At 38.5% G+C, this 111,851-nt stretch overlaps 4 protein-coding genes, 3 long non-coding RNA genes and 1 pseudogene across 19 annotated transcripts; 3 read left to right on the forward strand and 5 right to left on the reverse strand.

Moving 5' to 3' along the window:
- Positions 1–15,727: 15,727 nt before the first annotated feature.
- LOC133714025 (probable prolyl 4-hydroxylase 9) lies at positions 15,728–16,973 on the forward strand. Its single transcript, XM_062140038.1, has 4 exons — positions 15,728–15,826; positions 16,336–16,431; positions 16,602–16,667; positions 16,751–16,973. The coding sequence occupies exons 1-4, from the start codon at positions 15,731–15,733 to the stop codon at positions 16,934–16,936; spliced, it is 444 nt and encodes a 147-aa protein (XP_061996022.1). The 5' UTR covers positions 15,728–15,730; the 3' UTR covers positions 16,937–16,973.
- Positions 16,974–17,913: 940 nt separating this feature from the next.
- Positions 17,914–19,002, forward strand: LOC133718232 (uncharacterized). 2 transcript variants are annotated; one of them, XR_009850167.1, is made up of 3 exons: positions 17,914–17,942; positions 18,037–18,101; positions 18,212–19,002. It is a non-coding gene; the product is annotated as an uncharacterized LOC133718232 (long non-coding RNA). The 2 variants fall into 2 exon arrangements; XR_009850168.1 differs by having other exon boundaries at positions 18,040–18,101.
- A 13,105-nt stretch (positions 19,003–32,107) lies between these two features.
- On the forward strand, positions 32,108–81,674 carry LOC133716435 (uncharacterized). Its single transcript, XM_062143147.1, has 8 exons — positions 32,108–32,271; positions 32,355–32,686; positions 48,184–48,669; positions 67,167–67,307; positions 77,629–77,697; positions 80,168–80,215; positions 80,323–80,750; positions 81,036–81,674. The coding sequence occupies exons 1-8, from the start codon at positions 32,228–32,230 to the stop codon at positions 81,672–81,674; spliced, it is 2,187 nt and encodes a 728-aa protein (XP_061999131.1). The 5' UTR covers positions 32,108–32,227.
- Positions 58,899–61,658, reverse strand: LOC133713364 (uncharacterized). The gene is made up of 3 exons (XR_009847956.1): positions 60,703–61,658; positions 60,074–60,148; positions 58,899–59,104 (listed from the first exon to the last, which is right to left on the reverse strand). It is a non-coding gene; the product is annotated as an uncharacterized LOC133713364 (long non-coding RNA).
- LOC133717779 (uncharacterized) lies at positions 62,889–64,619 on the reverse strand. Its single transcript, XR_009849944.1, has 2 exons — positions 64,211–64,619; positions 62,889–63,265 (listed from the first exon to the last, which is right to left on the reverse strand). It is a non-coding gene; the product is annotated as an uncharacterized LOC133717779 (long non-coding RNA).
- An 8,012-nt stretch (positions 81,675–89,686) lies between the features above and the next one.
- Positions 89,687–93,790, reverse strand: LOC133715854 (pentatricopeptide repeat-containing protein At3g03580). Of its 12 annotated transcripts, none has more exons than XM_062142537.1 (5): positions 91,343–93,790; positions 90,949–90,986; positions 90,529–90,602; positions 90,283–90,341; positions 89,687–90,040 (listed from the first exon to the last, which is right to left on the reverse strand). In XM_062142537.1, exon 1 carries the CDS (start codon positions 93,770–93,772, stop codon positions 91,466–91,468), a length of 2,307 nt encoding a protein of 768 aa, XP_061998521.1. In that variant the 5' UTR covers positions 93,773–93,790; the 3' UTR covers positions 89,687–90,040; positions 90,283–90,341; positions 90,529–90,602; positions 90,949–90,986; positions 91,343–91,465. The 12 variants fall into 12 exon arrangements, with proteins under 12 accessions (XP_061998521.1, XP_061998520.1, XP_061998519.1 ...); XM_062142536.1 differs by having other exon boundaries at positions 90,441–90,602; XM_062142535.1 differs by having other exon boundaries at positions 90,757–90,986.
- Positions 93,791–94,432: 642 nt separating this feature from the next.
- On the reverse strand, positions 94,433–97,314 carry LOC133718051 (protein NRT1/ PTR FAMILY 8.2-like). Its single transcript, XM_062144846.1, has 5 exons — positions 97,188–97,314; positions 96,868–97,086; positions 96,559–96,776; positions 95,472–96,025; positions 94,433–95,325 (listed from the first exon to the last, which is right to left on the reverse strand). Exons 2-5 carry the CDS (start codon positions 97,019–97,021, stop codon positions 94,491–94,493), a joined length of 1,761 nt encoding a protein of 586 aa, XP_062000830.1. The 5' UTR covers positions 97,022–97,086; positions 97,188–97,314; the 3' UTR covers positions 94,433–94,490.
- Positions 97,315–99,100: 1,786 nt separating this feature from the next.
- On the reverse strand, positions 99,101–101,343 carry LOC133716436 (bystin-like; annotated as a pseudogene).
- Between the last annotated feature and the right edge of the window lie 10,508 nt (positions 101,344–111,851).

Raw genomic sequence — 111,851 nt, forward strand, 5'->3', positions numbered from 1 at the left:
ATAACCAAATTGATTGTTGCCTTCATGAGATTCATTTGAGATCTCACTGCGCTCTGTGCCTAAACTGATATAGTCAAAACTTAAGGCAATTGAAGAAACATCAGATGGGGTACTTTGATCATCAGTTGCACCTCTAGTCCTCCTCCCATATCGGGTCTTCTCTTGAGCACCATGACCAGTTGTTCTCACTCCGTGGTCTTCATCTTGGGTGACATGATCAAAATTACCTTCACAGGTAAATTGGAATCCTCCATCCACAGAAGATTGTCCATATTCATATCTTTCACCTCCACCACCTGTTCCGCTTCCACCCTCTCCACCATCATCAGAACTATCTGGAGTTGCTGTACCAGCCCACGCATCATCACTATCTGAATTATCTTCTGGGTTTTTAACAACTTCTTCAGATAAGACTCTCTCTACGTTGATTCCAGCATTAGTTGCAGTTTCTACAACTTGTGGAAGAGGTCTTCCAGCTTCGTCATCGAGGTGTGCAGGCATAATTCAATCATGAAGTGGATCAATGCCATTATCAAGCGGCTCGCTTGCAACATGAAGTAGATCTATATACCTATTCACCTATTCCATTTGACAGTTACTTTAGCATTTGAACTTTTAGCTTCTTTATACTATTCAACTACAGACTATACTCACAGACTACACAGTAGCTTCATTAGTCCTTACTTTTTCAAGATGCATAGCTAAAATTTAATACTCCGTACTCTGCACTCTCTTCTCATCATGTCATCCATATATGGTTCCTTGACTTCCTTTTGCAATGTCATTTGGCCTCATTTGAATAATTGAACCTTTATGGCTTTATCTTCTTTCTATTATTCAACTACAGAGTTACAAACTACATACAGAGTTACAGACATAGTCATAGACTGTTAATGCTCAAGGTCCGGCGGTAGCCGAACCTTCGTTTAACGCGGGTCCGGTGGGCGGACCGCTACTCTGTAGACTTGGTGATCTTCGCTAGCTGTCAAATGAAAGACAGGGCGTCAGAGGGAGACCGCGTTGGGCGGTCTTCACTTCTCCGATGCCTAAGTCAGTCCAAACATATAGACAGTATAACAATAAATGAGTAGTAAATGCGTAAGGAAGAGGAGAGAACCTTTTATAGGTGAGGAAGAAGTTGATCTTCTCTTTGTTTTCGATGTGGGACTGACGTGCTTCAGTCCCCAGCTCTGGGAGCTACTGATGCTATCTTAGCACGACGCGTGGCGGCGCGTCGGCGGTGATCTGGGGGTGATCCGAGGCCCAGGCTGTTGCCCGCTTGGCTGTGTATCTGCATGTTATTCCTTTGGCGGGAATTAGTACCTCTGGCGGTACAATGAGCGTAGCCCATTATAGCTAATTATGCTCGTAAATGTACATGTATGTACAAGTCCCCCAAGTCCCCAGTCAAGGAGGGCAATCTTGGTTGGGGAGTTGTTCAGCGGTTTGAAGCGTTATCTTCTGCTAGACTTGCAACAGCATAATTAGCGTCAGTGCGTTGTCAACCATGGATTTACTGAGCAAATGCTTTATACCCTTTCGGGTGGGCCCCTGCTAGGCCCCCCAGGGAGTCCCCCACTCCCCGGCGAAGATAGACCTCCGGATGGTCGGCAAATTGTTTGTTGAGGGGGAGCTGCACGGAGCAGAGGGTGTTGGGTAGCGAGCCCAATCTTTAGTACCCAAGTGACGGGGGTCAACGTGCCTGATCAGGGCCGTCGTAGACTGTTGACAAGTCCCCGTGTCCCATAGGGACGGTCTGACCGTGACGTCGCGTGGCGGTCGTTGTCAGAGTGAGGCGTGGCCTCAGGATCCGCCGCTGGCGGATATCCCCCCGCTGACTGTAGCAGGAAGCAGCGTCCAGTAGACGTGCCTGGCGGTACTTTATTAAGCGATATTGCGCTGAACAAAGTACGCAGCTTGCAAGTTGAAAAGGGGGTTCAGCTAGAGATGTGTAGCGGAAGACGCCCCGCTTGCAGGATGACAAGGGAGAAGGTCTGCTGGCGGGGTTTCGCTCAGCGGAGATTTCATCACTTGGAAGGTGACAAGGGAGAAGTTCCGCTGGCGGGGTTTCGCTCAGCGGAGACTTCGCCACTTGGAAGGTGATAAGGGAGAAGTTCTGCTGGCGGGGTTTCGATCAGTGGAGACTTCGTCACTTGGAAGGTGACAAGGGAGAAGTTCCGCTGGCGGGGTTTCGCTCAGCGGAGACTTCGCCACTTGGAAGGTGATAAGGGAGAAGTTCCGCTGGCGGGGTTTCGCTCAGCGAAGACTTCGTTACTTGGAAGGTGACAAGGGAGAAGTTCCGCTGGCAGGGTTTCGCTCAGCAGAGACTTCGCCACTTGGAAGGTGATAAGGGAGAAGTTCCGTTGGCGGGGTTTTGCTCAGCGGAGACTTCGTCACTTGGAAGGTGACAAGGGAGAAGTTCCTCTGGCGGGGTTTCGCTCAGCGGAGACTTCGCCACTTGGAAGGTGATAAGGGAGAAGTTCTGCTGGCGGGGTTTCGGTTAGCGGAGACTTCGTCACTTGGAAGGTGATAAGGGAGAAGTTCCGCTGGCGGGGTTTCGCTTAGTGGAGACATCGGGCGGTTAGTGATTTCTTCCCAAGTGGTTACTTCCATTAGACACTTCGTCTGATGGTGGTCGACACGTGGCCAACTCCTAGAGGGTTAGTGTCTGGAGGCTTGTCTCCTAAGCCTGGCCGTCTTCTCGCCATTAATGCTAGTAATTATGGATTCCGTAACCGAGGCGACGCTTCTGTTAATCCCGAGAGTAAGTGGAGACGTGGGACACATGTACGGCTGGTGCGCGATGTCGTTTCCGAGTGGACGACTTAGAATGCGTTGATGTTGACATAAAAGGGGGGGGAACTCAGCGAGATTTGACACTTTGCTAAGGCTTCAAACTCTTACTCGTCGTCTTCACGCCCTGCTCGTCCGAGACTGAAGAAAGAGGCTGCTGGAGTTTGGAGATATCGTTCCCGGAAACACAAAGATTTTCCCCACCGAAGATTATTGCTCACCATCATACCGGAGGTTTCACCACTAAGGTTGGTATTTTGATTCCTTTTCCCTGTTTCATTGGATCTGCTGTTTTATGAGTTTTGTTGTTTCTGTTTTTGGGATGCTTTCTGCTCTTCTTTGGTTTCTGAGGGTGTGAAGTGCGATTTGGGGGTGGGTTATGGTGTTTGGCAGAGAGTTGGTGTTTGGGGATTTGCTAGATGGTCGAATATGGGTTGAGTGTGTTTGTTCTTGTTTTGGCTTTTTCTGGGTAAACTGTTCTTGGTGTTCTTGGCTATAACTGATATAGGCCTAGGCTAGGTCTTTGTTTGAGCTAACTGATTTGGGTTTTAGGGTTTGGGATGCCTAACGTCGTAGAGATTTCGAGCAGTGAGGATTCCGGGTCTGACGTGTCGTTCAGCGTGGCGGATAGAGTATTTATTGATTCATTGCGTCCGTCTGCCCATGCAGGAACCTCACTGCCAGAACCGCTAGAGGTTGAGCCGCTACAGACCATACCCTGGGAAGTAGCCATGGGTCGTGCCTCGTGTCCAGAGAGTTCTAGGGCAGGGGAAGCCGCCGCGGCCAAAAATAGGCGTGACGAGCGGTTGGCGAGTAACAGCGCTGCCAGTGGGTCCGCTGGTGGGAGAGGATGCTGAGTCAGCGTGGGTTCTCCAGGACGGCACCCTTGTTGACGAGGCAGGAGGGCGGATGAACGTTGCTGCCGTCAATCGGGTGAAGCGGATGTTCCGGTTGCCGGGTTCGGTGAAGCTGCGTCCGCCGACGGTGGATGAGAAGGCGTCGATTCTCCCAGAGGGGTTTGCCGCCGTGCACGAGGCGATATTCCGCCAAGGAGTGACACTCCCGCTGTTGCCCAACCTTCAGATTTTGGTGTGCGAGTTTGGCCTTGCTTTTGGGCAAATTTGTCCCAATATGTGGCGGTTAATGCTGGCGCTGAACTCCCTATGGCGGTTGTCTGGTTGTGAGGGGCCAACCGTGGCGGAAGTGCTGCACTTCTACGAGCTGGTGTACGTGAAGCGCCAAAGTTGCAGAGGGCAGGTGAACTTGAGTCGCCGCCAAGGAGCGCCCAAGCTGATCGAGAATCTAAGGGATTCCATGTCCTACTGGCGGGGGACCTTCTGCATTGCCACGGCGGGGTGGGAATATCAGGCTGGGTCCAACGAGGGGGAGCCGACGTTTACGATTAAGTCGGAGTTTCAGCATATCCGAGGTTGTTTACCGGTTTCCGCTGAACATAGCTGGCGGTTTCACCTATGCATAGCCTTGTATTTCTACTAACGATTACTTTGTTTGTGCAGCGGGCTTGCGCTACAACCTGACTCGTGAAGAAGAGTGCCGCGTGGCACGCATCAGAGGCTGTTGGCGGAATCGCAACTTGCTGGATTTTCGCCTTCTTACCGGTTGGGAGCTATTGGTCGATCAACGACTGACTCGTGCCGTTGGTAAGAAGTCTCCGCCACATTGTACTTTCGATCAGAGTGCCCCAGGCTGACTGGTTTTTTTTTTTTTTTTTAGAAACTCCGCCAGGTAACAAAGCGAGCCGCGACGCTTTCGATAAGGCGATGGACCGTGCAGAGATCGACAACTTCCTGGAGACCATGTATACCTCCGGATTGGCGGCCCAGCAGACGGTCGTGAACCCGGAGACGCTGGCACTGAGCCCGTCCGAGGTTCCCGTGGTGCTACCTATGCCGCACCACTCCTACCTTGGTGGTGACGGCCTGCCGGTGGTTCATGCGGGGGCCCAATGTGGATGGCGGGAAGAAGGGAGCTGCTACCGCTGCGCCTCAGAAGGAGAGGGCGCCTGCAAACAGGCGCGGCTCTCATAAAGAGAAAACTGTGCTGCCGGCGGAGACTGTCACCGCCGCAAGGGAGGAGCCGCCGGCGAGGGGATCGAGGCCTGCTGCGAGGAACACAAGAGTGCTCCAGAGAAGGCGCCGGCAAAATGACTCCCCTGATGAGGAAGAGGGGGACGATGTGGAGACCATTGGGGCCCGCCAGCAGAAGAGGGCTCGACAAGCTCTGCTCAAGGAGAGAGAGACGCCCACGAGTGACCTAGACTCGTTCGCCGCGTACGCGGAGTTCATGACCGATGGTGAGCGGGAATTTCTCTACCACCTTTGCGAGCGGCTGGGGTTTGGCGGCCTAACGGGGATCTCGCGCCCAACGGCCATTGACCAGTCGCCCTTCAGCTCGGCCTTCGGTCACCTGTCGGTTGGGCTGCATGCCATGTTTGTGGCGGCGTCGAAGCAGCCCCGGGTTGAGCGGGAGCTTCGGGAGGAGGTCCAAGGACTTCAGAGAGAGCTGGCGGAGGCGAAGGACAGGCTGGCTGAGGTGGAACGGCGCCTGACCAAGGCGGACTGTGACGCCGCAGACGCCCGCGGCAAGCTGACGGTGGCCATCAAGCAGGACTTGGAGCTGAATGAACATGTCTCCAAGCTCGAGCAAGACATGTCCCTGCTGCAGGAACGGGTGGCAGCTAAGGATAAGAAGATTGATATCCTGCAGCGGGAGTCCGCCGCCAGGCTAGTTGACGTGAAGAAGCTGGAGGGTGAAGTCGCCCGCTTGAAAGCTGAAGGGAGTCGCGCTGCGGCCGCCACTGTTGAGGCATTCAAACAGTCGGCGGATTATAAAAAGGCCATGACTGAGGCGGCGAAGGCTGGGGCCCTAGCCAATGTGGAGATGCTGACATAGAAGGGCGCTATCGACTGGGCAAAGGCGTCCCAGCCTAATGTGCCGTCAGCGCATAATGCCCCGCCGGCGAAGGGTGTGGTCCCCGCTCAACCTGAAGGCGCTCGCTCAGGGAGTGGAGAGAGTGGCGCACGCCCGGCGGATGGGTCCCAGCGGACTCCTCTTCCCACCCAGTCGGAGGTCTCCCGTGCTGGTTTCCTGGCAGCTCATACCTGGGCAGATGGTACCATAGAGACTCCAAGTCCCACCTCCCGAGGGTCTGACCAAACCAGCCGTGCACAGCCGCCGCCGCATGCTGAAGGTGAAGATGTTGACGCCAACCCCTGATGTGTTGGAATTTTTCCTTCTTTTTTATTTTTTTTTTTGTGTAGCCGCTGAGGCGTAAAAATTTTTGTAATGACCATTTTTGGGTGGGGAGTCCCAGCCCTTTATATGAAATGAAGTTTTGAATTTTGGTGTTTGTCATGATATGCTTGTACCGCTAGGGTTTTGACTTAGAGTTTACTTTTGCCAATCAATGAAACATTAAAGGAAGGACTAAATACTATTTAGTCCTTAAAAAGAATACATCCTCGGTAATGAGATTCACAATTCACACTGATCTCCGTGTCTGCTACACTTCAGGCTTTGATATCCGTGTGAGCTATTCACACATCTGTCAATCAAATTCTCATATGGATGTGTGTGACAAAGTAGCAATTGCTACAGACAACTGTATAAATATTTATACAGATATTAGTCTATTTTTCCACATTTCTCGATACACACTGATATTTGTGCGTATTAACAATAATAATGCAAATTGATATCCGTGTGAGATAAAAACATGTCATGTCCATATGTTAATTAAATATTCACACGAATATCTGTGAGAAAGTAGCAACTGTGTAAAACTTCATACAGATATCAGTGGCTATTTTACATTCACACAGATGACAGTGTGAAAGTCGTTGTAACAGATGTCTCTATGAATTAAAACTCACCTTGCAAATTATAATTTTGCTATTATTTACGAATATCTGTGTATAAATGATTTACACATATATCAGTATAGACAAAATACTTGGTACATACAGATATCTGTGAGAAAATCTACTCACACTGATTTCAGTGAGTAAATGTGTAAGCATTTTCTTATGTGGGACCCAGTCATTCAGTTCACACAGATGTCTGTATCTACAAGTTAAAACTCACTGATTTTTTATCAGTGTGAGAGTCAGTGTGTTTAAAATCTGTGTGTGTTGCTCTTTTTGCTAGTAGTGCTTCTAATACCATTATTCTTACAGAAATTGTTAAACTCAGAAGAAGTAAATTCCCCTCCTCTATCTGTACGTAAGCATGCTATAAGATCACCACTTTCTTTCTCAACAAGCTGTTTAAAAATTTTTGAATACTCCGAATGCTTCTGATTTTTCACATAAATAATAAATCCAGACTTTCCGGCTAAAGTCATCAATGAAGCTAAGCAAGTACCTTTTACCACTGCTTGATATTGGTGTAATCGGACCACATATGTCGGCGTGAACCAACTGAAGCCTTTGCGACGCCCTCCATGAGCTTTTCTTTGGAATACTTTCTCGGTGCTGCTTTCCGATCAGGCAATGTGTGCACAACTTGCTTGGGGTCTTAAGAGAAGGCATCCCTTTCACCATCTTCCTATATTGCAGAGTTCTCAAACTTTTAAAATTTAAATGCCCGAACCTGCAGTGCCAAAGGTGTGACACATCTTCTGTAACAGCTTGGAAGCAGGAAGAGGTACGAAGCTCTGGAGCTTTGTCAGATGCTACCGAAGCTAGCAATACAAACATCCGATTTAAAGTCATCGATGTTTGCATAATCAGTCCCCTTCTCGGGTGATACAATCTGCATTCTCCTTCCTGAATCAAGATAGCGAGCCCTTTTTCCTGGAGTTGGCCAATACTAAGAAGATTGTTCTTGAGCTCTGGTATATAATACACCTCCGTTATCACTTGTGTAAGCCCTCCAATTTCCAGCCTTATATTGCCTTTGCCAGTGACTGCTAGCCTTGTATTGTCTCCGAGCTTAACTAGTTGTTGAAAGCTCTCATCCAGGTGTGAAAACCATTTTTTGTTTCCACACATGTGATTAGAGCACCCCGAATCCAGAAACCACACGTCCTCCCTCCTTGAGTTGTGCGACTCGACATGTGTCATCAATACCAGCTCTTCTTCCTCGTCTAACTCAGCATAATTGGCGTTCTTCTCCCAGCTAGGGCACTCATAATTGAAAGTGTCCTAGCCTGTGACACTTGTAGCACTCCACTATTGCTTTGTTAAAAGGCTGCCTTCCTCTACCTCGTCCTCTTCCCCTGAAGGTTGCACGTCCTCTTCCTCTGCCACCAACTCTATCCTCAAAGGACACCTTCAATGCTTGTTCTTCACCACCACGATCATGACCTCTCATCCTTTGTTCGATCCAAGTCATTCGACTCCTCCACAGAACCACACCACATAATCCCACTTTGAGGTCATTTGATCGCAATATCTTTTCAATGATGACGACTTGGGTCAGAGTCTCACCATGCATCTTCATCTTGTTAGCTATCGCCAGGGTGCGCGCAAAATAGGCATCAATCCCTTCTCCTTCCTTCATCTGCAAAACCTCGAACTCCCTTCGCAAAGCCTACAATTGAGCCCTTCTCACTCTTGTAGACCCCTGAAATTTTTGCTTCATTGAATCCCATATTGCTTTGGCTGTGCTTCTGTCCAGGACTGTCTTCATAATTTCTCGATCAATTGCTTGAAAGAGAAAGTTCTTGATCTTCAAATCCTTGAGTTTTGCATCTTCTACTGCCTTGCGCTGTGCCTCAGTCGCAGCCGCCGCTCCTCCACGTGGCAACACCGGAAGTCCTTCCTCCACAAGCGTCCAGTACTCTTTCGACCTCAAGAAGTTTTCCATCATCATAGACCAATGGTCATAGTGACCATCGAATCTAGGAATGCTGGCCTGAAGAAATTTGTCTTGAGATGAAGTCGACATCCCAAAACTCTATCTGAACCCCACGTCTCTCTTTTCCTCTCACTCTCCTTTCTCGTACCAAAATCAGGCCCCTGAGTGGGCTCTGATACCAGATTGTGAAGACTTAAACTCTAAGTATTTCACACACACTAAAATTCTCTAGAGAAAATGTCTTATTCAGTTCAATGCAATCATGGGCTTAAATAGCCTTACAAGAGTACTGGAATGGGAAATATAATCAATCACGTTTTATACTCCTAAAAACGTGGCTTACTAGTTAAAGACTGAATCAAACAAACTAAATGACCCCGTTGAATAGGGCTTATTAACAGAAACAGTGAAACAATCGTACTAACTTCCTCAGCAAGACTTTGACTACTTCAACAGGTTTTGGGATGAGAAAAGCAGCTCTCAATCATCTTGATCTATCATCATGATTGAAAACTGTGCCTGCTTGTTAGTCTCAACTCTCAAGTCTAGATAGGCCTAACTGCATGATCTATATCTTGAGAGAGCCTTTATCACTTAATGTAGCTATGTTTATATTTTCATCTTATTATATGTCTAGATATAAGAGAGTGTGCTGCTTATATCACAATGTTATGTTTAGAATTAAATACTTGTTACTCCTCAAACTTTTGCCTGAAAAACAGTTTAGTCCCTCGCCTTTCAAATTAAACTGGATAGTCCTTATTCTTTCTAATTCTCACACAACAGGTCCAAAACAGGTCTAAAATGACTATTCTACCCCCAAGATCCTTTTTTTATTTTTTTTCTCTCTCTTTTTTCAATTTCTCTCTCTTTTTTTATTTATTTTTTCTGCTTTTCTCTCTCTCCCTCTCCACAGATCGATCTTCTCTCTCTTTTTTCAATTTCTTGTCGCAAATACATAATTTAATAGGCCCAAACATACTGTGATAACCAGCATCATGAAAATACCTTCATCATCGAAGGCACGAAAAATATCAACAGTAATGTATATCTTCCAAGCACTGGTCAAACATAAGGGCAAGGAAAATACAGCTTCATGAAACGACATTGAAAGGTTTGTTACTTGTCTAAATACCAGAGGAAATCGAATTACATTTCAATCACAAAACCGAAATCAAATATCCAGACGAGAGGAAAAATTCCTCATAGGGTTCAATATTTCTACTCTTATTTAATATTTTTTCAAAAAATTCTCACTGACCAAACAGAGCTTCGTGGTTTGTCAATCCGATCAAAAGGTTATCAATCCCAAACTCAAAAGGAGCAAGTAAAACACAGCTTCATGAAACCACATCAAAAGCTTTCCTACTTTCTTGTCGAAAACCAATTGCATGGCAATTTCAAGTTTTGTGTTGTAAGCTTTTACGATCCTACCAGATTACAAACAAAGAGAGAGAAATTGTCACCTCACTGCTTCCGATCATCGCTTTCTTTCTCCGGATTCAGCTGAAGCTTATTGTTCTTATGTGTAGTACTAGTACTAGAAGCTGAAGCCGAGCCATTTGGAGCCAAAGAAGGCGGTGGAGATTTGACTGAGTTGGTGGTTGGGTTCATCAGAGTAGTCGTCGGAGGCGGCGGTGCTGCTGAGCCGGTTGAGGGAGTTGAATCGAAAGACGAGGGCGAGGAAGACAAAGACCCATTTAGTGGTGAGGGCGAGGGAGAAAAGCATAAAGAAATTGAAAAAAGAGAGAGAAGATCGATCTGTGGAGAGGGAGAGAGAGAGAAAAGCATAAAGAAATTGAAAAAAGAGAGAGAAGATCGATCTGTGGAGAGGGAGAGAGAGAAAAGCAGAAAAAATAAATAAAAAAAGAGAGAGAAATTGAAAAAAGAGAGAGAAAAAAATAAAAAAAGGATCTTGGGGGTAGAATAGTCATTTTAGACCTGTTTTGGACCTGTTGTGTGAGAATTAGAAAGAATAAGGACTATCCAGTTTAATTTGAAAGGCGAGGGACTAAACTGTTTTTCAGGCAAAAGTTTGAGGAGTAACAAGTATTTAATCCTTATGTTTATTTGTTTTTTTAAATCTAAATACAAATGTTATGAGCCTCTTTAATGTACCTTCATATATGCTTGCGTGGATTTGTTGAAATGATAGATTCTCTGTTTCGAAGATGCTGGGTATGACTTTAGAACCACCAAGTCCTTGCCTTTGGGAGAATGCATTTATGTTCCTCTCTTCCAGAAACTATATATTGACTTCTCTGTAGTTTTCCCTCTTTTCAATATTTTTTATGCAAACAGTTGAATGCAATGTGCAATCTTCCAACCTCTTTTTGGAAGTAGTTTCTGTTTCACATTCCCAAACTACTTGTGCTGTGGTTTCTTCTCCTTTTCTTCTTGGTTGCTAGAGTCCATTGCTTTTCGAATTGGATTGAGAGAAATTTCATCGGTAATCTTTTATTAGTGAACTGGCTAGTGTCTTCAATTGATCACATTGGTAAAGTGAATAATCGAGATGCTGATATGTGATTCAAAAGTAAGTCTCACAAGAAATCCCTTAAAATGACAAAAAAAAAAAAAAATCCCTTACTAAAAAGGCTATATATATAACTTTGCTCAGGTGCGGATATCCGCACCTATGAAAAAAGGTACGGATTTCCAGTTTTGACCCACTTTTCGATCATATTTTCACATCTTAACCGTTCAGTTTTTAGGTCCTAATGTATAGATCACTTCTGCAAAATTTCAGCCAAATTGGTGATCGTTAAGGCATCCAAAACTGCAATTTACACGAACGAACCGGAACCGTTCGTGTACATTGTTGTAAATTGCAGTTTTGGATGCCTTAACGATCACCAATTTGGCTGAAATTTTACAGAGTTGATCTATACATTAGGACCTAAAAACTGAACGGTTAAGATGTGAAAATATAATCGAAAAGTGGGTCAAAACCTAAAATCTGTACCTAAGAAAAACTGCAGACGTCCGTAGTGGAGAAGCGCTGTATATATATATATATGTATATATATATATATATATATATATATATATGTATATATATATATGTCTTGCCAATTGATCAGACGTCCGTAGTGGAGAAGCGCTGTATATATATATATATATGTATATATGTATATATATGTATATATGTATATATATGTATATATATATATATATATATATATATATATATATATGTCTTGCCAATTGATCATTCACTGAGATAGTCAATTTCATAACAGTTCTCATCAATACAATTGAGAATAATAAACCCAAATAGGCCTCATCAACGGGCCGGGCTGGGCCTTACTCCATTTTTAAATAGTAGCGGGCCAGGCTTTATTGTAAATTGAAGGATCCAAGTCCATCCATTTAATGCGGGCCTTGCGGGCTTTATTTACAAATAAATCTTTAAAGATAATATTTTTTATAAACTTATATTTATATATCATACACTCCAAAGAGCAACCTCTATCAACTTAAATAAAATGGGAAAACCGACCGTTGGATGAGATTATTATAATAAATTATGAGCGTGGTAAAAAATTTAGCCAATTTCACCATATTTTAGAATCCGATCGAATTAGTCAACCGTCGTCACTTGTATGTTTTCTTGGTTGACCGATGGCATGACGACTGCGAAACGTGCTTATTTTTTCACATCACGTCTGTAAATATTCCATCGATGGATGTGCGTACACATAAGATAAAAATTTCAATTTTAATTACAAAGAAGTTTGCCTATATCAATTTGCCTCCAAAAGTTGTATGACTTGTATATTGCATTTAAATTATTGAGGTTCATTCTAAAGCAACCATGAAGTGGAAAATGAATTTAGAGAAATCAACCGCTCGATTGAGAGATTGTAATGTTTTATGGTGATTGTAAAAAATTCAGCTAATTTGATTCTCGTTTCGAATTCGATCAACTATGTCAAATTTAGTTACTCTTATGAACCTTATATTTATATATCATACACTCCAAAGTGCAACCTCTATAAATTCAAATAAAATGAAAAAACCGACCGGTGGATGTGATTATTACAATAAATTATGAGTGTGGTAAAAAATTTTGCCAATTTCACCATATTTTCGAATCTGATCGAATTGGTCAACCGTTGTCACTTGTATGTCTTCTTGGTTGACCGATGACATGACGACCGCGAAACGTGCTTATTTTTTCACATCACGTATATAAATATTCAGTCAATGGATGTGCATGGACATAAGATAAAAATTTCAATTTTAATTACAAATACGTTGGCCTATACCAATTTGCCTCCTAAAGTTGTATGACTTATACATTGCATTTAAATTGTTGAGGTCTATTCTAAAGCAACCATGAAGTGAAAGATGAATTTGGAGAAACCAACCGCTTGATGGAGATATTGTAATGTTTTATGGTGGTTGTAAAAAATTCAGCCAATTTAGTTCTCGTTTCGAATTCGATCAACTAGGTCAAACTTAGTTACTCTTATAAACCTATATTTATATATCATACACTCCAAAGAGAAACCTCTATAAATTCAAATAAAATGAAAAAACCAACCGGTGGATGTGATTATTACAATAAATTATGATTGTGGTAAAAAAATTAGCCAATTTCACCATATTTTCGAATCCGATCGAATTGATCAACCGTTGTCACTTGTATGTCTTCTTGGTTGACCGATGACATGATGACCACGAAACGTGCTTATTTTTTCACATCACGTATATAAATATTCAGTCAATGGATGTGCATGGACATAAGATAAAATTTTCAATTTTAATTACAAATACATTGGCCTATACCAATTTGCCTCCTAAAGTTGTATGACTTATACATTGCATTTAAATTGTTGAGGTCCATTCTAAAGCAACCATAAAGTGGAAGATAAATTTGGAGAAACCAACCGCTCGATGGAGAGATTGTAATGTTTTATGGTGGTTGTAAAAAATCCAGTCAATTTAGTTCTCGTTTCGAATTCAATCAACTAGGTCAAACTTAGTTATTCTTATAAACCTATATTTATATATCATACACTCCAAAGAGTAACCTCTATAAATTCAAATAAAATGAAAAAACCGACCGTTGGATGTGATTATTACAATAAATTACGAGTGTGGTAAAAAAATTAGCCAATTTCACCATATTTTCGAATCCGATCGAATTGGTCAACCGTTGTCACTTGTTTTTTTAGAACATATATGCACATATTCTATATAGAATTATGAAAACTATATATATAAACACACACACACACACACACAGAGTATATATATATATATATATATATATATATATATATATATATATATATATATATATATATATATAAACACACACACACACACACACATATCTATATCTATATATATATAAACACACACACACACACACACACATATATAGTGGAAAATAAAACAGAGCATAAAATTAATACATAAATATAATAAAATTACTGATATTAAAACTGGTTATTGAATTGACTGAGATTGAAAATTAAATTACAAAACATAAACTTACTAGTTTGAATGCATGAAGGGTTTACAGTGAGTACAGAAGGGAAAGGGAATGACTAAAGCGGAGGCTACTCAACACATGAGTTGCTCCGCTAAGACTAGGGAGAAAATGAAAGAAAGAAATGAACTTGTGAAAAATGAAGCTTGTGATAACTGAAGGAGGGATGCTCCTTATATAGGACTTGACGCTCCGACAATTGGGTCAGACCATCTGCTTTTACTCGGAAAAGGCCAAAAACAGGAAGCAGCACGATTAGCTGTGTTTTTGCCTCGTGAGTGAATAGTAAAAAGTTACTGTTCATGAATAGTGAATTGTCTGTCTCGCGAATGAATAGTAAAAAGTTACTGTTCATGAATAGTGACTTGTCTGGTATTGGCTTTACTCGAAATCTTCATATGGATCTTGACTATCTTGGTAATCAGCCCATCTGGCTGTTTTACCAGGAGTGTCTGGATGACTGTGAGAAGAGGATGAGGAGCGGGAAGAGGCTTCTTCTTCTTCTTCTTCTTCATCTTCATCGTTACTGAGGTTAGCAGCTTGTTCTAGGAGTTTCTTGGCTAACTCTTTCAATTCTTCTGACTTGGATGATGAATCGGATTTTGCTTTCCCCTTGGATTTTGAAGAGGAAGGTAACACTACTAGAATTATGCTCATAGACATCATGACAATTAAATCGGTGAGAAATACACGCGATGTAAAACAATGTTAGTAACATCGATTCCTCAAAAACCGATTTGTATGCATATAACTGACATCGGTTTTGAAATTAGCCGGTGACAAAACTTTCATTTGAATTTTCAGAAAAACCCTGAGCGGCTAAGTTAAAAAATTTTAAAGAAGCGCGGGGAAGGAAAAGCTCATTCCCACACTTAGACATATTTGGACTAAACATTGACTTTAGCTGGCCCTAACACTATTCGACCAAACCTCGCTTTCCTCCTCTTCGTTCTCCTCTTTCGACCAATACCGTCCTCCTCTTTGTTCTCCGTCTCCGACCAAAACCCTCCTCGTCTTCGTTCTCCAACTCCAACCAGAACCCGACCCTCCTCGTCCTCCTTCTTTTCTGCGTCGGACCAGCTCCTCTGCTTGAAGACGGTGAACATAATCCGAGTTTGAGGCCGGTGATTTGGAGAAAATTTGAGCTTTTCTTTCATAGGTAATTCACGACTATGTTCAATGCATGTCTTCGAAGGATTTGTGAGTCCTTAATTCACTGATCTGCTTATTCAAAAAAAAAAATTCACCGATCTGCTTTTGTTTCTTAATTTGCTTCCAAGGATTTGATGGGTGTTTTTAGGTTTTGGGTTTACTTTTGTTTTCTGGTGGTGGGTTTGGTTCTCAAGGACTCAATGCTTGTATAAAGCCTCGTTCTTTTGGGTTTGTGATTCTGTTTTGCTCTGTTCCTTTTCTGATAGTCCGAAGCTTAAAGCTTCAAATTTTGGTGAGTTGTGCTTGCCAAGTTTGTGTCCTTTCCTTTTTTATATATGCATCAGAAACTTGAAGACTGGCCTGATAGTGTGATTGTTGATTTGAGCTTACGATTAAGTAACTAGAATCTGATGAGTGTTAGTATTCTAAAATTCGGTTCTCTCTTTTTCGATCAGTTCTGGGATGTTTCTTTCGGCTTATCGAGACAAGTCTGGGACTTTGGATGTCATTGAGGAAAAGATTGCAAGAGCAACTATGATTCCCAGGACCCATGGAGAGGTACTATTTAGTGTTTCTTTAATAGCCTGGAGCTTATCAACTCACAAAATCATAAGAAATATCGGTCTGTTGCATTGCCAAAGTGATTTATATACCTCAGATACACATAAGAATGTACTACATGCACAATTTTTTTGGTTGTGGGGGTGTGTGTGTAATGGGCAATGGTTTCAGGTTCTGTTTTTTGACATGCTGGTAGTGTTGACAATTTTACATAATCGCGGGTTTAATCTGGTTGTTAGTGGTAAATATTCCAAGTAATGATCAGATGCTGTGTTAATCACAGTGATGGCATTTCTCTTATGCTAATAACTATGTTTGACCCTGTTTATGAGTTTATATGCATGTGCCTCTACCCACCAAAGTAATTCAAAGTGATATGAACTCATTACAATATAAACTTTTGTCTTAATCACAATGATGACTTATCTTTTGTTGAATTAGTTAACCTTTTATTTCAGGCCAATTTGTAACATTGTCTGAGCTGTGAGGATATCATCATGTTTTAGGCATTCAACGTCTTGCGTTATGAGATTGGGCAGAAGTATAATTCTCATTATGATGCATTCCACCCGGAGGAATATGGTCCACAGACAAGCCAAAGGGTACATCTTCAGTATAAAATTCAGTTTTTCATTTGGTTATTATTTGTTTCTCCGTTAGTGGTCAATTTGCCTCTTCAATGATTAAACACTTCATATAACCATTAAGAAATTGTAATGATACCAAAAGGTTGTAAAGAATCCTTATATTAGTCCTAATTGACCTTGTGCAGGTTGTATCATTCCTGTTGTATTTAACTGATGTTGAAGAAGGTGGGGAAACAATGTTTCCATACGAGGCAAGATTCTTATTTTCTCTTTCTTTCTTTCAATGGCTCTTTTTGGTTCCTTGGTGATCATCCTTTTTTCTTTTTAGCTACAGAGTGGCTTGAACCTGGATGGAAAACATGATTCTCAGGAATGTATGGGTTTGAGAGTGAAGCCGCGCAGAGGAGATGGCCTTCTGTTTTATTCATTGTTCCCTAACGGTTCCATTGATCCGGTTAGTCTTTCATCCCATCATTGTCATTCTGTGAAACATGGAATTATAGAGATCATATGTCGATAAGGGTTTTATCACATTTTAGTTACTCGCCATTACTGATATTGCATAATGGTTGTGCTATACATTCATCGTGAAACAAGTTGAGTCAAAAAATGGTAAATCTTTATTGTCAGTGCTTTGAATTTTGTCAATCCCAAATCTTCAGGAAACTCGAAAAATGGTAAATCTTTATTGTCAGTGCTTTGAATTTTGAGTCTAAAATGATCTGAGAAAAGGGAATGTAGAAAGATGTTGATTCTGTTTGGTACCATTATATGGTTCATTTGAAGAACATAACAGGGGATTATTACAAAGAGTGATTAGTTAACTCTGTGTGTATGTTGTCTAAATTATAAGGACTCTCAACACCTGTTAATTAAACTTTAAAAGGGTTCATTTTCAAGACCATGTCACTTTGGCCCATGTGTCTTTTGCATCCCACCACAAGCCACCCACTATTTGTTCACACACATTTATACTATTTCAGTTGAAGATTTCTTCTACTACACTAATACTGTGATTGCTCTCTCTTTTTCATATTCCTTCCGTATCTCAATTGCCAACACATTTTTCCTTGTACTTTTAGATTCAGTATATATAGCTTGCTAGCTCAGCTAGAGAGAAACATTAAGTCTTAGTTCCTAAGTTGACAACTTCACTACACACACAAACTGATCAACTATACACAGAAGAAGTGATCAAGAAGTAGACTGCAGTAGTAGTAATGGCAGATTGGGGACCGGTGGTGATAGCGTTGGTGTTGTTTGTGCTGTTAAGTCCAGGGCTACTGTTTCAGCTGCTGGGGAAGAGCAGAGTGGTGGAGTTTGCAAACATGCAAACCAGCGGACTATAGTTGTATTATATGCTCTTAAGAACCTGTTCCTCTGTTTCTAGTGACAAATATGTCCAATTTTGTTTCCACTGCCACTTATTTACTTCTTTCTTTTTATTTAGATGACTATGGTAGTAATCTAATTTTGTAGGTAGAATCCATCTCCCTTGGATGCACACAATGCATCCGTAATGAGAAGTAAGAAATCTATACTTGCTTTTGTTTATTCTTGAATCTTTTTGACATATTACTTAAGGAGCTGAAACTCTTGCCTTTTCTCTACTTGATGAAGCAGCTAAAGTAAGGCGGATTTATGATATTGCAAATGTTTCGTCCTCCATGAATCTTATTGAAAAGGTAAAACTTGTAGAACTTGTGATAGAGAAATATTAGAATTCATAATCTCTTAAACAGCTAGTATAATGTACTGCCAAGCCAAACTGTGCCCCTTGTTCAAAAATATGTAGACCCACGCAGTAGATACAAGGAAGCCTGCATATAAATGGTTGGGATTGAGAGGAAAAGATGCTACGAGTTCAGCTTCAGACGAGTCTAGAAAAAGAGCCTTTGGAATAGATATCACAAACGTTGTAAGAGGGGCAAAGTAGAATCTTCTACTGCTGGGAGATTGGAAGCTCAGAAACAAAAGCAACATGAGAGTATAGTACGGCAACGTGAGAGCATAGTACGTAAGGTTGATAGGAACAATTCAGAGGACTCGAAAGAAAATACAAAGAGCTACCAGTTTGGCACTTTTGCCCCAGTTACTATTGCCAGAGCTGGGAATTTCAACATGAAGAAGGTTGACTGGGACAATTTTTCCTCTACGTACTTACCGTCCCTAGTATCAGAATCAAGGTATCATCATCTTATGCTTCAGCCTGATGTGCAGGTATATGATAAGACATACAAGGCTTATATATATGGACGCAAGAAAAAGTGAAACTATTACTAAGCTACCTTGGTTTGTAGATTACTTGATTAATTGAAGAGCAATGCTCTCTTCAGTACTTGCCTTACAATTTCAGACATTCTTTCTTGTTCAGTGTAGATTATTTCTTTAGAAAAAGGGTTCTCAATTTAGTCACTGTGTTAGTGTTCTGAATTTAATGATGTTCTATTATTGTTCTGTATCTCTATTTAACTAGTTGGTGGTTGGTTACTTGATACATAAATAACAATATTACCAGTCTTTGCTTGTGCTTACTACTATTGTGAATATGCCTTTTAAGCTGGCCTTCTAATTAGTTGTCATTAACACACAGGTTTCACCAAGTTATAAAGGAATTACTTCCAACTGTCTCTTACTCAAGGTGAGTCTATAGTTATAAGTTTTATGATCTTGTTTAATTGGAGCAAATTTATATTGATATATTTTCTTGCTAAATTGAAATTGTGCTGCATAACCTCTAAGATGTAGAATATACTTATTTAAGAGTTCAAGCAGTACCATTGTCAGGCATTGCATACTTGAAAGTTAAAATTGGTGTCAAACAATTATTTATGTGAGTCGGTAATCATTTTCTTGTACTATGAAACAATGGCTAAACCTCCAGCTAGAAAAATTAAGTTCCATCTAATTGATATATACATATTATGCAGGAGCATTAGAATGGGGCTGCTCCAGCTAGAAGTGTTCTGGCGTGGATCCTAATATAAATTTGAACGTGTCTTTATATGTGCAGGTCTTTCAACCTGTCTTTTGGTGAGGAATGTTACAAGCAAGGAGGATGGTAGTTATTACCACACATATGGTTCAGAAGTTTTGGTCACTAGCTTTGTGTATGTATAACTCTTTAAGTTCAACAAGAAGCTTAGTAGTTTTAGGTATTTTGATGCTTATAATTTTGCAAAACCTTTGGATGGTGTTACAATTGTGATTGTTGGTTTGTAATTGAAATGAGTTCATATTGGTATCTTACCAATTTTCAATTTATAAAGGACATGATGTATATACGCGTATTTCAAATCAGTATTAAACTACAAAAACGATGTCATTAAAGAGATGATACATCAGATTGGAAACAAAAATCGATGTCTCTTTATTCAGTGCACATTGAATTATTAAGTAAGAAACGATGTAACACAATCCAATGGACATCGACTTAATAAGTAAGAAACGATGTAAAACAATCCAATGGACATCGATTTATTAAATGAAAAACGATGTCTAGTATAAGTATGAACATCGGTGCCAACCTCAAAAACTGATGTTTAATAGAAAAATAGACATCGCTTCATAAAAGGAAACGATGTTTAATAGATTAATGAACATCGGTCGCGTAATACAAAAGAATGTAGATTCAATCTTAAATAGTGTGATATATGTCAAGTACCCGTAAAACTTATAAACAGCAGGCAAACTTCAAAAACACCGATGTGTAAGAGAATGTAACACATCGTTTCTAGAATGAGTAACGATGTTAAAATGAATACTACTGCTGTTGGACCTATATTTCGTTAAGCATTAAATGCATAAATATGAAGGTTTAACAATATCTAAAAACACCAATTTGTGATCATAATAGCAGTTTAACATCGATTATGGAACATAATCCGATGTTTATTATTATATGGGACATCGGTTTTTAACCGATGTCTATTTTTTTCCGATCTTTTACATCACCCACTAACACATGTGCAAAAAAAAAATTTTACATCGGTTTCTGGCCGATGTATATGAGAAAAATTCTAGTAGTGTAACTTGTGGGATTGTGGCTTTGACTGAGAAGTGGATGCCAGTTGGGTTGGCATTGGAGTGACTGGAGATCTTGACTGAGAAGGTTGTGCTGGAGTGACTGGAAATTCTTCATTGAATTGGGAGATAATTCTTTCAATTTTGAAATTATCCCACCATTTGACTAGGAAGTGTCTGGAGACTACATGATCTTTGACTTCGTAATGCCATTTAAAGATCCAGGGGAGCTTGTATTTGGCCATAAAATGTAATGCGACTGGAAAATTCAGGTCATAATTTGTGAAATTCATGACTGTTGAGAAACAGGTGACTGCATTCTTGATTTCTTGTGGGAGGATATCGAAGGGGCAACCATGAGCCCTCCACCATCCAAGGAACCACATTGGAAATTGTCTGTTGAATTTGAAATCGAAATTTAAGAACCATGAATGACTGGAATCATCAGTTTGATGAAGGAAGATGGTATTCCATGCTTCTTCATAATCATAATAATTGAATGAGAGATCTCCGCATTTGTGGTAGGTGAAAGGAGGATCACCCCATTGAGAAAGAGAAATGATGCGAACTATGTAGAGAGAATGGTACAGGATTTTGGTTGGGTCTTTTTTGTCAGGAATAGGTTTAATGGTGATTGACTTAGTTTCAAAAAGAATATCTCTATAAAACTTTAATGACTTGCTAGGGTGACTAGGTAAAAAATGAAAACCAGGAGGGTAATAAGATTTGACTAAAGACATTGGATTTTTTAGATGACTCATGGTTGGTTCAACATAAAAAAGATGGTGAACAGTTCGCTGAATGTAAGGAGAGGTTTTTTTGTAATTTGTTTGTGAGTCAGATTTGAATGGGTCATATTGGTTGACTAGAGCTGACTGGTAATTGGGACGATTAGTACCAAGGGTGCTACCAATGGTATTGAATCTATTACTGGGTGGTAATGGTAGGGGTGGATGTCCAGCATAAGGAACTAAACTGGAAGATGACTCTTGTTTGACTGGTGTTGATGATTCTGGTTTGACTGTGTTTTTGGGAGCAGTTGGGCAAAAAGGGTCTTCATTTACTGGATTTGAGGGATTTCTCCCAGAGGATGATCGGGTCTTCATGTTTTGGAACCCTGTAGAAATTCTCGGGTTAGAAAGTCTGGAATGTGATTGTCACTGCCTTTAATGAATGCAATTTCAAAATCAAAAATACTTAAAATTGCCTGCCATCTGGCAAAGATCTGTTTACTAGCAATATTTTGAACATCTTTTTCTAGGACATCCTTTGCACTTTTGCAATCGACTCGAACTAAAATTTTTTGATTTAATAAATCATCTTGAAATTTACTAATACATAAAACAATAGATAAAATTTCTTTTTTAATAGTACTGTAATTGCTTTGTGATTGATTCCAGACTCCGGAATAATATCTAACGATTTGCTCAGGATGAGTAGGAGAGATCTGTTGTTTTAAGACACCTCCATAACCAACTTCAGAAGCATCAGTTTCGACAATTTTGAAGGAATTGGCGAGGGGAATGCCAAGACATGGAAGGGTTTTGACATAACTCTTGATTTCTTTAACTAAATAAGTATGAACTGGTGACCAAGGAGGGGGATTAGCTTGTAATCTATCAAATAAAGGTTTGCATTTCTTCCTTAGATTTTGGTAGAAGTCTGCCACATAATTTAATGATCCTAAGAACCTTTGCAATTGATTTTTGTCTAGGATGACATCAGGGAATTTGTCAGCAAACTGGATTACTCGATCTATTGGACTAATTTGGAGATGATGGATATTGAATCCTAAGAATCTAATATTAGTTTGAAAGAGTTTAATTTTTGAAGCAGAGACTACGAGACCATTGTTTTTTATGATGGTGAAGAATTGGTGCAAATGTTTCCAATGTTGATCGATTGATTGTGAGAAGATAAGGACATCATCAATATAGACTATGGAAAAATGACTATATGGGTTGAAAATGTCATTCATAATATTTTGGAATTCACTGGGGGCATTTTTAAGACCGAATGGCATGACATTCCATTCATAATGACCGAAAGGGGTGACAAAAGCAGTTTTGTATTTGTCTTCCTCACTAATTTGTATTTGCCAGAAACCAGATTTCATATCAAATTTGGAGAAAATGACAGCATTATTTAATCTGTTAATGAGATCTCGTTTATTGGGGATAGGATATCGAATCCACTCTAGAACTGTATTGAGAGGTTTATAATTGATGACTAAGCGTGGAGTTCCTCTTTCTAATTCGGCACTTTTCTGCACATAGAAGGCAGGACATGACCACGGGGATTTACTTTGTCTGATGATTCTTTTGTGAAGTAAATCTTTAATTTCCTTTTTGCAGAATTCCATGACTTCTTGATTCATTTGAATTGGACGGGCTTTGGTAGGAATATTTTTCTCATGGAATCCTTTAATGTAAGGGAGAGTGACAATATGTTTTTTTCTATGCCAAAAGGCAGTAGGAATATCCGAACATAATTCGTTAATAATTTTTTCTTCGAATGTTTTGACTTTTTGTTGGAGAAAAGGTTCTTGGAGTTGAGTATCGATTCGTTTAAAATTGATTTCTTCTTTAAGAAATGTGATCTGCTTATATTTTGCCTGAATACAATTTAGTGTTTTTGAGATAGAATTTTCTTGGAAAGCCTTTAGGGTGTGTATTTCGGGATTGGATAGAAAGGTAAATTTTACTGGTTCACCAAATGGATAGGTGGTAACCCCATCATATTCTGTGGTAAAAGGATAAATTATAGTAATGAAAGGAAGTCCTAAAATTACTTTGTCGGTTAAGTTTTTGACTAAAACAAATGGTGTTTTGAAGCATACATTATTTTGACAAACATGAGCTTTAGGGATTTCATATTTTATATCCATCTTGGTTCCGTTAGCTGATCTTAATGACTCTTTTGTTTTTTCAAAGTATTTAGAAGGTATTAAGCCTTCTTGGATACAGTTGAGATCTGCACCAGAATCAATAAGCGCTGTTGTTACTAACTGGAAATCATTAATTTTAATATATATATATATATATATATATATATATTATATACGTAAAATATATATGTGTAGGTGGATTTGTGTGATAAAACAATAATTGTGGGTGCGTTCATTTTATTGTTTTGGGGTGTGACTTTTCGTGAAATAATATTTTGTGAAATGATTGATTTCCATTGTTTTGAAAAGTGTTGTGTATTGTGGACCATTTTTAGTTCGCTGGTGGCTTATTTAAGTGTGGGTCTTGTACCGGGAGTAATTGATAGAGATCAATTACGGGGAATCTTTTATTTTAGATTCGTGTAACATTTTGGGTCCAGTGCGACTCCTTTGAATGTTTTGGTATTTATACCGTGGATCCAAAGACTTATGAGTTGAGGATCGTGGATCACGAAATGTGAATCAGCGGTTGGGAAAATCGGGACTTCACGCCTTTGGCCGGGTTAGTGGATACAATCAGTTAGAGCTCTAGTCTGTCCGCCGTGATTTTGTGTGGGTTTATCCCATGATTTGTGTGAGTTGTTTCTTGATTGAAACGTGTGGGTTTATCCTGTGATTTGTGGGAGTTGTTTCTTGATTGAAACGTGTGGGTTTATCCTGTGATTTGTGTGAGTTGTTTCTTGATTGAAACGTATGGGTTTATTCCATGATTTGCGTTAGTTGTTTCCTTGATTGAAACGGGTGGGTTTATTCCGTGATTTGCGTGAGTTGTTTTGAGTTACTCATATGAACTTTCACAAGTTTACCGGGTTTATTGTGTGGCAACCCGGTGCACTCTTCTATGGTGTAGGGGTTAATCCTGCAGGTCAGGGTAATCGCGGCTGAAAACTGAGGTAGCGAGCTAGCAGCTTTACGGTAGGAAGCCAATTTTGTGACTTTACCGTTATTACGACTTCCGTTTGTAGTTAGCTCTGAGGAGCATTTACTTATTATTTTGTTGTGACAATTTAATTCGTTACCCGTGTAATATATAACTCTGCGGAGCGAGGATATATTGACTTTGTGGGTTCAGGGCATCAGTATGTACTTGGTTTAAAAGGAAAAAGTTTTCCAGGTATTTTGCATTGATGGCTGAATCATCACGCATGTATAATTATGGGATTATATATATATATATATATATATATATATATATATATATATATATATATATATATATATATTTATGTGAAAAATCGGGGCGTGAGAGTTATGGAGGTGACCTGCATTGCCTCCTATGTCAACACTCATATGAAAACAACACACATGTTCTTTGGAAGTGCCCTTTAGCTTCATCAATACTTTCTTCGCCAATTTTTAATCTTGAGCATAGTTTGTTGCCTAATCTCAATTTTAAAGAGTGGATGTTAGAAAGGGCGTTGCATATGAAGAATGAAGTCTTTGAGCAACTGCTAATGGTTCTGTGAGCATTATGGAAAAACAGAAATACTAATCTTTCGCAGAACAAAAAGCAAACTGCATAGCAGATTTTAGCCAGTTCTATGGCGTGGCTGGAAGAGTTTCACAAAGCCAGGAACATTGAGCGGTGTCCCAAGCAAAGAACTTGGGCAGTGTGGAAACTGGACGAGCATGGTTGCTAGAAATTTAATGTTTACGGGAGTTTTCTGCCTAATAGCTGCAAAGGTGGTCTCGGTGGTATACTGCGTGATGATAGGGGACAATTCAAAGCTGCTTTTGCTGTCCCAATATCCAATATGTCAACTCCAAAACAGGTAGAGTTGGAGGCCATAAGGCAGGGTGTGCAACTGCTCCAAGATTTGGGTGCCAGTAACGTTGTAGTTGAAACAGACTGTCTACAAGGAAAGCATGATATTTCTAATCCCCGACATGAGGCTTTGGCTAGCTGAAGGTAATCATGTGGATGACATCAAACTTGTTTTGGAAATTTACATAATGTCAACATAAGCCACACCTCCAGAACTTGTAATGGAGTGGCACATAGATTAGCAAGCATTGCCTATGAGGCTAGCTCTAGTTTGTTTTGGTTTAATGAGGTACTAGATTGTACACTGGATGCCTATAACTATGATTGTAATCCACCCAATTAAGGATTTTTTCCTAATGAAATTTCATTAACTCAAAAAAAAAAAAAAAAATCATGTGAGAGCGTTTAGGAAAATTTAACCATGTTGAGAGGAATTGACTTAATATAATAAATAGGATTAATTTCAGTTTACCACCCTGAGGTTTGGGAATGTCATCATGTCACCCCCTCGACTCTCAATTTTGAATTTTTACCCCTCAAACTTTCCAATTTCAGTCAGTCATGTCCAATTTCTCAGATTCCGTCCAAATTGGATGTTAATTCTGACGATCTAACCCACTTTGAAGCCTTTTATGGTCATTTCAATACAAAAAAAAAAAAACTCATATGTGTCCTTAAAAGGCTTCAAAGTGGGTTAGATCGTCAGAATTAACGTCCAATTTGGACGGAATCTGAGAAATTGGACATGACTGACTGAAATTGAAAAGTTTGGGAGGGTAAAAATTCAAAATTGAGAGTCGAGGGGGTGTCATTGGGTGTCATCATGACACCCCCAAACCTCAGGGGGGTAAACTGAAATTAATCATAATAAATATAAGTTTTTAAAAGACACTTATAAACAATTTTTTAAACAAAACACAATATTAATCAATTCGCACGTACTATTTAGGCAGCCAATCTTAGTAACTGGTAGCAATTGACCAAATAAGGGCTTGGTCATGGGGAAAATTAAAATATTGTACACGTGGTGTTCCGGGTTGATATTATTGGCTCATAATTTGTGTTTATTTCTAATTGGTCTCTTAATTTAATTTATTTTTATCCCCCCTACGAAGTCCCCACCAAATTCGAGTGATATTGTTGGCTCATATGGACCATAGAATAATTACTTTTGTCGTGGATTGTATCCATAATAGGAGCACTAAAGATAACGAACCAAAGAAAGAAAAAGGAAATTAAGAGTTTTTGTCCATTTACCCTAATTCTAGGGATTTTTTTTTTCTCACTTACCTCATTAAGTTTTTTTAATTCCCCCTTACCCATAAAGGCTCTAATTCCCTAATACCCAATTAAGTTTTATTTATTTATTTTTGAGACTATTTACCCTCACCTCTTTGTTACATAGAGAGAGAGAGAGAGAGAGAGAGAGAGAGAGAGAGAGAGAGAGAGAGAGAGAGAGAGAGACAGAGAGAGAGAGAGAGAATGGAAGAGAGAATCCATAAGAGACTTCGCCGAAGTCCGGTCATCGGCCGCCACCCATCAGACTTCTTTGAAAACCTCGCCGGAGATCCTTAAAGAGGTCGTCCGAAAGGTTTATTGCCCCCAAACAGACATGTATTGCCCCTTAATAGACCTATAGGGCAATAGAGGTTTATGAAACCTCGCCGTAATTCCCCAAAGAGGTTGTCAGAGATCTCATATAGGGCCGAAGAGATTTATTGCCCCCCCCCCCAATAGACCTGTATTGTCCTCCAGTAGACCTGTATTGCCCCCCAATGGACCTTTCGGTCATCGGAATGAGAATTAATCTCACTAAAATTAGACCAATAAAATTTTGATTAAGCAAAAAAATGAAGAGATTACATCAACTCAAAATATTTGTTGCCCGCCAATAAACTTTGAAAGTACAGATCATTCTTAAACTTTTTATTTTTTTCCATTTCTTAGAGAAAAATTTTCTTTCCTAAACTACTATTCTTCTTTATAAGGACATCTTCTAGCTATTTTAATAAAAAGTTAAAAATTTGACTAGTTTGAGATAGTTTAGAGCATTTTTAGCAATGCTAGCCATTTTTATGTCAAATTTTAGCCAAAGTAGCTAAAAAGTCAGTTTAGCTAGCTACTTTAGAAATACGTTTGCATCAGCGCTCTCTATTTTAGCTAGTTTTGAATTTATATTATTTTTTAAAATGAAGATTATATAGTTTTAAACGTGTTTATAAATTACATAAATAACTTAAAAGGAATGTTTTAAATTATAGAAATCTTCATATCGCTCTCTATATTTAGGAGCGAGATAGCTAAAAGTTATAATAAATAGCCACTTAGAGCATCTTTAGCAGACTCTCTATTTTGGCTCAATCCTTAGCTATTTTAGAGAGCGTGTTTAATTAGTTTTTTTATCTACTTTAGCAACTGCACCAGACTCCTAAGTGGCTCTCCATTACAACTTTTAGCCATCTCGCTCCTAAATATAGAGAGCAAGATGAGGCTCTCTATAATTTAAAACATTCATTTTGAGTTATTTTATATAATTTATAAATACATTTAAACCATTTAATCTTCATTTAAACAATATATATAAATTTAAAATTAGCTAAAATTGAGAGCATTGATATAGACGTATATCTAAACTGGCTAGTTAAAATGACTTTTTAGCTACTTTGGCTATAATTTTTGACTAAAAATGGCTAGCATTGCTAAAGATGCTCTTAAAAGTTTGGTGTAGCTGCTAAAATAGATAAAAAGCTAAACATGCGCTCCAGTAGAATAGCTATATGAAAGTCAAATTTGGCTTTTACTAAAATCTCTAGCTAAATTTAGCTAGAGAGGAGAGAGAAAATAACAAAAAGCTAAACACTCCAAGTTTTTTTTTTTTTTTTTTTTTTTGAGTAAAGGGATGTGTAGCTGCCCTTAAGCCTTGATTCATTAAACTATTGAATACAAGGAGGGGATATTGAGCCTAGACCATGATTACAATAAGCAACTAGAGTACGTCCCGAAATAATATCAGGAATCTCTACAAAATACATGTATTCTAGCAAGCACCAACTAGCAAAGGGTGCTCTATTTGCTTTAACATAGCAGTGACCTAATAAAAAGATAACTCGATATGTAACCCGATTACAATATAGCATAATTACGAATTGCACAGCTTTCCTACTATGTTCCAACGACACTTAGCTTCACCTTACCACTAGGAGGTAGCGACCATTTGACAAAGCAAGGAGCTCGCCGCTTACCTAGGGCAGACAAGGCACTTTGGGTGCACACATAAGCAAACAACCCGACTAACCCTATGCAACACAGATAGGGACTTATTGCTCACAAAAAGCGCAAAAAAACTAAAAAACATAAAATAGTAAAAACAATAAAGAAAAAAACAGCTTGGGCAGAGCCCACGAAGTGAGCTCAAACCCAATCTACTGCTCAGAAAGGGCCCACAGGTAGCTCCCAAGCCCAATTGACCAAACCCAAAAGGCATCCAATCCTCCTGGCCCAAATCAGCAGCTGTTACACCCCGTTACCAAAACCACCTCTCCACCGCCGGCGTCGGGCCACCAACACCCCTCCGTCGCCGTCCGAAAATCGGTGGGCTATGTCAGGAATCTCAGTCCACCCAACACCAACCATGACATGGAAATTCTGCAACCGGATTCAGATCAAACATCCGAGCACTAGCCAACCCCACAAGCCATCGATCCTTACTAGCCTTCGCTCTGATCCAACCGCCAATCGGATTCGGCCCGTCTATCGCTGATAGCCACCTGACACCGCTCCAACCCTGCAAAATCCCATCCTTTCTCCAATCCCAACCCACATCCATGAGTCAACCACACTCTTCGACCAAGATAGACGAATCAAAGTACCTTTCGATCTAATCCTTCGAGCCTGAGGCACCTTTCTAACACAAACCACCCGTCCGGCCACATCCATCATGCGCTGGTTAGGCCAGAGGTTATTGCCAGCGCCGAGGCGTAGCCGGACAGGCAATCGCACAACAAGTGGCGTCCTCTCAGGTTTTTTCTAGAGAGAGAGATTTTTTAAGTTTCTTTATTATTAGGTATTCGACTATTCATATAGTATTGTGCAAGAACCCAAATTCATTTTTTTTAGTTTAACTAACACTGGTGGAGCAAAATCTATAAATTTACTAACTAAATTTAACATTTAAATAATTTAACTAAAAAAATATCTTTTATGTCTACGTTAGGTGACCTTGGCCTTGTTAGTGCATACAGGTTCGTTCAACCTGCCAGAAAAATCTCACACAACAACAACACGGTTTCTTCTTCAAGTCGGTCCTATAGAATAGCTTCCCCTATCTTTGCTCTCTCGCTGTAAACAAGAATTCAGAACTTATACTTCACTGAGTTTGGGTAAATCTCAATTCACCTCATGACCTCAGTCTCTGTAAAATGAAAATTGCCCAATCTGGATAAACCTCAATCTTAGATGTGTGATGCCCCGGAAATTCGTTATTATTTTCCAAGGATTTTCCGGAATCTAATTTGTGATTATTGGACGGTTTCATGGCTCGTGGACGGGGCGGAAGTGTTTCGGACGAATTTTTATTCGAAAAGTGTGGATTTAGGGGGGCGCAAAGGTTGACTTTTGATAAGTTGGGATTCTCCGAAAACTTCCTTCATGAAAGTTGTAGAGCGCGTTGATACGAGTTCGTGGACATGTGGAACGCGAGAATCGGAGTTTGTATGAGAAAGTTATGGCCATTGGAAGGAATTTCCATTTTGGTATAAATAGAAGTTTCCCAAGTTGGAAACTTACTATTTTCATTATTTCCATTTCCGGAAAACTCATTTTCTCTCTATTTTCTCTCTCGGTCGACTCCTTCAGAAACAAAATTTTCCGTCTGACCCGACCCGAACCCGGTGACCCGACCCGGCTTTTCCGGCGAACTGCGGCAGTCTCTGCGACGAAACTTTCCAAATAGGATCGCCTCCTCCGTCTGGTCGTCCCTGTGGTGTTCTCTAGCGGCGATATCCACCATGCACGGCGCAGCAAGGCGGTGCAGATTGGTGTTTTCGGACCCGACCGGAAAACGCAGTTCCTGCGACGGCACGGCTTCAAGTTTCCTTCTTTGGCTTCGTGGGGGTCGTCTGAGTCGATCTATGGTGTTTGTTTGGATCGATTTGCGTGGAAATCGGTTCAACTCAGATTGAGCAAAAATCCAAAGCTTGTGAGGTAGTTTTCGACCCTTTGTGCTTGTTTTCTGACTTCGAGCTAGTTATGAGAATTCACAAGTATGCTTAGATGAAGCTTTTTGATGTTGGAAGTTTTGTGAAATATTGAGTTTTGGCCGGCGGCGGTGCGCCACTGCCTGTGGCGGCGTTCTGGCAGTGTTCCGGCCATGTCTGGGATTGTTTCTGGTATTATATGTCTTCTACTCGTCGATACGAGCGTTTTGATATATAATACGCATATTTTGGAGTTCGTATGAAATTGTTATGATTTTTACGGTTTCATACCGGTTGATTTATTTGATCCGTGAGGATTCGAGCGTCCGATCGACTTGTGGTTCGGACATATCGATCGTATAAGTATTCCGGAGACATTGGGTGGTCTCGGATGTGGTTTCGCCTTAATTGGCGTCACTTTGGGAATTTTGGTTCGATTTAGGGTTTCGAACGTTATTCTTTGTGATTCGTTAATTGAATCAGAACTGTAATTCCTTAGGTACGCGACGAGGTATTCTTTGGACAGCTAATCTGGGTGGTTTGGCTGCTTTGTTCTGTATTGAAGACGCAGCGGGAGTTTCAAGGTGAGTAAATCTCGCGATATGTGTTATGAGCCTAGTTACCATATTGTCTTGGAGTTATGAGATTAACTGTGACTATAGATGGTATTAGTGGCACTTCTGAGTGGATGACTATGTGTGTATATATATATATTATGGGGTATATATATATACATATGTATTCATGTATTAGTGGCTTCGTGGTGAATCTTTGTGATGATTGTCATGTAAGGCTTGTGTAGGAGTATCTGTGTGATGAGTTGGATGATTTCTACCTGGATGATGACTGATGAAATTGTGTATTGAGTTGTGATTGTAGGATATCATGTGTTGAGATACCATGGGTCTAGTATGACCGTCTTAAATGAGACTTAAGATATGGTAGCTTGTGTAGGAATATCTGTGTGATGAATCGATGACATCAATATGATGAATCTTTGTGATGATTGTAATGTAAAGCTTGTGTAGGAATATCTGTGTGATGAATTGATGACATCAATATGATGAATCTTTGTGATGATTGTAATGTAAAGCTTGTGTAGAAATATCTGTGTAGCTTGTGTAGGAATATTTGTGTGATGATTGCTATCTGTGTGATGACTAGCAATGAAATCTAGGTGATGATCGCTATCTATGTGATGACCAGCGATATCTGTGTGATGAATATGTGTGAGGATCGCTATCTGTGTGATGACTGGCGATATCTGTGTGATGATTAGTTGGATGATCGCTATCAGTGTGATGATCAGTAGGATGATGGCTATCTGTGTGATGATCGGTGAAATCTGTGTGATGATCAGTGGGATGACAGCTCGGTAGCGGAGCTGAATTGTTATTAAGTTAACAATAATCGAGAAGACTGCTGTGATGGTCGGGGCTACCTACAGATGTCAGAGTGTGGGATTTCGATGACTACTTTGACTCGAATTGCTTGACTTAATGTGACCTCCTGAACTAAATTATATGCAGCCGGTGCCACCACTCCTGCAATATTCCAGCCACCTCCTTATTCTTTAATTGCTGATGAAGTTACGTAAGCCAAAGTTTTTCCTCCTTATTCTTTAATTGCTGATGAAGTTACGTAAGCCAAAGTTTTTCTTATTATAATGCCAAGTCTTTCTTTAAATTATTTTCTGGTCAGAAGTCTTTCTTCAATTAATCTTTTGATCAGAAATTTTTCCATAATTTCCTGGTGTTATAACATTTCTTTTCCTATATATATCAGAAGCTTGATCAACTATCTTACTATAAATTAGCTAGAGATCTCCATTAAGTCATTGCATTATTTGATATTGTGCACATTGGCGTAGTGTTCTTTACAATGCTTAAGCTTTCTGAAGATATCACTACAGGCCGGTTCAATATGTGAGTTAGTATATATTGTTGTTTGCTTATATTCCCGTTATATGATCAGTCCTTAAGCTTAATGAGATCTGGTTAATTGACAGATTGAGCACGGCGGCAGGAAGCTCAGGAACAGTATCTCCTTGTGCATTTGTTCCCGAAGTTCTCAATAGATTCAACTACGAGGATTGGAGTCTTCGAGTCGAAACCTATTTGTTGGCTGAAGATTTATGGGATGTAGTGGAAGCGAGCAACGAACCTACCAATGATGAAAGGGAATATATGATTTGGAGGAAGAAAAATGCGAAGGCTTTGCTTGCAATTCAGATTTCTTGCGGGTCAGACACTTTCTCTTTGATTAGGAACACCAGAACGGCCAAAGTTGCCTGGGATGCTTTGGCAGCGAAGTTCAAGCCACCACCAGTCAACCTTCCGGGTATATTCCCTCTTCACTTTTATTTTATTTTTCCCACCTGATATTTTAATTGTTTGGGCTGTCAATATTTGGGTTTCATGTTTCTTTTTTATTTTCTAAGCTATTCATTTCATAAGAATTAAGAAAATATAAAGTTATTAAAGCTAATATAACAAAATGTAGAGCAACTAGTTCATTAGTCGAAATATTACACCAAATTATCATATTTGAAAGAAAGGTATATAATAAAAATATATAATAAAGGTATTCAGAAGGGAAACAAAAAAAAATAAAAATAAAAGGGTGGTTCTAGTTGGAGGTCCAAATAGTTGGACCTCCAAATTTGATATTTGGACCTCCAACTTTTTTCAATTATTAATAGACTTTGTCAAGTTAAATGAAAAGACAAATAAGGACAAAGTGAAAAAAATGAAAAAAAAAAAATTACTCTTACCTCCCCAAATATAACATTCAATTAAATTATTTTTTTCTTTTTCCGGAATTTTCTTATATTGCCATATAGTTTTATAATTTACCTAAAAAAATTAAGTAAAAATAATAATTTCTATACATGACCCATCATTTAATACAAAAGTAAATTCAAAACAATCTGATTTGGAATTTTCTTAAACTAAATTAATTGAATATTATAATATAGTTATTACTCAATTTTCCAACCCAAAACCCTTGAAATCCTTCTTTTAGCAAATTCAAAAGGATTCTAGCAACATATCAAGCTCAAGAACCAACCCTTTGATTAATTTTGGTGGAGGAGAGACATACTCATAAGAGAGCAATATCATGTGATTTTGATTTATTCTTCTTCTCGTGATTGAAGATAGAGATAAAAAGTAGAGTAACAGATTATTGTATCTCATGTTCAAGGGTGCTTCCGGTAAAAATAAGGAGGTCTACTTAGCTTTTCAAGTATTCTAAAAAGTAAATTAGAGGTGTACTAAGTATAGGAGGTCCAAATAGCAAATTTGGAGGTCCAACTAGAACCACCCAAAATAAAAACTTACTATAATAAAGGTATTCAGAAAGAAACAAAAATAAAAACTTACTCTAATACAAAGATATATAAAAAAAAAATTTATAACGTTTTCATATATTAAGAGAGTAAATTTTAGAACTAATTTAAGGGGTTGGATGTATTATATCAATATGAATTTTTTTTTTAAAGAAATTTTCTATCCATTAGAGAAAACAATTTCAAAGGCAAAAAATTCTCAATATGAGAAAAGCAAACACAAAAACTGAAAAAACAAAAGTTTTATGACAGAGAGTTATGAAAGAAAAAGGACAAGAAATTTTTTTTTTTTAGGGAAAAGATGAACTCATTATGTTGACCAATCAATGCCTTAATGGGTAGAGTGGGAAGCAATAAAGCTTCTAATATGTGGAGGCCGGGACACACACACTCCAAGATAAGTTGAAAGAAGAATGTAGAGCCAGTTTTGCTTAAGGGAAATTTTTAACAACAGTACACGACAAATAGGTGACTCCGAACTTCGGTACATTAAGTTTCAAAACAATCATTTCGGTACATGAACTTGAAATCTTGACCCAAAATATATACATGCCGTTACGTTCTCAGTTAGTCTAATGTAATTATGTATTTTGCCCTCTCTCTCTCTCTCACTGAAACAAACTAGCTAGCAGCCTAGCACTTTTCATCCTCCCAACCTAGCATCGACCCATTGGCCGGCGACACCAAGCAGCACCGCCGCTGTTCTGCCCTGCCTGGGTCCCGATCCATAGTGCACTTCATCCCAAACGCCTCCCTTCTCCCACACCACGGGTCTCAACACTCCACCCACAAATCCACCATGGTCAACACCAGACCTCAAGCCATAAGCCAAATTGTCGCCAACCACCAACCAATCGATCCATTAATCTCGTCCCCTCTCCCCCTAACGGCGACATGTTCCTGCCCAAACCCGAGGATGATTCGGTCCCTCTCCGATCTAAAACCCATTCTCTTAAAAAAAAAAAAAAGTTTCCTACGGCAGCTCCGAGAAAGTGTTGAACTCCTCATCAAGTTCATCCGGGTCGACCGTATCCGCCTGGGAGAGCCAGAGGTCCATTCCAGCCGGTATCTTGGGCCTAAACCGATAGTACCAAGCCCCAATTAGAAACACATACAGAAACCCAGTCGGGATTATCAAATCCGGGTACCAAACCAGAACCAAATACAACGTGTGCACCAAAACCGTCGTCACCGAGTTCCTCCACCTCCGTATATCATCCAACCACGCTAGCATCGCCACGATCCGAAACCAATTCGCTTTGCTCTTCCTCATGCTCCACGTGTGTGAGTCAGCATCCAACATGTACTGCACCACCTCCGACCCTAGAGGCGGCTCGGAGCGTGCGAGCCATGCGGCCACCATGGTCAGGTTTGCTGTGCTTGAATGGGGGGGGGGGGGGAGAGAGAGAGAGTTTGCTGGGCTTGAACGGGACGAAAGAGAGAGAACAATACTCTTTTTTTATTTAAATTTCTCTCTCTTCATTAATTATTAATATTAATAATCAATTAATACTAAATTAAGAAGTGACTGATTTACCCCTTAAAGTTTGACGGAAATCACATTGACTAACGGAGAATGTAACGGCGTGTATATATTTTGGGTCGAGATTTCAAGTTCATGTACCGAAATGATTGTTTTGAAACTTAATGTACCGATGTTCGGAGTCACTCATTTGTCGTGTACTGTTGTTAAAAATTTCCCTTTGCTAAATTGTAGGTAGCTGTATTGGCCTCACAGTTAACATGCCTTAAATAAGAGCCAACTAGCACCTCTAGAGAGGAGTTGATATCCTAAATAACATGACCCAAGGTGAGGTTTCTTCACCCCCAGACTCAACAGAAGAAACTAAATGCTAACAATCTGTCTAAAAAATAATCGGAGAAAGCTGATACTGAACTGCTAGGGAGCAAGCAGCCCTGCAAGCCATGGCTTCTATAGCTTCAGGAGAAGCAACAAAATTAACCTTGATGCATGTACCGCCAAAAACATCACCCAATGCATCACATATAGTCACTCCTATCCCACCAGATTTAGACACCAAATCAAAAGCACCATTACAATTGGTCTTAAGCCAGCCAGAAGAAGGCACGGACCAACCTGGCATAATCCTCCCAGAAGTATTCTGAGTAGTAACCAAATGAGACTGGAACAACATAAAGGAGGACCTGATTTGAAACTGCAAGTGGGTCAAACAAACAAATTGATTTGACCACACTCTTAGGTTACGCTCCTTCCATACAAACCATCCAACCAACAGCAAAAGGGCCCATTCTTTTTAGAGTGAACTTTAAAACAATATGTCAACCAAGTAATAATTGACGTACCTTCACTGCAATCAATCTGTAAGGCGCCATGCAACTCAGGGAAAAAGGAAAGCAAATCCTTTACAAACTAACAATCCCTCTTAATGTGATTAATAGATTCATCCTGATCATTGCAAAACCAACATCCATCCTTGACTAAGACTAGTCTAGTGCGTAGCTTAGCAGCTGTGCAGAGGATAGAAGAGCAAACTTTCCACCAATGAACTTTAACCTTACCCTAGGAATTTGAGCAAACCAAATCTGCTTCCAAAAAGAAGAAACATTACCCGGATCAAAAGTAGCTGCCCTACTATCATGAAGCTCGCTGATAGACAAAGCATAAGCGCTTTTAGTAGAAAACCTTCCCCTCTTATCATAATGCCAAATAAGACGATCAGGAACATCACGCAGACTAAGAGATATAAAAAGAATCAAATCAACATCCTCAGTTGCAAAATACTTATTAACAAGAGCCTGACTCCAAGTAAACCTTGGAAGTAACAAATCTGAGACCCTCTTTGGGCTGGGCCATCCACACGACGAATAATAGGAAGAAAAGTAAAGGGTCTTGGAATCCATGGATCATCCCAAATCCTTACTAACTGCCCGTTCCCTACTGCCAATGGACACCCCTCCTCAAAATATGTTTTGTTGCATGTATACCCCTCCAGCATGTAGAGGTAATGAAGAAAGCTCACTAGACCAGAAGTCACCATTAGGGAAGTACCTAGCCTGATATAGTCGAGCCAAAAGAGAACCCAGATTACGAATTAACCTCTAACCCTCCTTTAACAAAAGAGCCAAATTATGTGCATGCAAATCTCGAAATTCCATTCCACCAGCCTCTTTGGGTTGGCATAACCAGTCCCAAGACAACCAACAAATTTTCCGATTCTCACCCTTACTGCCCCCACCAGAACTTAGCACACTTCTGATGCAGTGAATCACAAAAATACTTAGGTAATAAGAAGCAACTCATAGTATATGAAGGAAAGGATTGAGCAACTACCCTTATAAGAAGATCCTTCCCTGCATTGCTCAAAAGTTTGCCTTGCCAACCCTCAAGCTTCTTTTTCAAACTCTCCTGTATGTAAGCAAAAGTCTCAGTCTTATTTCTCCCCAAATAAGTAGGTAAACCCAGATATTTGTCAAGTTTGTTCACAATAACCACACCAAGTGAACCTGCAATCAGCTGCTGCAAAGAAGAGCACACCTTCTTACTAAAGACTATACTGCATTTAGAGAAACTAACTCTCTGGCCCGAAGCTAACTCATAATCCAACAACACATCCTGAACATGAGAACATTCCTCTACGTTAGCCTTACCAAACAAAAGGCTATCATCTGCAAATAAAAGGCAGTGGATAATAGGAGCCCCTGAACAAATTTTAACCCCTTGAAGCTGCCCTTTAGTAACCTTATGCTCCAATAGAGCTGAAAACACCGCGGCACAAAGCAAGAATAGATATGGTGATAAAGGGTCTCTAGACAAGAAATTCTTAAAATAAAAAAATTAAAAAACAAAATTGAAATAAAGAAAAATTTTGATAGAAAATCATCAAAGAAAAAGAAAATTGTAAGATAAAAAAAAAAAAAAAAAAAAAAAAGGGAGTCCTTGCATATAACTTAGTTCAGGGAATTACATTAAAACAATCAATAAAATCATAGCAATCCAAATCTCACGTATAAAATTAAAGAAAGAACATCAGCAACATTCCTCGAAAACTACGTACTTATGATGCAGTAACACCGTTACCACCATGCCCGCACGCATACCACAGACTACGTACTCATGATGCCGTAACTCAGTTACCACCATGACCGCACGCATACCACACACTACGTACTCATGATGCAGTAACCCAGTTACCACCATGACCGCACGCATACCACAAACTACGTACTCATGATGCCGTAACCCAGTTACCACCATGACCGCACGCATACCACATACTAGAGCTCCAACTGAATCGTAACCTGTCACCTCACCCGAGGTTCAGCCTTACGATGCCTTTACACCAACTGAATCGTAACCTGTCACCTCACCCGAGGTTCAGCCTTACGATAACAATTGCCTCAACTGAATCGTAACCTGTCACCTCACCCGAAGTTTAGCCTTACGATAACAATTGCCTCTGTCACGACTGTGACACCAGATCCGTAGATCAGAAAAACATTTACAAAGAATCCCACATGACTCAAAATGTTACCCCTACTCGATTACTCTTTCAACATGACAAATCAACAATCCCATGATATAACGTATTTCCACAAAGAGTAAACGCACAAAACCACATTCTGAATAATTCACAGTTCATACGCACATCACAATGTCACGCCATCCATATATATATTCCACGTAAATATATATATACGTAGTCATCCACTCAGGGATGCCACTAATACCAACTATAGTTTTATAAATTATACTTCTCGAAAATCATTTTATATCAAAACATTGTTTTAACCTACCCATGAACCGCTGTCGATCAAGTTCATATATTTTAAAACAAATAATTTGGTTCGAAAATGATTTAACAATTAAACAAGTAATTCCGAGTAATAATTAAATCCGTTCGTAAATGAACCACGTGAGATTTACTCACCTCCAAATCCTGCTGCGTCTTCACACAAAACCAAGACAAGCACAAAATCATCCATACTCCGCTCACACAATTTCGTCAATCACCTATTCACATCAAGGTCACACTCAATACAACACAAAGCACACAATTCACAACACAAAGCACACAATTCACAACACACAATTATACGACGATCCAACAGTCGGATCCTCATCTGAGACCATCCAACAATCTCGGAACACTTCTACGATCAATAAATCAAAACTACAAGTCGATCGAACGGCCGAATCCTCACGGATCGATAACCGAAACTATCGAAATCACAAAAACCCTAACATGCTCATACGATCTCCAAAAATTACGTATTGTATATCGAAATGCTCGTATCGACGAGTAGATCGAAATCAGGAACAGAAACCATCCCTGAGGTGGCCGGAAACGGCCAGAAAACACCACCACAGTGGCGGCACCGCCACCGGTCCAAAGTCAAAATTTGACAAAACTTCCAACACCAAAGTTCTTCATCTTAACTCTAATTGAAACTTTCATAACTAGCAGAAAGTCAGAATCAAAGCCATTTGGCCGGAAATTACCTTGCAAGTTTTGAAAACCTATGAACCCTAGATTCCCAATCTTCCAAATTCGACCTCCACAGGTTGAATTGTTGCAAGCCACCTTGGGAGAAGCATCTACGTCCTCTGGGTTCCAAAAGCCCTCAAGAAACACCGGCTATGGTGGCCGGAATCGGAAGTTTCGATCTGGGTTCGAAGCATCGCCGCCGCCAAACTTCCCGGCCTTGTAGCGCCGTCTACGGTACTTCCAACGACTAATCACCACCACAGACGTGTAGAGGGGACTGAGGAGAGCAGGATTCCCTTTGGAATCAAAGCAAAAGGTGGCCGGAGGAGGAAGAACGACGCCAGCGAAGGTGAGGGGGCGAATCAGGGTCAGGATCGAAGAGAGAGAAAAGTTTCCCAAAATGGAAACTCTAATTTTTCTGATATTTTTCCGGAAAAATCCCATATATACCAAAATGGAAACTTTTTCCGAAAGCGATAACTTCTTCATACGAACTCCGATTTCCACGTTCCGCATGTCCACGAACTCGTATCGACGCACTCTACGACTTTCGTGAAGGAAGTTCTCACATAATCTAAACGTATAAAAATTCAAACTTCGTAACCCCCTAAAACGTGCACTTCGAATAATTATTCCTCCGAAAATAATTCCACTCCACCCTCGAACCACAAAATCGTACAAACGAACACTTTATTAATCCCAGGAAACATTTAGGAATTAATAAAAAATTTCTGAGGTCTTACAACAAATAAGGCTAAAAGTTTTAGCATCTGTTGATTAGACTTGCAGAAGACCATGCAGTGAAGAGATAGGTTGGAGATGATGATCAAGATAGTCAGTTTTCAGAGTCAGTTGAAGGAAAACTGAAAATGTTTAAAATAAGAATGAGGGCAAATTAGGAAGTTTGATGAAAAAAAATTGAGAGAGAGGTTTAAAGAGCAAATTGGGAGGTCTGAATAACAGAGTTAAAGTTGAGTGACCAAAGTGATATATTTAAAAGGTGAGTGACCAAAGTGTCAAATAGGTAAAAGTTGAGTAACCATTTGTGATATTCTCCCTAAACGTTCTATACATTATGTTTCATTTGATCGGAGGCCTAGTGCGGCTGCACCTAGGACTACCTCAAGGCCGCCCCTGCCATCCATTCATTTATCTGTCTATCTATACTATAAAGCCAAGTGCTTAGATTTACTAAAATATAAATTAATTACCTAAAATACCCTTTAATATAAAATATAGGGTTTTTATCCATTTACACCATTTTTAGAGATTTTTTTTCCCACTTACCCTACTAAGTTTTTTTAATTCCCTCTTACCCAAAACACTCTAAGGAGGTCTTCCTTAATACCCCATTAAGATTTTTTTTTTGTTTTTTTTTTTTTTTAATACCATTTTACCCTCACATTTGTTACTTAGAGAGAGAGAATGGAAGAGAGAGAAACCATAGGGGACTTCGCCGGAGCCCGGTCACCGGCCGCCGGAATCCGGTCACCGGTTGCCAGAATCCGGCCAACTTTCGCCGGAATCCGGTCAACTTTCGCCGGAATCCGGTCACCGACCTCCGCCCACCGGAATTTGCTGAAAATCTCACCGGAAGGTTTTTTTGCCCCCAATAGATATCTATTGCCCCCCAATAGACCTTTATTGCCCCCTATTGCCCCCCAATAGACGCCTATTGCCCCGATAGTCTATTGCCCCCTAATAGACATCTATTGCCCTCCAATAGACGACTATCAACCATGTATTGCCTCCCAATAGACGACTATCAGCCATGTATTGCCCCCCAATAGACGACTATCAGTCATGTATTGCCCCCCAATAGACGTTTTGATTACCGAAATGGGAACTAATTTTCCTAAAATTACACAAATAAAACTTTGATTAAAGAAAAAAAAGAGGAGATTACGTCAATTCAAAACGTCTATTGCCCCCCAATAAACTTCCAAAACTTTTTTTTCCCCTTTCCTTCTGCCCCCCAAAAAAAATTGATTTGGGCACCCAGAGAAAAGCTCTCGGCACCTAATTATCGTTCTCCTCCGCCACCAACGCCGGAGAACCTTGGTCCAGCGCCGGAGAGTTGAGCACCGGAGGGGCTAGATCGAACGTCGGAGGGCCTGGGTAGAGCGCCGAACGCCGGAGGGGCTGGGTCCAGTGCGCCTTGGTCCAACGTCGAACGCCGGAGTGGCTGGGCTAACGCGAGAGGGCCTGGGTGGAGCGCTGGAGGGCCTGGAACGTTGCCGGAGGGTCTGGAACGTTACCGGAGCCGGCGGTCAGTCGGGGGGAGAGAGAGAGATCGGGATGAGAGAGAGAATATGAGTGGCAGTGTGTAATTCATTAATTAAGCTGAGGACAGAATAGTAATTTTCTTTTAAATGGGGTTAGTGGGAATAAAAATCTGTTGCTGAGGTAAGTGGGATAACTTTTGCTCATTTTGGTGCTATTGGTCAAGGACCCTAAAATATATTCATAATGTAGTCATCTAATAATTATTTAAGTAAAACAAGAAAAAACATAAAAAGATAAATACAAAAAAAAAGTGAGTGTCAAATGAAGGGTCTCATCAACCACTCGTGCTTCGACTGGTTGTTATAAAGTTGAGCCACAATAAAATAATTGGGTCCTTAACCAAAAGCCCCAAAATGAGCCAAAGTTATCCCACTTACCCCAGCAAGAGATTTTTATTCCCACTTACCCTATTTGAAGTAAAATGACTATTTTGCCCTTAAAGTAATTAATTAATTACATTTGCCACTCTCTCTTCACGATCTGCCCTCTCTCTCTCTCTCCACACGATCTGCTCTCTCTCTCTCTCTCACTTTCTCCGATCTGCTCTCTCTCCGATCTCTTTCTCTCTCGGCTCAGAAAGACGGCGCCGGAAGATTCATCGACGGTAGAAACAGAAACTCGGCGAGTTTGATGGTCCTCCGGAATTGTGAGCTCGGAGAGTTGTGGTTCGCCGTCTCCGATTCCAAGCATCGTCGCTAAGCGAAGAAGAACTCCCAAGCTCCGTCGATGATGCTCGGCCTCTGGAAGGACTTTCCGGCCAAGCTCCACCACAAGGTCTACAGATTCTCAATGTCGCCGGTAACCGCCTCTCCAGCGAAATCAAAACCGGAGCTCATCTCCGGCGAGATTTGGTGCTCGAGCTTGACCTCCGTTGCTCGACATAGGGCAGTGGCAGAGGAAAACGTTGATATGCTATACCGGTGGCAGAGGAAAGCCCATATATCCAACCTATTTGATAACAAAAACGAAACAAGAACGAATTGCCCGTTATCTTACAACGGTCAAAATTAGTTCTTGCTGGGTATGTGTCATCAGAGTTCGCCTCAATCCCAAAATTGGGATTCATTGCGATTATGGGCAAATGAAGCAATATTGCTCCATGTTTTGTGGTAAGAGAAGTTCGTTTGTGATTGCACACTAAAATTGCTTCCGTTGCGTATTATTGATGCAGTCAAGAATGGAATTTTGCTTCGTATTTAGAAAATTGCAGATGGTTCTGCATCAAAAATTGCATGAATTATCCTCCTTTAGTTATTTACGAAACTTGTTTTTATAAATTTTGTTGGATATTGTCTACGTATGTGAATCTATGTCTCGATGCAGGTCTATCAAGCAATTGTTGCTTATACAAATAACAACAACTTTATGTTTTTCTCGTTGTATTGATATTGCTGTTTATAATAAGTTGAAGAGCAAGGAAGATGGATATGTGGCTTTCTGGGAATACTATGGAAGATGGAGCCATAGCACTTTTTTTGCGGTAAAATGGGTCAAAAGCCCAAAATGAAAGAAAAAAGAAAAAAAGAAAAAAGTTCTATTGGGGCAATAGAGGTTTGTAAAAGGTCTATTGGGGGGCAGTAAACGTCTATTGGAGGGCAATAGACGTTTTGAATTGATGTAATCTCTTCGTTTTTTTTCTTTAATGGAAGTTTTATTTGTTTAATATAGAAAAATTAGTTCTCATTCCGGCGATCGAAAGTTGTATTGGAGGGCAATACAGGTGTATTGGGGGACAATAGACGTCACGTCTATTGGGGGCAATACATGACTAATAGACGTCTATTGGGGGGCAATAGACGTCTATTGGGGGCAATAGACTATTGGAGGCAATAGACATCTATTGGGGGCCAATATCCTCCAATAGACGTCTATTGGGGGGCAATAGGCATCGATTGGGGGCAATAGACATCTATTGGGGGCCAATATACATCTATTGGGGGCAATAGACCTCTATTGCCCCTCCATTGGGGAGCAATAGACGTTTATTGGGGTAATAAACATGTCCGGCAACCTATGACCGGAATCCGGCGGCCGGTGACCGGATTCCGGCGGCCGGTGACGGGCTCCGGCGAAGTCTCCTATGGTTTCTCTCTCTTCCATTTTCTCTCTCTCTCTCTAAGTAACAAAAGGGTGAGGGGTAAAATGGTATTAAAAAAAAAATCTTAATGGGGTATTAGGGAAGACTCCCTTAGAGTGTATTGGGTAAGAGAGAATTAAAAAAACTTAATGGGGTAAGTGGGAAAAAAATCCCTAGAAATGGGGTAAATGGACAAAAACCCAATATAATTTAGTTGTGACTTTAATCAAAGAGTCATGTTGAGTTTGGATTCTCCGTGTCCAAAGTAAAGTCCAATAGTCCAGAATCCAGATGCAGTCAGTCTATCATATACGTTTTCATAGTCCTTATAAAGGAAAGACTCACTCCACCAAACCAAATAGTTAATAACATTACATATTAATTTTCTGTAAAAAAAAAATGCAGTGGACTTTATAAGCCACCAAAAAATAACTGCTGCATATTTAGGTAGTGTCCAATAACATTTTCATGCCTATATTTTTTATTTTAGAAAATGAAAATATGATGAGAATGTGTTCAGCGACCTATTTTTCAAAATATGAAAATAAGAATATAAAATATTTTCAATTTTCACTCAGAGAAATTATTTGAAAACAACTATTTGACCTTTTCACTTTTCCTTCTCACAGGTTAGAGAATATGAAATTTGCACAACACTATTGAATCATTTTCAAATTGAGAAATAAAAATCTCATTTTCTCTTTTTTATTTTTTAAAATCACTTTGGAAAATCGTTTTTGATATCGTTTTCATGGATTTTTCTAAAGTTTTTCTATTGGGACCTCCATATTTTCTCGTGCTCTGTTCTTTTATTATTTATTTTTATCTTATATGCCGATTCACAAACTTATCTGGTTAGTTTACATAAGGGCTCTCTATTCCCCGTTTCAGACCTTTGTCTATTTTTTTCTCTCTTGCATCATAGTTTTATTTTTATATAATTCACCAAGTAATTTTGAATGCATTTTGTCTTGATTTTTTCTTTTTCAAAAGCTTTTATAAACAAAGAAAATGAGAAATATGAAATGAGAACTAAAATGGAAATGAATAATTAAAGTACTGTAAATGTGTTTCCATTATTATTAATCTTTGCAGAGGAAAAAAATATTTTCCTTATTAGTTTGTTGTCTTTAACAATCTTTTTGTATAAGAATATGAGAGTTTCTATTGGGACCTCCAAATTTGCTCACTTAACCTCACTCTATTATGAATTATTAAATGATACTAGTCTGCAATCACATGCTCTGCATGTGTAAGAAAAATTTTAATTGTAAAAAAAAAAAAAAAGTTATCTGCAAAAGAAAATAGATTCAATGGGTAGTTATTGCAGAGAGAAAATAGTGGGAGAGAAGGTTGTGGGATAATTTCTTTTCAATTTTCTTAATAAAATCTATTTTATAATTATCCTATTTACCCTTGTGATTTAATTTATTGTCAAAGTTTTTTAATCCTTCATAGTTAAATCTGTCAAAATTTTCAATTTTAGCTAACAAAGCCTCTTCTCTTAATAATAGTATAGATATAACCTACTATAAAATGACTATTAAGGACAATAATTATACCAAAAAAATTGTTATATTTATTTTCTCTAGACTTTCCAATTCAATAATATTAGATTGCATTCTTTATTATTTTCCCTATCTATTATCAATTTTCAATTTCATTACATACTCATTAAAGCATTCATATATATTTAATAAGAAATAAAACTATGATTAAGATAAAAATGTATGATATGCATATTGAATGCATATTGGTCAGGGAGAACAAAATAAATTATATTATGACCTAAATCTAAATCTATCCATTATATTTGCCAAAAAAAAAAAAAAAAAAAAAACAGAGCCAGTAAATAAACATAGATAAAAAGATATTTAAATAATTAGGGGAAATGATCATTATCCCAATTTTAGCTTAAAAATTGCCCACTTACCCAAACACTCTAAGAGATTGCCCACTTACCTAAACACTCTAAGAGATTATTTCCCTAATACCCAATTAATTATTTTTTTATTCCTTTTTATTTATTTTTGGGACATTTTTGCCCTCTCCTTCTTTGTCACTTAGAGAAAGAAGTCATCGCTGACCTTGCCGGACTCCGGTGACCGGAATCCGGCGACCGGTGACTGGATTCCGGCGGCCGATTTTATTGCCCCCTAATAATACCCAGTAATCATATTATTGCCCCCCAATAGTCATATTATTGCCCCTAATAATACCCAGTAATCATATTATTTCCCCTCAGTAGAAACATTACTGGCCCCTAATAATATAATTATTGCCCCCCAGTAATATGATTATTGCCCCCAGTAGAAACATTATTAGCCCCTAACAATATAATTATTGCCCCCCAGTAATATGATTATTGCCCGCAGTAGAAACATTATTGCCCCTCAATAATGTTATTATTGCCAAGTCAATTTTGAAAAGTTTGCTAGGCAAGTCAAAAAATTACCAAACCAAGCATATAACAAGTATACAACAATACAACACATATACAACAATATATTAGTCGATCTGATGCCAACTCATTAAAAAGTTCATCAAAACAAACAATGAAAAAAAAAATTGATTTGGGCACCCATCTAGGACAAGAACCGATCGATAATCTCCGGCTCTCAGAGGAAACGACGTCGAAGCCAAGATCGAAGCCATGAAGAAGGCAATCATGATCTTGCTCAACGGCGACACAATTCCCCAGCTCTTCATCACCATTATCCGCTACGTCCTCCCCTCCGAGGACCACACCGTCCAGAAGCTTCTCCTCCTCTACCTCGAGATCATCGACAAGACAGATTCCCGAGGCAAAGTTCTCCCGGAGATGATCCTCATCTGCCAGAACCTCCGCAACAATCTCCAGAGCCCTAACGAGTACATCCGCGGCGTCATGCTCCGATTCCTCTGCCGACTGAACGAGGCCGAGATCGTCGAGCCGTTGATTCCGTCGATTCTAGCGAATCTGGAGCACCGCCACCCGTTCGTTCGACGGAACACCGTCAGTGCAGTCATGTCTGTGTATAGGCTTCCCCAGGGTGAGCAGTTACTGGTGGATGCGCCGGAGATTATCGATCGGTCCTCCATTTGCCGCTACTTCTGGAAATATGACGCCGTGCCGGAGATTCTTACTCTCTGTCATTGTTTTAGGTGTGTGTGTGTGTGTGTGTGTGTGTGTGTGTGTGAGAGAGAGAGAGAGAGAGAGAGAGAGAGAGAGAGAGAGAGAGAGAGAGAGAGAGAGAGAGAGAGAGAGAGAGAGAGAGAGAGAGGGAGCGTCTGAGAGGAGTCGAGAGAGAGAATATGTTAGGAGAGTTTATTAATTAAAACGAGGGTAAAATTGTCATTGTCATTTAAATTGGGTAAATGGGATTAAAAACTCTTTGGTGGAGTAAGTGACCAATTTTTAGGCTAAAATTGGGTAAGTGGTCACGACCCCAAATAATTAATGATGAGGTACAGAAAATAGAGAAACATTAAGAAAAAATGATTAATCTTTTTTTTTTTTTTTGCATACCTAAAAAAGAAAAAGTAAATAAAAAAAATCACATAATAGTTCATGTTATTTTATTTTTATTAATTTTTAAAACTCAATACCTTGTGTTTGATTTTTTTTTATTGGATAAGAGATTTATGTTGTCTGATTAAGGAATAGAGATGTAATTAAGAGTTATAGAGTAATTAAATCATTCAAATGACTAAGTTTTTTACAAACCGAAGTGTGCAAAGGTTCTGGAGAATGAGTTCCAGGGTAGGAAGTCTAAGAAGTGGAAGCTTAGGGACAGTGATCGCCCTGGTCAAGCGCTGGAGGAAAAAGAGATAAGCAGTACCTCTGAATATATGGAGCAGCTGCCGACTGATGGTGGTATTTGTGGGGATGTTGGAGCTTTATCCTCAACTAGTAATGTTTAAATTTTCATAGGTCGCAGAATCTAGTTAGCTCGGTTGTTAACTTTTATATTTCCTTGCTTCTGAGCTCCTAGATTTTGTAAGAATAAAGGTGCTTATTAGTCCTTAAAAGGAGGGTGTACCCGGGAGTGCGTAGGTTCTATGTTAGTATAGGTCCTTTGTATGTCCTACAGGACGGCTCTTTCTGTCGGCCCCTATGGGTGTGTCGTTTCTGGTACTGCTTGCTGAACATTAATATATCTGACCTACTTGGATTCAAAAAAAAAAAAGTTTTTTATTATAAAGATCTTAGTTTGTTTGTAAATTATATGAGTGAGGTTATTTGAGAAACTTTAGTGAGGTTTAATGAGTAAATTTAGTATTTGAAAATTTGATAGGAGGTGTAAAAAGCATAGAGGTCAAGTGAGTAAATTTGGGGGTTCCAATAGAAAAACTCTAAGAATACATATGTTATTGAATAATTAAAAAATGAGGGAGGTCTAGTGAGTAGATCAAGAGGTCCTAATAGAAACTCTCATTTTTCTATTACATGTCATTTGTTGTACTATGGTACCTTTTAGTAAGGAAACAGAAATTTAAACCTGGTGGATAATTAGAATAAATTAGCGTGTGATAAGAGCATATGACTTCAATTCTAACCATTGAGATTAATATATGTCAGCTATACATGCACGATTATGTCTAACAGAAATCGAATAACGCGTGACATCTAAGCTATGTATGTTAAGGTTATAATCTTAGCGACTATGAATTACAGAATATGAGAGCAACACAGAAGACTTCAGTGTGTATGTACCTTTCTTCGATGCTGTGAGGAGTGGTGACTGGAGTACTGCAACTGAGTTTCTTTCCAACAATCCCAGCGCATTAACTGCAAGAAGTCCTTATTCGGGCAAGACAGCTCTTCACATAGCAGTTGATACTTGTGACGTACAAATTGTTGAGGCTGTGGTGCAACTGATGCAACCGGAGGACTTGGAAATAAAAGCGAATGATGGTAAAACGGCCCTTGCTTTTGTTGCGGATGTCGGAATCACCAAAATGGCCAAATGCTTGGTTATCAAGAACAACAATGTAGTTGCCATTGGTGATGCTTATAATATGCTTCCAGTTGTCTCGGCTTCTAGTAACGGGCATTGGGACTTGGCTAACTATCTCTATTCTGTAACTCCTGCGGAGGCTCTGTTATGGGAACGCAATGCTGTTACTCTTGTTTGCCAATGTATTCATAACAGGAAATTCGGTAAGAGTCACACACACACGCACACACACAGATATATATATATATATATATATATATAAGAAATTTATTTTATTTTGAGTTTTTCTATTAGGACATTCATATTTGCTCACTTAACCTCCCATGCTCTTTACATCTTTTATTCATTTTTAAAAAAGTAAAATTAGCTAATTAAATCTCTTTAAAAAATCTAACTTAACATTTACTCATATAAGAGAATATTCCCAAGCATTAAAGATAAGCATTAAAAATGAACTTTAACACTCCCATAATTATTTATTTATAAAAAAAATAAAAAAAATAAAAAACTGACAAAATTATTAAAAAGATAGTACGTACGAACTTGTAACTATTAAAAAAAAATCATAAATGTTGTAAATATTATTATCTATGTGGATGTCCATGTAAATACTCATTAGTTATGTACTTTGATGTAAACCCTACCTCTATATAAAGGAGGCTAATGAGACTGAATGATAACACTTCTACTTCCTCTCAACTATTCTCTCTTCATCTTCTCTCTACTTTATAACACGTTATCAGCACGCTTGCTCTATTTTCCTATAAACTCCATGATGATCCTGAATTTTTGGTGCAACTTTGTTGTGTTTTCTACCTTGACTCACGGTCTATGAGTTTTCTCTTATATATCAATTTTTAGTTATCGCATGCTCTTTTTGACTTTGCTATTTTTATCAATTCAATTCACCACAGTTTGCGATACATGTTTATTAACTTTTTGGGTTTTTCTTGCAAGTTGGTTGTATGCATACATGCAGAAGGTTTCGGACCATAAATGGCAGACTTCATGCTTTACGTTTATTCAATTTGCATGCTTACTTAACTATGCACAATTAGAGTCTGTTTTTTTTTTGGGTTTTCTTCCTTATCAAATTATATGAACAAACCGGCGGTCCTCAATATATACGCTTTGGTTTGTATAGGTTATAAATAATCCCTACTTTATAATCTCTGATAATCTTTTATTTGGTATTGTAAATTTTTCTGGATCAGTATGGTTAAGAGACCTATATTAATTAGACTTCATCAGTTTGGTATAGATTGGTAGTGGTCCTGGCATGGTTTCGGATTTGTGATGGAATAAAAGTGGTCTCCATTTATTAAATTGCTTTGAATATTCTGTTAGTACTCATTCTCATATTTTGAATTCATACCGCATGATTTTGCTAATCTTTGATAATCATTCACATTTTTTGGTATGCCCATGTGTTTGCTTTCTTCATAATTATACCAAATTTTTCATATACTAACGAAAGGCCACTCGCTGATGGTTTTCCAATTTTATTTGCAGCAAATTATCTTGCATTATTCAATATATTGGCTTTATAGCACTGTTAGTCCTCTGGATATCACTACTGATTACATATAATCTTGTAGGCTATAAGAATTTTCAAAAATCCAGTCTTTCAATTGAAAGAATTTCAGGTATGTATTTATCTATTTTGACCATTTGATTCACCTTCTCCTTTCATTCAATTTGGACAATTTATATGGTGAACTCACACCTATATCTACTTGTGAGTTTTGTAATCAAAATAGATTGAGACCTGAAGTCTCTTGATTCGATTACAGAGGGCCTGAAGTTCCTTAAGAGTTACATAATCAAGATTGTGACATGAAATTTTCTCAAAGCTTAACAAGGGCCAGAAGTTCCTCATAATTATACAATGATCAAAATCGCATGTTACTTGAACCATGATCATATGGGGGCCTGAAGTTCCTCAAGGGTAATGAAATGTAAATTAGAAAATTGCGACATGAAGTTTTTCACAGCTTATGCAATTAACGAGGGCCAGAAGATCCTCGACGTTATATAAACGTATATGAAATCATATTTTTCTTGATCCCTAATTATATGAGGGCATGAAATCCCTCTACTTCTTCGTTATGTTTTGGCATGACAAATTGGGTTTCCTCCTCCTTGTCACTATTTGGATTTGAAACTCAAACGACCTTTAGAGTCTGCAGTTCGAAGTTAGAAATTTAATCAAAGCCAGAAGCTTGTGACTACATCTCTATATAAAGAGAATTTGAGGTTCATCACAAGATATATTTTTGTTTTTGTGAATGTGTAAGAAAAAAAGATTATCATATGAAGTTAACCAGACCAGAAGTTCTGTTTGTTTTCTTCATCCATGGAACCAGAAGTTTCCAGTGTTAATTAATTTTTTTTTCCCCGCAATTTTTCTATTTTATTGTATATCTTCATTACAGTACATATTTTTTTTGTTACTCATACGGACCAGCACCTCGAACATATGAATTTCGAATGTAATATTTTTGAACCAGAAGTTCAAAATTTCATAGTAGAACCTGAAGTTCTAACAGTAAAACTCAAACCCGAAGCTTTGAGTATAAAATATAAATTAGTTAAAAGTGAACTTGAAGCTTCACTATAGTCACCTCGAGCCTGAAGTTTCGAGCGCCAAATTTATTTGAACCCGAAGTTCAAATTACGAAATCTTAGAACTTGCAGTTCATAGAAATAAATTCGAACCTGAAGCTTCGATTACACATATAATTCATTCGTAGTTTATTTGACTTTATGTCAACTTGAACTAGAAGTTTCGAGTAAATTTTCATATGTCAATTGATACATTCTTCTTTATGCTTGCTTAAAGCATTCCACCTTAGAACCTGAAGTTCTAATTGTGCAGACTCGAGCCATAAGTTTTGAGTGAATATATAGACAATTTATCATAGCATTTTAAGTTGGGTTAACCTCAACTCGAGACACTAATTTACAAGTAAGCATATATTCAACTGTTGGTTATTCACTTAACTAACGAGTACAATGAGTATATCTTTTGAACTCAGGTACGTCATTTCTCAAATTGATATCATTTTTTTTTTGTCCTCATCAGTAATTTTGAGAAAGTGATCCATTAAACCCAATTTCGTGATCGAGAATTTTGTAATTAAAAGAGATCAGAACCTGTAGTTTCTTGATCCTTAATTACATGAGGACTTGAAGTTCCTCAATGATCATACTCACTAGATGACAATATAAAGTCCCTCATTTCTAAGTTATGGTCATGAAGATAATATAACAATCATCTAAGATCTTACATATCTGATTGATGGCTCCAGAAGAGCACATATTAATGTCTTTTTGCATCTTGTGCCTCCAATATTACCAGAGATGTATAACCTCCCCCTCTCATGGAACTCATTGATAAGAAAGCCGAGTGACATGGCTATACCATGAAATGCCACCAGAAGTGGATCATGGCAAGAGAAAAATCATGAGTCAATGCAAATACTGCCCTAACATCCACACATGTGAGGAAATTAAAAATTGGGCGTGTGTCACCTATGGTACACATTTGAGTATATCATTCTGGTCTGCAGTTCAAAATGAATTTGGTCCATTCCAATTGTTAATATTTCACAATTGATGTTTACTCAAGCTAAGGTAACACTCATATCATGAGTTGTAGATCTTGATTTATGGCTCCCAATGAGCTACTATCATGTTACCGAATTTGAAATATTGTTGCATTAATTGCTTCCTATATGGTTGGAGAAGCCTTTATGCCATCGATCGGATATATACTGTATCGAATTTTCACAATAAATTGAGGCATATATGTAATATCATGAACCAGAAGTTCATTGAACCAAATACACTATTTGGCATGATTGATTACGTCATCTTTTGTCTACCATGTTGCGTGGAATCACTTACAAGTTTGATGACTGCTAATCTTACTCATAAGCAGATTGTTTATTTATCGCATATTTGCAAGTTGTCACTTTAATGAGACATTCCTCTTGCAATGAGGGGGAGAAAGATTGTTCCTGAAGAACGACATGAATTGGTGTGAGATATTTATCCACCATCTCAATTTGATCTTGAGAAATATCTAAGCTAGTGATTTGATAAAAGATAGTGACAAAATTATATGCTAAATGCAAAGGCATCTGCCTGGGTTAAAGTCCCAGAGACCAACCATATTAATACAAACAATGTAGACTCCATTTGATTTGTGGGATGCAAGTGTATCCAATTGACATGATTCTCCTGAAGAGAATGTCATTAAACAATATCACAACTCCTAATATGGCTACACATACAGAGGGTGTAGGTATGCCATTAGGAAATGATGTCTTAGTGATACAATAATAAATCAATATGGTTGATGCTAATGAATAAAGCATGTTTTGACCTAAATCTTGGTTTGGGCTCGCCACCAACCAATGAGCATCTTCACTTCAAAGAAAGTGATAGATTTTTGAATGCATCTTTTGAGCATGGTCAAAATAAGACAGTCTTCCCGCCGTTAGGGGGAGGAAAGACTACTGTCATTTAAATAACGGCGTGAATTTGTGTGGAATGTATCCACCAGGTCTAAAGTTATAAGCTTCCAAAGAGGAAAGTTCATACAAGCCCTATAATGCTCTACAGGAGATTATAAGTAAAATGATCCACATTCTCTACATGATTCATCTATGAGTGATGATTGTCCTAGAAGCGACAATGTATGCCCCAGAAGTGGCATGGGTACCCAATATCAATAAGCTTATTATAGCATGCATGCATATAAGAATGTGTGGGATCTATGATTAATGATCATCGATGATAATTTATATTTGATAGCTACCAAAAATCATTAAGGGCTGTACTGATGCTATACCACGTTTCACCATGAATGTCAACAAAGTATATTATTGGCCAAATTGGAAAGAGGCAATTCCAATGAAATTGAATATTTGAAACGTGATGAAATACTTGGACCTTTAACCCTGCATGGCACAAAAGGCTATTTATCAAAAGTGAAGATAAATCACTATGACACAATGTCTATTTATCGAGACATGAGATTATGAATATCTTCCCTCATACGAATGACAATTTTCTATAAGTACAGTGTTACATATAGCTGTTATATTGACGAGAGATTTATGGCATGTTGTCACCGTATATTATGAAGATCTTAAAGACACATTGCTAAAAGCAAAATCTCAAAAGTAAAGTGTCATTATAAGCGTTTTGCTTATCAAATCCTTGAAGGATTCAAAATGCAAGACCATGAATGGTTGAAAGAGCCTGAAGCTCACTCATGGAATCAAAGAGTCTAAAGCTAGCTCATATGTACTCATTTCGTTCTAGTCAACGAGATCTAAATTGCCTTAATGAGTACTATGACAAGACTACTATCGAATTCGAATTATGATTATAATGTTGCAACATATTCTAACTTTCGAAAAGTTATGAATTATTTAGAGCTCTTGAAGAGCTTAGATGAGACGTATCAATACACAAAGATATTGATGTGTATGGCTAGGTATGCCATGATGATTTTTCAATGTTTTAAACTATACGAAGTTAAATGTGTCAATTTCTTTATATTGTTTAGCTATTACTTTGTGTATGATTTTGAGCATATGAGATTGTTTTCTAACCTTATCATATGAGGTAAGGCTTATTGAAAATCATCTAGCTTTGTTAGTATTGCTTTAACTTTGCAGGTATGAAATTTTGTGATGAGCCCCTATATGCAAAGCACACATGGTCTCACTTCAGTGATAGACACATCAAACTACTATACATGGTACATGTAGCTTATCGCATACATGAATGAGGCTTGCAACAATCAGGGGGAGATTCTCATCAGGGGGAGCATCCAGAAGCATGCTACCTAGGACATATGCGCGTTGTGCTCTTTTTGTCCTTTGACCAGGGTTATTTTTGTCCCACTGGGTTTTTGTTACCTGGCAAGGTTTTTAACGAGGCAACAATAAGCGCGTCCAATACCATCATTCATTGGTGGACATCCAAGGGGGAGTGTTGTAAATATTATTATCTATGTGGATGTCCATGTAAATACTCATTAGTTATGTACTTTGATGTAAACCCTACCTCTATATAAAGGAGGCTAATGAGACTGAATGATAACACTTCTACTTCCTCTCAACTATTCTCTCTTCATCTTCTCTCTACTTTATAACAATAAAGGATTTTTCGGCCTAATGTTTCATTCTTAACTAAGGGTTTTCTCGACTTAGTTTTCATCCAAATGGTTGCTAGGGTTTTAGGTAAGGTTGTAGAATTAAATTTGCTTGTTCTCTTATTTTTATTTTTATTTTTATTGTATGGCTTCACACTAGACAAGTACCTGAAGGGGAAACTAACTAGACATGTACCTTACACATTTGATGACTACATCAGCACCAAAGAGTAAATGATAGGAACCGTTGCAGTCGGGCCATCAATCGAGAGGTACAGAGCAACATCAAGCATATAAGGTAACAGGATCCAAACAAATCTACAGAATCTGACAACCTAATGCTCTGATACCAAGTTGACAGGACCTGCCGCAGATTTCACCCTAAAATCTGAGGTGGCCCTACGGGGCCCACCTTAGGAATAACTTTACCAAAAATTCAGTGGAGTCACCCCAAAAGATGGACCTCCTGAAACCTGCAAACCACACAAATACATTTCTAACAAACCAACCTTATTCTCCTGGAGCCACCCTACTCCCCAAATCACAACATCTCCCATTTCAAAAGTACAAGTCTCAACTTAATAACATCAATCCCACAGGTTAACAAAGCAATTCTAATACAAAAAGTAAACAAGGAAAACAGAGATGAAATGAATATGCGGAAGCTGTGCTAATGTCTATGCCTCGACTCCATGTACGCCCGACCTCAATTATCAAGCCTACAAACTGGGCATTTGAAACCAAAGGGCCTAAGGGAAAGTAATTAACGTTAGCGTGAGTGGACGAAAATAAATAGTCGGAAATTAAAAATGAAAATAAGAAGTTATTACTTTCCCGCTTGTGCAAATGTAAGGAAAATCCATGAGGCAAAGGCTTACGGAAATATTTGAAAGAATAAGAACTGACTAGCCCCGCTAGTCAAAAAGGCACAATAGGATAGGGGAAGATATTAGCCATACAAGTGAGCCTCCTAGGCCGAAAGTAATCCCATACTCCCATGGCTTACGCCACAGAGACAGATAGGGTACTGGGCTTTTGTGATACTACCACTAAGGCAGCACTACATCACCACAAAGGTGGAAAGGACTTTCGTGATTGAAGTAGTCACATCGCCTCGAAAGGCGGAACAACATGCTTGCATGGTAATATGATCACAACAAGTATGGCATAGGAAATTCATATGAAAAATAAAAAATCAATAAGCTTCCCCATAATCTCGTAAATAAGACACGAGTACGGTTCTCGATCAACCGTACTCGGAAAATCTCAAGTAAAATCATTTTCATAAACAATATAGCAAAAGCGATAAACAAAGACAATACGATTTCCCAAATCGGTAATGAATAAGAGTGATATGCAAAGAGATTCATAACTCGATCACTAAACATATTTCTGAAAAATTCAACGCAGGCTTCAAGTCAAAACAAATCGTAAATCAAATCCCTTCCCAAAATCAATCCAAGAAATAGATCATGTACGATCCAATTCCAAAATCACAATCAATAGATTAAAAATCATATGCATCAAATAAGTAAGACGATAATTAATAAAAATTTCTTGCATGCACATCTTTAAAACAAAAGTGTCCACTCACAGTGAATTTGCTAATTTCGTCGTCTAGCAAGCTCCCCGTACGTCAGGTCTACTGATCCTCCTACGATCCTGCTCCTATTCGGGTCCTTTAATGAAGATTAAAACCGGCAAATGATCAAGTAACAATTCCCTTGCTCAACTCCTTTAAAAGTCACCCAGTTATTCTTAATCGATAATTAATGAGAGCTATTCCCAAATAATCTATCTAATGTAGATTAAGATCATTCGGGAAATGGTGATCATACTTAACACTTTGACGTTCACTTCTTTAACATTTATACTTTAAGAAAACAAATGACAATTACCATTCCCGAACATTCCATTAGATAGTTTTTTCTCAATTTCAGGATATGGAGAATTTATCTTTGCAATGATATAAGGTCAACTTGTTAGACCTTCTATTTTTTTTTTCGTACACCTTAGTTTTCCTTAGCTTCCCTTTTAGTTGTCAAATTACTTGCCAGACGGATTTCTTACCGAGTCTAGTCCAATAGTCTTTACTCAATATAACTTCATTTCAGATACCTTGATTTCTTATGAACTTGACCCATTTACACTTTCTTTATCAATAACAAACTCACTTCTTTTCTTACAACTGCAGTATCTGAAATGATAGTTATAGACATTCTTATTTTACATTTCGCAGTCGATATCAAATTTTGCTCGTTCACAAGATCAATTCCCTCCAGATTAAACTGATTTCATCATTTTCCACTATAATGCAAAGTTTCCCATACCATTCAAGCAACACATACCACTTTTATTTCAAAAGTTCTACAAAAACACAACTTCACAAAGTACATACAATATACGGCAAGATCAATTCGTCGATTTTACAAATCACCACCACAATCATTTTAACACCTAAGGCACCAAAGGATTAACAACCACCACTGACCAATCTTGTAACCAAAACAGTCTGCTTTTAAACCTTACCATTTTCAATTCATATCAAAACTGACCCAACAATCTCATTCTTCTCCAAAACTCCAAAAACGCAGAATTTCACAAACCTCAGACCCCAAATCAGACAAGAAGTTATTAGGGTCCATTCTACTCAAACCAAAAGCCCCAATCAAGGAGGAAACACGAAATTACCTAATAAAGGTAGTCTGAAACTCTAGCAGCCAAGAGCAGCGGAGCTAGCTTCTCTCACGCATCAGCGGCAGCGCGTGAAGTGGATTTGATTAGAATTGAAGACCGGGATTATGGGGTTTTGATAGAAGACGAGGCCTTGATTCTATTCTTGAAGGTAGTTTCGTTCGTTTTAGACTGAGAGGACGAAAAACGAAAGCATGCAGAGCCACGGCTCCGACGATGATCGTGCAAAGTCATTCGTCTTCAGTCGGCAACGGGATTTATAGAATAGGCTGATCAACATCAACTGGATTGAGCGATGGTGGCTATGTGTTGAAGAGACCGCGGGAAAGGGAAGCTTTGGCTAGGCAACGCGGCGGGAGCTGTGTTGGTTGCTTGCGGTGGCTAGACCCTGTGCATGCCGCTGATATCACCTAGGCTTGGGTCAAAATTGGGTGCCGGATCAATTGGTGGTGGCGGTGACGAGAGGTGGTGGCTCGAGATCGAGGTTCCGATGGTGGCAGTGCATGGAGAGAGAGAGAGAGAGAGAGAGAGAGAGAGAGTGAGTGACTAGGGTTGGTTCCTTTAATTACACCTATCTGCTAGAAAAAGTGGATTTTGCCCTTAAAATTTTCCAAAAACTTCGACATAAAATTAAGCTTTCATAGACCGGAACTTATTCATACAAACTCCGATTTGAGAGCGCCGTGTGTCCACGAACTCGGTTTGACGTCCTCTACAACTTCCTTGAAGAAAATTTTCTCTAATGACGAATGAAATAAAAAGTCAACTTTTGGTCAACGAAAAGTATTGAAACGAAGAAAAAAAATGAAAGTAATGATCGTTTATCGTCTGAATGACCAGTAAACGGGTAAATTGAGATACAGAAAAACTAATTTCATTTAGTATATATGGAGGTTTTCTATCCCTCGTTTCATGATCTTGTTACATTGATGAGAAGACCTTTGTCTAATCTTTTTGTCTCTTGTATCATAGTTTTGCTCTTGTGTCATTCAACAAGTAATTTTGAGTGCATTTTCTCTTAATTTTTTATTGGATTAAATTCAGTTTACCCCCCTGAGGTTTAGGGGTAACTTCATGTTAGTCCCTGTCCTCTCAATTTAATCAGTTTACCCCTCGAGCTTTTCAATTTTCCTCAACCGTGTCCAATGTCTCATTTTCCGTCCAAATTGGACGTTAAATCAGACCAAGGAGGGCTAAATTGGTCATTTCGGCACGTTTGGCTCCAAAATATATAGGACTAAATTCAGTTTGCCCCCTCAAACTTCGGGACAAATATCAGTTTGGTCCCTAATCTTTTTTTTTTAATCATTATCGTCCCTGCACTTCCACCTCTCTTCTTCTCTCCTAACTCACTTTCTGTTCTCAATCTTCACCATCCCAGCCCATCTATGATTACACTCTCTCCTCTTCTACCTTATCAATACTCTTACAATCAGTGCTTTCTCAGTTTTTGCCTTGGTTGGATTTGCGAGCCATGAGGGATAGTGTCACGCCCCGAATTTTGAATAATCAATTCAAATCCGAAACATGAATAATAACAAATTACAACTAACATCCTGAATTTTTTTCTCACAAACAACCACACTTCACAACTCTCAAATTTACAATAACCCAATTCCTCAAGTTATTTATTACAGCACACTCCCACCAAATCAAATTGTAAGGCTCAAATGAGCTTAACTCGCCTCACTGTTACAATTGCTGTAAAACTATAATCATTGCTCTAACCGCACGATCACCGTCCTGGTTCTCCTGTCCTGTAAGATTACCCGCTACACAATTTGAATAGTGTACCGGGAGTTGCAACAACACAAAACCCGGTAAGCTTTTTACAGCCAGTATGAGTAAACAAGAAAGAACTGTTGATTTATTAAATTACAATTCAAGTAAAATTCAACAGTATTACGTCTGCAAAGAGACATCAAACCACTCATGGAAAACCACAAGGAATACATTTTCACAATCCTCAAATCACAATACACCACACTGGTCCTGCAAACACCCAACCCACATAACACCACTCTGGTCCATCCCAATAACACGTTAGAGCTCTAACTGCCTCGTTACCTCTGACACCTTGGCCTAGGGTCAAGCAACGGCAAAAATACTTCGGTTAACACTATAACCGTCGCGCTTTGGACATCCCCATCCTCAGCACCATATACTTCGGTTAATAATAAACCGTCGCGCTTTGGACATCCCCGTCCTCAGCACACAACTTCGGTTAATAATAAACCGTCGCACCTTGGACATCCCCGTCCTCAGCACACAAACACTCCGGTTATCCTTAACCGTCGAACTTCGGACACCTCATCCTCAGAACCTTACATTCTCTAACTCTATACATCCTCCAATGTAAATCATGAATATTAACAAGAACTCATCAATCATGTTCATCACATATAAATATGGTAAGTCACATGTCAATTCATAATAATTTAATCATCCCAATTTCCACACTCTTCAATGTCACACCATTCACATATAATCACGTAAATATATATATACGTAATTATCCGCTCAGGGATAATCACTAATACCAACTATAGTTCACATGCAATAAAACCGAGAAATTCATTTGTATCGTAAAAATCATTTTACTTACCCATGGACCGTAGTTGATCAAGTCCATATGATTTTAAAACAAATATTTATTCCATAAATATTTTCACGCAATTACGACAAAATAAGGTAATTAAATTTATTCGGTTCGTAATATGAACCACGTGAGGTTTACACACCTCTAATCCCGCTGCGTCTTCTTAACAGCTCAAAATACGATTCACAATCGTCCGCCAACTCAAACCGTCAATCACCTAATCAAACATGACCTTAACTTAGCCAATAACTCAAAAAACATAATCAAACGACAATCCAACGGTCGGATTGAAATTAAATGATGATCCAACGGTCAGATCCTCACGGATCGCCTTCCTAATCACTGTTTTGCATTTATACGAAGATCCAACGGTCGGATCTTCGCCCATGACCACACAAAGCCACTGGGACAGTCATAAGATCATCATATCAAAACTACAAGTCCATCTGACGGTCCTAACTTCACAGATCACAAATCTAACGATCGAAATCGATCTAAACTTCAAAATTCATAACTTAATCATACGATATCCAAAAATTGCGTATAATATATCGAAATGATCGTATTGAAATATAGAATCTGAAAATGTACAGAAACCATATTTTTGATTCCCGGAGGTGGCCGGAAAGGGCCGCCGGAGTTAGTGGCAGAGCCGCCGCCGACCACCACCAATGGTGTCGGGGCCGGGCTGCTCTTCTTCCTCTCATCATGCTTAACAACTTTCATAACTAACACGAAGTCTGAAAATGACCAGAAGGGGTCGAAAATTACCTTGAACAGTATGAAGGTGGCCGGAATTTTCCAGAAACCGGCGAGAAACTGCAGAAAACGGCGAGCTCCAATTCGACGTAAAAACGTCAATTTAAGGCTTCGATTCTTTCTGAAGAGTTGTTAAGAAACTCAAGAAGAACTCACTGGTTCAAGAATCACAGAAAAATATGGTCTGTAGCTCGAGATATACCGATCGAAAGCTTCGGTGGTCGGAAAAATTCCAGAATTTTGCAGAATCCGGCAAGGCTCGATTTCGACGTCAAAGCTTCAATTTCAGGCCTCGATGCCTTCTAGAGAGTTGTTAATAACATCAAGGGGAACCCACTGGAAAAAGAATCAATCAAAACGATGCACTACAGCTCGAGATATACCGATCGAAAGATTTTCGTTTCGGATTGAAAACTTACCGAGCTCCGACGAACGTGAAACCGGTCACTCTAGGTGCAATCCTCCTAGTATGATGATCATCAGGTTGAGGGGAGTTCATGGAGCCAAGGATCGGAAGTTTTGGTGGCCGGAGCTAGGAGAAAACCGGCGTTGACCAAAATCGAGCTTAAATCGGACCGGGCTTGCCGCCGCCGCTACAGGCCGCGCCGCCGTGCAAGGCTTCCACAGACAGGTGCGCAAGGACCATACGAAGCCAATGGAAGAAGTTTGGTGAGGATCGGTGGCCGGAGGAGGAAGAAATCGTCGATCGAAGTTTTGGAGGCGATTTCCGGCGGGGAACTAAAATCGCAGCAGATTTTCCAATTTTGGAAAAATCTGTTTTTATTTTTGGAAATTTCCAAAAATGGAAGCTTTATACTAAATTGGAAACTTTTTCAAAAAATCATAACTAATTCATACGAACTCCGATTTTTGCGTTCCGCATATGCACGCGATCGTATCGACGAGCTCTACAACTTTCATGAAGAAAGTTTTCCCAAATTCTGTACGTATAAGAAGTCACTTTTTAAGACCCCCTAAATAACGTTCGTTTTCGAAATAAAATCGTTCGAACTAATTCCACAACTCCTTCAAGCTTCGAATTCGTGCCCACGCCTACGAAATCATTTCCAAAATGTCATCGGACATTAATTTGAATTTTTCGGTTATTACAGATAGAGATCCGGATCAGATCAGATCTTTGGTTTTCGAGAGTTTGGGATCCAATCAGCAGTAAACATGTGTTTACTGGAATTCGAATGGTGAAAAAAGAAAGTTGATATAATCACACCCGATGATGTTGGTCGGAGTAAGGTGGAGGCTCGCCGTCTAATCACACCACCACCCCCTCCTCCACTTCTTCTCAATGGTACACCACATTCTCCTTCCTCCCGATGAAGAAATTATTGTTTAAATGTTGATTTAGGGTTACTGGGGAAGAAGAAAAAGAAGAAATTGGACACGGTTGAGGAAAATTGAAAAGCTCGAGGGGTAAATTGATTAAATTGAGAGGACAGGGACTAACATGAAGTTACCCCCAAACCTCAGGGGGTAAACTGAATTCAATAATTTTTTTATCTTGAAATTACTCTTTTACCCTTTGAAGTGGGTCCCATTGTCTGACTTGACGTCCAAATTGAACGGAAAATGAGACATTGGACACGGTTGAGGAAAATTGAAAAACTCGAGGGGTAAACTAATTAAATTGAGAGGACAGTGACTAACATGAAGTTACTCCCAAACCTCAGGGGGGTAAACTAAATTTAATCATTTTTTATTCTTCAAACGGTTTCATGAAAAAAGAAAATGAGAAGTGTGAATGAGATTTGAAAATGTAAATGAATAGTAAAATATTGTATTTCTATCATTATTAAGCTTTAAAGAGAAAAAATATATATAAATTTTATCAATAATTTGTTGTTTGTAACGGTCATTTTATGAGCCAGTTTGGTATGACTGTACTTTTAAGAAAAGCTAGTTGTTACTTATTTATTTGATAAACTGAATTTTTACAAGTGCTGTGAATGCTAAAAACAGTGACAAAGTGTTTGGTAAATATAAAACTAAAAGTGCTGTGAGTTTGTAGAATGAATAATTTAGACATGAAATAAATTTTTTAACTTGTGGAACTCAAAACTAGACCCAAAAATTAAACAGTATAAGGCCCAAAATGAAGAAACCAGTCGCAACAATCAAGAATTTTGAACTTGAAATGAACTGAGATCACTATAATAAAGACCAAAATAACTAAGCAGATTCAATTCATCAAACTACTAGCATAACCATTCCTTCATAGCATAAGATTCCAAGTACCAGACCAACAAGGTTCCAAGAAAACCCTAACAAAAGCCATGGCATTTTACTACTGAGGTAACTAAACATCTCCATAGAAGGAGAGACACAAAGAGCAAGAACCCTAGAACTCTGGAGAAGCAGATTCAACATCGCCCTTGCCTTTCCCAACCTTCTTAGGCAAAAGAGTTTGGTGAATGTTGGGCAAAACTCCTCCATTGGCAATAGTCACAGACCCCAATATCTTGCTTAGCTCCTCGTCATTCCTCACCGCTAGTTGGATGCGCCTTGGTACAATACGACTCTTCTTATTGTCCCTAGCTGCGTTACCAGCAAGCTCCAAAACCTAAATACCCAAATTCACAAATCAAAGCAGCACAGAACCAAATATTGAAAGTTTAAGCAACTAAGCCAAAAACCATCAGAAACATATTGATTGCATTTCAAGTACTGAACTGAAGCCCAAGTCAATTGTCCTTCAAAAGAAATGGCTGAATGAGCAACGGACTATGCTGTGATAGGGTTTAAAGGAGAATTGGGAAGAATATTATTCTGGTTGCTTTCCCAGCTTCAAAAGCATGCATGAATAGTGCTGATCGAATGGTTAATTTACAAAGCCCCCACTCACAAAGTTTCTCTATCCTAGATTTTCGAACAGAAAAATTAGGAGAATGAATTCATGATTATGATCTACTAAACATACAATCTTCTAGCCCTGTTTTTTATTATCACTAACAATTCATAAGAATACTACTTTCGAGAAAAGATTCAGGTTATACACTATAACTATAGACAGTCACTATGACCAATGACAGTCATCGGAACGAGAATAGTTCATGAATACACAATGGACTATGCTGTCCATTTATAAGAATCAGGCAGAAAGCATTTAGCTATAACCCAAAATTGCAGATTACATACTCTAGGACCTATCAGTCTAGTCTAGACTACTGAAATGATTCCTAGAATCACACATAACCATTGAAACTGTAGTTGCACATAATCATCAAAACTTCAGTCTTCATCATAAACACATACATCAAAAAAAAAAAAAAATCCTAAGCTGGCAATAATACCCAGATTCCGGATCTCTAATATTTCGGTCACCATATATACTCTAACAGCAACCCAGATCAAGAACAGTCACAAAGCCCACTTCTTCACTAAAGATACAAACTTGTTCGTCTATTTTCATTATTGAATCCAATTCACCGACTTGAACAACAAACCACATCAAAATTCAAGGCACCCAAAAAAAAAAAAAAAGCAAAAACAGAGAGAGAAAATTAACATGAAATCACAAACAAAGGCTTAATCTTTTTGCTGGAGATGGGCGAGAGGCGTTGAAGTAGACAGAATCGGTGTTCCTCTTCGACCGGAGTATCAATGAGTCAGCAAGCAGTTGGTGATAGAGCGTACGGCCAGGTCGTGTCATCAGGTGACCGGAGTTGGTGATGCCTGTGATCCCGATAGAGAGAGAGTTGAGGGAGAAGACAGGGAGTTGAGGAACAGAAGAGCAGCGTCTCCTCAGTAGGGTTTTCACGAAGAAGACAGGATGGACCGTGTAGTTCATGAGGGTAGGTGTTGGTATTTTGAAAAATTCATTAACGCTACAGTGGCGACTGGCGAGCGGCTTCTCCTTCTAAAAGGAAGCCCAGGATTGCTTCTGCTGTTGCTTTCAAAAAGCCATTTCTTTCTCAAAAAAGCAAGTTGTTTCGCAATTGAGCAAACACCTTAAAGCTTCCCTAAACGCACTCTATGTGAGGACACATCTGTCATTCAATTAAAAAAAATGAGGGAGGTCTGGTAAGAGGTCATAACCTCTTTTTTTGTTTTTTTTTTTTGAGAGAAACGGAATCAGGTTCCATTAATAATTTCAGCGACCTCACTCGGTCAAGCTAGAAGGATTCAAAAATCCTTCATAATACAACTCAAGTCCAAATCAAACTGCTCTAAGCAGAGAAACTAAAAAAACAAAACCAAACAAACTAAAAACGAAACGAAATGAAAGCCTAAAAGCCCCCAGACCTCTCCTACCCAAGACCAAAACAACTGAAATGATAAGCTTTGACGCCTAAAAACCTTTCTGGTGTACATCGCCACTCATCAATCAGCAAGGAGCTAAGGCCAAGGAAGAAAAGGTTAAGAGAATTATTCGAAGCAAACAACAAAAAACCAAGAAGAAAACAAAAACCTACACCACCCAAACAGAGCAGTGTAGGGCTTCAAAGCCTAATCCTCCTTGGACAGGGACTCCTCCATCCCCGTCACAATTGGATCATCATCTGCCAAGATTGGAAGCTTGGGTTTGTTTCGCCGACCACTGGGTCTACCCTTCTTCTTCGGTACTTTCTCAATAAAAGCAACCGGGACGTCCACTAAGGCTTCCGGCTGCACATCCAAAGGAACAATTGATAGCTTAGGACGCTTGCCAACCTCCACCGAAACATCTTCTCGTGGCCTTCGAGTACCCAAAACCTTAGCTGGCTCTCCAAAGAAAGGAAGAGAAGGCCCAGTACCAACCTTGGATCCACCAGTCCTAAGAGTAAGGCCCGGCTCGTTTTCCTCCAGCCCAACTTGCCCCAGCCCAATCACCTCCAGGTCAGTGGTCAACCCTACTTTGAAGTTAGGATTTCTCGTCGAAAAATCTGGAGCCCTCAAGCCTACAACCACAGTCACCGAACCCTCTACACACACCTCAGCCCCAGTCTCTGCACCAGTTTCCGGCACCAACCCAGCATGCTCCGCTATTGTTCCAGTCATCTCTGGCTCCGTGACCGACGCCGACATTGCTGAAGCCTCCACCATCAACCCCTTATCACAACTACCACCATCGTGACCAAAAAAACCATAGGCCGGGCAGATGCCGTGGCATTTCTCGTAGTGGAAATCCAAAGTCACCGAAACCACAGGCGAGAAAGAGTATGTACGGCGAGCCCAAACCCACCAGCAGACGTCATGGATCAGACGGATCCTTTGGACGGGATCTTTCTGCTGTAACGCCGCCACATCAAGCCGAACAAAAGTCCCCAGCGCATTCCCAAGTAGGGTTAAAGCTCGCTCATTGCACATGGCAATTCGCCACCCCTTCACCGCCACCCAAATCTCCAGATAATGCAAAGGCACCGCCTCCACCGAGCTGATGCCGTCGTAGTCTGCCAACACCAGCATGGAGCCACTGTAGAACCATGGGCCTCCATTAAGAACACGATTCTTCTCCTCATGATCCTTGAACTGGAAGACAAAAACTCCCGCTGCCTCTTCACGGATCAAGACCCTCTCCTTGAGCCCCCATGCCACGGAGATCGCCGCCGAGAGCGACGGGATCACAACAGGTCTCTTGGGAGCCAATACCCGGCCACAGAGATAAAAAAAATGGGGCTTGGATTGCTTCGCTGCCCCCGACCAGGCTCACAGCCTCTTCCGCACCCTCCAACAACGACAGCCTAGAAGCCGCCACCATCACAACACAGGACTCGGTCGATTTCTCAGCCAGAGGAAACCCTAGAGAGAAAAGGCCGACATATACTATTAGGAGGTCATAACTTTTTAGGTGTTTTGGCTAAAATTTAACTACAAAATAGTTAGCATTGTTGAAGACGCTTAAAGGGCATTTGCATAAAAAAAAAAACTAGCCTTTTTTTTTGTGCTTCATAATTTTGTTGTTTAGAGAGATTTTTTTTGTTTCCCCAACTACAATTGTAATTATCTTTTTTATTTCTTTATATATATACATACACACACACACACACATATATATATATATATATATATATATATTATATAATTAAGCCAATTCTTAGGAGAATGGTTAAATTTTTGAACTACCATATATGCACACACATAATATAGATATTAATAAATAAATTATTTCTACACGAGGATAAGATAGTCATATTTGAAAAAATTGCAATACCTCTCATGAAAAAAGAAGAAGCTTCCTCAAATCAGGAGAGAAATTATTGTAACTTTTTAAATTCAATTGTCCGCACATGGTAAGGGGCTAGTATATATATATTATGCAATTCTAGTTATCTAAAGTTCAGAGTTTGCTGCCATTAGTTGGTTAATACCACGCTTTGGATTTAATTTTTATTTTTTTCTTCTTATTTCAGTATTTCTTAATTACCATTGCACCCGTTTTATAGATGATGATTTACACTAGTATGAGCAATTTCGGGATTATCAAAATATAAATTTAAGAATTGCTTACTTAATTAATACTAATGATTGTTTTTAACTATTAGATATTGCATCGAATTTACTTAACCATCACCCAAAGCTAGCTGTTGCTATAGACCACTTCGGGGAATCTCCTTTGAAGGCTTGGTCTAGTGTGTCTTTTGCATTTCAGAGTAGATCGCTAATTGAGTACTGGATCTCCAGAGGTTAGTACACATTCTTTTTTAATATAATGTCATCTCGTGGATCTTATATTTCATTTGGGAGCTTCTATTCATACCTCCAAAATTGATATTTGGACCTCTTTTTTTTTTTCAAGTTATAGTTGACTTTGTCAACTTATGCCAAATTACCAATAAGGACACAAAAGAGGGAAATAAAAATAAAAACTCTTTTTTTTTTTTTTTTTAAACCCCACCCCTTCCCCTCCCCTCCCATGATGTCAGTGAGGTTTGAAACTGTGACATCCACAATATCGGTTATCCCAGATAACCAACAGGTCACAGCTCATCGACAAAAAAAAAAAAAAAAAAATATCTTCTTACCTTTACAAATAGTTTGTTTCGACGAGGCAATTCGCAAAATTCTAAGTTGTGCATTGCCTATTGTATAGCTGCTTGCGATTTTTTTTCAACTCGAAGTAATTAGTAAATATGTGTCTCTCTCCAAGCTAAGGAGCATTATGTTGGACCAGCTTTGGAACACCATGACCACTTTTTGTACGGGCGTCTGTATGTAAATCATAATTAAATGATGAAAACTTTGAATCCAAAAACTCAGTTTAATTAAAAAATTTGAGAATTGGGAGTAATATCTAAACATCTCAGATAGCAGTATACCAACGTGCTTCTATATTCAATTGATTTAATGAAAATACTGTATTGACTACAAACTGGAGATTTTTTTTTTTTTTTTTTTTGTGCTGCTTAATTGTATAAAGGGTAAAATAGGATTGTGAAATCTTCAAAAATTGAATGAGGTTCAACTACTGATTTTGGAGGTATGAATAGAACATAAAAGAAGAAGTTTTTATTGATTTTACTGGACGATGGGCGTTGTGGGAAAATTAGGGAGGTCTAGATAGCAAATTGGTTATTTATAAAAGTAAGTTGGAGGTCTATTAAGTTGGGAGGTCCAAATGCCAACTTTGGAGGTATGAATAGAGGCTCCCATTTCATTTTCAGTTTTAGAAAGAAAAACCTACTCTGTTATACAAGATGGATCTTAGAATAAAATTTATGGTGACTTTCGATATTAACAATAAAAATGCTTATTATTATTATTATTATTATTATTGTTGTTGTTGTTATTATTATGAGTTTTTCTATTGGAACCTCCAAATTTACTCACTTGACCTCCTTGCTTTTTACACCTCCTATCAAATTTTCAAATACTAAATTTACTCACTAAACCTCACTCAAATTCCTAAAATAACCTCACTCATATAATTTGCAAACAAACTATTAATTACATATTCATTCCTTAACCAGATTACATAAATCTCTTATCTAATAAAAAAGAAACTCAAACACAAGGTATTGGGCTTTAAAAATTAATTTCTAATAAAAAGAATTGTTTTTTTTTTTACTTTTTTTTTTCTCTTGTAGATGTGCAAAAAAAATGAAGAGTAATTTTTCTTAATGTTTAATTATTTTATCTATTGTCTGTATCTCATGATTAATTATTTAATATTTTTTTAGATTTTTTTTACTACTGGCTTTTTTTTTTTTTTTTTTTTTTTGTAAATATAATGAATAGACTGGGATTTAGGTCATAAAATGATTTCTTTTGTTATCCCTCACCAATATGCATTCAACATATGATGATAGGAATTTTTATGTCACATGATCTTGATTATAGTTTTAATTCTTATTAAATATATATAAATGCTTTAATGAGTATGTAGTGAAATTGAAAAATGAAAATAGATAAGGAAAATAATAAAGAATGCAATATAATATTATTAAATTGGAAAGTCTAGAGAAATTAAATATAATATTTTTTGGGGTATAATTATTGTCCTTAATAGTCATTTTATAAGAGGTTATATATGTCATTTAATAATTCATAATAGAGTGAGGTCAACTGAGCAGATTTGGAGGTCCCAATAGAAACACTCTATTATTATTATTATGATTATGTTGTAGAGAAACTGAAATTGAGAGGAAATTGCTGTGTATTCTCATTGATAATAGGGGCCTCTTTATATAGAGGATTACAATGTATAGAATCTCAATCATACAAGGAAAGTAATCGTACATTGAATAGGAATCTAGATCCTTCTAATTTAACCCTATTACCACTAGGTCAAGTAACCTAGAGTTTGGGCCAAACACAAATAGAGATATCCTTAAACACTCCCCCTTGTGTTGTCCAAACGCGGTGCTTCTCTCGTTGCCTCGTTAAAAACCTTGCCGAGTAACAAAAACCCAGTGGGACAAAAATAACCTCGGTCGAAGGGGAAAAAAAGCACAACACACCCTTCACGTTTTGAGATCATACATGTGGACATCTCCCCCTGATGTCTGCATCTCCCCCTGATGACAACGGTCATGGGAGTTCGGGTAACTTCCGCAAACGATGCTACCAACATGTCTCTCGAAAGTGGAATTTAGGCAATGACTTAGTGAGCAAGTCTGCCACACTGTCCTCAGATTGAACCTAGTTCACTTTGATCTCGAGGAGAGTCTGTTGTTGCTGATTATGCTTGGTGTTATCGCTTTTGATGTAGCCTTGCCTCATTTGTGGTAGACTTCAAACCACAATTGTTCGAACATGCGTAATTATGGATCCAATCCATATACATTCATGAACCACTTCGTGAAGAGCAATGATCTCTGCATTGTTCGAAGATATAGCGACTAGGGTCTATTCTGTAGACCTCCAAGATATCACGGTCTTTTCCCATGGTGAACACTTAACCGGATTGGGAATGACCTTTGTGTGGGTCAGAGAGATACCCAATATCAGCAAAACCTTCCAAAACACATGTTGTTTTGGGATGGGGATAATGGACGCAGGTCAGTGTTGGCGGCGTTCCTGGTGTGTGATGGGTCTGAATCCATCATCTTTTTGTAGGGATAGAACAAGCCCATATCAATTATACATCTCAAGTATCGAAAGATATCTTTTACACCAATCCTAATGGCATCGCGTTGGCGCAGAGCTATCTCTTAGCTAACAAGCTTACTGCAAATGAGATGTCCGATCTTGTGCATTTAGCTAAGTACAATAATGCGCCTATTGTACTAAGTAAGGCACTTCTGCCTCTAGCACATCTTCGTCATCATCCTTTCGACGAAGAGGATCCTTTTCAGGATCAAGACTACGGACGATCATGGGGGTGCTTGAAGGCTTGACCTTGTCAAAATGCCTAAGCATCTATCAACACGATGCTCAAGTTCCAAACCGAGACATAATCGTGTTCTCCCAAAATCCTCCATCTCAAACTCGGATTTCAAGTGTTCAGCGGTTTCCCTTAACTCTTTAAGGGCTTCTAATGAAGATCATGTCCAACATGAACCGCGATAGAATCCGAAACTTGTTATGGAAATGCGTGGGCATATCCCTTCCCAATCAAGTAGTCACTTTAGTGAGTGTTTCAATCTCTTTGTAAACTCGCTCCGTGGTCTAGAGCTACTTGACTTGGGTAAATGAAGTTCACCATGAACCTTCATGTATATTCCGTATCTAGATCCCTATAGAGATACGTAGTGACCACATTATTAAGCTGCATGTTCAGTTATTCGGAAACTACCAAACTGACAGGGTAGTGGAGTGCAATGACATCCATTACGAGAGAATATGTCTCATTGTAGTCGATTCCAGGGCGTTTTATGAGAAGTCTTGCGCCATAAGGCAAGATTACCATCTCTTTTTCTCACTACGCTTTCTAACGAAGACCCATTAGTCAATAGGTTTTATGTCAGGAGGTTTTGGCATCACTGGCTCAAAAGCCTTCCTCTTCGTTAGAGAATCCATCTTAACCTGGATCGCATCTTTCCATTTAGGCCAAATCTCTCTACGTTGGCATTCATTCATCAACGGAGCGTGGTTCGATGTCATCAGACTCAACAAACTCATGTGCAATGAAATGCGCAACTACATCATCAATTATGATGGAGTTTCTATCCCACGTCTCATGTACACTAGTGTAAGTTTCATAGAGCTCTATATTCTCAGGAATAGGTTCTAACGTTGAGGCATCCCCCAACGATAACCATAACCCGGAAGATACTCATGAGACGGATTTTGAGTGTCGATGATCCAAGGATTGGTTTGTGCCAAGGTATCCTTTGAACCCACGGGCCTCCCACGCATCCTAGTTGGGGCCATGGCCTGTAACGCCAGAGTGCCACTCTCTTTGGCGTTGGCGCCATGCCTACCTCGGTGTAGGGTGGCGCTACGTCCTCTCGTAGGGACGTACTTCCTTGCAGGCATATTTGCAGCAGATGTGTGATCTCGTCACTTTACTAAGGATCGAGATGAGACATAGTGGGGATAGACTACGACAATTCATGTCGTTCCTGTTGAACATTCGTGTTCTTATCTCCCCCTAACGACGGAAAGACTGTTTCATCAAAGTGACATCCGCAAACCTAGCGGTAAGGAGATCGCCTTGCAAGGGAATTAAGTGGCGGACGATTGTTGGAGTCTCAAATCCAACTGAGTCGCCTATTCGTCTGTAAGGACCTATCATAGTGCGCTGTGGCAGCGCAATGGGCACATAAATGGCTCATTCAAATGTGCGTAAGTACAAAATACTTGTACCCAGTCACTAGCTGTAACGCAGAGGTACATTGAGTGGCAGTAGGTCGTAGACGAATTAGCATAGCTGCATGCGATATTGCATCACCTCAAGCGATATAAGGAGAGTGGTGCGCATTACCAATGTCCGGACTATCATCGTAGTCGTTTCCGCGAGACCAATTGGGTGTGTACATGGGAATATGATGTCCAACATCAGTCCCAATGCAATAACCATCGAAAGTCTTCGATGTAAACTCTCTAGCATCGTCAAGTCCAATTGACGGAATTAGGATGATCCGGGGAGTGAGCCCGTTGTCATATGATATTTGCTAGGAGTGTAGCATAAGCAACATTTACAAGTGGACAATGGCACCACACGTGATCAGCGTGTTTGCGTGTCAACCAACATCATGAGATATTTAAACGTCCGCAAGTTGGTTGAATCAGTCCATAGAATCCACATGGATTTGATGTAAGAACAGAATGAGTATTTTCATATCCTTTGCGTAGGACGGTCTCAGTCCTAGGTTCCCTAAGGAACTGGCTTTGCAAAATGAGCGAGAGGCCTTAGAAGCAACCAATGAGGATTTTGGTTGGGCCTGAGCGTCTGTAGCGCTATTCGAAGCAAAATGTGTGACTACATCTCCCATCATGGCGATGGAGCCATGGAAATTAGCATGTATGTCGTCATGGCCACTAGGAGGAACAACCATGGCGTTATGCTCATGGTTGGCGCCTTTTATGGCGTCATTAGATTCTTGCTTCGTTTTGCTCAAAAGGATGGATGTCCGTGTGAAGTCTTCAGTAGACGGATCATCATGTCATGACTAGGATGATCTATCTTGTCGTGACAAAGCCAATATGTGTCGAAATCCAAGAGATCTTCTCTCATAGCTTTATTGGATTTAATAGCTCGAATAGTGACATAGAGTCCACTAGAGAGACACATAAACTTCTCTAAGATGCGCCTTTGTTCGCAATCATTAGAGGTATTGCAAAGGAACTCATTTCCGTTCTCTACATGCGTTTTCGCATGGAATCCGTTGGCTATTCATAGGGCAATTTGCCCTCAGAGCATAGAGAGTTTCTGTGACAGTAATCAAGGTGCCATTTGGCAAGTGGAACTTGGGCTATTCGATGTCCTTGAATTAATACCGATGGCCCAGCCATCGTAGTCACAAAGTAATATGCTCAGAATTAAAATTGAGTCATAATGAAAAGAACTCGAAATTCTATTCATAAGTCAACGGAATACATCATTGTCTCTTAACCATTAGGAGAATCTAATCCAAATGCTAGCTAATGCAAAACAAAGGTAGTCGTTTGACTTCTTTCGGTAACTCCAAAATAAATATGACCAGGTGAGTAGAGAGATGTCGGTGGAGCAAAGCTCGCTTAAGTATCACTTATCTCAAAACCTTCCTAGACATCACACGCATTTTGGATGAGCCTATGTGAAGAAAAACTAAACCAATGGCATTTACTACAAAGTATATGGCAATTACCTATTACATCTCTTGGAAAAATGAAGACTTAAACATAATTGGCGATCTATTGATCCCAGCCAGATTTGTAGTCTTCAACCCTTCACTCTAGATCATCTTCTTGATCTTCTTGTTCCACATAGTAAGCTTCTCTTGCTTCACAATATGCTTTGTAGGCGGTGACAATTTTTTCACGAGCTCTACAAATGTGTGCCCAATGATCAGACACTCCACATCGAGAACATACATCTCTTTGCTCAAACTCCATTGATTGAGGCGCTTTGAAAGCGTCATTTAGATGGCTCTTAGTGTTGGTGGCGCCACCAACATGACCAGAGGCGTTGCCTCCCTCTCTCTTTCCACGTTGACCTCTTCGGTTCCGTGTTTGCCTATATTGGCGGTTACCTTCCCAAGTAGAGCGATAATATGGACTAGAACGTCCAGAAGTATCCCTAAGATTAGGGTTTCGCTCTTGGCGCCTTCTCTTAGGGGCGCGACTATAATTGGACTCCGGAATATGCTCTATTTCCACGGATCTCGAATTATAGTTCTTCACAAGGATGTTGTCATGCTTTTCAGTGACATTCATAGCTCCAATGAGCTCATGAAACCTTGTGATCCGTCCTGCAGCAATATCGATTCGATAGTTCTTAGCAACCATTAATGCAGAGACGGGGAAGGTAGAGAGAGTCTTCTCAATCAACATCGCATTTGTGATCTCTTTATCACAGAATTCCATTAAGGATTTAATGCGAAGTGCTTCCGAGTTGTAGTTAAGAACTGACTTGAAATCACAGAAGCGGAGGCTATGCCATCTCACTTCTAGGTCAGGAAGCAGGGAGTCACGGACGTTGCCAAATCTTTCTTCGAGTGAGACCCACAGCCTTCTGGGGTCTTCTTCATTCATACACTCGTACTGGAGCGAATCATCCATATGACGAGTCATTAGGATGATGGCTTTCGCCTTATTTGCCTCTAAGGCTGCTCTATTTGCTTCCAAAGCTTGAGCTTGCTCAACAGTTAACACGTCCTGGCTAGGCTCGAGAATCATATCCAGGATTCCATCAGCCTTGAGATGCTGGCGGACATCACGAACCCACCTGTGATATCCAGAGCTAGTTGTTCCCAATGGAGCAAAGTCCAATTTGTTCAGGTTACTCATCCTGAAAAAGAACAAGAAATTAGGGTTAGTTTCGGAGCGAAATAGGCTACCACGAAAACATATAAAATTTCTGAGCGTAATCGCTTCCAAGAAATTAGGAATTTCCGAGCGTAGTCGCTTCCAAGAAATTCGATTCCAAGAGATATTGGATTAGATCGAAACAATGACGTAAGTGGTCGATCATAAATTCTCTACAAACTCTAAGTTTGGAGATCTCAACAAGCTCTAAGCTTGGAGTGACCACGAACCCCCACAGTTCGGCTTAATTTGGTCTCCCCTATGATGAAGAAAGGGGGGTAGAAGAAGGGAGGTTGCAAGTCCCCGAAAAGGAAGAGAAATTGAATTAAAAAAACTCTAAAAAACGGGAACGTTTAGTAAAAAATACCTCGAAATAGGTCGCCGGAAAATGGCCGGAAAAGTCGCCGGAAGTCTGGCCGGCGGTCGTTGACCGGCGTTGACTGTTGACCGTTGACTGCTGACCGAGCTGACGTGGCAGTGTGGTCTGATGCTGACGTGGCAGTGGGTCCTGGAAGCTGACGTGGCGGTGGGCCTGCGTCAGTGGGCCTCTGCCTTGGGCTTGGTCTTGGGCTTCTTTTCCTTTCCCCTTATTTTTTTTTCTTCTTTTCTTCTCTTCTTCTTTTCTGCCGGTTCAAGACGCAGATTCTCAGATGGCCGGTTCACGTATTTTTAGGCCGGTTTTTGAACTTTTTCTTCCGGTTCCTGAAACTTCAGATCAGTGGGCTTGTGATATCAAAATTTGGTGGAAATTGGAGGTCCGGAAGATGGTGAACAGGTGGAATATTTGTTGCGAGTTGTATGGAGCTTCCGGTGGCCGGTTCGGTAGGTTTCCGGCCGGTTCTTGGTGTTCCGCCGCCGGTTCTGGATCCCTGGAATCGAGTTCTTCAAGGTGTGAGGTGGAGGCAAAAAAAGCTTCAAGGTTTTGTATTCGGATTCAAGGTTTTTTAGCTTCTTGAATCAGGGTTTAGCTATTTGTTTCAGGGTTAGGGCTTCGTGCTGATAACGTGTTGTAGAGAAACTGAAATTGAGAGGAAATTGCTGTGTATTCTCATTGATAATAGGGGCCTCTTTATATAGAGGATTACAATGTATAGAATCTCAATCATACAAGGAAAGTAATCGTACATTGAATAGGAATCTAGATCCTTCTAATTTAACCCTATTACCACTAGGTCAAGTAACCTAGAGTTTGGGCCAAACATAAATAGAGATATCCTTAAACAGATTATTATTTTTTCTTCTCTTTTAGAATAAAATTTATGGTGACTTTCGATATTAACAATAAAAATGCTTATTATTATTATTATTATTATTATTATTATTATTATTATTGTTGTTGTTGTTGTTGTTGTTGTTGTTATTATTATGATTATTATTTTTTCTTCTCTTTATTAAGGAAAATTATTTCTTCTTCTTCTTCTTCTTCGTTAAGGAAAATTACCAAAAAGTACTAAAATTCTCGTCAACTTTGAAAATTTGTTTTAAGTCCAAAAATTAGGGTTGGGCACGGTCCCAGACCGGCACTGGATTTGCAGGGACCGGGACCGGCTATCTTTTTTCGAGCTGGACTTGCAGTTCCAGAGAATGGGGACCGGGCTAAACCCGGACCGGGACAAGCGGGCAGGTTTTTTTCGGGCTTTCGGGCCCAACCCGTCCTTGAAAAAAAAGAAGAAGATTGATAAGAAAAGAAAGCCAGAAAGGTTTTTGGCTTTGAAAAATCGAAGGGTGAAGAGATTTGGATTGCTGGGAAAAGAGAAGAAAACGAGCATGATGACGGCGCCGGAGTTGAACTTGAAGAGCGAGAGGTAGAGGAAATGAGGAATAATGGACTGGCTGATCTCTAGTTTTTGGAGGAGGAGCAAAGTTGGGGGCTTGGGGTTGACTGGCTGAGGAAGAAGAAGAAGAAGAAGAACTGAAGAGGAGAGAAGAAGAAAGAAGCAGAGGAGAGGAGAGGAATCGTGAAAGAAAGAAGAAAAGTTAATCGAAAAAAAAAAAAAAAAAGAAGGAGAGAGAAGAAAGAAGACGCAAGGCCAGAGAGAAGAATGATAAAAAAAAATATAAAAAAAGAAGAAGAAAGAGAAAGAAGAAAGAAGACGCAGAGGCAGAGAGAATAAAGAAGAATAAAGAAGAATGATAGTGATAGGTAGTCTTGAGAAGAGTGAAAAGTAAAAGGACACGTCAAAAGAGCGAGAGGATAAGTACAAAAGATAAAAAAATATATTACTTGTGTAGTGAAGTTCGGGTTCTTCGGTCCAAAAGGTCAGCAGAAGTCAGGGACCGGGACCGGACCGGCAAGAATGAGTTTGGGACCAAACCGGCCCGAAAGCAACTATTTTCAGTCTAAAACCCGACCTGAACCGACCGGTCCTGATCGGTTCCTTCGGGTTTTTCGGTCTTTCGGTCATTTATGCCCACCCCTACCAAAAATCACTACCTATTTTGAATGTAATGCGGACAAACTTGTTTTGCTAATTGCAGTCCAGTGACTAGATATCCATGCTAGCTTACTTTCTTATTTTGGCATGATGAGTCAACTTTTACTTTTTTCACATACCGAATTTACGCATAACCATACAATATTACACTATTACTCAAAACAGTCAATAATTTATAAGTCGATTAATTAATTTGGTATTCATAAAAATCATACCTAATATAATATGTTATCAACACAACAAAAACCTTCTTTTTTTTTTTTTTTTGAATGGAACTATTGATATCATCAGAATCAATTACCGAAAATAGGCTAGAGGCTACTCTACTTCATATGCTTAAACAAGAAATCCAACAAGAAAATTTAGAGAAACCTATCTAAGCCAATGCTATTTATTATAGTTTAAAAGGATGCTCGTTTTTAAGCAAGCCTAATTTAGCAAGAATAACCTTGCGCTCTAAGGAAAAATTAATCATCTAGTTTTCACATGCCAGTATGCATTTGTGGTACAAATAAAAATTAGAAACATCTCAAAAAGCTCATAGAAGAGTAAGATTTTTTAGACTGTAAGATACAAGTAAGTTAAATTGTTCTAATTTCAACTTTTAAATTTAATGCACGTGGTTGAGATCCACTTATTCTCTACAGTCCCTTAATATAATTATATTCTTTCTGCACAGTTATAACTATACAGCCACATGAGCTAAATACACATGCGCATGTGGGATTAGTTCCAGATCATCAACAAAGTAAGGAAACACATATCACTTATTATTGTTGTTGTTGTTGTTCTTATTCTTATTGTTCTTATTGTTGTTATTGTTATTGTTATTGTTATTGTTATTGTTATTGTTATTGTTATTGTTATTGTTGTTATTGTTATTGTTATTAGGAAGTTGTCCTTTGAGGAAGTAGCAACTTGTGTTCCCTGTAGTAAGTCACGGAGAAGCGCAGTGAAACCGTTTGTAAGCTTGGGTGCCCCATCAGAGACCTCAACCTAAGAATTAAGTCCATCTCCCTCTAAAATCTCTTAAATCCCGATGACTTCTGAATCGACTAGTATTTCAGATGCTATGAGAAGACCACTCCTCACAGTTTAGCATAGTATCTGAAATACTACTTGATTCAGAAGTCATCGGGATTTAAGAGATTTTAGAGGGAGATGGACTTAATTCTTAGGTTGAGGTCTCTGATATCATTGTTAAGGTTTCTTAAGCTTACCAACAATCCAACTTCCTAAGGTTTCTTAAGGTTGAGGATTATTTTGAATATAATTTGAGGAGATTGATATCATTGTTATTGCGTACATCTTCAAGAAGAACATCCTCAATAATAGAGGGAGTCTCCCCAATCCAAATATCATCAAAATAGGATAAACTAGCAAAGTGTGCTAAACGATGAGCCACACTATTTGCTTCACGATATACATGTCGAATTTGAACAAAATCAAAAGCACACATGTACTCTTTGCAATCATCCACAATTCGACCTACCTCGGAGTAGTCCTCATTAGGATTGACCAACGCACTAACTAGCACTGCACAATCTGTTTCCAATTCAACCTCAGACCACCCCTCATGTATGGCTAACCCCTCATCAGACCACCCCTCATGTATGGCAATCATCCACAATTCGACCTACCTCGGAGTAGTCCTCATTAGGATTGACCAACGCACTAACTAGCACTGCACAATCTGTTTCCAATTCAACCTCAGCCCACCCCTCATGTATTGTTATTGTTATTGTTATTGTTATTATTATTATTATTATTATTATTTTATATTATTATTATTTAATCCCCACCCTAGCATGCATTCCTTTATGTAAAAGATTTGAATTCATGACCTTCGGAATGTTATGTCATTTAATAACAGTCCACAACTAAACAATGATAATTCTTAATATTAAAAAGGATAATTCTTAGGTTCACCCTTTGGGTGAACGAACATATTCACCCCATTATGATTAACATATTTTCTCCTAATAATTTTATAATCCAATGGTGCATATTTTAGATTAGCTTTAAAGATCATATATGTAAAAAGAAAAAAGAATCAGTCAAATCGGAGATCTTGTAATCATCTAATATATTGAATCAAGCAAATGGATGGTTCTAGCAAAACTTACTATTATTTTGATTAACCGTCCCATGTATTTAACTGAAAGGTCTCCAATTTGATTAAATTTTTACATAGTTAATCTCTTGCGATTTACCCATTTTAGCTATATATATAATTTTGTGATCCAATCTTTCATGTTTTATAACATAACATAAAGAGAAAAATAAGAATGGTGAATATGCTTTTTCATCCCTTAAGAATTAGGATTTATCCTATTAAAAAAGAAAAAGAAAAATAAAAATAAACTTTAACTTTTTTCTTTGATTGAAAATATAACCATTCATTAATGATAAGAAAGGTTACAAATACTGGAATCGACTAATGGAATTGGTATTAATCGATTCAATACAAGTAAAGAGAGATTGCTCACTTAGAGCAAACTTAGCAACACAATTAGATGCAAAGTTGCATTCACGAGGTTGGAAGATTATTGTATCTACACTAGATGCATACATGAGCACTTTAATGTCTGCAATGATTGGTCCCTCCTCAGACCAACATGTTTCAGAGGAGTTAATTAGTCTAACAACCTCAGAGTAGTGTCTCTCCCACAAGGATAGGCAATGTTCTTTTGTCTAGAGCAAATTGAAGACCGACCTTTACGGCTAGAAGCTGAGAGATCGGGTTTTTGCGTGTGTTGTGTGTGTGTGTGTGTGTGTGGGGGGGGGGGGGGGGGTCAGAATCAACGATTGGAGTTGCACAAGCTCCCATAAGTCTACCCTAACTTTAACAGTGATCGTTATGGAGTTAACTCACCTCTTGAGTTTCTCTCTCTCTGTTTTTTTTTAATCAATAATAAAGGTGTCACAATATGAATAGATAATTGAGGGAGGGGTGGATAAGCAATTGTTGCACAAGCTCTCATAAGTCTACCTAACTTTAACATTGATCGTCATGGAGTTAACTCACCTCTTGAGTTTTTTTTTCTAATCAATAATAAAAGTGTCACAATATGAATAGATAATTGAGGGAGGGGTGGATAAGCATGTACGTTGATCAAGTATTAGCCCGTAATAAATATAAGTTCTTTTTCTTTTTCTTAAAAAAGAAAGAAAAAGATAACTACTCATCAACAATTTGGTTTCGTACGTGATGACAGGTGTACACTTATTTCAAAGACTGGTTAGGTGTCTCCTAGTATTAACTGGTAAGCTGCTTCAATTTCATATTGTATTTGAAAGTCACATTCTACCTATTTACCTTATGAGGTCGGTTTTTTTTTTTTTCCTTTATTTTATTTTAATGTCAACATAGGACCCAAAATGATATATGAAGAGAAGCTGATCCATGCTCGTTCCCTTGACTTTTTGTATCACACGGCCAAAGTGATCAAAGATTTAGATGCTAAACAAATGCAAGACGGCTTAGTATATGAAGCAATCTTCCACGCTGTCGAGGAAGGGAACGTTGACTTTATTACTGCTATTTGTACAGTGAATCCAGAACTCATATGGAGCACTGATGAAGAGAAAAGGACCCTACTTCATCTTGCAATTAAATATCGCCAACGAAAAGTATATGACCTTATACATGGATTCTACAAAAGACATGCATTGGCAAATCTTGTAGATAAATACAACAATAGTTTGCTACATGTGGCTGCAATGATGTCCCCTTTCAAACAGCTTAATTATTTACCGGGTGCAGCTTTGCAATTGCAGAGGGAGCTACAATGGTTCAAGGTTAGAATTTCTCATTCTAAAATTATGACTGCCTCTCCCAATTCCTTATGGATGGTGTATTATGTCCATGAAGTATCAATAAATACTTCTTTATCACTTTATTGGCATTACTCCCTCTGTTATTCGCTTCTTCTTTTTTGTTTTTTTTTTTTTTTTTTTTTATATTTATTTATTTGGTTTTGGTTTCTAATACTTTTTCACATGCGAGTATCCAACAAAGTTCCAGCCAGAATAGGAGTGGTAGTTGTAGAAATGGATCCATAACTTTTTCATAATGACATACAGGAGGTGGAAAGTATTGTGCCACGCAAGGCCTTTGAGTCAAAAATTTTTACAGATCATATGACACCACGTGAACTCTTTACTAAGAACCACAAGGAATTGATGAAGGAGGGAGAAAAGTGGATGAAGGACACAGCAAACTCTTGTACTGTACTGGGTGCTCTGGTTATTACAATCGTGTTCGCTGCGGCAATCACAGTTCCAGGTGGAAATAATCAAAATACGGGACTTCCTATGTTTTTAGATAAGAAGTTATTTTCTGTTTTTATCATTTCAGATGCTCTATCATTTTTTTTTTCCACGACGTCACTATTGACATTCTGGGGAATCGTGACATCACGTTATGCCGAAGACGACTTCCTCAAAAATTTGCCTGCAAAGATGGCAATGGGCCTAGCCAGCCTTCTCTGTTCTATCATGACCATGATGATTGCCTTTTGTTCTGCGATTCTCATCATGTTGAATGTGTCTGAGGCCAAAATTAAACAGGAAGGAAAATCATGGATCAGTATTTCCATCATGGTTCTTGCATTTATTCCGGAGACCGTATCTGTCACGATGTTGTTTCCCCTGTTTGTCCAAATGTACACTTCTACTTATGGTCGTGGAATATTTGCTAGGCAAGTCAAGTTCCTGCACTAAACTCCTAAATCATAACGCTATGATAGGGAAGGCTTTGGTTCTGTATCTTATTAAAAGCTTTGCACTTGTGTCATTTGTTCCTTTCAGTTAATCGAATAATCAAGAAAGCCTAGCTTTTGCTTTTCATTCAGTACCTTTTCCCCATGTGTTAATTGAGATGATATTCAGTGTGAGCCCAATGATAGCTCGCCATTTATAAAAGTTTTTGAGTTTTAAGAATATTTTCTATATTCATAGACCAACAATAAAGGAAGTGTGAGCGCGAGAATTTGAGAAGAATGTTTTAGTCCTCGTTTGGGATTGTTTCGCTTTTAAAAAATTAGGTTTTGTTCAAAATTTTAGATTTTATTGTGTTTGGTAAATAAATAAATAAAAGCAGTTTTAATTGAAAATTATAGGTCACTCGCAACAAATTCTATAAGCAGCCCAGAAGTTGCTTTTAAAAGCTGTTGTGGATCAAAACACATTCTGCAGTTGTTTTATGTACTGACAGCACTTTTAAAACTATTATTTACCAAACACGAAACTGTTTTAATTCACAGCTGATTATTCTCACAACACAGCAACAATAGTTTTTTTTTCAAAAGTCATAGCAATCCCAAACTAGCCCTTAATTGGGTGGACAAACTTGCCATGTGACAAAACAGTCTTATTTAAGATTTTATTGTATCAATTAAGATCCAAAAGTTTTTTTTTTTTTTTAATAAATGGTTGGTGCGGCTGCCCTCAAGTATTGATTAATAAAACTGTTGAATACAAGTAAACAAAAAAATCACACTTCTAAACATTTCCACGCACAACTCCTGGAGTTAACCTGCTTTCCCATAACCATCAACTCCACCACAAGATTATCATACCAAATTGACGATTTAAAACGACCATATCCAACATTTCAAGTCTACATGATAATCTCCATGAAATTATAAGTTGATTCAAACCCATAATTGACAACATCAATAAATAATATTGTCACGCCCCTGATTTTTAACATAAATAAAAATCGATATATAATCCCATAATTATACATGCGTGAACGTTCAGTCATCAATAACAAATACCTGGAAACTTTTTCCCTTTAAACTACACACATATTGATGCCCTGAACCTACTATGTCAATATTGACCCGCTCCACAGAGTCATATATTACATAAGCTTACGAATTAAATTGTCAACAACAAGATAAAACGTAAATGCTCCTCAGAGTTTACTACAACGGAAATCCTTATCAACGGTAAAGTCACAAAAATTGCTTCCTACCGTTAAGCTGCAAGTATGCTATCTCAGCTTCAGCCCCGATTATCCTACCCTGCAGGATTAACCCCTACACCGTTTGAATGGTGCACCGGGTTGCCACACAACAAACTCGGTAAGCTTTTGCAAGCCCGTATGAGTAACTCAAAAAAGTTAACACAACTCACACCAGAAATAAGGAAAACAACTCACGCTTTGATTCCTTAAAACACGAAATAAATGAGAATAACTCACACTTTAATTTCCTGTCAAATCGAAATAAAAGAAAGCAACTTACACCTTGGTTCCTTTTAAAACGAAACATAGAAAACAACTCACTCATTGGTTTCTATCAATTGTACCAAAATCGTACCATAGAAAACAACCCACACTTGAATTCTATCAATATAACATAGAAAGCAACTCACTCCTTGATTTCTATCAATTGTACCAAAATCGTACCATAGAAAACAACTCACACTTGAATTCTATCAATATCACATAGAAAGCAACTCACACTTGATTTCTATCAATTGTACCAAAATCGTACCATAGAAAACAACTCACACTTGAATTCTATCAAATCGTTAATAAGGAAACAACTTGCACCTTGTCCCCTTAAAAACCGTTAATAAGGAAGCAACTCACACTTGTTCCCTAAAAACACGTAATGTCATGAGTTATCAATAACCAGTTCCCGTTACCCCATGAATTACCTATATGGCAGACAGATTAGAGCTCTAACTGAAACGTAACCACTCGTCCGGCCAAAGACGTGATTACCTTATATTCTGCCCAAGGTCATAGACCTTCGTTCCTCGGGCCTCTCTGTCCCTTGGAGAAAAACGTTAAAGCAGTCGCACAGGACTCAAAAACATTACACAAATCTCAACGCTTTCAAAACAATCGAAATCAACATTCCCATAATCATTGTTTTCATAAAAGCCTTAACACAAAACAATAAAAAGCATCAATCCATGCTTATTGTTTTCATACCCAAATCTTAACGCCTTTCAAAACAAATCGAATCAACAATTCCACAATCATTTGTTTTCCGAAAAGCCATAACCCAAAACAATAAAAAGCATCATTCATGCATATTGTTTTCATAAATCAACAAAACCCACCAAAACATATATATTTCACGTAAATATATATATACGTAGTCATCCGCTCAGGAATGCCTACTAATACCAACTATAGTTTGCAGTTAAATCAATAACTCTCAAAACGATAAAGGTAATTCCGTTCATTAATGAACCTTGTGAGATTACTCACCTCGAAACTCCCACTGCGTCTTCACACCACTAGACTGCTTACAGAACGCCCTCTATCAAACACCTAAGGAAGTACAGCCTTAATTCAGTCACTGAAACACAAGGAATAACGTTCGAAACCCTAAATCGAACCAAAATTCCCAAAGTGACTCCAATTGAGGCGAAACCACATCCGAGACCTCCCAAAGTCTCCGGAATACTTCCACGATCGATATGTCCAAACTACAAGTCGATCGGACGCTCGGATCCTCACGGATCGAATAAATCAACCGATATGAAACCGTAAAAATCATAACAAATTCATACGAACTCCAAAATTTGCATATTATATATCGAAACGCTCGTATCGACGAGTAGAAGATATATTATACCAGAAACAGTTCCTAATATGGCTGGAACGTCGCCAGAACGCCTCCGGCCAAAACTCAATATTTCACAAAACTTCCAACATCAAAGATGTTCATCCCAACATGCTTAACCACTTTCATAACTAGCACGAAGTCAGAAACTAAGCATAAATGGTTGAAAACTACCTCGCAAGCCGTGGATTACTGTTCAATCCGAGTTGAACCAAGTTTCACGTGAATCGATCCAAACAACCTCCAAGGATCGATCAAGGAGGCTTCTCTGAGCTCTCCAAGCTTGGTTTGAAGCTTCGCCGACGTCGGAGATCGGAGAACCGATCGGGTCCGATTTCCTCAAACTTCGCTGCCTTCTAGCGCCGCCACCACCGAGAATCGCCGCTAGAGGACACCACAGGGAGGAGCGGACGGCAACGACGAACCGATCTGGAGAGTTTCGTCACCGGAGATCGCCGGAAAATCCGGGTCGGGTCGGCCGGGTTCGGGTCGGGTCAGTCGAGAAACTCAGATACTGAAGGTGCAGCCAAGAGAGAAGAGAGAGAGAAGGAAAGTTTCCGGAAAAGGAAAATGGAATAATGAAAGATTTTCCGGAAATTCCCTATTTATACTAAAATGGAATCTTCTTCAAATGGCCATAACTTTCTCATACGGACTCCGATTCTCGCGTTCCGCATGTCCACGAACTCGTATCGACGCGCTCTACAACTTTTGTGAAGAAAGTTTTCGGAGAAACCCAACGAATAAAAACTCAACCTTTGCAATCCCCTAAAGTCATACTTTCCGAATAACAATTCGTCCGAAACGCTTCCGCTCCATCCACGAGCCACAAAACCGTCCAATAACCACAAATTAAATTCCGAAAAATCCTCGGAAAATAAATACGAATTTCTGGGGCATCACAAATATCCATGGTTATCATAGCATTCTAAAGAAATATAGCAAAATTACACTAAATAGGTTAACAGGTAACCTACGAATGATAGATAGCAGCTGTGGTGCTAAGCCTCAACTCCTAATGCCAAATAGCAACACTGCGAACTAGGCATTTGAAAATAAAGGGCCCCGGAGGAAAGCATATAAAAATGTTAGCATGAGTGGACAAAAATAAATAATTCATAAGTAATCGAAATGAAAAAGAAAGTTTATACTTTCCCACTAGTTTCTCTTTAAAAAGCCGATGCATGCAACGTTTAAGAAACATTACTCTTTGAAAAATTGGCCTAGTAAAATAAGAGCAGCCCTGCTAGTTAAGCATAAAAGTACGGGGAAGAAATTATCACCAGACGATAAAGAAAGCGTCCCAGGCTCGGGTCGGAGCCTCCCCGGTTCTAGGCTCGACTGTGGCCCACAAATACAAAGTAAGTGAGGAGGAGCTTGAAGCTAGCTAGTAATAGAATATAACAACCCATGTATGGTAATTAAAAAAAAATGAAAAATCGAAATCATAAAACTTCCCCAAAATCTTGCAAATAAAATAGGAATGGACCGTACTTGGTAATTCTCATGATAAATCAATTCAATTCAACGATGTATCTCACACGCCAAAATATTCTCGATAAGAACACAATTCATATGCTAGATTAGAGAAATTTCATCATTTAATTACTATCCATAATTCGGGAAAAATTCATTGGAAAGCTCAATCTCAGATTAAATTATAAATCAATTCCATTCCCGAAAATCATAGTCGAAATTAATAGATGACTTTCCGATATTAAATCCAATATGTCAATACAAGCATTCACTTAAAAATAATGGCATGCATATTTAATATCGAAAATAAAGCCCATTCACAATATATGGCTAAACCTGCCGTCAATCCGAACTCTCCTCCAGTGGGTCCTTCTCCCGTCATGTACAATTCAGTACTCATAAATAACTAAACCAAGGACCGGAATTAAATTTACGATAAATAGAAACCGAATTCTAAACACCTCCCCCTTAAACTAAATTCTCCAATCCTTCTCGGATTCATCCCAAACTTCGCCACTAATATTGCTTCATCGATTTTTAAGTATTCTATAGAAGAAACGAGGGAAATCCAACGGTCGAATTTTCGTAAATCGACAACCGAAACTCCAAAATTCAGTAATTCACGATCGATATCAAATCGTCTCCCATTTTGACCAAAAATCAATCTACAAGTTCTACACGTTACATTCAACCTAACTAGCCAAAATAAAAGGCCAGAATCGGCCCCACGCGCCACAATCTCCGACTCCCAAAATTGGGTCTCACCACCCATGCCAAATTCTTCCTCTCATCCAACCCAATAACTTTCACAACTACATCAAAGTCTAGAAATGCATAGAATGGCCGGAATTTACCTCAAAAAATTGGAAAAAGACTTGAAGTTCAATTGCTCGATTCTTTCTCCTCACTTCGAATCGGTTCAAGCCATTTGGGGGATTGATATTCGGCCCAGGAACTTCAAAACCCAGCAAAAATCGCCTCGAGTGGTTGCTAGAATTGTCAGTTCGGACCGGGTTGTAATTCAGGTCGATGAGAGGGGTTTTTCCTTCGATTCGCCTTCTACACCTCAAAATTGGTCCAAGCTCCCACCACAGATTGAAAGAGGAGGACAACGCGGTTCGAACGGCACTCGTGGCGCGCCGTCAGGTGGCCGGACGGTAGAGATACGGTCACGCTGGGTCAAGTTTCCAGGTCGGCTGGAGAGAAAATGAACAGGGTAAATGGGGTGACTTCCCAGAAATAGTAAGTTACCCAAGTGGAAATTTCTATTTATAGACAAATTATTGAAATAGTAACTTCTACTTTTTAGACCATAACTTCGTCATACGAACTCCGATTTAAGCGTTCCACGTGTCTGTGGACTTGGTTCACGTCCTTTACAACTCTCAGGAAGAAAATTTTCCCAAATTGTCATCATAGAAAAAGTTAACTCTTTGGACCGCCGTAATCGGTAAAACGAAAATCGAGGAAAGTAAAGTAATTAACTTATATACAGTAAAGGGGTGAACCAGATACGGGGCGTGTCACATTGAGTCTAAACCCCTAATTACAATAAGCATGTACTGTGCGTCTTGAAAGGATATCTAGAGTCTCTACAATATAAATGTATTCAAACAAACACCAATTAGCAAAGGCTCGACTGGTTACTTCATTTGCTTTGACATAACGATGACATATCAGAAAGGCGTAGGGGTTTGTCTGTTGCAACCCGGTGCACTATTCCATAGTGTAGGGGTTTATCTTGCAGGTTAGGGTAATCGTGGCTGAAGCTGAGATCCGATAGTTGCAGCTTTAAGATAGGAAGCCAATTTCGATGACTTTACCGTTGTTAAGACTTTCGCTTTGTAGTAAGCTCTGAGGAGCATTTACTTATTATTTTGTTGTGGCAATTTAATTTGTAAACTTGTGTAATATATGACTCTGCAGAGCGAGTCTGTATTGACATTGTGGGTTCAGGGCATTAGTATGTACTTGGTTTTAAAAGAAAAAGTCTTCCAAGTATTTTGTATTGATGGATAAACCATCACCCATATATAATTCTAGATTATATTGATTTTTAATTTGGTTTAAAAAATCAGGGCGTGACAACATAATACTTTCTTGGCTTTCTCGTTAAAGTGGCCAACTAAATATGTTTTGGATTTTAAGTGTTTATGATCAATATGTATCATATGTTCTGTAGCTTAGGTTTATGATCAATATGTACTAAATTAGGATATTGTATCATATGTTTCGAGTTTTATCTTAAATTTGTGATCATTATGTGTTTGGGGTCTCTGTGGTCACATGACCATCTTTCCTAGCCTCATGCTGTACCGGATATGGTGTAGCACTTCTTATTAGAAGTATGAAAGATATATTTAAGGCCGATGGCCTGAATTATGTTAGAAGTAGCAGATAATATATGGCTCCGGTTTGTATCGTTTCAACCTACTTATAACACTACTTCCGATGAATGAATTTCATATTATGAAAAATAGTAAATACGCAATACTTAAGGTATCATTTGGGGTAAAAAAAATTTATAGGTACCAAAAAATACATTTTGCTAAATAAGAAAAACAACTCAAAAACGGAACTCATAAGCTTCCATGTTCGGATCCATGTACTATCGTAAGGATCGTGAACCCAAACTTGAAAGAGTTTACGTTTGTGGCATTGAAGAAGGCAGTCGGAGACTTCAAACTGAACTCGATTCTCGGGGAGGGAGGTTTGGGTGGGGGGGTTTCAAGGGGTGGGTGGACGAGAAGACGTACGCGCTGTCTAAGGCAGGCATCAGCATGGCCGTCGCCGTCAAGAAGTCCAACCCGGATAGCTATCAAGGCCGGCAAGAATGGGAGGTAATTAATTAAGTTTAAGTTTGAATTATTTATTCTCATGTCATTTCATGTGTAGCATTTTCTAGGTAGTTAGACACTTAGGCTTAGGCTTGTGCCGGGCAAGCAACAATTTCAAAATATGAAGAATTCGATATGATAATCATGATCACATATATAGTTTTCAAACAACAAAATAGTAGCTAGTTTAGAGGGATCCTATAGCTGTAAAAGTCTCAGTTCCCGGCGTTTAATAATTTTGAGTACTGACCTCACATACATTTTTGGAAATTGCAGTATTACCAGTTGCGACATACTCTGGACCTGCATAACCATAGGTGATAAGTACCCATGACGTGTTGTTACGTGCGAGCTTCCATCTATTGGTCCAAGCCTTACCAACCCGAAATCTGAAAGTTTTGCTATGCAATCCTAGAAAACAATAGACGATGAGTGTAAGGTTATTTCTCCCAACATCGTTAGATAAAGTGTCCAGTTTGAGATGGTACTCATCTGATCCAGCAAAATATTGGAGGCACTGCTAGAGAAAATTCATTCAGGGATGAAATCATTTTGTCTCTAAAAGTTGAGAATTCATCCCCGAAAAATTAGACAATCAAAGAAATAAGGGATGAAACTCACTCCGTCTCCTTTGTTTTCAATTTTCTTTTTCAAATTTAATGGGCCAATTAGACAAATAGGAGACGAAACTCACTCTGTCTCTTTTTATTCTTAAATTTTTAATAATTTTAAAATTTTATTTTTATTTTCAATAAATTATTAAATGATAGTAGGCAACAAATCTAGTTTGTCGCCTATTATATACAAATAAATTTTATTTTTTGACAAAAAATAACAAATTTATTATGGTTAATGTAGAGATAAATAGAGCCACACCATCAACATTTTTTCAACTCCATCTAATATGAAGAAGTTGAGCAGTTTCACAAGTCTTCAACTAGAAATACAATTCTGCAACTAATTAAGAGCATCCATGTGAATAACCATAGACAACGTCCTAATGAATAGTAACTCACGAAAACCTAATAAGCTTAATGCATATAGCCAAAATCCTCTTCATGTTACTCCTCTGCAGCATCCATTTCGTGGGATACCATTATCACACGGCGGACACATATTGCTTTTCCATAGGCCGCAAACTTGGCTTCCAGTTCATCTGTTTTCAATACCGTTCCAAATCACACAGCTGCATATAACTACACACTTTTCAACTTATTTTGCAAACGTTTCCAGGACTTTTCCATCACCAAAACGTCAACAACAACTCACTAATTAATAAGCCATGAAATCCTAAAAGTACTAGTATCAAATGTACAAGAAACCACAACAACATTCTGGCAATGAAGAGACTCGACCAAGAGGTATAATCCTACTAGAAATTTATCCAAAAAGACTTGAGAAATTATTCAAGCTAAGGGATAGTAGTACCTGTCATTGATAACTTCCTCTTCCTGTCATTGGCAGATGTCTTATTCGGTTTCAACATCCTAAGAACCAACAGTAAAAGACAAAGTATTAATAAGTATTATAATACTCAGCAAAATAAAAATATCTTTATAGTAAATATCAAGAATGAAAATCAATACCAACAATTGAAATTTAAAGCACGTTAAAAAAATGACAGGTCCTGCTCTTTTAGAAGTACACACAAAACTGTTCCCAATCATATCAGACCTAAGCCACAAGAGTACTGGCGCTGGTACATCAATTACAGGCCCAGATCTCAACCTTTCAGAACCTAGCCCTATCTGCAGCAACACATAAATCATGCAATCAGATAACTACATGAGAAGTAAATGAGTGATTTGGCAAAATTTTGTCGATTGATGGAAACCACCGGTCAAAAAGTACTAAAGCCAGAATTATGCAGCTTCTTAAAGAATATCAAAACTATTAACTTACCATCGTAATTTCTGGAAACAAAGCTAAGATGCCGACTTTACTAGAGTTTAGACAAGCAATATTAAAGAATCATTCACTGGGTAGGATTTAGGAATTTGAGGTTCTTTAATTTTTTCTCTCTCTTCTACGTATTTCAAAGGAAAGGTAGGAGTGAATAATTTTTCGCTCTTCAAGCACACTAAAAGCTCTAACCTCAAATCAGTCTGGTAAATCTCCTTGAAACATTGGACCTACACCATATGATGAAAGACAAGAACTCAACGATGTTAATCAAACAAGAAAAACAGGCTCTATCTTATAAGAGCATGAATGATAACCTCAGCATTCACTGAAAATACCACGAAGGTGTCTTTTGTGTGTGTGTGCGCGCATGCGTGCGTGCGTGCGTGTGTGTGTGTGCGCGCGCGCCTGCTTGTGTATGTGCTTTGAAGAATAGGGTGAATGAGAATCAAGAAATAAAAAATAAAAAAACGTGTTAGAAAAATTTAAACGTGTTCAAATTGAGACATCTATCCAGAAGAACATTTTCTTTAAAAATTTGTAGATTTCCAATTCAAAAGGAAAAGGGTTACTCATCAATCATTACCTGATATGGCCAGCCTATCCCTCTCTTATAATGTCTTTCTTCTCATCCTTCTCAGAAGTGAGATGAATCACAAATCATCAAACCCTTGCTTGCCCAGCAAACCTACAACTACAAAAGACAACCTCAGCCCTTCTTTTGAATCTCCATCCAGCTAAATCCAGGATCTTTTGTGAGTCCTTTAGCTTTCATGTGTTTCCTCATCATTCTCACTTTATCCCACTTCCCTAAAGCTGCATATACATTCGACACCAAAACATGATACCCCGTGTCATAAGAATTCAATTGAACAATCTGCTCTGAGACATGTGCAGCTATCTTTTCTTCTCCATTTTCTCGGCAAGCACTAAGTAAAGAACCCCATATACTTGCATCAGCCTTCATCGGCATTGTATGGATAAAGTCCTCAGCTTGAGCTAATAGCCCAGAGCGGGATAGAAGGTCAACTACACAAGCATAGTGCTCCATCCTAGGCTCAACTTTGTAGTGTTTCTTCATTCGGTCAAAGTAAGCCAGACCGTCTTCTACCAAACCTGAATGGCTACAAGCATATATGACGGCTAGAAAAGCTAGATGATCAGGAAGAACACCAGTTGCTTCCATTTCTTCAAAAGCTCTCAATGCTTTCTCACCTTCACCATATGTCCCATATGCAGAGATCAACGAAGTCCATGTCACCACATCCTTTATGTACATTTGCTCAAATATTCGTATGGAGCTTTCCAAGCTACCACAACTAGAGTACATTTCGATTAGTGCATTCCCAACCGGAACATCTGAATGAAATCCTAACCTGAAAATGCAGCCATGGATCTCTTGTCCTTTTTGCTTGGCAGCAAGTAAGGAACACGCTGGTAAGATGCCTAACATTGTTGCTGCGTCAGGCATCACTCCCTCATTTCTCATTCTAAGAATCATTCTAAAACCTAAACTACAGTCTTCATTATGAGTGCATGCAGAAATTATGCTATTCCATGTTACAACATCACGTGCTGTCATGCTGTCAAATACTTTTAGTGCATCTTGTATTTTGCCACATTTAGCATAAAAATCGACAAGAACATTGTTGACAATAACATCTGAATCAAATCCCAGTTTCACTATATCACAGTGGATCATTTTCCCCTGGTCCACATGTCTGAGTTGAGTATAGACAGACAGGATCGTCACACAACTCACAGAATCAGGTTTCATATTACTCCGCATCATCTTAAAAAGATCTAACCCTTCATCAAAACAACCATTAAGAAAGTAACCATTGATCATAGAATTCCATGACACAGAATCTCTGCATTCCATATAGTCAAATACTTCCCGTGAAGCTAATAGACTTCCACATTTTGCATATGTATCAATAAGTACATTGTTCGCCATTGTATCAAATTCAAAACCACTTCTTTTCATGTAGCCATGAACATATTTTGCAAGTTCCAAGTCCCGTAAATGTGAACAAGCACGGAGCACGGATGTGATTGTTAGCAAATCAGGTGTGAATTCCTTTATCATTTCCCTGAACAAATTGATTGCCTCTTCAAATAACCCCAACTGCGAGTACCCACAAATCACAGTGTTCCAACTAACAGAGTCCCTAACTACCATCTCATCAAAAAAAACTTGAGCATCTTCAGACCAACCAAATTTGAAGTACATTGAAAGAAGCCCATTACTTACTAAAACATCTGCATGCACTCCAATATTTTCAACCATAGCATGAACTAACTGACCCTCTTTAACATCAACCAAGCCTCCACACGCAGGCAGAACACTAGATATCGAAAAACAATCCGGTAATAACCCATCAATTCTTAATCCCCTAAACATTTCCAAAGCTTCCTCCCAATATCCATTTGAACTGTACCCCGAAATCAGACTATTCCACGACACAATATCCCTTTGAGGCATTTCATCGAACACATGGCGGGCATTACCAAGTTCACCAAATCTAGCATACATATCCATCAATGCATTACATATATACAAGTCTGAGCCGAAACCCTTCTCCAAAATACGGTGATGCACAACCATACCCATTTCCAGATCACACAACCCAGCACAGGCATTGATCACTGAAGGAAAGGTATACCTATCAGGCTGAACATTCATTCCATGCATTTCATTGTAATGGTCAAGAGCTTTTGAGTGAAGCCCATTATGGATAAGTGCTCTGATGACTGAGTTCCATAGATAGGGATTGTGTTTGGGCCAAACTTGGTGGAAAACTGAGAGGGAAGTAATGGGGTCTCTGAGTTGGGCATACTTGCTTATGAGTTTGCCAGAGAACAACACAGAATGGTGTAATCCTAAAGTGATGATCAGTGAGTGGAGTTTGTGTACTTCTCTTCTAGTTTTACTGGAAGACAGAGATTTTGAGAACATTGAATAGACAACTTGTTTGCTAAGACCATAGAAGCTGCTTACGTTCGTAGTTCTCATTGGAGTTCGAAAAAGAATGCCGAAATGAAAAGTGAATCCTGGATTATAAGTCTTCTCTTTCCAAAAACGCTGTCGTTTTATAAAATTTCAAAGTGAAATGAAAAGTGGAAAGTAATTCTTTAACGGGAGATGATTCAGAACACCAATGTGCATTTACACCAACACAAATGACCAGTTGAATAACATTAAATACATTTTTTTATTTATTAAGGGTTGAAATTACGTAATAAGTCCTGTATCACTTCCATCGCCAGTGCATGGAAAAACTTCCATTCTTTAATACACCGGTCTCTTCACTCTCTTGTGTATCATTCTAGTCTCTACTAATTTTTGGAGACTAATTTTATCAACATTTTCTTCTGTCACGTGTTTAGAGCCATTCTAGTTTTTACTCTTTAGAGACTCGTTTTATTAACATTTCATTCCATGTATGTGGTGACTGATCACTTTGCACATATAGGTCAGAACATCAGTCAAATTTATGTATGGTGTAATAGTTCCCCTTCCCATGCTGTCCTTGTTACGTTTTGATCAGAATTTGTATCTAGTTTGTAATTGGATTTTATTGTTCAAACAAAAAAAAAAAAAAAAATCTAGTCTCTTAACCTACTGGGATACACTGTCCATGCTCCTTACACAAACAGACTAAAGACTTTCAAGTAACATAGTAAAAGCTATAAGCCCGTATAGGCAGCAGAAACCATTTTCTTTGTAGCCATCAACGCAGAGTTCCCAGAGTCTTTTTATATGTGTACCACTTGGAAATTAACATAAAAGCTCCTAGGTTCAGAACACTCAGCACTGCGAGAAAATAAAAGAAATAATCGAGGTGACCGTAGTTCAAATTGTCCGGTATCCATCCCGGCTTATTGTTCTTTGTCGTCACGTTGGAAACAATGGTGACAAGCAGAGAGTTGAAGTAGTTTCCTAATGCAACGGTGGAGAGTGCGAGAGCAGAAGACAAGCTTCTCATGGCATCAGGTGCTTGATCGTAGAAAAAGTCAACCTGTCCAATGACTGTGAAGACTTCTGCAGCACCTATTAGGAAATACTGAGGCACTTGCCAAAAAACAGACATGGGCATATGGTCAAGGTCATAATAGTTGTGCTCTCGAACCTTTTGGAGTCTGATATATTCTAGAATTGCAGCACATATCATGGAGAATATGGAAATGAAGAGACCAATTCCCATCCTCTGGAGTGAAGTTATGCCATTCTTGTGACCTGTGAATTTTCTAGTAAATGGGACAATGAGTCGATCATAGATTGGGATCCAAACAATAACACTAAGGGTATCGAATACAGACAGGGAGGCTGCTGGAATCTCAAAGCTAGAGGAGCCAACATGAAGATCCATAAGGCTGCCTTGCAACACAAAGAAGTTGCTCATCTGACTGAAGACCGCAGCAAAGATAATACCAGTGGCCCAAACAGGAAGCAACCTTATGATTGATTTTAGCTCCTCTACTTGGGTAACTGTACAAAGTCTCCACGGGTCTATGAAGCCCTTTATGTTGTCTGTTGGTAGCTCCACAACTGCTTTGTCAAAAAACCTGAATAGAAAAAATACAAATCAACAAAGTACCAAAGTAGTTTGATTGCTCATCTCTACTAAGCCTTAACCTCAATTGCGAGTTGCTTAAATACATGGATCTTGTATGTCATCAAATAATCCAAGATTTCCAATTTAGAAACAAACCTAAACTCATTTGTGTGTTCAAGCTTGCGGCTTCCTTTGATAGCAGACTCTGCATCTGCGGTCTCATAGAAAAGGGACTTGTCTTCAGGTACTTTCACCTTGTATTTTCTCACAGATGCCACCACCACCTGAACTATTCGGGTTATCGGGCTACCTCCTGGGTTCTGGTTCCGGTATATCCTAGTACCCGAAAAGAAACTCACTACAGCAATTGCCATGGCAACTGCTGGTATGCCGAAACCCCATTCCCAACCAATGTTGGTTTGTATCCATACCAGCAATGAACTAGCAATCAAAGCACCGATGTTGATGACAAAATAGAACCAGTTGAAGAAAGAACTCTTGTGCTTCTTTTCAATCTCATCATCCTCGTCAAACTGATCTGCTCCATAAGCTGAGACACAAGGCTTAATCCCACCAGTTGCCAAAGCTACAAGGTACAATGCCACAAAGCAGGTTGCAGATTGTCCAGCAGTTGCATAGCAGTCATCTTTCGAAACACAGGTAGGTTTCAGGCCTGGGACTGATGTGGACATTGTCAAGAGAGCCATCCCCTATGCAGATAATTAACTCATGAGTTTCTTACAAGGGAGAGTATACCAACAAAAAAAGGCTCCATAAACCATATAGTTTCCAAACTAGTCATTTTTTGCAATATTGAAGACTAGTAACCACTTTTTTTCTGTCTTAAGGATGTAACCATCATGTTAAGCTCTGACACCATTTCAATAGTGCTCAAAACGCATCAAGCAATGGTCAAACCACATCAAGTAGTGCTCGAATACTTGCTGTGCAGGACTTGAACCCTGACTTTGGTTCAAAATCTAAATGGTCTAAAATAGAACTATAAATCTCTGAAGGGAGTTTGGCTATTTTCAAAATGTCAATAATAAGGGTCACATTTTGTAGAATTTTGGTACAAGCTAGTTAAGTACAAGGTGCACTTGGGATTCAATTGAGAAGCAAACTACAAATTCCCAGAACAATGCCCCCCACTATAAAATGTTCAGTTCAAGTCAAACATGTTGGTTCATCAAGTATACGAATACGTAGTATATATGAAATTTAAGGCAAAGTAGGAACTTACAATGACATAGATGATTGTGAAAGAGGCAATGGTCTTGTATCTTCCCAAATAAGCATCAGCCAGAAATGCACCAATCAAAGGGGTGAGGTAGCATGTTCCAGTCCAATTTGAGATACTTTTAGCTGCAGCAGCACTGCTCTGGTGTAGATGATTCTTGAAATAAAGCACCAGATTTGCACTCAGCCCATAGAATGCCAATCTTTCACACAATTCATTCCCTATTGAAAAATCAATCAAACCCAAAAAATTTAAGTACCTAAAACATAAGGGAAGGGCCTATAATACAAAGGATTGATCTTGAATTAGTACCTAGAATAAAAGGGCATGCCTTCCAGGTTCCTGTGACATTTTTGTTAGCCGGGTTCCCTCTGTAATCCACTGTCCCATCTTTGGTGTATAAATCATCTTCTGCAATGGGTCCTCCAACTCTCCCACCTTGTAAGTATACATAATCTTCTGCCATGGCTTACAGACTCTGTCCAGCACTAAAACCCTTCTCAGACTTGAGAATCAGCTAATACCCAGAAACTGAAATCAAACAGAGAATTATATATCAGTACCAATCTTGTTTGATAAGAGAACATGCATTAAGCAAAGAAGTAGTTTTTACCCAGATCAAAAACACATACCAGAGAAAGTGAGATGCAGCCCATTAATTCTGTGAGCTTTTATTTATGAGGGAGACATGGGGAAAGGTTTGAGCAAATGACGAGACAATGATTCCTCAATGATCTGTTTCACTTGTCACCAAGAAATAAATAAGAGTCCAAGTTTTGCAAATAATGTACACTTGTTTACTAGAAACTGAATCTGCACGTGCATGATTAATTATTAATTAACCAAATTCACTGAAACAAAAATAAATAAATAAAATTGAAAGATGACCATTTCTTGTTGATTTTTTTTTTTTTTTTTTTTTTTTTGGAGAATGTGGAATTACCATCTTGTTGGTCATATTTGAAGGACCCAAATATAATAATTAACAATGATTTTCATCGTCTTTCACTATTCAATATAATTTTCACTTTTAAAGTTGAGGGCTTACTCTAATGTTTGGAAAATATTTGATATTTCAAAATGGTAGTTCTAATTGGATCTTTAAATTTGATATTTAGACCTCCATCTTTTTTCAATTAATTTCAAAAATAGTATAATAAAATCGGGGATAATTGATGTGGAAAAAAATCAAGAATATTTCTTGAATCCATGAAAGATACGTGCAAGAAGGCTAATAGTTATATGTACGATTCCTAAAACAATTAGCATCTAAGCACACTTTCTTTTTCTCCAATCTTTTAAAGATTTAGGGCTAGTTTGGGTTGGGATTATTGCTGTAACTTTTAAAAAAAATGTTTTGCTGTGTTGTAAAAATTAATCAGCTGTGAAATAAAAAACTTTTGTGTTTGGTAAACAATACTTTTAACAGTGTTGTCAGTACATTAAACAACTTCAGAACGTGTTTTGATCGAAAACAGCTTCTAAAAGTAACATTTGGGTTACTCCTAAAATTTTGCTGCCAGTGATCTGTAATTTTCAACTAAAGCTGCTTTTTATTTATTTACCAAACACAATAAAATCTAAAATTTTAGACAAAAACTGATTTTTTTTTAATAACGAAGCAATCCCAAACGGAGTCTTAAGAGAACCTTCTATGGACTTGGTTCCCAGAGCCTAGTGAGACCCATAATGAGCTGGATGATATTGAGAAGTTGACACTGTTATCAAAATGTTCAACGGTTTTCCGGGAGTTTAAGTGCGTTGGTTAGTAGCTACTTGGTGGTTCTACAAGTATGAGAGAACACAAGATCTACTTTATGGAACAAGTTCTGTTAAGGCATTCTTGCGAAAATGATAAATACATCTATCATTTTCCTGAAACTGATAAGGGAGCAGCAAAAACTAGCTTTAGATATATCTCCTGCTAAAGAAGAAAGAATGAAGATCTGTTTAAAAGGAGGCTAGGCTAGGGGAGTGTACTCAGTAGTAGCCTTTACCAATGCGACATGAATTATAGGTAAAAATTGACCCATTCTCTCCTACACGTGAATATCAATAGCAAGAAATAATCATACTACATAAACATTCTCATGGTACTCATAAACTATGACAGATTCATTTTCTATAATCCATAATAATGATGATGATGATTAAAGAAAGTACAAAAAAAAAAAATATCCAGTTCATTACAACAAGACAAAGGATCATCGAGAAAGATGGGGGAAGTTAACTCCACCATCGATCATGTTGTTGGTATCTAAACTGACTAGTCCTACAGTCATGGGATATATTTGGCTGCTACAAACATCTGAACTGATAAAAAAATAATCATTGAAAAAATGGTGGTGCCAAACTCCAAACTCTGGTACAAAAATAATCCACATTTACTGTCTCATACTATGCTTTTCTCCCTTGTGCCAATATCGATCCAGGTATTTCATTTGGCCATTCTACCTGCAACGTACCCAGGTTAGTAATATAGAATATAACAAGTCCAGAGCAAAAGAACATTCCAGCATGAACAAATGTCATACCTATCAGTATATTAGTCATCCTCCATAGGAACCTCTGGAATATCAAACATGTCTTCTTTGATAGGTGTATTGAACAGAGACATCGGACAATGTATTATGTATGTGAGGTCAAGGGCAACACAACTTAAGCAACTTCAATATCTAAAATATTTTGTATCTACATGCATCTTGAAATTTTATATTGTGCCAAGATACACAACTAAATTTTTTGGATTAAGATCCTCTAAAGTTACTTCTCTGCAGTTTTTGTAAATTTCATAAAATCCGAACCACTAATAGAATCTGATGGTAAAGAACAACGCCACATCATCTAGAATAAAAATTTGGCTTTTTCTTGACAACTGACGGCAACTCCTGCCGTTAACAGTCTTCTCTCTTTGATTTACCTCTGAATATACCAACTCCTTCTGTTAAACAATGATTTTCTTGGTCTATCACTGGGATCTGACCAAGAAGGTAGGCCAAGTTTGTTTAAGCGTGTTTGATGTGGTGGAGTTAACCCAAATTTGTTTGGGTCCTAATCATTTTGTGGCATAATTGATTGATGGGAATAGAAGTTCTGTGATCCCAGGTTCTTTGCGTTCTAAATTTCTCATACAAATGTGTTTCATGATCGATGAGGGGTACCTCCCATTTTGTCTATGCATACTTCATTAATCTGAATGCTATGATTTCACTTTTTAATCAATTATAAGTAATAATTCGCAAAAAATAAGATCTAATGCTCAAAATCTAAAGATTTGATGAAGAACACATCAAGTCAGCAACCCATCTTCTCTCTCACAAACACCACATAAACCCGAAACAGAACAAATCATAGTCGCCAAATCCATTTCTAGTCGTGAATATATGTTTTTTGTGTTGTTTTTGTAATTCATATAGTCAATTCAATCAAGAATTTTGGGTTGCTCCATTTTGATCTATATGCAGGTTCTACGGGAAGGAAGAGACACACTAGCAAGGGATAGTCATTGTACTGACGTTCCGTTAGCCAAATTGTTATGCCAGATGATGTGGCATTGTCCTCAATCATTGGATTCTATTAATGATTTGGATTTTATGAAATTTACAAAAACTGCAGAAAAATAACTTTAGAGGATCCTAATCCAAATTGTTTCAGGGTTAAAATGGTTGCAACATGTCCATATTTGCCAATTAATAACAAATTTCCATGTCTAAATTCACAGCCTTTTCAGGGTGCAAATACATGTCTGTTGTTTCATTTATTTTTGGTAAATTATTTTATATTATATAATTTGAATCACAGAAAATATATAATTAAAGGATATTGATTGACAAAATGTCATCCTTCTTTTCACCATGATTTCGGTTGTGAAACAGCTCCCTTCTTATTTCAAGACTTCATGAGTAGTTACCTATGATCAAATCACCAAGATAAAGACTTACACATTGCCACAAAATCATGTGATACAGGTTCTTTTAGAGATAATGCTCGTACCTCAGAGTGATTTCGTGCTTCAAGAAGATTCATAAGCTTATCTTTGTCCTCCTTTAGTATAGCATTTTTGTACCTGCAAGAAAACATGAACATCAACTGTAATTGAGGATAAAGACAACAATGAATAATGCTTAAAAAGATAGCACTCCCATTAAAATTAGAGGAAAAAAAAATTGCTGCTCATCAATCATAAGGAAGAAATTCATAAAAACTTATGACGCACCTTTGTGCAAATGCAAGAAGTGACTGATGCCATATCACAGGCATTATCCTTGGTTCCTCCAAAAATCTCATGAAATGTGCAACAAGAGCCTCAATTACACGATACTACAAAGCAAACTTTTTCTCCAGAAGAAGCTTTATAAAGTAACTGCAACACAAAACCATTATTGTCAAGAAATCTTATTTCTTGACGAAGTGGTGTTAGCTCAGTGTTTAGAGCACCCACTATCTATGTACGAAGTCATGAGTTCGAGTCACCATGGGGGCAGGAGTGAAACCCTTTTGATCCTCTTTTTATAAAAAATAAAATAAAATAAAAAAAACCTTTTCCTATCGAAAAGCTAAGCATAACTGTTTTGGTCCACCTGCCTTACAAATTAAAAAAAAAATCCAAATCTCTGTTTCCAAATATTCAATGCACAAGTTCACATATTTTGATTCTTGACAATACTATATCTTATTTATTAACTTTAGGTCCTTGAAACTGATTATGCTAAATGCTAGAGTTCCTTTGATGAAAAATTGAGTTGAATACCTTGTAGTGCCACTAAATTCCATCTGTGCTAGCACCATTAATGCAGCACTGCAATTAGATTAGAAGAATGTATCGGGGACCTCTTAGATTCAATATGAGGAGATTAAATATATATGTAACCTCCATAGGCATCAGTGAATAACAAAACTTTCTAAATACCACGACGACGACAACAACAACACTATAACCACATACAACCCTGAATACAACATAAAAGATCGAGAATCATTTATTTGCTATCCTTACACAGTTACACTTGTATCAAGCACACTGCAGAGAAGAAAAACACCTCAAATGGCGAGTTTTGCTACTAACTATTCACATTTCAAAACAAATCAACTCTCAATCTTCAGAGGTCTAGTTGGTATTCAATAATAATTTGAGAGCAGAAGCTAACATACCCTGCATGATTTATAGGAATGCGCGCGGACCTTCATTATGATACTCCCAACAACAACAGCTTCTCTTAGAGTGCATGCAAGGGACTGTCAATGAAAGAGGATGGAAAACGTGGATTAGAGTGGCACAAAGCATGTTAAAACAAGACATCAATCCAATATACATACAATGCGTACACACACACACATATACATATTACATTTCAAAAAACTCGGGTTCAAGTAATACCATCGGAACAGCAAAAGAAAAGTTATCATAAAGTAAGTGCAGAATATTGGAAAACCATTTGAACACCATACACTACAATGCAAGCTTCGCTTAAAGTGCATGTCGTTGACAGTTGAAAAGAGGGGGTGTTGGGTGGTAGAGGATTAGAAATGCAAAAAACCAAGAAAACAATATTCTGAAGTCCCATATCCCTATTAAAGTCATGAAGCTTGGAGAACAGACACACACAAATAATATATTATATATCTCACATCTCACAAAACTAGAGTTCAAGTGATACCAGCGGATAAGCAAAGGGAAAAAGGTAAAAAGAAAAAAACTAATGCATATGTTATAAAGAGGCACAGTTTCTACAAAAGTATACTGGAAAACAAAAATTATTTGAAAATTGTGCATGGCAGATGCAAGCCACTGTCCATTAACTATATATGTGGATTGTGTTAACTAGGAAATAAATAGCTCTCGATCTAGAATGAGATCACCGGACAAGCTAAAGTACCTAATAAATTAAATATGACAGGAAGAAAAGGAATCTAAGAAGGAGCGCAGCATAGCACTTAACCTTAAAAGCATTGAATTTAGGTGGACAAGAGTACCAAGTTTCAAGAATTTGATTACCTGACACAGTGGCAATATTATTCCTTTAAAAAAGGCATCATGCTTGTACACAGACATCTTTAGAGGCTGATACAAAGAAAAATGCAAACGCTTATTCTTTCGAATGTCTTGCCTCACCCGTGGGAGTAAGACAAACTTGTAGAAACTTTCAGCAGCTTGTGGACTTAGATTAGAAGCAAGAATTCGTGTAGCTCCATACATAGCGTGTGGTGACCAGTTCTCAGGCTCAGTCAACTTGAGGGCATGCTCCCATTGTTGCATTGAAGGGATAAATTTAAATGGTTTAGTAATCTCGCCAGCCGTGTAGGTTTTCATAAAGTGTGCAACACTATTTAAGCACATCACCATCAATAAATTTGGTAACACTTGGGAGAAGTGAACAAGTCAATTCAGAAACAAGTAAAACACAATAAGAGATCTAGAAACGGCAGTTAAAGAAAGGAAAGATACATTTAATATTCAGTTGAAGAAGAGCGGCAAACTTAAAAGAGAATTCCCTCAACCTAAAATTAGTAGAATCTAATGAAAGATAGATTGCTTACCCATTGAATATTTCTATGTAATGGGTATCCATTTGAAGCAAAGGACTTGCATCTGAATCGATCAAATCCAAAAGGATATGTCAACAAATTCATTGGAGATCGAAACAGGCCAGGTCATATAAATCCTATAATAATATGTGGGCATGTAGGTCATATATACTTGCTGAAGTGATATTGCAATCTTTCTTCGTAATTTGTATAACTAATTTACAAACAAGCTCACACATTACATGTTCATTATTGACTTTATACATACCATTGACGTCATAAGTAGAAGCCATTGTAGCAGTTGTAAAACAAAGATGAAGACGAGGTCGAAGTCTTCTGCTATTCACCAACTTAAGCTTCTGAATGGGCAGAACACTATGCTTGTAAAACGGTGGTGATAACAGGGACCCTAACCTCTTATTTATACAAGTACTAGTCCTAAGAATCCTCCCATAAAGGTTTTCCTTAAGGATCAAGTCTTGTATCTAAGAATCCTAATGCATCACAGTTTAGGACTTTCTTGTAGTCCAAATAATGGATTCCTAATCCAATGTTAAATACACTATCACATTAGATATCTAGGTTGATTCTTTTCCATATCCATGTTGTATACGATTTAATGTTTTGATGGTTTCCTAGTTACTCTAGGATAACTTGTGATGAGTCCACTTTTGATCTAACAATCTCCCACTTGGACTATCACTGGTTATCAAGGACAACCAAAAACTGAATAACATCAACTCGTTTACAACCAACTGAAGTGTGCACCAGAATAAGGAAAAGTCTCAAAATCCATTCAACATGGTCAAAACACAATAGCTTATGCAGAGCAAAGAAAAGCATACACTTTAACAAAAATGCAGCACTTCCAGACCACTAACACAAGCTCATGTATTCCACATATGCTATTTCAAACAAAATGATGCAGTATATGAACATCGTGTATTACCAGAAGATCATATACCTAAATGGTCCAACTGAATGTTTCAAAATGAAACTCAAGCACAACTGAAAACACTGATGGTCTTAATGCTTGTACTTTAAACTGAAAGAACATGTTCACTGAAATTACAAGACCATCTGACATATAGGTAAATCAAGAACACAAAATAAAGTTGCAGAGAATTTTAGTAAAATTGCAGTAACATAACTTGAATGAAATACCTCGAGAATTTTATTGATAATCAAAATTCAATAATACATAAAGTTGTGATGATGAATAAACTGGAATTCACAACTACCAAAAACTTACAAGAACATAGAAAATACAAAACTCATAAAAATTTGCTCTTACTAAATAGGCTCCCACTATACTCAAGAACCTAAACTAGGTAAAACACCAATGTTCTCAATATGTTTCTTGAAGGCTGCAACTGACAATGCCTTAGTGAATGGATCTGCAAGCTGAAAGTCTGTGCTTATACTTAATACTGAAATTTCACCATGCTTGACTCTCTCCCTCACACTGTATGTCACGCCCCTGATTTTTAACACAATTAAAAATCGATATATAACCTCATAATTATACATGCGTGAACGTTCAGCCATCAATACCAAATACCTGGAAATTTTTTTCCCTTTATACAATATACATGTTGATGCCCTGAACCCACTATGTCAATATTGACCCACCCACAGAGTCATATATTACATAAGCTTAAGAATTAAATTGTCAACAACAAGATAAAACGTAAAAGCTCCTCAGAGTTTACTACAAAGCGAAAGTCATAACAATGGCAAAGCCAATCAAATTTGCTTCCTACCAGTTCTGCTGCCAACAAGATACCTCAGCTTCAGCCACGATTTCCCTGACCTGCAAGATTAACCCCTCGAAACTCCCGCTGCGTCTTCAATATAGAACAAAGCAGCCAATCACAATAGCCGTCCAAAGAATACTTCGTCAAGTACCTCACAAACAGTGAACAGTAATCCAATCTGAGTTGAACCGATTTCCACGTAAATCGATCGAAACAAACACCATAGATCGATCAAGGAGGCTGCTCTGAGCTCCCTAAGCTTGGCCCGAAGCCCTGCCGTCGCCGGAGCTGCGTTTTCCGGTCGGGTTGAAAAACCACGAACTGCACCGCCTTGCTGCGCTTCCTCCACCGAAAATCGCCGCTCGAGTCCACCACAGAGACGACCGGAGCAAGGAGGCGAATCGATCTGTGCAGGTTTCGCCGGTAGAGGTCGCCGGAGTTGACAGTTCCGGCCGGGTCGGAACACCGGGTTCGGGTCGGGTCAGTAGAAAAACTTTGATACCGAAGGTATCAGTCGAGAGAGAAGAGAGAGAGGAAAACTGATTTCCGGAAATGGAAATGGAATTATGAAAATAATTTCTGAAATTCCATATTTATACTAAAATGGAAACTTCTTCCAATGGCCATAACTTTCTCATACAAACTCCGATTTCCGCGTTCCACATGTCCACGAACTCGTATCGACGCGCTCTACAACTTTCGTGAAGGAAGTTTTCGGAGAATCTCAACGTATCAAAAGTCAACCTTTGCAACCCCCCTAAAGTCATCCTTTTCAAATAAAAATTCGTCCGAAACACTTCCGCTCCGTCCACGAGCCACGAAACCTTCCAACAACCACTAATTAAATTCCGGAAAATCCTCGGAAAATAAATACGAATTTCCGGGGCATCACACTGTAATACTTGAGGTCAATATGCTTTGAGTTATTTGACCTTTTACTGTTTTTACTGAAAAACACAGCTGCCTCATTGTCACAATAAATCACAAGAGCATCAGAAACTATATGGCTTAAAATCCTAGTCTGCATCAAGAAATTTCTAATCCATAGCCCTTCACACATTCCTTCATATACTGCAATAAATTCTGCCTGCATAGTAGATGTTGTCACTAAGGTTTGTTTCATAGTTTTCCAAGCAACAGCCCCTCCTGCAAGCATAAAAACATATCCACAAGTCGACTTCTTGGAATCAGGATAATTTCCTGCAAAATCTGAGTTTGTATATCCTACTAGCTTCAACTGTTCCACTTGTCTATACACAAGCATGTGGTTTCTAGTCCTTTGCAAGTACCTGAGTATTTTCTTTCCAGCTACCCAGTGTTCATGACCTGGATTAGACTGAAATCTGGAGAGAATGCCAACTGCAAAAGATAAATCAGGTCTAGTGCAAACCTGAGCATACATTAGGCTGCCAACAAGCCATGCATAAGGCTTGGACTCCATATACACCTTTTCTACTTCATTCTTTGGACTTTGTTTCTTAGTGAGCTTATCTCCTTTAGACATTAGAACCTCCCCTGATGCACAAGTCTCCATGCTAAATCTTTTCAGAATTTTAGCAATATAGTTTTGCTGGGATAAACCTAGCAAACCTTGTGCCCTATCTCTTATAATTTCTATTCCTAGTACATATGATGCTTCACCTAAATCCTTCATGTCAAAATTCTTTGACAGAAAAGCTTTGGTTTCTTTAAGTAGCTTTAAATTGCTACTGGCCAACAAAATGTCATCAACATAAAGTACCAGAAATATAAATTGGTTTCCAGATGTTTTGAGATAGACACACTCATCCACTAAATTTTCAATGAATCCAAAAGAAGAAATTACAGAGTCAAACTTTTTATACCATTGTCTAGAAGCTTGTTTTAAACCATAAATGGATTTTCTTAGCTTGCAGACTAAGTCTTCTGTTCATGGTTCTATAAACCCTTCAGGCTGCTTCATGTAAATAACCTCATCGAGTTCTCCATTTAAGAAGGCTGTCTTGACATCCATATGGTGTAGTTCCATATCAAACTGAGCTACAAGTGCCATAATGATCCTAAAGGAATCTTTGGTTGAAACTGGAGAAAAAGTTTCAGTAAAATCAATACCCTCTTTCTGTGTCAAACCCTTGGCAACTAACCTAGCTTTGTGTCTCTCAATATTCCCATTTGCATCTCTCTTGGTTTTAAATACCCACTTGCAGCCTATAGCCTTTTGTTTGGGGTCAGGTTTCACTAAATCCCAAACTGCATTGTGGTTCATGGACTCAATCTCAACTTCCATAGCTTGTTTCCACTCACTTGACTGACTGCTTTCAATAGCTTGATTGAAAGTGACTGGATCATTGTCATCTGCAAGATCAATTTCAACTTCATGTTCTTGCAAATAAACAATATAGTCAGAATCTTCCCCCCCCCATAAGTTGGTTTCCTTGCTCTATTAGACCTTCTTAATTGGGGATTTTGAATTTGGTGTGGTTCTGCAGGCTGATCTTAAGGTTCTACAGGCTGTGGTTGATCAGGTAAGGGCTCAGGATTAGCTTGATCATCTGCAAAATGCATTTCTTGATCAACAAGTTGATCTTGTGCACTTTGAGTTTCTGGAACACTAATGGCTGCTTGTGTATCATGAATTATAGGCAATATACTTTCAGTATGGTCATTATCCACAATTTCTTTAAATTCTGAAGATAAATCCTCAAGACTTGTGTTATGGATTTTCTCGTCCAAGAATTTGACTTGATGTGTTTCGAAAATTCTTGGTGAGTGTTGAGCTGCATAAAGCTTATAACCCTTAGATTTTTCAGGGTAGCCTATAAAATGGCAGCTTACTGTTTTAGGATCAAGTTTGTTAATGTTTGGATTGTAGATTCTAGTTTCTGCAGGGCAGCCCCACACATGACAATGGTGGAGGCTAGGCTTTCTGCCATACCATAACTCAAAAGCAGTTTTCTCTATAGCTTTACTAGGTGTTCTATTGCAAACATAGTTTGCAGTCCTTAAAGCCTCACCCCATAAAAACCTAGGTAGGCCTGTTGTGCACATCATGCTCCTGACCATATTCAATAGTGTCCTATTCTTTCTCTCAGCCACACCATTTTGCTGAGGATTATATGGTGTGGAATATTGAGCCTTAATGCCTTGTTCTTGCAGAAACAAGGCAAAAGGACCCTTTTGTTGTCCACTCTCTGTGTATTTTCCATAAAATTCATCACCTCTATCTGATCTAACAGTTTTGATTTTCTTTTCTAGTTGTTTTTCTACTTCAGCCTTAAATATCTGAAAAGCTTTAAGTGCTTGAGATTTTTCTGAAAGTAGATAAACATAACAATATCTAGAAAAGTCATCGATGAAGGTTATGAAATACACATTGCCACAGATTGTTTGAGTTCTAAATGGACCACAAATGTCAGTATGTATGAGCTCTAAAAGTGCTTGGCTTCTATATGCAGTCTTTTTCCTTAAGTTAGTTAATTTTCCCTTAAAACATTCAACACAATCTTGTAAATCAGAAAAGTCAAGTTCATTCAAGATATTGTTTTTAACCAAAATTTTCAATCTCTCTTTTGATATATGGCCAAGTCTTCTATGCCACAAATATGCAGACTTTTCATTGCATTTAGTTCTTTTAACACCAGTTAAAGTGTTACTCGATGTGTTATTATTTTCAACAAGAGAAATTTCTTGTTGACTGTGTGAACAATTTAACTGTAGGTAATCATTCAATATAACACCGGAACCAATTTGAACTGAATCTTTAGAAATAATAATTCCATTATTGTCAATAAGAAGTCTACATCCAGATTTAACCAAAAGAGAAACTGAAATTAAATTCCTTCTCATGGAAGGTACATAATAAACATTATCCAAAACTAACAACTTTCCTAAACCAAGATCTAATTTTAAGGTTCCAATAGCTTTGACTGCCACTCTCATGCCATTGCCTACACACAGGTTGACTTCATCACTTTTTGGGACTCTCTTCCTTATGAATCCCTGCAGAGAATTAGTAATATGTAAGGGGCTTCCTGAATCAATCCACCAAGTTTTTGGTTCAACATTAACTAAATTAATTTCTAAAGAAAATAGTGAGTTAGAAAAATTACCCTTTTTGATCAACCAATTCTTAAAGCCTGTGCAATCTTTCTTCATGTGCCCTACTTTCTTACAGAAATAGCACTTGAACCTAAATGGTTTGTTGGCTTTAGCTGCTCCCGAGGTAGATCCTTTGTAGATGGTTTTGGTAGGCTTAAGCTTAGACTGGTTATGGTATTTCTTCTTAGGCTTCTCAACAAGGTTGACTAAGGTGCTCGGCTCTTTTTCCTTCCTAATCCTGTCTTCCTCATCTACACAAATGGCAATCAGCTCCTTGAGGCTCCATTTTTCCTTCTGAGCATTGTAGCTGGTCCTTAGTTGGCTGAAACTATTAGGCAAGGAATGCAGTGCAGTGTGCACTACATAATCATCAGTGACCCCCATGTTGAGGTCCCTTAGCTGAGCATTAATCTCAATAAGCTTCATGATATGCTCTCTCACTTTTCCTATTCCAGTGTACTTAAGGTCGTTAAATTCCTTTGCCAGCCTAGCTGCCTCAGCCTTATCACTTTCCCTATACATGCCATGAATAGCATACAGAAAATCCATGGCTAGATCAGGTTCTTCTATGCTACCTCTGACAGTGTCTGACATAGTAGTCCTAATCACATTCTTTGCCATCTTATTAGCTTTATGCCACTCCTTATAATATTTTTTCTCTTCATCAGTGCTCTCACTAGTAAGCATCTCAGGTTCATCTTCAGTTAAGCAAAGGTCCATGTTCTGGTTCATGGCTAGGTAAAAATCAACTTGGTTTCTCCACTTCTTGTAATTATAGCCAGTTAGGAGCTGAATGGTGTTCAAGGTCACAGTAGGGATTCCTAAAGAGCAAAAAACAAAATAAAGTTTTGTAAGTTTTCAATCCAAAAGTTCTTATTATCTTAAGTTTGATGTTTTCTGTGACTTAAGTAATTTCAAGACAAAATAAACTACAACACAGAAAACAAAACACAAGCAATGCCATATTTCAACCAATAGCCCTTTTATCTAAAATTAATATCATGCAACACTTTTAAGCAGAAGACATAATATTCTGAAGGTTCCAAATCAATAAGCGATATCTGTTGAAAACAAGTTATCCAAAGAAAACAAATCACATCTTTAGACAGAAATTTGTATTCTAAGTATCCATATTTGAAAACAACAGTTATGCATATTGCTATTTGCATTCTAAAATCATACTGTACTACTTCTTTGGAAGCAAAATTATATGCATAATTTTAAAACACAAGATACAATTTTCAGGTTTGTTAACTCAAGGTCTTCTGCAAGAATTAATGAAGAGTGCTTTGTGCAATATGTTCATTTAAACCTACAGAAAACACAAACCAAAACGAGCTTGAAAACTTGTTTTCTATCCGGATTGATAATCCTTATAAGAAACTAAGCTCTTTGTACCTGTAGAAAATTTTAACAATGCCTAAAATTATGGGAGTTTTCTGTATGCATTGTCATATCATGATTCATAGATACAAAACTCAAGAATTCACATTAAACATGCATATCAAATCACAAGCAGAAGCAATACAGATATACAAACACAAATTCGATTTCACAAGGCACAGAAGCATCCAAAAAATTTAAATTTCATCCGGTCACCATCTACTCTAGCCTATGCGCACGCCGGGAATGCTATTAGGGTTCTTGTGCTCATCAATCAACAAAACAAAATGAATTGAAACTGAATTTTTCTGTAAAAACCTGATCTTTGCAATTTTCCCAATTTTGCTGCAAAAAACTTTCGCGGAAGCATGAATTCAGTAACAGAAGGCAGCAAAAAATCCTTATTGGCATCTTAATAGAGCAACACAGGGGTCTTGAATCTCTGCAAGATGAGTTCATCTTGTGCGTCTCCGTTTTTGAATACCCAGAACCAATCCCCACTTCATGTGACCGTTGTGATAACGGTCACTTTCTTTAGTTTCTGAAGGAGGTTTTGGGTCGGGTCTGGGGTCGGATCAGCATGTGTTGTCGTGTGGGCCAAAAAGGTTTTCTATAGGTGGCCAAAACGTGGCCTGTTTATTGCAAAGCAAATTTTTTTTTTTTTTTTTTTGTTTGAAAACCTAAAACGATTTTTACATCGAAAAGAAATTTGAAGAACAATTTGTGAGCCTAAGCTCTGATACCAATTGTATAACTAATTTACAAACAAGCTCACACATTACATGTTCATTATTGACTTTATACATACCATTGACGTCATAAGTAGAAGCCATTGCTGCAGCTGTAAAACAAAGATGAAGACGAGGTCGAAGTCTTCTGCTATTCACCAACTTAAGCTTCTGAATGGGCAGAACACTATGCTTGTAAAACAGTGGTGATAACAGGGACCCTAACCTCTTATTTATACAAGTACACTATGTCAAAAAATGCTTCATACCATACCCCTCAGACGACAGAAGACGTTTTTTCTGTTGTCTGATTTTTTTGAACGTCTTCAGACAACAGTTTTAACTATTTATGTCGTCTAAATGGTATCAAAATCAACACCAATTCAACTTTCTCAAGTTTGTTATAATTTAGAAAATTCAGACAACAGATTATGTTGTCTGAGTAAATGGAAAAATTATTTACCCTTATCTAGACAAAAAAAGGTTTTTGGCTGAACTAAAACTTAATGTGAACGAGAAGATGCCTATACCCCGAGTTTTCTCAACACTAAGGGGGGTGTATTGTATTTGGATTTGTGCAGACTTTTTTTAAATGACAGACTTTTTGAAAAGTCCACAGACTCTTTAAAAAGTTGATAGACTGTTATGGATTTCTTAAAACCATTGATTTTAGCAACAGACTTTTATTGATTCCTGAAAATCTATATACTTTATTATGAATGACTTCTACAGATTTCCTAGGATGTACAAAATATAAAAAAAAAAACAAATGCAGCCCAAACACAAAACAAAACAATAACTTATTGTCTCTTCAATGCTTAAGTAT

This window comes from Rosa rugosa, chromosome 6 (assembly GCF_958449725.1).
Source record: "Rosa rugosa chromosome 6, drRosRugo1.1, whole genome shotgun sequence".
Taxonomy (NCBI): domain Eukaryota; kingdom Viridiplantae; phylum Streptophyta; class Magnoliopsida; order Rosales; family Rosaceae; genus Rosa; species Rosa rugosa.

Excerpts from the sequence above, each read along its gene's own strand:
- LOC133714025 (XM_062140038.1), top strand. The coding sequence starts at position 15,731 with ATGTTTCTTTCGGCTTATCGAGACAAGTCTGGGACTTTGGATGTCATT. Across the intron at positions 15,827-16,335 it reads TTCCCAGGACCCATGGAGAG|GCATTCAACGTCTTGCGTTA; the intron begins GTACTATTTAGT and ends ATCATGTTTTAG. Across the intron at positions 16,668-16,750 it reads AAACAATGTTTCCATACGAG|AGTGGCTTGAACCTGGATGG; the intron begins GCAAGATTCTTA and ends TTTTAGCTACAG.
- LOC133716435 (XM_062143147.1), top strand. The coding sequence starts at position 32,228 with ATGCTTAAGCTTTCTGAAGATATCACTACAGGCCGGTTCAATAT. Across the intron at positions 32,272-32,354 it reads ACTACAGGCCGGTTCAATAT|ATTGAGCACGGCGGCAGGAA; the intron begins GTGAGTTAGTAT and ends GTTAATTGACAG. Across the intron at positions 32,687-48,183 it reads ACCACCAGTCAACCTTCCGG|AATATGAGAGCAACACAGAA; the intron begins GTATATTCCCTC and ends TATGAATTACAG.
- LOC133715854 (XM_062142540.1), bottom strand. The coding sequence starts at position 93,772 with ATGAGAACTACGAACGTAAGCAGCTTCTATGGTCTTAGCAAACAAGTT.
- LOC133718051 (XM_062144846.1), bottom strand. The coding sequence starts at position 97,021 with ATGGCAGAAGATTATGTATACTTACAAGGTGGGAGAGTTGGAGGACCC. Across the intron at positions 96,026-96,558 it reads TCACAATCATCTATGTCATT|GGGATGGCTCTCTTGACAAT; the intron begins GTAAGTTCCTAC and ends TTATCTGCATAG. Across the intron at positions 95,326-95,471 it reads GAACACACAAATGAGTTTAG|GTTTTTTGACAAAGCAGTTG; the intron begins GTTTGTTTCTAA and ends TTTTCTATTCAG.